Source organism: Asterias amurensis, chromosome 5 (genome assembly GCF_032118995.1).
Source record: "Asterias amurensis chromosome 5, ASM3211899v1".
Lineage (NCBI taxonomy): Eukaryota > Metazoa > Echinodermata > Asteroidea > Forcipulatida > Asteriidae > Asterias > Asterias amurensis.
Genome location: NC_092652.1, coordinates 23173674 through 23293994, shown reverse-complemented (window position 1 = coordinate 23293994; position 120321 = coordinate 23173674). Strand labels below are relative to the sequence as shown.

At 38.1% G+C, this 120321-nt stretch overlaps 3 protein-coding genes across 3 annotated transcripts; 1 reads left to right on the top strand and 2 right to left on the bottom strand.

Moving 5' to 3' along the window:
• Nucleotides 1-300: 300 nt before the first annotated feature.
• Nucleotides 301-42615, bottom strand: LOC139937468 (uncharacterized). The gene is made up of 7 exons (XM_071932617.1): nt 42233-42615; nt 36933-37036; nt 25807-25852; nt 11853-11954; nt 4527-4646; nt 3909-4004; nt 301-1994 (listed from the first exon to the last, which is right to left on the bottom strand). The coding sequence occupies exons 2-7, from the start codon at nt 37017-37019 to the stop codon at nt 1933-1935; spliced, it is 513 nt and encodes a 170-aa protein (XP_071788718.1). The 5' UTR covers nt 37020-37036; nt 42233-42615; the 3' UTR covers nt 301-1932.
• A 35989-nt stretch (nt 42616-78604) lies between these two features.
• On the bottom strand, nt 78605-99994 carry LOC139937825 (uncharacterized). The gene is made up of 4 exons (XM_071933149.1): nt 99730-99994; nt 88749-88900; nt 81988-82122; nt 78605-81347 (listed from the first exon to the last, which is right to left on the bottom strand). The coding sequence occupies exons 1-3, from the start codon at nt 99762-99764 to the stop codon at nt 81989-81991; spliced, it is 321 nt and encodes a 106-aa protein (XP_071789250.1). The 5' UTR covers nt 99765-99994; the 3' UTR covers nt 78605-81347; nt 81988.
• A 15209-nt stretch (nt 99995-115203) lies between these two features.
• On the top strand, nt 115204-120079 carry LOC139937745 (trypsin inhibitor ClTI-1-like). The gene is made up of 3 exons (XM_071933034.1): nt 115204-115402; nt 116820-116866; nt 117402-120079. The coding sequence occupies exons 1-3, from the start codon at nt 115360-115362 to the stop codon at nt 117564-117566; spliced, it is 255 nt and encodes an 84-aa protein (XP_071789135.1). The 5' UTR covers nt 115204-115359; the 3' UTR covers nt 117567-120079.
• The last annotated feature ends 242 nt before the right edge of the window (nt 120080-120321 follow it).

Here is a 120321-nt window from a genome sequence, read left to right as displayed (position 1 = left end):
GATATACATTTTTTTGGTTTTCCTTTTTTTCTTTTTTTTGAGGATTCGTTTCTGGAATTGTTTTTGGGCAAAAACTATTTCAAGTACAGAACAGATCTATGTTATAAGTTATTTTATTGTTACTTATACTTCTTTGGCCACTTATCATGATTGTGGTACGGGGGTATGTGTCTACTCCCCAACAGGAATATTTAAATCAGACAGACATTTGATTTATTCCAGATATATATTACCGTTGACATTCATTTTGGTGGTGGTCATCACTACGCACAGCCACCTACCCCCCCCCCCCCCCCCCCCCGTTTAAAATTTTAACAACTTCAAGTTTGATTTTTAAGTGTTGTTTACCTCACACATTCGCCTGTCAAAAAAGGGGACCACATCAAAATGGTTATAGACATGTAGCATTAAGCATGATCTGGAATTGATTTAGTCATAGACGAAAAAACAAAACCTGACTTGGTGGTCTCTTGAAAGACATTATTTTTTCATGAAGAGTGAAATACATTTCCCTTAATTGACAGTAATTTTACGGTCATTTGCATGGCAGCATCGATGCTTTAAGAAGCGTTACAGAATTGGTAAGAAAACAAAAAATCGCGAAGATCACAGATTTACATCAAACTTACACGGTCTAACGATGATGGTAGTAGAAAACATCCCTTGAAATATTTCTGCCTGAAATGCCATAATTTGATGAGAAATAAATAATTTAACTTTGCGTTTGGAGTTTATCGCTCAGTGAGCGTTTTATTCTTTTTTTTTGTTTACATCAATGTCATGCAAAAAATGTGTAATCGGTTTTTCACTATTTTCTCGTGACACAGATGGCCGATCGATCTCAAACTTCTATAGGATTGTCAGTTTATGTAGAAGGTGGATTACATAAAGTGCTTACACTGCAAAACTGTTTTGTTAGCAAAACCAATTCTGTAATGTTCCTTTAACATTACACGTAAAATGTACAGGGAAGGTTTGTTAAAAATGCACTGTGAGTGTCACCCGTAATCTCTATAATGATGAGAGTATACTATAGAATACTGTTTATGCGGAGCACCAATAACTGTTTGGATCAGTGTTTTGCACCAATACTTGAAATCACTGGAAAAAATCACCAGATGTATTATCCCACAGTGAATGCTCTAAACACAATAACAAGCTCAAGAACAATGTGATCTTGAGACACTTAAAGAGCGGAAAGATTGCTTGTTTTATATGATTGTTATTTTGCAATAAGCTATTGAGTTACGACAACTTCAACTTTGGATTTCAGTAACCCAAGCCCGGGTTGTCGTTAAAACGGGGACTTCACAATGCAATCCAACGGCAAACAAGAAGATCTAACGGTCCTTTGAAAACAAAATTCACCCAGCGAAACACAAGATATTATTGGCAATTTAACACCGTATCAAAAAATAATCAAGCTGTAGTTTTTTTTCTCAAGGAGCTGTTCCAAGTGTTACAAGCGGCGGTCGAATATTGTTGTCATACGAGAATTTACGACGAGTTTCGAGTGGATTACATAGCCCCCACTGTTCTCAAGTAAAAAAACAGTGAACATACTACAATTTTCCAAAGTGCCTTTTAAAAAATACTCCTGCTTGTATGTAAGATACTCTAACCTAGCATGTATTGAACTGCGTTTAATTTTAAGTATTACATGAACATTTCAAAACAGATCCTTTGGATCTTTACAGAAGTCTGATAAACAAATTAAAGAATAATATTTAGTCTAACGTTCGTCGTTGTCCTTATTATATCGATTGCCCTATGTACATGGCTTATTAGGGAAACTGTGTGGGATGCGTTCCGAACTGGAATAATGAATGGAACAATCTGCTTTGACAGTTCCGGGACGTTGTCGTCTTGATTTGCTTGTCACAAAACCCGGGTTTATTAAAGTCGTCTTCCACCGGTCACTCTGGCTTAAACTCAGGAAAAGTTGTTCATTTGTCTGGCTAGAGCGGCGACATTCAGGCACGTATTGAGTAGATCTGAAGTTTGAAAGGAGGAATAGGAAAGATTAAAAAGTTGGTGTATACATACATTTATCTCTGGATGGCGACATCTTGGACGTAGAATGTCATCTTCCAGACATAATTTTATGTCTTTATGATGTTGTCTTCCCAAGATAAATATATCGGGTTATCGACATCTTTATGATGACGTCATCGGGAAGGCGACATCTTACGTTCAGGATATCGTCATCCCATGATCACATGGTGTCGACATCTGAAGATAAGGATGACGACATCTCACGAGAACCAACCTCCATGAGAAAACTTACGAAGCACAGCAGATTAAATTTAATGGCATAATTATAACGATTACACTTTTTGTTTTTGTGATCACCCTTGTTTTTTTCGATTGCCAACGCATTGCAAAATAAGCTCGTTAGAGCACGCATACAGTTCTTGACAAAACACAAACCTTGTGTGCCCCCGCACCCCCCCCCCCCCACACACACACACCCACGCACACCGTTCTTTAATTTTTGTTGCATAAAAACAAAAACAAAACAAGCGTTTTTCGAAATGTATGACTTTGTGTGCTTTATTACCAATAATTGCATTAAATAACTTTACACTAAAAATGGAAGAGCATGTTCTTTACCAAGAGCATTTTATTTTCTTGTTTTGTGGGTTTTGTTTGGTTATCTGTGTGCGTAAATTTTGTTGGTGTCTTTCGGCTATTTTCATTATTTTTGATTATTGCTCCAAACAAAAGAACCTTTGTGTAGTTTTAACAGTTCTTTTAGTTAAATTAGATAATTAGTTCTTTTATCTACCTGCCATGAATTATTTTTAGCTCCTTCTAAGGCTTGTCAATGAAGTACTAATTTTTATGGTTTTTTAATGTATTATTACCCACAAAAATGGTCCACAGAAAAAAAAGTATCATTAAAGATTTCTGAACAAAGAATTTTATTAATACCTCTTGTAATGGGTGCTTTTATCGACAAAGACCAATCATAATTAATGAATGCGCGGTAATCCTGAATATTTAACATCTCCTTCACAGCATAATCTTAAAATGCTTTCTTCAATGAACAATAGAATTTAATTTCAAATTTTTACGGTCACAACTGTTGTTTGTTTTTATGGTAGCCGATCAACATCAATAATTATCATTGTGATTAGAAAGGTTATTCGTCTGACTAAATGACGGCTAGTGGGCGTCATTTGGCGTCACTTAAAGTAATTAATTTTTAATGACGAACTACTTTGGGTTGTCGCAACAATGGGCTTTTGTAATCAATATTTCTCTCATAATAATTTTGGTTTTCCTTTGTTCTTAGTCTATATTTTGTGTTCTTCAAATCAACAGCAACAACATGTGCTGCCATTTACGTAGAGCTTCGCATTGCCGATAAAATTAAAAGCACTGGACACTAGCATTAAAACTAACTTTGTAACGAGCAATGGAGAGCTGTTGATAGTTTAAAACACTGTGAGAAACGGCTCCCTCTGAAGTAAGGTAGTTTTTGAGAAGTTGTACATTTGTTTTCCTATTATCATTCATATTGATAATACAAAATAAGAAGATGCTGTGCTGACGGTGTTTATTGTGTATGTTTATGTGTTTATTGTGTGTTTTTGGTTGATTTTGAATTAAGAGTTCAATAACATAGAACGTTATATGCGGTGTTGTTCTTGTTTTATAGTAGGCCTACTTCGTGTTGTTGTTGCTAACTTTGTTGTTATTGTCGTCGTCGTCGTCATCGTCGTCGGTGTCGTTGTGGTCAGTGTCATTGTCTCTGTCGTTGTCGTTGCTGTTGTTTCTTTATTCACGTGGAAACACACACAAAAGTGAACTAGTAAATGGTATCTTATTTAGGTTGCAATACATGCAAGCTAATGAATAAGGAAAAAGTAAATAGTCACACGGTACATAGTATTTGTTCTCACCCTTTAATTGACTGGTTTCCCAAGCTCCATTGCTATTGGCCACGTACTGTAGGGCGTGCGGACAGGTCCGAAATACTTCAAACAGTTCTGACACGTCTGTACAAATAAAAAAACACAAAAGTGTAACAGCTAGAAATGTCAGTGTTCAGCCCTGTAAAATTAGACCCACGATTTTTTTATCAATTGATTAACTGTCTTGAAAAGATAACCGGTTGCCTCTTCAAACAGCCGTCAAGACAAAATGTCAACGTAAAGGGGGAAGGGCTAGCAATAGTGTTATGAAACGTTGACCAAATTAGACTTTACCAAAGATATTACACGGACACTTTAATCAAAAATTCTGTAAGCAGAAAATAATTGTCTGCTTACGGGTGGTCCTTAGCAGAAGTTAATATTCATAAACGTTGCATGCTCGTGTGGGCGTTTACATGGTTATCTCACTCCTCTTATTATCGGAAATTGATTAGCACTTTTAACAATCACCGGTGTTGATCCCTTAAAGTCACTGAAATTGTTTTTAACTTCCCTGGCATCTTAAAAGGGAGAGGCAAAAAAGGGGGGGTGCAATCGAAAAACCATAGTCGTCAGTGAGTGGGCCTGGAGTGTTATGACGTATACCTTTTGCAAACTTGTCGATATTCACCACGTTGTCCTCTGACGATTGCGCCGATGACGACCCCCAGTCGCCGTCTCGAACCGTCGTCTCACCGAGCTTTGCTAGTTCCTCAAAGAACATATCTGAAATACAAAAACACAAGTATGTCTTTTTTTTAATAATCTATCTAAGATGGCAATTTTGTATATGCTTTTGTATCGGGATCTAGAAGATGACTTGGTTTTTACCCTCATACCGATGTATATTTGCTCAGTAAGTAAGGTTTGCGGCGACATCATAAGATGTTCGGTACTTTCCCGAGTTCTGTGGGCGAAAAAAAGTAAACCCGAGTATTTTACCTGTGGATTGTTTTCAACAAAATCGGAGTAATACTGAGTATATAATGTTTTAAAGGTAGTGGACACTATTGGTAATTACTCCAAAGAATTACTAGCATAAAACCTTACTTGGTAACGAGTAATGGAGAGAGGTTGGTACTCTGTGGTAACGTAGTTTCGAGAAAGAAGTAATTTTCCACGAATTTGATTTCGAGACCTCAGGTTTAGAATTTGAGGTCTCGAAATCAAGCTAATATCTCGAAACTTCGAGGTCTGATTGCGCTAAAGTTTTCAAAGGTTTGTTATTTTATGCATACAAGTTGAAATACACCAAGTGAGAAGACTGGTCTTTGACAATTACTATAGTGTCCAGTGTCTTTAAATAAATTATTTTCTATATTCCTTATGACTGACACAAATATAAATCACTGCGGTATACCCTCTGCTAACAGGTAATATTAGAACTGCCTCTCACCACCATATCTAGTGGTAAGACACCTGCATTAGCATTTCAAAGGTCGTGGGTTCGAATCCAACCCGGGTGATTTGCCTGTAGTTTGTTTTCCTTAGAACTTTGGAAAGTGTCGAGTCAGAGTGCTTATATACACATCGGTGCAAAGGTAAAATAAACAAATTATAAAGTGCAATGTTTGCGTCACCCACCGACCAAGAGGAAAGAGTTTGAAATTAGTTAAGTCGTGAAAATTTCCCTTTTAGGGTTCGTAAGCTTTTTAAATCTTATTTGGCTCGCGCTGTATTAAACACCACGCTAAAGGGCCCGCTCAACATTTGGCGTGTATTCGGATACCAATTTCCCCAAACAGAAAAACATTTTGTAGATACGGAGGTTTGAGAATGCCAAAAGAAAACCAGAAAGAATTGTGACGCACGAGTGCTCGATTTAGCACGCTGGGATAGGATGACCTTTACAAAATTGTCGCAGAAAAAATCTATAAAGTATAGATTATATAGTTGTGTACGTTTGCTTGGACAAATTGTCGAAAGGGAGAGTCTTTATTCAGCTAGTTTTTACGCTGAATTCGGTAGCGTTATCAACTTAAATTCACTTTAAAGGCACTCTGGACACGTTTGGTAATTACTTAAAATAAATATTAGCATAAAAACTTACTCGGTAACGAGCAACGGAGAGCTGTTGATAGTATCACACAATGTGAGAAACGACTCTTTTGAGAAAGAGGTATTTTTTCACTAAAATATTAAAAGACTGAATCCCTTTTTCTACATGAAAGCACACAGATATGTACAACAAGTGAGTTTTTTCCATCATAATTTTCTAGCAACTTCGATGACCAATTGAGTTCAAATTTTCACAGGCTTGTTATTTTATGCATATGTTGGGCTACACCAACTGAGAGCACTGGTCTTTGACAATATTACCAATGGTGTCCAGTGCCTTGCGAATATATTTGGTACAATTAGTTATGGGCCGTCAGCAAGCTTTTAGTGAGAACCGCGTCATCTTTTTTTCTTTGTTATGTGCCTTATAAGCAAACCCTTACCTTTTAACTTAACATTATTCGTTTATGAAATCTAAATTTTCTGTAATATAAATATGCGTTGCTACTTTATTATAAGTCATTCACATTCTGGTAGAAGACGAGTCAACATCTTTGTTTTTCATCTGTCTTCTATACTTGCAGACTTGTAGAATAAGTTACACCAGAGCGCAAACAAAGCCGAGTCCTCTTTTTCCCAAATATTTTACCTTAAACCAACTAAGGGTTACACATACATAAATGGAAAACTGTTTTCTACATGCAAATGTTGATTTTGAGAGCTTGCTGAAGTGTACAAATTATTGGCGATATGCTTTAACGCAAAGAAAACTAAACTTGCGTATATCGCTTGCGTATTTCTCATTCAAGGAGGTCCTTCGACTTTGGCTGATCAGATATCGGATTTTCTCGTGGATTTGACATCCCCATTGATGCCAGTTATGGGAGAGGTATATCTCAGGCATTGCAAAGAGGACTTCCATTGGATGTCTTTATCGACCTCAGAAGTCCTTACCTCCTCTCTATCTGTGTAAATACAACTATACGTCCCCTATAAAATGGAGCAGTTGTCACATTTGGGCCGGAGCTTCTGCCTGTCATTTATCTTTATTAGATGAAGTGCATAAGTGTATTGTGTATTGTGTATTATTTTGATTGATGAAGGGTTGAGATTAACGTTACACCATATTTCCGTATGTCTGTATACTTTGAACAGGCCTCTTTCTTAAATGTGCCACTGGTGTGTCGGACCTGGCTCCTCCTATCGGTGTGTTTGGTTGTGAAACCGGGCTTTCTACTTGTTCTCGGTTCTCAAACCATGCACTTTTGCTTCGCTAGAATGTAATACGAAAGCCATCCCAAAAGCGTTATGCCACGTTCTGCATCTGTTTGCATCTCCTTGCCTGGTGCATGTTTCCCTCCATCCTACAATCTATACTGTTTCAAAGCCATTGGACACTATTGGTAATTGTCAAAGACTACTCTTCACAGTTGGTGTATCTCAACATATGCATAAAATAACAAACCTGTGACATAATTGGTCATCGAAGTTGCGAGATAATAATGCAAGAAAAACACCCTTGTCACAAACGAAGTTGTGTGCGTTTAGATGGTTGATTTCGAGACCTCAAGTTCTAAACTTGAGGTCTCGAAATCAAATTCGTGGAAAATTACCTCTTTCTCATCAACCTCTCCCCATTACTCGTCACCAAGTATGGTTTTGTGCTAATAATTATTTTGAGTAGTTACCAATAGTGTCCACTGCCTTTAAGAAGATTATCACTTCGTTTCAACAGCTACCTGATTCTGTTTCCATGTTAAATGCCTTCGTCCTGTGCCCCTTTAAAAAATCATAACAACAGAAAGTGACATGATGGTGCGGATTTTAACAGGTGAAGATAGGGTATTTGGTGGAATAGCATTAAACACAAATAACTATTCTCTGTTAGTGTTACAGTTGTCATGTTAGCATTGAGGCCCGCTTCGTGGCCGAGGAAATTTCGGCATGAACGGTCACGCGCTCAGCGTTGACATTTTGACTGACTTTTCTTTGCGAAGATTATTTTGATATAAATAGATATTTAATGGCTATTACATGCGGTCAAAAGGCGAATTGTACAAATAATAAGCAAATTAGGTCACGAGTTGTTCCATGACATAAATATGCAAAGATCAAGAACAGATTTCACGGTCTTGAATGCATTTTGTGTTAATAATAGCTAATACGGCGCCTAACAGACAAAATATTCCAATATATAAAAACGGCGACTTCGGCTACAGCTACGCCTAGATCGCGCGCGTCTGCTATTCTTCAACACTGGTAGACGCGCTGATCTAGACGTAGCTGTAGACGAAGTCGTCGTTTCGGACACGGCTTAAGTTAGGGCGGGTTGATCATCCTAACTCGAGGAAGTCATAAAAAGAGACGACAAGAGAGGGGGTACCACACTATATATTTTGGGCATACTGCACATGAAAAAAAGGTCGTGTTCGTCTAACCATGATTTGTAGCAAAGTAAATGAATGACTTGATTGTTTTGTTTTGGACTGCAATCCATTGTGTCATGTAGTAAAGGTTTCCGCCTGAAACTTCGTAATTGAAGAAATGTTTCAGATTTTTGTTTCGCTCAATCGAAATACAAATCACTTAGAGAACGAGTGTTTTTTGTTGTCCCTTTCTTTTCCTTGAGGGTGTTTGTTTTGGGGGTGTTGTTTTGTTTTCATATCTTTTTTTTTTTATTTGAATAATTATGCTCTCTCCGTCTGTTGAATTTCTCACGGGTCGATTGATGTAATTTGTTTAATAATGTGAAATCTTAAATAATGTAACAATGTGAGATGAAATGCATGTCATTCAGCTATGTATAAATTCCTGACTGTCTGAGTACTAAAATCAGCCGTTTATGGGTTTCAGTCACCTCGAGTCCCAGTTTCTTGGCTATCTCTCAGCTAATTACCCCCGTTACGTCGGATGTTTCATTGTTAAGCCGACTATTTTAGTCCGTTCGGGGACAAAGGATTTCTTTTATTGCAAAGTAGCTTCTCCAAAAATAAGTGAAATGACGGGGAAATTTTTAATCTCGAGATCGGAATGCAGTAACTAAGTAACGGTTTCTCAATGACAATCTTATTTGTATAATTACTATTAATAATAGAGGACTAGATTTACTAAAAGAGGGAAAGCCCTTGAGTTTCAAAAAATTATTTAAGATGTTGTCTAATCCCTCGTTCTAGAAGCGGCTCTGTGGTTATAATATTTGTTAGCCGATTATTTTTGCAATGTGTTTATAAACAGTCGAATCGTGATCGGAACATTACAAAATATATATCCTACATATTAAACAAAAACTAGTCTCGAACGAGATGTTTTCATAATATGCAATTCTAGATGCTCATAGAAGATGTTTTGTTAAGTGTACAAATAAACACCAGCCAGCCAGAATCATATGGTATCACTGTTTAGTGAACAACAACAACAACAACAACAACAACAACAACAACAACAACAACAACAACAACAACAACAACAACAACAACAACAACAACAACAACAACAACAACAACAACAACAACAACAACAACAACAACAACAACAACAACAACAACAACAACTTACAGCAGCAACATCAGCAGCGACAACTACAACAACAACAACAAAGTGGGTGGGGTGGGGTGGGTGTAGGGTTGCAGCACATCCGGGTTTTACACCCGTCGCAATGAGTTATACCAGTTGAAGTGTGTGTATTTGCATTGAATGGGAGTGTGTTTTTTAAAACAACAATTAATCAATGTATAAAGAAGTGTTTATCGCAACGGCTCCGGAACTCTACAAGTAGAAGTTTGGGTGTATCAGAGTTCAAAACACAGTGACACACTGATCACTCGGCTCTTATTTCCACTCAAGCTGGTCTACAAAGGTAATGTTAAACGCCATTATTCATCTGAAGCAAGCTTTGTTTTTCACTGGCTTTTTTTTTTCTTCTTCCTTTCATCTCTTTTTAGTTATCAGTAAAAGGCTATTATAGTTAACAACGGGGCGGTGTCTGTTTGCGCAAACCCTATAAATAATTCACTATGCAACCCCGGTTGGTGACGGCATGCAACTTAATCCGGTGTGTACAAGCTACTGTGACACAGTTACATCAAACTAACTTATGTTGTCAAGCTTTTTCCATTGATCCTTTATACTGGATATATTGAAGGATTCACCAATGACAAGAGTATAGAGGTTGGTGAGTGTTGAGACAAGAAGCCCCGTGTAGTGTTTGTGTGTTCTTTGTATATACAACGACCTTTAAATTATCATTATGTATAATGTATAGATTTTCACACCAGTGTTGATATCCCCTATTGCTAATGTTGGCATGTTGAATGTGTCATAACTAATCGCAAAAGTGATCCGGGTGGTTTGGCAGATCACGAACGTTTTGAAAACCGCGACAGCCTTTGGGAAGGCTATGTGGATCACAGTATGGTTAATTTTCTTAACACTATTTTAACTTATTGTTGTTAACAACTAAGTTTAGATTTGTCTACGCAATCAACATATAAATTTGACATCAATGTCATTGAACTCGGACTTCGGATTAGTCTTGCACTTTTCCTTCACTGATCTGTGTACACTTTATAGCCAAGCTTTGGTAATGTTATACAAGATGACGTTCTGATCATAGGCTACCGATCAAAACGTAGACCATCGCTACTGTTTTAACTTGTACACATGAATTGTAATCGTTTATTAATTTATACATACATGTTACGTATTATTTCTTCGTAACCACGAAGGAAAGACAAAATCAAAATCATGTATTTATATACATGAAGACATTTGAAGCATACTGATCCAAACGTCGATCATCGCTTCTATTTCAGCTTGTAGTTACGAGTTTAATGATTGTTGACTAATTTGTGCATTATATTGTTTCATCTTTTCATAACACGAAGAGACAACAATTTAATGACGTCTGGAGTTGTATGTCATGATACTACTTCATCAGCACCAGAGCCCAGTTTCATAAAGCCTGTAAACTTGCTAAGAACAGAATAGAATTGCTATGCAGAAACGGGTAACCACCACAATTTACATCAAGTTTGCATTGCAGTGGCTGGTGTCCGACTCAACTTTTGCTTAGCAAAGAAATTTGTCAAGCAGTATTTTCTGCTTAACAGCTTTATGAGATTGTGCCCTTGTCTCCCCTTTCATATTAAATCGGTTCCCACAAGGCGGGAAACCGTCACCGTGGAATGTTATTCTCATTCCCGCGCCCGCGAACATCAAATATCTAGTGACAGATTCATGTTAAAGTGTTGCCACCACGCCATTGGACTACGGAAGAACACATTCATTAAATTTGTGTGCAAGTGTTTATTTTGATGTTCTTTTTGAAAGGAACTACGTTTTGATTAAAAAGTTCATCGTATAGTTGGCACTTTTAAAACTGGGCAAGTAATACTACAGTTCAGATTTTTTTTTAAACACATACAAGTTCTTGTGACGGACACATCTATGTTCAATGTTTTGTCCTGGTGAGAGCTTTATCATAGTTGAGATTTCGATTATTTTTTTTCTTTAGTTTTGTTCTCTTCTTCTTCTTTTGAAGGGGGAGGGGGTATTTCCCTCTGTTTTGTTTTTCTTCGTCTTCATCTCTTCTATTTGTCGCTGAACACCGATTTGATCATGAAGTATCTTCGTCTCAAACCCACGCAAGTTTAATAAGTAGTCTTTTCCGCATCCTTGTGTCTTTCATACGCACTTTAAAACACTGTGTCTGTTTGATAATATCGAGTGAATGTGAACGCGATACGGCAAGAACACCTTAATATCCGCTTTGTTATTTGTTTATCAGAATCCAGCCCGGATCAAATGAATGTAATGAAATTGTTCGAGTATTACAGATATATATCACAACTCCCCCCCCCCCCGAAAAAAAAAAAAAAAAAAAAAAAAGACACACGCAAAATCAAAACAATATCTAGAGCGATGGAATCCCCTTACCATGTGCGTCTCTTTTGCCAATGCCTACAGTGGAGTGCATCCGGGCCAGTCTTGCCACAGAATCCTGTGTTGGTTTGTCACGTTTGCTTAAAACGAATGCTTCTGTGAATAAAACAAAAACATCACAGCATATTTAACAGATGAACAAATAATACCGTATGAAATACAATACTAAACAAATACCAACGTTCTCAGAGAGAGAGAAATGGAATCTGGTTCATGAGTTTGGTTTGTAATGTTTTCTGTATTGAAACTAGTAATATCAGATAATGTTTATCACAAGAAATGATGAGGAAATCCTGGAGAAGCAATGTATGGACGGACGTGTTGCTGGTCGCGCCAGCAGAGGAAGGCCAAAGGCGAGGACGTGGACAGATAACATTCATGCACTTAGTGGGGGGAGACTGTATGACCTGATGAAGACCGCACTGGACAGGGATGCGTGGAAGGAGTTCACTTCTCGGATCACCACGGGACAGCTGACGCCTTAATGGACTAGAGAGAGAGAGTTTATCACAAATGGTTTAAGGGGACCAGTAATTATAATCATTGTCCTTAGCAGGATTCGCACTGTCCTCGTTGTTGATACATCTGCTCTAGAATGTGAAAGACCGTGGTCCGAATCCCAACTAAGCAGCCTGTGTGGGGTTAGTGTATTGTGGGCTTACAGACGCGCCCTTGTGGTGTGTTTTAAACAATGGACCCCACAAGGAATCCATTGTTTAACCTCTGGTCGATTTCACAAAGAGTTAGGACTCGTCTTATCTTGAGATAGGACGAGTAACATGGTTACCTTAGCATGAAGTACATACTGGGTACCAGGCAAAATTGCAAAATGGTCGACAATATAGTCAACTAAAGTCCGATGATCAAACTTGCTCATAGAGGTGTGTGAAGTTGCGTGACGTCATAATCACTACCTTATGGAGCCCGACAAAACAGAAAAGGTGGTTCTGAAAAGAAATCATTTGGAGATCCAAGATACATGGTGTTACCACAAACCTTTCCGTACAGTATTTCCACAATGCAAAATTTTAAAACCTTATTAAAAAAGAAAAGGGAACAGAACACTGGTAGGGGCGCTCAACAAGGAATGTTGGGCACAAAGTCTACGGGAAGGTTCTTAATTGTTATTGTTAGAGGGATAAAGGCAAGACCAAACTATGTCTCACAAGAATGCAACAAAATAGAATGTGTGTTGAAGGGATATTGAAATCTAGCTGAAATAAGAAACAGGAAATAGAACAATGGCCGCTGATGAGCATGTTGATTTGAAAGTGACGTTATTTCTGTAGGTCAGAGAAATTGTGCTCCCCAATTTTGTCACTGATACCTAAAGTTGGCCTGCTCATAAAGTATAGCCCTTGAATCTTGAATTGTTGTACTCTCCTATAAGCATTGCTGCTGTCCATGACCCAAAACTCACTTGTGCTCTGTGCTTATGCTGTCAGTATTGTGCCTATCAGTTGTGGTATTGTCAGTTTGTCCTAAGAGAGATTGGAAGCTCCATCCCAATAAGGCTGGCAAAATATTATTCCATGAAATGTTTTACTTTTTGAGAAAACATTAAAACAATATCAATTCTCGATATCGAGAATAACGGATTTATTTTAAACTCATGTCATGACACGGCGAAACGTGCAGAATCAAGGCTAGGTTTTCCCGTTATTTTTTCCCGACTGAGCCTAAATTTTCACAGGTTTGTTATTTTTATATATAAGTTGCGATACACTAAGTGCGGGCCTTTGGACAATACTGTTTACCGATGTTGTGCGATTGCTTTAAAGGAACACGTTGCCTTGGATCGGACGAGTTGGTCTCTATAAAGCGTTTTTGACCGTTTTTTTTTCTTCATAAAATGCATATGGTTGGAAAGGTGTTTTAAAAGTAGAATACAATGATCCACACAAGTTTGCCTCGTAATTGCGTGGTTTTCCTTATACTGTGCGAACTAACACGGTCGACTCCCATAAATGGCCGACCGTGTTAGTCGACGAGGTAAAAGGAAAACCGTGCAATTTCGAGGCATGTTTGTGTGGATCATTGTATTCTACTTTTTCAACATCTTAATAATCATATGCATTTTATAAAAAAACGGTTACAAACGCTTTTCGAAGACCAACTCGACCGATCCAAGGCAACGTGTTCCTTTAATTGCGCATTTGGCTTATGATACACGAACGTGGTAACTTAAGTTAGCTTGTAAATTGTGGTTGTTTTGTTGATTTTAATCCTAGCTTCTGTAAATGCCTCCATATTGGCTCCGTTTCCATTACTTTTTGTATGTATTTTTTTGTTCATTTCGTTTCCGTTAGCTATTTTCGTGATCTGTTCTTGCATGTCTTTACTTAAAACAATAATTGTACTTATAACTTGTTAATTATTTTCCCTTTTTATCAATATGGAATGGATCGAATTGAAATTGAATTTATTCCAAAATACATTCAGTTCGTCTTTTAAAATTGTGCCTTTTAAAATAGTCAAATCTCTGATTAAATATTCCAGTATCTCAACCTTATGCTTAAAGGTAAAATCGTATTAACAGCAAAAAAAAATGGGTTTCTTGATCAATCCTTCTGTAATTTATGCCATGATTGTCAGAGCACCTTTCAACCGAAAAGGGAAAGTGCCGGAAATCGGATTATTATTTCATATATTTTTTTCTTTCTTTAAGTCTATCTTTCTTCTTTCTCAGTCTCTCTTGGTCATCAAATTCCACTTAGTTTATCATCCCAGCCTTACTGAGTTCCCGAAAGCGAACCGTGCCCAACCCTCTTGGCGTTCTCGCAATACCCCCAAACCTCGCCATAAGCAGGTCTCCAGTCAGTAAACTGTAACACTGTTTCAAAAGAGAGCGCGCCACTAAACATACTTCAGTTGATCGAGTTACAGTAACTAAATATCCCCCACAAACTCGCGCCTTGTGTGATGGAAAAAATAATATGGAAATTATACCTAAAGCTGATTATACCAAACCCCGTTCAAGATTGCTATAAAAAATAACTCTCTTAACGCCCGCGATACACACTGCAGACGCGACCTATATTAAAACCTACGCCCATTTAACTGTCGACTACCGAACCCGGAAAATAGAATCACTGTTCTATTAGCTCAATGTGAATAAACATTTTCATTAGCTCCTAAGATGCCTCCGGGGGACGTCAAGGCGCAAAGAAGGATTTGGCTGTGACCGCCGTGTGCCGAAAAGCTGAACATCTTTACGGGGGGAAACGTAGTTAATTGCCGTTTAGAGATCGGGTACAATCGCCACATCTCCCCGCTTGGCCTCCGGACGATAAATGGTATCTCCACAATTTATGGCCCTTTTAGAAACGACGGCTTCGGCTTTGGATTTCGCTCAGGCTTGATTTGCCCCGCCGGTTGTTTTGACAATTGCGAGTGCTTTGCGTATACGTTCTTAGGGCTTCAGATGAGAGAACGCAGCCTCAAGCCGAATCCAAAGCCGACGCCGTGGTTTCGAAAAGGCCTAGGTTTCTTCCTGAAATAACCCCAAGCGTTCACGGACGGTTAGTGTTGAAAAACGCGGGACGCAGATTACACAAATCTTGCAAATCCCCACCCCCGTGGTGGCGGTTCCCCGAAAGGGAAAGGTTTTGTAAATTAAAGGATTTATAGTTCGTTTAGGTGTAAATCGCTTCGCAAACCTTAGCAATCGTTGCCGCAACAAACAGTGAAGGGAATACGAAACCAAAACTCTCGCGGTCAAACTCGTACATTTTAAAAAGATTTGAGAGTTGTTTTGTTTGCATAGAATTGTACGCAATGTTGAATCAGCCACTGTAGCTGCAAGTTATCGTGGGGGAGATTGAAATCGCTTTTGAAAATTTATTGAAGAGAACACGGGAAGACGTTTTTGAGTGAAGCTGAATGGGGATTCTTTTCAGTGAGCGTAGAGAGGCGTATTGGTTTTTGTCTCTGTATACAGTCTGTTGTAAGTTTCTGTACATTTTTATTGGAAAAACTATTGTTCATGATGTGAATTTTTTTATTGATGTGAGTTCACGATTTTGTTCATGTTTGTTGTATTGTTCAGTGTAAACTTAGTTGTGTTATCACTGATTACATTTTTTTGATATTACAAATGATGTGTATGAAAGATTTAGTGTCAGACAAAACAAATAAATAAACATATTCGAGCCAGAACTCTCTTTAAAATTGTCCAAACACCTTTCAGGGGACTTGACAAAAAAGTAGTTTCCCGTGGGAGTGTAAAAGCACGCGGGAAACTTTGGTAATAAGACCCGCACGTTATGTGGACCCATCATACAGGAAACAAAAACCTGTGAAAGTTTAGGCTCAAACGCTTATCTGAGTTACAAGAAATGAAAGAAGTACCTCATCATTCTCGAAATCAGAGCTAAAAGGAAAGAAGTGCCTCATCATTCTCGAAATTAGAGCTAAATGTTTTACCCATTAAAGACAGGGTGTTCGTTTTGTTTTTACTTTAAAAACTTACTTGGTATCGAGCATTGGAGAGCTGTTGATTGTATAAAATAAAAAATGATATAAAGACCCCCTAGTAATATTCGTTTTAGAAAAAGAGGTAATTTTGAAAATAAATATAACAATAATGTGGCATTGTTCGTGGATACTTCTTGGAATGCCTCTGGCTTTTTGGCACTTATAGCAAGGGTTCAATTTTCACGTTCACTTTCGTTTTCAATATTTATACCACATTGCAATCCGACAATCTGAAAGCTTCGAGTTTTGTGTTTTCGGCAGGTGGCTTGGAATATTTGGCATAAATATATAATGCCCGTGAATATCCCGACTCAAGAATCCAACAGACATATTAAGAGGTTGTAATGGGTTATCCCATCATCACAAGAGGAGTTTATTTCAAGCTATGAGCCAAGAGGGGTTTATTGTTGGAACGCACCGGTGACAGTGATGAACCTATTCGGAAGTGCGTTGCCTTTAATACCCATGTTGTATTCTCCACTAGCTTAAAGGCAGTGGACACTATTGGTAATTACTCTTAATAAGTATGCATACAACCTTACTTGGTAACGAGTAATGGGGAGCTGTTGGTATTATAAAACATTGTTAGAAACGGCTCCCTCTGAATTAACTTACTTTTCGAGAAATAAGTAATTTTCCACGAAATTGGTTTCGAGACCTCAGAATTAGATTTTGAGGTATCAAAATCAAGCACCTGAAAGCACACAACTTCGTGTGACAAGGGTGTTTTTTCTTCCATTATTATCTCGCAACTTCGATGACCAATTGAGCTCAAATTTTCACAGGTTTGTGATTTCATGCATATGTTGAGATACACCAAGTGAGAAGACTTATCATTAACAATTACCAATAGTGTCCAGTGTCTTTAAAGAATGTTACAATCACGGACACAACTATAAGCCATTATGAGGTGGTGGACACAGCACTATGACACCGTTACGTTCGTGTAAAATTGTCGATAGACACAAGTCATTTAAAACTAAACAGTGCAATACGAGGTTTAGCTGCACGTTACGCGAGCAAATACGTGAACGTAACGTCCAAAGATTGTATTGTTTCTGTGTGACGTCGCCACTTTGGGCTTATTTTATACTCACGTATGACGTCTGCGCGCACGGACGTACCTTACGTGAAAAATGGTAACTTTACTTAAAAAACGTGAGATTTTAACAACACAATTTTCTGACGTTCAAGTTCACGTTCACGTTCACGCGGAACGTGCAGTTAAACCTCCCTTAAAATGTAACATCATCCACACCTCAAAAGGCGAATAGTTTGTAATGTACAGAAGTGGTGGATCTGAAACCATGGTCGCATATTATATCTGTTTAAGTTTAGTATGATATATATCCAAGGAATAACAAACCTGTGAACATTTGGTTTTACTCCAATGTGTGAGTCGGGAGAAAAACTTTCGGCATGTAAACATATTGTCCTATAAACATATTATCGGTTGTTGCGTTTAATTTGTATAGGTTTTCAGAAATGGTTTTCTCAAATATGACTTTATTTTACTTTTTACTAATACTGATCACTTTTAAAAACCAGCCGTCGATTTCACCAAACTCTTCCTAACTTGGGATTAATCTTAGGACTTAGGACGAGTAAAGTTCCGTATGCAAATGCGTAGCAAAGGCGTAGGACACATTTTGAGCCATACTAACTAAGGACGGGTTACTCGTCCTAACTCGAGATAGGATTAATCCTAGCGGAGTCGTGAAATCGGCTGCAGCTTGAACGGAAACGGGGACAAGTGATATATGCTGAAATGCGTTTAAACTGTGTATATCAATAAAGACATTTCAAGAGAATGAACAGATGTTGAGTTCAAAAATACAACAATTTTGATCGGTCGCCTCTCTTGTGCTTTTCGGAAAGATAATAAAAAGCCTCTTGACGTCATCTTTTGTGTGACGTCATTTTGCGAAAGCTCCTTTTTGTATGACGCTTTGTTGCGACAACACAGGAACATCTCACAGATGACGTCAGAGTGTTGTCATTTTGACGCACGTAGATTCCGAAAGACGTGACACTTTAGAAACTTCGGTCAGAATAAACTCCCATGTTCCTGGTCCCCAAGGGGCTTGGCTCATTTCTGGGTCAAACTAACCCGATCAAACTGGTAAAAGAAAATGTAAATGTCTGACTTCTTGGAATCTTTAGGATTCTGCGTCAGTTTGACTCTTCCTGGGTCACTTTCAGACAGATTCCGGGTCATAAATGGGTCAGGCCCAATGGGATCCGAATCCGGAATAACTCTGACTCGGGTGAGTTCTCAGAGTATTGCTATTTCTTTTTAAGTATTAACGTTTGGGCCAAATATTTTGGACGCTACATTTTAAAAACTCTTAAAGCATTCCTGTAAAGTTTTTCATGTTTCCACACTGTCACCACAGTAGCCCAAAGTTGTTAAACCTAAATGTAACCCAACTTTTAACCTACACATGGCACTTTATAGCACTACATTTTTACTCTTCAGATTGTTTTGTAAGATCCTTGTATTTCCATTTGTTTGGATTGCTGTATATTTTCCTGTTGTACAATTTTACATAATGTTTTTATAATTATTTTGTTTGCGCTTGTGTATATTTTATGGCATGGGCGCAATATAAATAAATAAATTATTATTATCATTACATTGTGCCTAAATGTATTTAAACCGTAAAGTTTCCTAAACGCAGCCCAGCCTTGTACCTAAAATTAAGCTTTATCATTTGAGTGCAAAGGTCAGTTATTTAAGTGGCCATTTCAGCTACTGGTGCTGGTCATTTTGTTTGTATACCAAAGATGAATAAAGGCGAGACAACCTGGCAGAAAATAACAGTTTGTTAATTACTGTTTTTGACGTATGCGAAGCTTTGACGTAATGTGGGATCCAATTTGCTTTCTGGGAGTTTGGAAACCATTACAGATTACCTGTAAAGCGTTTATTACTGTCGTGACTTTTAAACTTATCCTCGGGACCATTGGGCTGGTCATATTGATCATTGCTGACGTCACTCAAGCACAATCTAATTAACGATGTATTGTTTGTCCGTTGCACAAACAACTCGACTTCATTATCTAATTGTATTAAAAGGAAACTGTAATGATACAGCCAGCACAAACCTAACAATTAATTAAAATAACGGAAGCAAAGATGGTCCGTGGTTATCACTGATTACAATTTCAGCCAACATTTTGTTGTTGTTGCTTTGTTGTTATTTTACATACTGCTGGAATACTGCAATTTTGACAAAATTCCGGAAAGTTCAAAATATTCGGACAAAAGTAGTGTTTTTGTATACCAAAACAAACGCAATGGCTTATCAAGCGGCACATCCTAAAATGGAGACGAAAAAAGGACTGTTGCAAAAGATCGGCTACTCGGCTCTTCCTAAAATATTACCCGATAAAACAAATATTGCCCCAACCCTTTTCCTCTCAGTGTAGCCTGTTAACGAGTTGAATGTAGGTGCAATATTTGGTTTGAGCAGTGCCTTGAGGTCCTTGAGGTCAGAGTTGAGTACAGAGTTGGGGTTACGTTTAGGTCTGGGTTACAGTGAGCTGTATATTGAGGTATACAGAGTTGGGGTTACGTTTAGAGCTGGGTTACAGTGAGCTGTACATTAAGGTATACAGAGTTGGGGTTACGTTTGGGTCTGGGTTACAGTGAGCTGTATATTGAGGTATACAGAGTTGGGGTTACGTTTAGGTCTGAGTTACAGTGAGCTGTACATTGAGGTATACAGAGTTGGGGTTACGTTTGGGTCTGGGTTACAGTGAGCTGTACATTGAGGTATACAGAGTTGGGGTTACGTTAAGGTATGGGTTACAGTGAGCTGTACATTGAGGTATACAGAGTTGGGGTTACGTTTAGGTCTGAGTTACAGTGAGGTACACGGTTTATGTAGTACATTCCACTATTTAGCAGAGAGGTGACTCTAAAATGTAGCACCAACGTTGAACCTTTGAAACCCGAACCTAACTTTCGCTTTTTTGGGGTACAGGGTAAGGACAAATTTAGATACAAGGAAATGCAAAAGAGTGTCTCTTTGAAGAGCCATATGAGGGACAACTCCTTTTCGAGTGGTCTTCCAGAGATTGAATTGTTTGCATCTTTTTGAGTGATTTTCACTCTGTCCTTGAGTTAAACCCCTCTAACAGAGTGAACTAACCACCACTCTTGTTAAAGAACCATATGAGAGACAACTGGAAATATAAAGAGTGGTGTTTTTCACTCGTTTACATTTGGAGAGATATACATATGACTTCGTCGAGGTACAAGGATTAGGTAATGCTTTCTACCGTTTGGGGACGTGTTTCTCTTGTATTTTACGTATTTCAAAAGAATACATGCAGTGCATTGATTTGGCAATACACAATAAAATGTTGACTCATCGGTGCCATTTCAAACAAATATTATACCAGCTCAAGAAATCGTCTCCCAGTATTGCGAGGATACGAACGATGGAACACTTGTTTTCCTTGGCGAGGTTTTTGAACCCTTTATAAATTATCTTTATAAAGATCTTACCTGTTGACCACTAACTTCGTTTGAATCCCTCCCCGGTCCCGAAGGGAGCCTCAACCAATCGGACCTATACCCCCGAAGCCATCCATATCCCTACCGGGTCTTTTTAAATCAACTACACCTAAAACCCCAGCCTCACAAATCTATCAAATCAAAGCAGTAAATGGCAACTGCGTTCTAGGAGTTGATAGATGTCTTAATCTTCTCAGTTAATACAATTTGTGAAAGGTTAGACCATTAGGAGAGTTATCCATATAAGTGAGTTAGCCAGTTGTGTACTTATCCACTTGCCTACAGGGTTGTTTAAATCTGCCAGTTACTTTCACCTTTAACCTTTTGACCTTTAGTTTGATTATTGAAATTATATTGAAAATTTTGACCCATCGATACAATGGGTCAAAAATGTTCAATATAATTTCAAACTTAAAATTGTGATATGGAATTGTGACATTTTGATTTGCGTAGTAATAATTTATTTGATCTCTACAAATCTCTGGTGTGGTTGTTTTAGGATTAAATAGACTCGCTGTAACAATTATCTCTTGGAAAAAACAAAAAATATTGTGGGATGTACAGTGTCCAAACAGTATTATTTCCCGTGTTGTCATCAGGAGAATAATTTTACGCTGGTGTAGTGCAGAATCAACTCAGTATTGTAACATTACTATCACCCCTCCCCTACCCCACTCCCTAATCCACCCTGCTTGGGACTAGGCCCAAGGGATACACAAGAATATAGAAAGATATACATGGATATACAAAACGTATGGCTAGTCCTAAAGGCCCGGTCACACAGGCCCCGATAACGAGAACGAAAACGATAACGAAAACGATAACGATAAAAATGCACGCCCTCGATTGGTTGAATGAGCGTGGGCGTAAACTGCGTGGAGCAATTCAACCAATCGCGAGCGTGCATTTTTATCGTTCTCGTTATCGTTCTCGTTTTCGTTCTCGTTATCGGGGCCTGTGTGACCGGGCCTTTAGTTAGGACGAGTAACTCGTCCTAACTCGATGTGAGAATAGTCTTAACTCTTTGTGAATTCCACCCAAAACTAGAGGTGAGTCCACACATCCATGGTATCATGTCATTGCTGAGTAGCTCAGATTCATTCTTTCTGCTAATTCTACTCCAACGACTGACACGAAAATATATAAAATCACCATACAACACAATACAATTCAAAACAATAAAAATGGGCTTTTATATAGCTCCATTTCATCTAGACCACAGTGCTGATATTGATAAGTCCTCATGAAACGGAGTCCTTGATTTGCTGAGATGTATACAACGGGCCATTCCAAAAGCTTTGTTCCACGTACTGCATCTATTTTTAACTCCTTGCCTGATGCATGTTTCCCTCCATCCTACAATTTAGACTGGTTTAACGAGGAATATCAACTCCTAACTTCAAAGGCAATGGACACCTTTGGTAATTACTAAAAATAATTTTTATCATGTAACCTTTTTTGATTACAAGTTAGTATAAAACATTGTGAGAAACAGCTCCCTCTGAAGTGACATAGTTTTCGAGAAAGTAGTAACTTTCATCGAATTTGATTTCGAGACCTCAGATTTAGAATTTGAAGTCTCGAAATCAACCGTCTAAAAGCACACAACTTCGGGTGTTTTTTCTTCCATTATTATTTCGCAACTTCGGCGACCGATTGAGCTCAGATTTTCATAGGTTTGTTATTTTATGCATATGTTGAGATACGCCAAGTGAGAAGACTGGTCTTTGACAACTACCAATAGTGTCCAGTAGTGTCATGTGATCAAAGTATCGGTATATATATCTTCACCTCGCAAAGTCAAGAGCTAAATGCCGTTATATTATTAGGCTTATCAATGGTCCTAAGTGACAATTAACGTCTCCTTCCTGTTGACTGATCATATCCTTGGCGAGCCATTATTTATATTATTGGTGGCAGTCACTTTAAGGCCATCGCAGAGTGACCCTCGAGGTCTGTTTGCTCGTCACAAGTGACGTCAGTTACGATTTGTTCAAACCTCTGAGCCTTAAACACGCATCCCATCCCCTGCATCTACTACTATTAAATGCGTTTATGTTTCCACTTAGAAAACTGACAGCGTAATGTTTAGGCTATTTGGAAATAAGTATCGATTTGGTCCACTCGAAAGTGACAAGTGTACGGATGCCTACAAGCGGGATTCAACGGGGGGAGCAATACGGATAAAATTGTTGTAAGGACTGATACTGAGAGGAACAAATAGTGATGATTGTGAATTCTATATTTTACATGTATAAACCATGTGTATTTGTTAATGGAACCCCTACGCTATGTCATATGTATTGCTGTAAGTTGCATCCTTCTACAGCCACTTAAAGACAGTGGACACTATTGGTAATTGCCAAAGACAATTGTTGGTGTTTCTCAACATATGCATAAAATAACAAACCTGTGAAAATTTGAGCTCAATCGGTCGTCGAAGTTGCGAGATAATAAAGAAAGAAAAAACGTCAAACGAAGTTGTGTGTTTTAGATGCTTGATTTTGAGACCTCAAATTCTAAATCTGAGGTCTCGAAATCAAACCTGTGGAAAATTACTTCTTTCTCGAAAACTATGGCACTTCAAAGGGAGCCGTTTTTTACAATGTTTAATACCATCAACCTCTTCCCATAACTCGTCACCAAGTAAGGTTTATGCTCATTATTATTTTGAGTAATTACCAATAGTGTCCACTGCCTTTAAGTTTACATTATAGAGTCTATGCTGTCTTTAGTTAAATATCGTACCAACTCGCACTAAACTTGTTAATTGAAATGTTAGTTTTAAGTTGAAAATCAACAATGACAAGATCTGAACAACATGCTTTATTTGTGTTTGACATGTGTAAAATGCTCCCCTTTTTGCAATCATATCAACTACTCACGGCGAAAATCCTGTCTCCATTTTAGCAAGGCATATCGCGGGCCTGAGTGTTCATCTTTGACAGGACAAGGCTATTACTATTTTTATTTGTTTTTGCAAAAAGGCACTTTCATTGTAAAATCTGAAATTCTTTTGGAACCGTTTTAAGGGGCACAAAGGCCAAGAACTCCTTGGTCTATGTGTAGTTCCAATTCTGCTTCGCCGTCTTTGGTATTGAAAAAAGACGTAGAGTTGGCATTGTTTGTTACAAAATGACGTCAGACTGAGGGCATAAACAAGATACATTCCAACCAGGGGCTAAAACTACTGGCTATTTTTGATTAATTTTGCCGACGTGGTGAACAACAAAACGTGATGTTTGTTCGAAGTTGACGAAGATTTATTTATTATGAATTCATTATTGTTTTGTCTTTTATTAACTAATATTTTTTATAGACTTACATATCTTTTTTACTACCAGTACTAAATTTAATCAAACTCGTGTGTGTTCTTTCAAGCATTTTACGCAAGCGTTCTTACACTGCAACAACGGGGCAAAAGCAACGGCGATTTATGGGTTTGTAAATGTAATTTCCATGATAGACTTTCAGATTAATAATTTCTCCAGAGGATTGGTATCATTATAAACATTTTAATCAAAAAGCTTTGGGACCCAAACTAATTTTGAGATAATAACTTGCCGAAAATATATATAGTTTATAATAGCAATAACAAATGCACAATTAAATTTGGAAAAAATTAATACAAATGAAGTAATAAATAAATAACAATATTGACAAATAAAAATCATAGCTATAATAATTTAAGCGAATTGATTTCTGAACCATTGCTTAAGATTCATTCAGATTTAGCCTCTTCTGTTGTTGAGACATCAGCGACCCAGAATGTCTTGGGTTCGAGTCCCACGCCACTTCCCTTTCATTCCACACAGAACCCGGACATTGTATCAGTAACATGAAATGCTTTTTAATCACAATTGAAGTAAGGGAAATACTTATGGTTATTTTGTGCGTAAACTCCAGTGCAATACTTGCTTCATTTTAACATTTACAGCGAAATGCTACCAAAGTATTATGAAAGACGTGCTTCGAGTGCATTTTATTTGTCTTCCTCAATTATAACGATGACAATGGCCTGCAACGAACCCCTCTTGGAGATATTTGTCCACGCACAATTCGGTCAATGTGCCAACACTCTCTGAAGTGGGTTGTGTTTTATTACACAACCATAGAATCGGCAGAGCTGAATTATTCAGCGAGGCAAAAGGGAATTAAATATTCCCGCCTCTACGGATGGCATGGTGTTCCGCACTTGCTTTTGGAAGTGATTGTTCTTTCACGGGAAAATGATTGGAAGTAGCCAGGTGATAGAGAGGGGAGAGGAGGGGAAGGAGAGATGGTAAATTTGATGGACAGGCGAACCTTTACGGCCAAGGCAAAAGGGAGCTCATCAATTTTATATTTTTTCCAGTTTCATTTGAGACTCCCGATCATAACGCCGCTGTGATTGGCAGTTATGTCGGCATGCTTTAAATCGACCTAACAAATCAGCATTTAATGAAATTTGTTAGCGTGGTTTTACAGCACCATCATTTACATCTTATTTGTAATGTTTATATTCACTTTTAGTTATTGTTATTAACATAAACATTATTTTCTCGTGACTTGGTAATTTTCCTGGTTTTATTTAAATTTTTATATATCAATAATTTAATGTTTGAAAAAGATTTTTAGGACTGTTTACACAAGATCATTTTGATTGTTGGCAACATTTTTTTCTGTTTACGAAAAATTATTTTGTAACCAGCACATAATAGCAGTCCTAGTGTCCTACCTAAGTTGTTCATCTTCAGTGCCGGTTTATTTCCACTGCCGTCGATTTCACCAAACTCTTCCTAACTTATAGGATTAATCTTAGGACTTAGGACGAGTTGAGTCCCGCATCCAAATACGTAGGAAGCATTGAACCCATCCTAAGTTAGGACGGGTTACTCGTTCTAACTCGAGTTAGGATTAAGTTTCAAAGGGAAAGAAGCTGTTTAATTATGTTAAAGCAACACTTACCTTCTCTGAAGAGGCCTCTCGTGTTCTGGTCATCACCGTAATTTTCCTGCGGACAAACAAAAACAAAAGTTTCTGGTTTGATTCGCGGCATATTGCGCCACAGCACCCTGTAAACCATAATAATTGGATGTTATGTAAAATAATAGGTATGTGTTTTACTTCAACCTTGCAGGAAAAATTCTGAATGTTGAAGTGCCAAGAACGTCACTGAGTGAACGGATTTGAACTCTATATTTAGATTTCGTTATTAGAGAGAAGAATATGAAAGTGGTGAAAGTTTTAAAGTGTATGATTATAACATTTTAAACAAAAGTAAACCAAGGCAAACAGGTACAGGTTGACGAGGTCCCGGACCAGGATCTGAACTGGGTTCCACGGGGCCGATAGCTAGGGGAAGAAACCGCTCAGCCAACCTTAAAGACCCAAAGGCTAGGTGATGAGACATCCATACATGCCATTCCACTTGTCCAGATAAAGAGACTGTTTTGTTTCTCGGCACGTTGACTAAATTGATGCAAACTCCTACAATTTACCTCTCCAAGGACGAATGCTGAACGTGACAAGTTGACTTGTCTTGGCGAAAGTAACTCGGTGTCTTCTGGGCCCAATTTCATAGAGCTGCCAAGCACAAAATATTGCTTAGCATGAAATTTCTTCCCTGATCAAAACAAGATTACCAACCAAATTACAATTTGTTGCAAATTGCTTGTTGCTGGTATTCAGCTGTTGTTTGCTCATCTTGACAAATCATGTGGAAATGTAGCTGGTAATCCTGTTTTTATCGAGGCAGAAATTTCATGCTAAGCAAATTTGTGTGCTTAGCAGCTCTATGAAATTGGGCCGTGATGTGGAATGATTTGTTTCTATGGGTTTCCAACAGCACGTTGTAAGACTTTAAATTAACTTGTTCAGAAAACCTGGGTGGGTTTTTTTCTAATCATTTAAACACACTTTTTGTCATAAACTTATGGCCTTGCCTAAACCTCATCATCATCACCATTACCATCATCATCATCATCATCACCAACGTCATCGAGTCGGCAAAATTTGTTAACTTACAAGGCTTGTGAGTTTGTGGTTGCCCGTCAATACAAAGCCTTCAGAGACCCTGTTATGTTGGTTATTATTTTGATATAGTATTATTAAGATTAAATATTTAATTATCATTCACGACTACCCTGACTTCAGACAACCAAAAAGGCGAGCAGGGACTCCGAGACATAGACGAAGATACCATCAAGTGGGCTTGAAGTCACTAAATTATCAATTTTATTTTATTAAAATTAATGTACACCTTGGTCCAGAGATCTAGCAAAAAAAGAAGATTTAATTATTTACAAACTGCAACACAAAACAGCTGTTGTTTTAAAGATTGAATTCATGGGGGAGGGGTGGGGGAGGCAGGAAATCCGAAAAAAAGCTTGATCAAGTGATATCTGAACAAAAAAGGGATGTATAATTGCAAGTTGGACCATTCATCTGGTTAAATTTAGAGGCACTGGCCACGTTTGATAATTGTCAAATGCCAGTTTTCTCAATTGGTGTCTACCAAATTTGTATGCATAAAACAACAAATCTGGGAACATTTTGACTCAATTAGTTATCGCAGTTGCAAGAGAATACAAAAGAACACCCTTGTTGCAGAATATTTCATGCTTTCGGGTACCCAATAATTAAAAATACTTCAGGCCTAAACTACTTAAATATCTGAGAGAGAAGTTACCTCTTCCTCCAAAAACTACATTACTTCAGAGGGAGCCGTTTCTCGCAATGTTTTTTACTACCAACTGCTCTCCATTGCTCGTTACCAAGTAAGATTTTATGATTATTAATATTTTGAGGAATTATCAATAGTGTCAAGTGCCTTTAACAAAAAGGCTACGTTAAAGGAACACGTTGCCTTGGATCGGACGAGTTGGTCAAAACAAAAGCGTTTGTAACCGTTTTTTATAAAATGCATATGGTTGGGAAGATGTTTTAAAAGTAGAATACAATGATCCACACAAGTTTGCCTTGAAATTGCGTGGTTTTCCTTCTACTGTGCGAACTAACATGGTCGGCCATTTATGGGAGTCAAAATTTTGACCCTCATAAATGGCCGACGTGTTAGTCGACAAGGTAAAAGGAAAACCACGCAATTTCGAGGAATGTTTGTGTGGGTCATTGTGTTCTACTTTTACAACATCTTTCTACCCATATGCATTTTATAAAAAACGGTTACAAACGCTTTTCAAAGACCAACTCGACCGATCCAAGGCAACGTGTTCCTTTAATTAATCTGGTATCATGGCATCAGGGTATCCGCCCACGGGAGCTTAAGCTCTTAGAACACCCATGGAGTCCATCCGCTAGAGACGCCCACAGAACTGTCTTGTCATTTCGTGTTGGATTGTCCCGGAAAGATGTCATTTTGTGTCTTAAGCGGAAAAGACGGTGACAATTACCCATGATAGGAGACCACCTGCGCCTAGTCTTGTCTCAATGCTGTGGTCGTTTAACCGATGAATGGAAATTGAGTTGGACGCTTATCCAAGACTATCAGCGTCTGTATTGTTCATTCACTCGGTCAATTAATTGACGATGCACAACAGTTTGTATTTAGCAGTTGAGTGAAATTGAGCTTGCTTTGTGCTCATTATAATTAACCAAGTTAATTAATGGAGCAGATTAATTGCAAGAAAAAAAGGTGACAAACAAACGGACATACACCATCTAATCAACTATTTATTTGTTGTAGTTATAAAAATAGTCTGCTAGATAAAACAAGGAATATAGTGGTAGACACTGGACACGTTTGGTACGTTTGGTAATTGTCAAAGACCAGTATTCTCTCTTGGTGTACCGGGTACGTTTACCTCAATATAACAGACCTATGACAATTTGGGCTCAGTTGTTCATCGAATTTGCAACAACAAAAAATAATGATAAACAAAAAAATATGTTTATGCTCTCAGATGCACAATTAAATGGCTTCAGCTGAAGTCTTTTATTATTTGATTGAAAAATAACTCTTTCTCAAAAACTACGTGATTGATTATTCATTGTTTCATTTATTAAGTTCCAGTCTAGGGTTCAGAGACAATGTTGAACACGTGCAGGACGTTCCTATTTGTATTGGTTTGATCAACGCTATTGACCCCCTAGTGTAATTTGTGGTGTCTTCAAATGCTATTTCCGCGATGTTGGAAAGGGTCTTCCTAGACTGATTAGTCGTATTGTGAGATTTCCTTTAAGTAAGTTTTCAGATTGAAACTGTTATGCCGTTTTCCGTGTGGTGGCAGGTTCATTACTCTATCTATTATTTCGCGACTACAGTAAGAACGATCCCGTTTTGTCTTTCAGTATCGTGTTACGTCAAGGAAGTGTTTTTTATGCTAAATAAAGCAAAGATGAGCAAACTGTACTATGATTGAGAAATTATACAAAATGTTAATGCACCTTTAGAAATTATATTCGACAAAACCCATCCTTTATTGAGGGGCAGAAGTGCAATGGTCGTAATCGATGAATGGTTAACAGTGTTATGTACTGGGGTCCATTAGTTTACTTCAAAATTGTGAAATGGGATTTGAGGCATTGCATTGTTAGGTACCATTATACATAGTTTGCGGTATTGTGCGTATCTTTTTGCCAGGTAGGTTATGTTCTTTTGTGAACTTGTTTTGCTATTCCACTAACGCGGAGAAATTTCAGAATTCGGGAGACTTATCGGTTCTGGAAAGGAACTGTCCGGCTTATACTACCTGGGCGGAAGTTAGAAAATAGGCTACAACTTTAGCTTTAGTGGATCAAGGGGACTTCTCGTTATTCATTTCGCTACCGCAGAGTGATTTCTTAATGGTCTTAACGTTTCGACTAGCTTGCTCTTGTCATATCCATTGTGATATTTAACCCCCCCCCCCCCCAAAAAAAAAAAAAAAAAAAAATACCAGAAGAAGTAGAACAACAAAAACAACCACAAAAACGAAAACAGCGACAACAATATTTACATCCCTTTTGTTGTTATTATTATTGTAATTTGTTATTTATTTTTGATGATTGAATACCTGCATACACTTAAAAGACACAACGCTTTTTAGATCTTTTAAACAAGTGCTACCCATAGCGCGTTTCCCTTCTGTCTGCCAACACAAGCTACCCTAAAAATATTAGTGTAATTTGTTGTCATACAATTACGCCCACAGGGTTTTAAGCTAATGTGGTGTGTGTCGATGGTAATCTTTAAACCAAATCCCGCCTAATTAATTTCGGAGCAAACATTTGGCAATTTCTTAACATCTCTTAAAATTTGAATCAATTTATTGATCTGTGTCCGGTTAGTAATTGTATTCAAAACGTAATTAAATCAAACGAAATATTATGTTGATTTCAATTTTTAATAAGCAAATAATTAAATAAATGGCTACCGATATACTACTTTATATGTTTAACTACTCGGCTTTAAAGACACTGGACACTATTGGTAATTGTCAAACTCTAGTCTTCACAGTTGGTGTATCTCAACACATGCATTAAATAACAAACCTGTGAAAATTTGAGTTCAATCGGTCGTTGAAGTTGCGAGATAATAATGAAAGAAGAAAAAAAATCACCCAAATTGTGTGCTTTCATATGCTTCAATCGGTCGTTGAAGATGCGAGATAATAATGAAAGAAAAAAAAAACTGTCACCCAAATTGTGTGCTTTCAGATGCTTGATTTCGAGACCTCAAATTCTAAAAACATGAGGTCTCAAAATCAAACTCGTGGAAAATTATACTTCTTTTTCAAAAACTACATTACTTCTGAGCGAGCCGTTTCTCACAATGTTTTATGCCATCAACCTCTCCCTATTACTCTTTACCAAGAAAGGTTTTATACTAATAATAATGTTAAGTAATTACCAATAGTGCCTTTAAACGATGATACGTGTCAAACCCAAATTCCCTTTTCAATATTTGATATAAAACATGTAAAATGTTTTGATTCTTGCCAAAAATAAAATTGAGGGTGGGGAAGTCAAAAACAAAACTAGTAAGCAAAAATGCTACCTTAGCTCAAGCATGTTGCTAGGTGGTTGTTTCGATTTTGCTTAATATGACAGTAAAATTAATCTAATATTGGATATTGAACATTTTCATTACGTAGGTATTATTAAGCGAATTATACGAACGTGAATGTACAGCGAATAATATACGACCGTGAATGTACGATGTCCAATATCCAAAAAGCAGTATTGATGTTCGCTGAATAAACCAATGTGAATATCCAATGTCCACATTGAATACCCCGTGTCAGAAGGCTCGACACGGTTCGACTTTTGAAATCAGAACAAACCCAACAATGGTATGTTTGTTTCCTTGATTGTTGAGGTGTTGGGTTGTTCGATTATTCATCTTTTTGTTGTTTCTTTTGCTTTTTTAAAGGCAGTGGACACTATTGGTAATTACTCAAAACAATTATCAGCGTAAAACCTAGTTTGGTAACGAGTAATTGGGAGCTGATATAAAACATTGTGAGAAACGGCTCCCTCTGAAGTGACAGAGTTTTCGAGAAAGAAGTAATTTCCACGAATTTGATTTCGAGACCTCAAGTTTAGAATTTGAGGTCTCAAAATCAAGCATCTGAAAGCACACAACATCGTGCGACATAGGTGTTTTTTTCTTTCATAGTTATCTCGCAACTCCGACGACCAATTGAGCAGGTTTGTTATTTTATGCATATGTTCAGATACACCATGTGAGAAGACTGGTCTTTGACAATTACCAACAGTGTCAACTGTCTGTAAGATTTCAAAATCAAATTTAATCAAAAGGTTAGCGGTTGTCATGCGGTACCGGTAAGCAACGCGTCTCGTCGGTATAATGGCTGACTTGATGAGTAACTAAACCCATTGTTTTGACATTAATGACTTCGTGTAATTTCACGTTATATATTGCGGGCAGGCTCAATAGGGTTAACGTACTATACCGAACTATCATAATGCGCAATTATACGGAAACTATTGCGGTAACCTTTTTTTTGCTTAGGTGCCAGAAAATGTTACCGTAATAATTTCAGTTACCGTAATAATTACACAATTGTTGTATATCTACCACAAAAACACATCGCATAAATCATGTGTTTTTTGGGGGGGGTTTTTTTTGGGGGGGCAACGTAGTATACATTGTTTAAAAAGGCATCCGTATTTTTTTTCCGTAAATACTGGATTTTTATTTATTTGCTTATTATTATATGTTATGGTATTTATTTAATAATGTACCCCCCCAAAAAAAAAAAAAACAAACAAACAAACAAACAACAGGGTATCTCAAATCATGGTATCTTAATAACAAACTGAACAATGACATGAAAACGACATGGGTGTTTGAACGATATCTCAAAGCCCGCCAGTATGAAAGGGAAATGGTCCTCCAATTTTCTGAATCTATAGTTTTGATAACTGCGAAAAAGAAATGTACTTATCTAGTCTTCCAACCTGCTATAAGCACTTGACTCTGATTCTGCTATTCTTTTTTATTTAATAATTTTTTGTCAAGAATGAAGTGAAACTAATTTCCCCAAGATTCACCACAAAAAAAAGACCATTCCTCCTCAGAAATGTTGAAACAACCCGAAGGCCGAATAAATTTATGTAAACTAATTATCATAAAAGCTACTCACTACACGAGCGATACAAGTGAAGACGAGTAGATTACGACTGGTCGAAAAGTCGAGATTAAACAGACGGCTATTGCATGTACCAACACCAAAACAGACGGCTGTTCTCGGAGCCAACAGTTTTTTGTTTTGTTTTTTTAGTGTTTTTTGTGTGGTTGTTTTGGTGACTGGACAAGAGAACAGGGACCAATTTATTGAAATAAAAAAAATATAATTAAAGAATAAAGTAATAAAACAATATTAGACAAATGCAAGTTAACTGGATGAAAATTCAGTTAAACTCTAAAGGAGGATAAAGTCAATACTGGGTCTAGTCTGTAATTAACACTTAATTATAAAACATTGTTTGCACTTTCGGTTCCAACAATATTGACTTCCTCTATTCAATTATCCACAATTATCTGCGGCCTCTGAATTCCCCCTCGTTGGTTCTGTGTGTGTAATTCGTCTGCCATTAAGTAAACGTGACTGGCTCTTGACGTGTGGACCTTTTTTTAATTGTGTTCTGTATTATATAGGATTTGGAAAGTAGTGTTGTGTCTTCCCTCCTTGATTTGTTATATCATGTCTTTTCTATCAGCACAATAGTTGGAATGAAGTTCCAAACAGATCATTGAGCACTTATTTAGTGAAAGCCCTGTAAAAGTACGCCATTTATTTTTTATTTTTTTTTGTATCACAAACTTCAAATTCTAAACTTGAGGTCTCGAAATCAAATTCGTGGAAAACTACTTCTTTCTCAAAAACTACGTCCCTTCAGAGGGAGCCGTTTATCACAATGTTTTATAACATCAACCTCTCCCCATTACTCGTTACCAGGTAAGGTTTTATGCTAAAAAATATTTTGAGTAATTACCAATAGTGTCCACTGCCTCTAATATGAGAAAAGAGAAAAAGAATTGAATTTGAACATGTAACCTCTGGCGTGCTGTCGTTCTACTTGCTAGGCTATATGGCAGTTAGGGCACGGGTTCAAAATCCGCTCCTGTCACGATTTCTTAGTTCAGCCAACAAACTAATACAATTTACCCATTCAGATTCCCTATTTTACAACATATTTGTTTGATGTACTTTGTTTTATTTATTAAAGCCAGTGGACACTATTGGTAAAATGGCAAAGACCAGTCTTCTCAACATGTGCATAAAATAACAAAACTGTGAAAATTTGAGCTCGATTGGTCATCGGAGTTGTGAGATAATAATGAAAGAAAAAAACACCCTAGTCACACGAAGTTGTGTGCGTTCAGATGGTTGATTTCGAGACCTCAAATTCTAAACTTGAGGTCTCAAAATCAAATTCGTGGAAAATTACTTCTTCCTCGAAAACTACTCCACTTCAGAGGGAGCCGTTTCTCACAATGTTTTATACTATCAACCTCTCCCCATTACTCGTTACCAGGTAAGGTTTTATGCTGATAATTATTTTGAGTAGTTACCAATAGTGTCCACTGCCTTTAATTTGCTTCTTTACATGTAGTTATGCTGAACAATAATTCACCGCTGTGAAAAAAATACAAAATGTCAAACAAGAGTCAAGCTGGCAATAAAGTCGAACCCGTTAGACAGAATTAGACCCAGTTTGTTCATAATGACAATAAACAATGTATTAAGATAAAGAAATCATTACAATCAATAGATCTGTACAGTGATGCAAGTGTGTGTGGAATTTCAACACACGTAAATAGGGTATTAATTAACCCCCAACTATTTTTCTAAACTATTTCCCAAGAACGTTATGCCAAAGCCTATCTTGCTACAATTTTTAGGGCAGAGCAAATCATTGGGGGATCCTTGTTAATTTCTAGCATGCTTGTAAATGTTTTAACAAAATGTACCTTATGTGAAAGGACGTACACTTTTGTATTATCCCAAGGTCCCTTGTTAAATCTTGTTAAACCTTGCTATATTTGTCGCATGTCTGGACATGTGTTAAAATCCTTTGCTATAAATGTAGAAGACGTGCACAAATAAAGTCTCAAATTCTGCCCTTCTTTCAAGATGGCACCCAGACTTCCTCTCAAACGACACTGATTAAGATCTGCAACCTCTCGCCATATAGAACGGTCATAAGCCTAACCCATATCTGATTTCAAACCCCATAAAGTATTGTAGCTTGCAATGCTTCCAACCAATTCGGTACAATGTATGTTTACTACGACTGGAATTCCGAAGGCTCTGGCCAACCTAATTAGTAGAATACCCATGGTATAGACATAGCAATTCGGTCATAGATTGGCATCATGCTGCCTTGCGCAACTTTATGAAAAATTCTTCTTGACTAATGAGGACGGTTTTACGATAACAAAGCTTTGAAGTTTGAATTTAGCAAATGGATTGCGCTACTCACCGGGATAAATGAAGGGGTGGGTTCGGCTCCCGCCCAATTTAAACAAGATTAAACAGGTAAAAAACACTCCATCCACTTTGCCGAAGATATTTATAAGAAATTCGTCCCGTCAGTTTATCAAAGAAAATTGTATATTGAATTCAAGCACACGCATTTCCGCTCAACCTGAGAGTAACTACAAGCAAAATTTTTTACAAAACATTAGATTCAAAACCCAACTGTGTGAGACGTAAAAGAAGAGTGTCTAAGATGTTCTTTGTTGCGAAATGCTTCTCAGGAACACATGGGAGTTGTTTTTTCTGGGACACGCACAATTGGATTTTTGATATTTCTCAGTAAACATCACCACGAATCATGACGAATTTTACGCCAAATTTGTTTCGTTAGTGTTCAATCGTAGCGCACAATGTGTTTTTGCCATTAAAGGAACACGTTGCCTTGGATCGGTCGAGTTGGTCTTTGAAAAGCGTTTGTAACCGTTTTTTATAAAATGCATATGGGTAGAAAGATGTTGTAAAAGTAGAATACAATGATCCACACAAACATGCCTCGAAATTGGGTGGTTTTCCTTTTACCTCGTCGACTAACACGTCGGCCATTTATGGGGGTCAAAATTTTGACTCCCATAAATGGCCGACCATGTTAGTTCGCACAGTAGAAGGAAAACCACGCAATTTCGAGGCAAACTTGTGTGGATCATTGTATTCTACTTTTATAACATCTTTCCAACCATATGCATTTTATAAAAAACGGTTACAAATGCTTTTGTTTTGACCAACTCGTCCGGTCCAAGGCAACGTGTTCCTTTAAAATTGAACATTAACTTTTGTTCATTGCAAAACACTGAACAGGCCTCAGCATCAAAACCTGAGCACATGCCTTTATAATACGATCTCAGTAAAGTACTCATTCATGTCCATTGACAATTTTTAGCCTTTCTAAACACAAACTGTCACTGACAAAAATTCCTTTAAAAGCATTCACCAAAATGGTGTAGTAATGCACTTAAATCATATGAACAATAACTGCCATTCAAAACGCGAGCACCCATATCCAATCAAGATAAATTGACGGTATTTTTTTCTTCTTCTGTGTGTTACTTCCTTGATTTGAGAATCATAGAACTGAAAATGTTTCCCCCTCCGCCCCGCAGTCAACCAAAATTCAATTAAGGACAAGTACCAATTGAATTGTGCGGAAAATCGAAACCCGTTTGCCCCCTCGGCGATTTTTTGATGCGGTGAGGTGCTTCAGTGTCCCCTCACCTCTACCGTGTGTGTCCCCCTCTTGCTACTGTTTCAGGGAGACTGTACAAGTCAAGAATGTTATCACTTTTTTTTTTTTTTTTTTTTGGGGGGGGGGGGGTGGCAATAATCGTGAGTGGTGCGCCAGCAACTCCAATATGTTCACATAATGTGGTGCGATATGAATATTCATTACGATTCTGGGTGCAGAAGTCATGAATGGTTTCACTTTTTTGGGGGGTAATATAATCGGTGTTTTGGCAACTCCATTATATATATTCACATAATGTGACTCGATATGAATATTCATTGCTATTGTGGCTGCAGAACTCAAGAGTATAAATGACTGTTTTTGTTTGCAACAAGCGTGGATGGTGTCCTTTCAGCAACTACATTATATTCACACGATATGATGCGATTGTTGGTGCAAGGGTGATACCACTGTTTTTGTCGGCAATAATCGTGAATGGTATGTTCACAGCAATTCCATTATATTCACATGATATGACGCCATATGAATATTCATTGCGACTGGCCGTCTTGATTGATTCGTAAAGTAGGTACAACTGCATTTATTAATCAAACGAAGGTAAAGGTTTGTATATTATACAAATCAACATTGGAAGTTTGATTTGTAGACGACATCTACACAAATTGGGCAATAGTATTCCAAACTGCTTTTGTCATGACGGCAACTTCATAAATAAGAATGGAGTAAGTAGGCCTACGTTTCGCGGTGACACCACGTACAAAATCTCTTCTATAGTGGGTAGTATTGGCTCTGAAAAGAGCCAGTTTCCGCTAGTCGTTTCGGTCAGTATGCTCAGACCGTCTGCTGTAGAAAACAAGAATTATATACCGCATTGAAAAGGGTGAGTATAACACCAGAGCACTTACCAGGAATCTTCCATAGGGCGATGCCAGTGCCGTAGCCGCCAGTACGCATAGCAAGATGAACCAGCTTTTTAACCCACACGAATTCATTGTGTAATCCTCGGATCCTGTAAAATAGAGCCGGAACATTTTAAAATTACAATTTATTATGTACAGGGGCATATGTATCCCCAGGCTGTCTCCCTTAGAAGGGGGTAAAACACCACCTTAACTGAATCAAAGAAACCCTGTTCAAAAACTGACAATATAATTTGCCAAATGCCATTTTCCAAATTAAATTATTATGTTTTAGCTAAAGTTGCACGGCGTATGGGTGCAGTGTGTTACGTCTTAAGGCTGTAGGAGAAGAGCGTAAAATATTAAGCCCTCGGGGAATACATCTACAACAAAAAAGGTGAGTGGTGTGAAGATTTAAGAATAAGTTGATCAGAACCAACTGAACTGGTTTATAAGAGAATCCAGCAAAAAGAGACATTAGTCGTTTAGTTATCGTTTTGACAAGGTATGTCAGCCAACAAAGCACGTGAAACACTTTTCCGAACGAGCAGCAAACAGAAATACACGATTTCATTACCGATAATATTTGAAATTCTAAATTGCAACGGCTCTTTGGTTTATAAGTAAAGGGAACTTAAAGTGTATCGACGAGTTCTTTAACATATATCATGCTCTTTCAAGCATAGAGAGTGGCTGCCTCCTGCAAGGAATAATAACCTTAGGAATTCCGACTCTTTGTCTAGTATTAGGTGCAGAACCAACCGATACAGGTCTAGCCCCATTCCCTACCTCACCAGTATTTTGAACATGTAACGCACTTTGGCAGGCCTCATATTTTTACCATCGATTTTATTCCCAGTTTTTTTCCTTTTTGCGTGTGTTTTGTTAGTGTGTTTTTTATGTGTTTGTTTGTCTGGTTGTTTGTTTGTTTGTTTGTTTGTTTGTTTGTTTGTTTGTTTGTTTGATTGTTTGTTTGATTGTTTGTTTGTTTGTTTGTTTGTTTGTTTGTTTGTTTGTTTGTCTGTCTGTCTGTCTGTCTGTCTGTTTGTCTGTCTGTCTGTCTGTCTGTCTGTCTGTCTGTTTGTTTGTTTGTTTGTTTTGTTTGTTTGTTTGTTTGTTTGTTTGTTTGTTTGTTTGTTTGTTTGTTTGTTTGTTTGTTTGTTTGTTTGTTTGTTTGTTTGTTTGTTTGTTTGTTTGTTTGTTTGTTTGTTTGTTTGTTTGTTTGTTTGTTTGTTTGTTTGTTTGTTTGCTTGCTTGCTTGCTTGCTTGCTTGCTTGCTTGCTTGTTTGTTTGTTTGTTTGTTGGGGGGTTGGTCTCAGTTGGGTTGTTAGTTTAGTGTGCTTGTTAAATATTTATTGCTTTTGTTTTATCTAATTTTAGTTCTCATAACGTCTCTTTTGACTATGCTCTTAATTTTTAAATTTTTCTTGTGTATAAATTTTCTCCTCTGTTTTTAAAAATTTTATATAAAAATGTAAATCTGTATTTTAATTCAGTCTCTGGACTGCGACAAGCAGATGTTTTTTACAATAAACCAGTTATAATATAATAATAATAATAATATATATAGAAGAGTTTGCAGTAACACCATGCAATAATAATATCTAAATGAGTTGGGGTGGTTCTGAAAAGAACCGTTGGATTAACTCGACGAGTTCTTTAACGGCCGTTTAAAACAGACAGGGTCGTTGCCGTGTGATAAAGGCCCGAGCCTATGCTTCCGTTACATTGCTTTACAAGAGAGTAGAATAAAGTGAAACAATTTTTGTGCTCGTTCGCAAAGCCCAAACGAAATGTGGTTCTCATATAATTGCTGACAATGAGTCAGAGGCCGACTGTATACCCGCCGTACAGCCTCAGTTTGGGTTGCATTGTCCAATCTTCCAGCCTCGCTTCCGTTACATTGCTTTAAAAGAGAGTGGGAGAAAGTAACACAATTATGTTCGTACGCAAATGCAGTAACGAATTGATGTTCTCATAATGACAATGAGTCAGAGGCTATATACCCGTACAGCCTCAGTTTGGGTTTGTCTTGAAGGCGAGTGACAAGATGGTCGCACCATCAGAAAAAGAAGAAACAATTTCACAACTCCACGTAGCCAATTCCCAAGTCCATTCAATCGTGTAACACACTTTCCCCCATCGAAGCTCTTTCCCCAAATAATGGCATGTGATTGCATTTTGTTATTCCAGAGGTGATGCTCGCGGCTGACTTTGAATACATGCAGTCTGGTACAGCCAATTCACACGTTGAGCGTTGACTGAAATATCTAGGGGGAGAGTTAGACACTGCCAAGGCCATGCCTTAATAAGCGAGGTTAACTTTACGGGTTGAGGTTGAATCCTGAGAGAGGTTTTAACGAAATCTGGGACCACCTACCTAATAAAGCCTTGCTGTCTGCTTAAAAAGCTTCATCGCAATTTTAGTAAGAAGGACGGACACCTTTAATGACTGTGATATAAGAGTTAATAATAATAATAATAATAAAAAAGATATTTATAAAGCGCCAAATTGCCAAATAAGGCCTCAAAGCGCTAGAAACAAAGGTAAAAAACATCGGTTGTATCATGGATGGTAACTCTTTTCAGCTTAGAAACATTTTTGGAGTTTGGGTTGGGGTTGATTTTGTTAATGTTACTTCCCGAAATTTAAGGTCCTGTTCTAAAAACGTCATCAAATGCTACGTGACAACACACTTAAGGTGCATACTTAAAAGGAACATATATTTTCCGGTGAAACTTTTTGTGTCTGTCTGAAAACACTTGAGTTCTTGTTATTATTATTTGTATTTTTCATTATGGTAATCTAGTCGGTCATTATTTTTCTTCTTTTGATGTTGCGCTAATTGTTTGGTAAAATAAAATCCTACCGGTAAGCTTTCAACATATCACATAAATGGTAACCCTATCCCCTACCACAACCCAATCCGTTTTCGCTGTCTCATTTGGTGCTAAAGAAGAGTCACATGCAGTGACCAGTAGGTCTATTACCTTGTGATTAAAGGTATGAAGGAATGATATCCAATTTGTTGTTTCATGTGAACGATCCGCATATTAATCTTCACGCAACAAACCATGTAAAAAAATATTTCCATTTTTAGTTTTCAGATGACGTGGTTGCATTTTTGACATAAAACATGCTCTGTATACTCACAAATTAATTCGCATATCAATACCGTCAATTAATTAATCATTAATTCGTATATCAATTGCGAAGTCGGAACGTTCTGTTGAACCTTTTGTTGTAAAAATCGCACGGCCGGAGATGTTTATTAACTTCGTTCAATTGAACAGTAGTTTACCACCTTTAGGGGCATTATCATTGAATGATATACACACATTAAATCAAACCAAATTTTAATTCAAAACCGACAACTTCGTTTTTGTAAGCGCCTGCATCAAAGAGAGCGAGCACCTCAGCAACAGTTGTTCGAGTATCAGGGGAAATAGCTGCGAAGAGCCACAAAGAACGGATTGAATGGCGAAAATCTATAGCAGGAAATATGTGCATCCTGGTGACGCTATTCCGTAGTGTGATGAGGTATAATGATTAATACATATTATTTTTAAATTGTTACCTTGTACTCTTTTATTCAGGCGTAAGAAAAAAAAATAATGAAGGATGGTGTAAGTGGGGAAGCAGCGACTGGGTTGGTTATTTTAAAATTTTAATTGGAATTTAATGAAATTTTTTCCGACTGGTGAGCCAATTGGGGGTGCGATTTAAGTGCTGGAGATCAAATTAATTTAAACTTGTGTTTTCATGCAGACGTTGGGAATAAATACAACAGCGATAAATATAATGTGATGCTTTCTTCAATATAAATTAATATAGCAAACGTTTACCCGACTAATGAAGCTGTTTTGGTACGAGTTGAGTGACATTTTGAAAATTACATTAAAAGTCTCCCATCATTTATTACTTATTAGAAAGTGTAGGTGTGAAAACAAATCACCGACCGACATACTTAAAAAAAAAAAAAAAAAAAAAAAAAAAAACATTTATTGTAATACATTTGTTTTGCAGTCTCGCCCAACATTATACACTGTCATGCCGGAAAACATTCCAAAAGTCTATGAAGAGTTGATCATTTGAAGAAAGAATTTATATTAGACTACTACTTTAGCTTATAGGATCGTAATTAACTGTACTACCGCGGAGTCAGTTCTTGGGTTTGGTCTCAACGTTTCGACTAGCTTGATCTAGTCATCGTAGCTTAAAGACACTGGACACTATTGGTTATGGTCAAAGACTAATGTTCTCACTTGGTGTATCTCAACATATACATCAAATAACAAACCTGTGAAAATTTGGGCTCATTGGTCGTCAAAGTTGCGAGATAATAATGAAAGAAAAAACACCCTTGTCACACGAAGTTGTGTGCGTTTAGATGGTTGATTTCGAGACCTCAAATTCTAAATCTGAGGTCTCGAAACCAAATTCGTGGAAAATTACTTCTTTCTCGAAAACTATGTCACTTCAGAGGGAGCAGTATCTCACAATGTTTTATACCATCAACCTCTCCCCATAACTCGTCACCAAGTAAGGTTTTATGCTAATAATTATTTTGAGTAATTACCAATAGTGTCCACTGCCTTTAACAAATTTTAGAGATCAAATGATGTATTTAATCGAATACTGCTAGTCTGGACGTATAACACCATTTTTGTTTTCAAAGCATCTTTTTGTTTTATTATGGGTTTTTTTTAAGAAGGTTTAAATACGACACGACAACGCTTTCGTTTTACAAAACAATTTTTTTGTAAAAATAAACGGGCAAAAAAAAAAACATTTTTGTATTTTTTTGAACGCATTATAGTCTGATTAAAGTTCGTTCCGATATAAATAATCTTTAAAATTAGTTTATGTACACAAAAACAAATACTATGATTATTAATAATATCGATGACTGAATTACATTGCACTAAAATGTGTGTTCAAGCATTCTAATCAAGCACAAAATCATGTTTTACAAAAACTGCGGACAATAATTTAGCGCTATAGTTTGTTTTCGCTTAATTATTTATCGTGCTAAATTTTCACCGAACAAATTGAACAATTTTCGACGATTTCTGTCCTCGAGAAACAACTTTTGAGCGAACGCTGTCTTCCGTAAACCATCGCTGGCGAATTTATTCAGCTCACCAAAAGCATCTTCAACATTTAGTGAAGCTAATACATAAGTTCTTATATGCTTTTGCAAACTAATGCACAATTTATAAGAAAATACAATTTATATAACGCACAGAAAGCTTAAACTATAAGCCAAACAAAATTAGAAAAAAAAAAAAAAATATGCACTTACCGTTACCCGTATAAATCACTTCTCCCCGGTATCCAGACTCTTAAAAAACACAAATGAACTTGAAAACCACTGAAAGGAAATCCCTTTCCAACTCAAAGAAAAATATATAAAAAATGTCTTGCTGTAGTATCAAGAACCGTTGTTTCCCGTCAGAGGCGCTTAGACGGAGCGTCGTAACAAAATGTTTGCCCGTTTATTTCATCAACACTTTAACAAGATAAGAGCGTTTCACAGGGTAACACCTTCATAAGACGTCTTGTGTCTTGTACATTCCCCTCCTCCTTCGGCTTGCTCGCTAACCACGCACCGCAGTCTTTTTCTCGTTTTGTCTTCTTCTTCTTCTTCTCCTACCTCCAGCTCAGCAGTGACACCAAAACTTCGGACTCAATGCGCTACTGACGTATATAGAGATCGAAACTGGCAATTGTAACTCGTGGACTGAACACTATTTGGCGTATCCCATTCGAGTTGCGAGACTTAGCTATTATACGCAGGCGTGTTTTCTGGATCACGCCTTTTTCTCCATCTTCTCGTAGACTTACGTCACGCTGTCAATTACACGCGACTGCTAGTTTGTGGGGAGGTTGGGAGAGGGGTGGGGGAAGTCTGCTTCATTCGGAAGTTGACGTATCTTTATGCTGTTGTCGAGTTGTTAGAAGACTAAACACCTACGTGGCTAATTCATTACCTTTGGGTGGATATCATTTAAATTAAGGATGTAATCCCTAAGGGGGTTGGAGACAATTTGTAAATAACCTTTTAGCGTGAGTGAGGGGAGGGTATCACTTTGAAGAGATGGATCCTGGGTTGATCAGACATGTCTCACTTCGTAACCAGAAGGTAAACCAGGTATCGGAACTATCGTTCGGCTTATGTGTATAAAGAGGTATGAAACAAGTTTTCTGCTGTTTGTCGTTGTTGGTTTGATAGGTGAGAATTGCAATAGAACCACGTATTCTCTTTGCAGAAGTGTTGGTTCTGAAGTCATTTGGGGCATCAAACGAAACGTTTTTTCATTGCTACCAATCGAGTTTTATATTAGCGCGTGGTTCATCAATCGGTTGTCTCCAAGTTGGCTGTCAAGTGTTTCCTCGCAAAATGCCCTCGCTCGTCAAATCCATTATACGCTTGAAATGTACTTATGATAGCTGATGTTGCATCGAAATAAGATATATTATTCATTCAATGAATATTTAAATTAATTGCGTTTAAGACCAAAAACATGAACTTCAAGTAACACACATTTGTGTACACTGTACATAATTATCTGATATAAAGGAGGGCGATATTTGTCTTCAGAGAGACTTAAAGATCACAAATCACTTACACATGTTTTGTCCAACATTATCAATGTTGTGCCCTATCTTTGTTTAGAAGAGAGATAACCATTACGTCGACACAAACAGATTATTATGTCCTCCGCGGTTGTAAATGCTGTACCTCATATTGGTTCAAATATATATAGGCCTATAATACACACTTCAGAAGTATTTTTCCCCAACCATCAGTGTTGTACATTATCTTGATTCAAAGACAGTAATCATTAACAAAATCAGTCATCTTCCCTGCAAGCTGTGCCGTGAAAGCTGTGCCTCACCCTAATAATTGTAAGTAATTACAATTCAGTTGCGACCCCTCCATTCCCACATCACTCTCGGCTATTCTTGAGATTTCACATTATATGGTTCTCTTATCGAGTCCACTGTACCATTTTCTCCTCTAGAAGATTGTTAGGAGCTTTTTATCTACAAGATAAGCTTTACATAAAGCTCCGCCCCCACCCCCCCCCCTCCTTCACCACTGCCGGTCAGCATCCCTGTCTCCAAAAGCACAATTAAAGTGCTGACTGGTCAAAGGAGACTGACTAATGTCAAAGCAAGCCTCGGTTTGATTCCTTCGAACAGTGTAGACATAAAATGGACGTGCCGCGAGAGCCCGTGCACTGATTTTACGGTGAATGTAGCAAGATGAGTTACAGATTATAGCAAGATGTCGTGGGCATCTAGACACGGTGCTTTCAGGGAATTAACCTAAAGTTGGCAACAATTAAACCCCAAGAGCTTTTTGTATGCCTTCGAGAAAGACTCTGTACAGTGTCTAAACGTCAGGACATTAAACTATTGTTTTGAATTTTTACTGTCTGTCTTTTTGTTTGGTAATAAACTGTTGTTTTGCTAATGCTTTTTTTCTCTCAGTTTACAACATACCTACTAGCCGTTGACAATCAAGCGTCTGCTAAACATTTGATTTTCCTCAAGCAGTGTATTTAATATAAATGTTAATTCGAGAAGAAAATACAATCAGTATCATTGCCGATGAAGAAATACGAAAAAGAAGAAGCGGAAAAATTGTGTTTAAACAAATGCACGGTATGTTTCTTTGGCAAGAATTTTGTTTGAATGTTTTGTCCCTTTCTTTAAACAATATACAGTATTTAAAGTTACCACAATGCTGTCAATTTTGTTTACAATGACACCGTGGTTGCAATATTATAGGCCACCAGGGGGGAATCGAAAAAGCTTTCGCGACCTTGATGAAAATATAACAAGGCAATCTGTTCGGAACAATACACAGCTTGTAGACTAACTCACGTGCTGTATGAAATAAGGGGTAGACTAAAAAGTGTTTAACTTTAACTATCGTTTTGGTAATTTCATGTTAAACAGAAGATATTTTGCAATTTAAATCTTCTTCATAACAAAGGATCAAAACAAAACAAAACAACATGAAATAACTTGAAGGAAATGCAATAAAGGAAAGATTTTGAGGGGCATGAAAATAACTTAGTTTACGTGGTTGACCCCCCCCCCCCTTCAAATTCTTGTTAACACTTTTTAAACAAAACAAATACCGGTAAATACAAATTAGCATATGCGAGAAGTGTGTTTGGTTGGGGCTGTGCTCCGTACATGTCAAGGTACTCGAAATACTTCTTCGTTGTTTCCAGTAGAGATCGATATTGACTTCTTGATATGTTTTTTTTTCTTTGTCTATTCGACAATCATTCTCACGTATACAGTCGCATTTCGAAAAAGGATGCAGTTATTGGCAACTCCAAAAGGCAGTGGACACTATTGGTAATTACCCAAAATAATTATTATCATAAAACCTTTCTTTATTACGAGTCATGGGGAGAGGTTGATAGTATAAAACATTGTGAGAAACAGCTCCCTCTGAAGTGACGTAGTTTTCGAGAAAGAAGTAATTTTCCATGATTTGGTTTCGAGGCCTCAGGTTTAGAATTTGAGGTCTCGTAATCAAGCATCTGAAAGCGCGCATCTTCGTGTGACCATGGTGCGACGAGGGTGTTTTTTCTGTCATTAATATCTCACAACTTCGACGACCGATTGAGCTCAAATTTTCACAGGTTTGTTATTTTATGCATTTGTTGAGATACACCAACTGTGAAGACTACTCTTTGACAATTACCAATAGTGTCTAGTGTCTTTAAACAGCTATAGTGTTGTATTTTCCGGTGATGATAGCACACGTCAGGAAAGTCAGACGCTCCCAATAGTGCCCCAGCTGAAAATGACAATTTATAGCACAAGGTTGCATGCTCTTTAAAGTCACCTGATTTTGAAATGGAGATTACCTCGACGAACACAGAGCTAAGTGCTGGCGGAATTGTGTCGTTAAACTTGAGCGAAGACTACACAGTGCGTGTGACGTACGTATCGCTCAGACATACAATTTACCATAATCACTTCACTCCGCCAGGGATCATAAATCAGCTTTTTCGGTGCGCATTAGCGATTGTAAGGAGGTAATCTGGGTGAACTATGACGGTTGTAGTTATGATTTAAAATGATCTAGTTCGCACGATATTGTGCCATCGTTTCTTACCGTATCTTAAAGGGTTTGTTTGAAATCATTTACATCTTTTATGTGTTTTATACATGTTTGTTTTCAACACGGACCGCGTTAATCAAACACAACTAATCTGTAAAATGTCATGACGTTCGACGATTGCGTTTTAGTGAAAAGGTAATACGTTGCCTGTCCCTAACAAGGGCTATAGTCTTTATGAGTATAGTGAAGCCGTTTCTCTCTATCATCATTGCTATTCTCCAGGGGTCTAAAAAAATATATATATATATTTTCACCTGGAATCTTGTAAACCTTATATCTGAGCTAAATGTCAAACTAGATATTGGTATTTAAAATATTGCCCCACGAAACTTTTTTTGGTCCGTTTTTTCAATCTTTATTTCCCATTGTGTGTTTTTTTTTTACATTATTTTCCCTAAAATCGGATCTTTTCGAGGAAGATACCATTGTAAAAAACAATAATTCATCAACCATATTATGTTCAAACCAGTACTGGTTCAAACTATGTTTTATTATACTCCCATGTGCTCATTAAAACTTCAGCATAAAACACATCTTTAAGCTCTCTCCATTCTATCAACTTGTATTACTAATATATGCAGTACAAATTTACAGCAGTGTTGTTTGTGCCTTTAAAGGAACACGTTGCCTTGGATCGGTCGAGTTGGTCTTTGAAAAGCGTTTGTAACCGTTTTTTATAAAATGCATATGGGTAGAAAGATGTTGTAAAAGTAGAATACAATGATCCACACAAACATGCCTCGAAATTGCGTGGTTTTCCTTTCACCTCGTCGACTAACACGTCGGCCATTTATGGGGGTCAAAATTTTGACTCCCATAAATGGCCGACCATGTTAGTTCGCACAGTAGAAGGAAAACCACGCAATTTTGAGGCAAACTTGTGTGGATCATTGTATTCTACTTTTATAACATCTTTCCAACCATATGCATTTTATAAAAAACGGTTACAAACGCTTTTGTTTTGACCAACTCGTCCGATCCAAGGCAACGTGTTCCTTTAAGCGCTTACATAAAGACACAAAAAGGCAATTGACGCACCCTGCTGGTTACGGCCTAAGAGCACAGGATAAACTCGTCAATCTTGGTTTTCCTGGACAGTGAATTTAACGATGATGTCATCAAACATTTAATACGAGGCTACTGTTTGGATGCCCCTGTCGTCTTAGGAAATATTAAACGGGTGATACATCAATAGTTTTGTTGTTAAAAGGCCTCAGTGAAAGAAGTTATTGTTTGGCGTAATTCCTTTCTGATTTTTTTTTTTTTGATTTTTTTTCTTCACTTTTTTCCAATCAGTCAATTATACACTTTGAGAAATAGAAAAAGTGTTTTAGTGTTTTGATTGTAACTTTATTTATTAAAGATTATTTGATGTTTGTGCACCTCTGAAACTTAGTGTTCTCACTGAAATGCTTCCCCATGGTGAGCAAGAAATAAATAAATATTTCAACACCGCTATGGCTCGGGGACTGAGACTCTAAGATATGGGCAGTAACTTCCTTAAAGGTTCACTGATTAGAGATTATTTGAAAAAATTTTTTTTTTTTAAATCTATATGCTATTGATTCATTCAAAAAAATCACCTTTTTCAGGTTTCATTTTATTCTGTAAATATATGTATATTTTGCTAAATGCTGGGTCGTTCTTGTTTGTTGATGTTTTTTGTTGATGTCGAAAAAGAGATGTTGAAATAGTGTTTGAGAAAGGGGTAATTTTCTCACCAATGTATTTGATTTTCAGTGTTCTCTGTCATTGTTTTCTTGTAACTTCGATGACCATTTGTGGCCAAAATGTTCACAGATTTGGTATTTTATGCACATATCGGAGTACACCAAGTGAGAATACAGGGTCCAATTCCGTAGTATTTGCTCAGTATGACATTTCTTCCTTTATAAAAACAGCATTATCGACTAAATTTCCATTTGTTGCATATTGCTTGTTACTGGTGTTCAGCTGTTGTTTGCTTATCCTGAAAGTCACGTGGAAGTTTGGCTGGCTATCCTGTTTTTATCATGAAAGAAATTTTATGCTTAGCAAATTGTTGTGCTTAGCAGCTGTATGAAATCGGGCCCTGGTCTTTGACAATTACCAAACGTGGCCAGTGCCTTTAAGGAAATTCAGAGCACCACGATAATGACAAGCGCTATCACTAAGATGACTTGTAGTGCGTTCCACTCGCGGGAATTTATCAAAAACGGTCGCATTGATTCCTATCTGGATGCATTTTACAATAACCCTAGGGTTTTGAAAAGAACTGGTTGGTATGAAATGCAGAGATTGATCATGAAAGAAGTTTTGCTTCCATAAACCATTGTCATATGACAGGGGCCAACTTCATAGAGCTGCTTAAGCAAACAAAAAATGCTTAAGCACGAAAATAGCTTGCTTATTTTACACATGTTACTGGCCAAAATTTAATGCCATATGCATTGCTTGTGACTGGTATTTAGCTGTTGTTTACATAGCATAACAATTGTGTGGAGTCTTGGTCGGTAAACTGATTTTACTAAGCAAGGATTTTTTTTTTGCTTAAGCAACATTTTGTGCTTAAGCAGCTCTATGAAATTGGGCCCTGTTGTTACTGAATAGTACATTAACAAGCAGGGGTTGGTCACGGGAGCACTTTGGTTTGCACAAAACACTGTCATGAATGACTTGATGTTATACTGAAGGGACAGGTTGCACCCAAGATAGAGCCTTGTGCGTTTATAAGTTAATTAACACCAATGAGTGTCAATAAGTAAACACACGTTTTATGAATGTTTACAATTTTAGTATTAACTCCCGGATCATTATTGACCTAGGTTCCGGGTCCGTTGGGGCTTGACCCATTTCGGGCTGACCCAGAAAATAGTTTAAGGAAATTTAATGTAGATTATATACATTAAAACTAATCTGTGAAGATTTCACTTCAAAGGATAAGTGGCGTACAAATTGGAATACACTGCATTCGAAATTTTTCTCAAATTCAATAAAAACTAATATTTATTCCATTACCAAATTACTTCGAAGGCCTGTTAATTGCAATTAATCAAGGAGTTATGCCTCTAACGCTTTCAGTGCACAATTTTTACAGAAAACTTAACAATGACCAAACGTATCTCTTCAGTAACGGCACTATTAGTAATTACTCAAATTTATTATTATCCTAAAACCTTTCCTGATTACGAGTAATGGGGAGAGGTTGGTAGTATAAAACATTTTGAGAAACAGCTCCCTCTGAAGTGACGTAGTTTACGATACAGAAGTAATTTTCCACGAATTTGATTTCGAGACCTCAGATTTATAATTTTGAGGTCTCGAAATCAAGCATCTGAAAGCACACAATTTCGTGTGACCATGGTGCGACAAGGGTGTTTTTTCTTTCATTAATATCTCGCAACTACGACGACCGATTGAGCTCAAATTTTCACAGGTTTGTTATTTTATGAATATGTTGAGATAATAATGGTGTCCAATAGTGTCCTGTGTCTTTAAAGCCACCGAAAAGAGTCGGTGTCTGAAGAAAATTGAAAATAGCGTTTTTGTGGCGCTTGCATTTTTGTTCAAATACCCTCGTTTGCAATCATGGTTCAGACCCAGATCCCATTCGGACCCAATTATCTTTCTCCAATATCGAATTCTGAAAACCATCGGCATTTTACTCCATAACTTGACCATTCGCTTTCCAAGCAGTTTGTATAAGCTACATGCAGTGGTTGTGACAGCGTTGGTTCTAGAGCTTGACATCTGTTGATTTTAGAGCTGAAACAAAGAAGGTGGTTTTGTGCGGGAGTTATAGCAATAAGGAATACTACCCTCTTTAGGCAAGACTGAGTCGGTCAATTCCTCTGATAAATGGATAAATAAAGACCAATGTGGATAAACAAAATCGATACAATAGCGTGTCACTTAAGACCCGGAATCTGGTCGGCTCTCTGTTCCAAGTCAATTTTGATCTGGGTCAATTTGGACCCGGGAGCTTTTTGAGCGTAGAGCCTGTTTACTGTAAGAAAGAATTAAAAACGTGGTTTATGTTTTCGAGGGGATTTCCCACACGCACGTTATTGTGCTTATACAAATTACTGCCGCCATTACAGCAAAATCTACGTTCCCGCAACTTTACTATTTGTACACCATGCAAAACTTCAAACAGTCACTAACCTTGCAACTTGTAGCTCTGCTTCGAAAAACTCTTATGACAGGTTTATCGACAGGCTTTCGTGGTCAGTTTCGAGATTAGATTCGTCAAGATTAAAGGTGAGTTCCATCCACTTATAAAAACACCGAGAGGTCTCTTAAAATATTTGCATAATGCCACACCCCGAAGCAGTGAAGCTTTTTTGTTAGTCTGAATTTGTCTTTTCAGATTGCAAGAAACTGGCTCTGAATCTGTCACAGTTGGTCTTTTCGAAAGGGAAACGAAATCGACTGAAATAATTATATTTGAAACAAAAAACACGGTGGAAGGATAACTGCCCTTTAATAAAATGTGATATGTACTTTATTTACTTGATTTGAGTAAATTTGTTTGTACTTTAAATTAATTGACATCCGATTATTTTATTGCGGTCCTTGTTCTTGTTCATTTAAAATTACCTTTACTATTATTTACTTTGCACATTTTTTAAATTATTGTTTGTAATTATTGTTGATTGTGTATTCACTTATATTATTTGAATTTATATTTTTCTTATATCTTGTGTTAACTTGTTGTTATTGTTGTCATTATTCTAATATATTTTTAAAAAGAGAGAACTATAATCATGAGTGAATCTGGTTCCCGATTAAGTTGTACCGTTGACTGTAAAGAGAAACAGGTGCCATTTCATCCACTTACCCTATATTGATGGGCCTTTGTCTGCTACCCTGACACTACCTACAAGCGGACCAGGCCTGCCTGTAGCTCAAACATCGCATGCAAAAAAAAATCATTGGACTAATGGAACCCAAGTTAGGTGTATTACGGCTCTTACTGTAGCCCCAACTCTGTACCTTTATTAAAGTAACCCGGGCCTAAACGTGGCCCAAGCCTGTGTGTAGCCTGGGCTACGTCCGGATACGGATTGAGGCTGTACATTTTACGAGCCTCATGTACTTGCCACACACGTTACATTATAACAAGGTTTATTATGGACCTTTGGCGATGGATATAGAGAACCGCATGATCGACCTTTCGAGAATTATTTTGATAGTGTTGTCAAAATTCGCTGAAACTTAGCTTCTCATTGACAACCAGAATGCCCTTGAGTTTCAAGGAACACACTCGATCATTTGTAACCCAGTCTTAAAAATATACAATATATAATAAATTGCTTTTAAACTTTAGTAGTGCTGTGAACTTCAATCCCTTCAAGGTCCGAATGACGCAAAAAAAAACAGCACAAACTCCACCGACGGAAAAGGTTACATGATAGCAATGACAAAATCGAACAAAGTGTTATTGCAACACTGAACCGAAAACCCGGTCATATGTAAATAATTCCTCCGTGCTTATTGTGCTAACGTGTCACCACGCATCTCGCATGACATTTTACTGTTTACTTACGATATTCGAGAGCTGTAAATAAGGAATCAGACTCACTTTATGGGCTTCGAGGACCCCCTGAACTTTTATAATAAGAAGAGGATAATAAGAAGAGGGGGAGGACGGGGTAAAACAAAAGTAGTGCGGTAAAACTGGAGTGTTTTTCTCGAAACGGCAACAGCATTTGGAGACACAGTTTTGAAGTCTGCTATACAGCTAGTCGAGCACACTAAGTGTGAAATTGTATCCAGCCTAGTTGCAAGATTGCTATCAGGTTATGGCTGGCTGTACAGGATGGGTGAGCAAGTGCTAGATGTATGTTCATCTACCCGTCGTGTTAAGATCACCCGTGCCTGGCTGTAGGATAGCCGAATACAAAGTTAATACAATTAAAGACTTAAAGGAGCATTATAGAACTGTTTTTGTTTTGCTAACGAAACAGTTGCTGGCAGTGGAAACACTTAATGCAATCCACCACAAACATAAACTGACAAACATGTAGAAGTTTGAGATCGATCGGGCATCTTTTGCATGACAGCGGTTTAAAACAAAATTATTAAAACGCTCACGAGTGATAAACTCCAAATGGGAAATAAGACTATTTATTTTAGTAGCACCAGTTGTAAACTATACTCACCAGGCACAGAACGAGTGTCAAAGTGAAAAGAAGTGTGGGTGGTGAACCCGCCCCTTCCCGGCAAAGTCACCCGCTACATTACTGATATTGTATAATTCTTGTGATTATGTTAAATGCCAAGACTATGAGGCATATAAATGAAATGTTTAAACCCTGATGTGCAATCAGTTCTTACATTTTATGTACAAACATTCTTGAAAGGGCCAGCTAATCCTATCATCACAAATTCTACGGTATTTACAGAAAAATATTGTGTCTATTTCCCAATATATTTATGTCTCTAGGTGACCTCCTTACATGCCCAGCTAATGCCTAAACTGACAGACATAACTTCGTTCGACACCAGGGACAATTTCTACACAGATTCAAAAACAAATATTTATACCGCCACGTTGTGGTAAAAAATATTTTTCTGAAACCGTCTTCTTCTTATTATTATTCATTTTTTCTTCTTCACCTTTTCCGTCTTCGATTTTTCAACTCCGGTTTTTTTTTCTCCAAAAACCATGACATTTTTAAAGGTTAGTTGCAGTTCGACATTGTTCAAAACAAAAGGATTAAACTGTGTGAACCCCCGCCCTAACACCCAACCCGTTTAAAGAGGAAATGATGTTCGACGGCTTTATTGTATTCAAATTGTTATTGTTATCAATATTTGGTTATCATTTATATTTTTTCTAAACACATGTTTTATATTTCACTATTTTTCGACGGCTTTATTGCATTCACATTCTGCATTGTAGTTACTGTTATGTTATCATTTTATATTTCTCTGAGTATTCCACTATTTGTTATAATCTATAGTAATAATTGTATCTGTGGTTTTTTGTGCGGGCTACAAAAATCTACAAAGATAACTAACTCCCCTGTTCCATATTTAAAACAAAAACGTTCACGCTACACATTGAATATTAAAAACAGTTGAACCTTCCTTCCTTAATTTCTTTATTACTTGTTTTTCTCCGTATAACATTTAAGTGATTTAAACAATGCAGGGTCCCTATGCCACTAGCAATGATATATGTCTAGAACTGAAACCTAGGGACCCTCAAAGGTACTTAGCGCTATATTCCTTCGGCCTCTAGGTGTTTATAAAGAAAGTCTTTTTAGGACAATTGGAAAAACCAATCACGGGAAAACCCACGCGATCAGGGAGGGAATGAAAAACCAATCAAGACGCAAAGCTCCATTTCGGAGTTCGAACTGGGGACACATGGGTGAAAACTACTTAAAAAATAGTGGCTGAGCTGCTTAATATTGGTGTTATTAATCAATCTTGTGTTTAAAGGAACACGTTGCCTTGGATCGGCCGAGTTGGTCTATAAAAAAACGTTTGTAACCATTATAAAATGAAAGGCTCTGTAAAGGGTCGAAACGTCAGCCGCCGATTTTACCAAACTCTTCATAACTTAATTTAATCTTGGGACTCAGGATGAGTTAAGTTCCGTTACCATAATCGTTAGGACACATTCAACCCATCCTAAGTTACTCGTCCTAACTATTACTCGAGGTAGGATTAATCCTACGTTTCGTGAAATCGGCCACAGGTCATTAACTATGTTTCCCTTTACCATGCGTCATTTTGGTGGCAATCTGTTTGCAACAGAGATTTCTATTTTCTTGATTATATTAAAGTTTACATTATATTGATCTTTAATCGAAAGGTTAATAGCGTAGGAATCGTCTGGCACCTGTTTTCACTGGGAAAGTCCTATTATCAATCCAAACAAAAAAACCATTCCCTCGTGATTGGTGGAATTGATGCGATATAGGCGAGACCATCTGTTATTTTCAGATTGATTTAAAAATTGACTCTCAGTAGCTTGTGCACAGTTTGATTACAACAAGTAGACAAAAGGAAATGTAGCAGAAGAATGTGGCAACGTATGTTCAAAGTGATCCCAAATTTAAACAGTTTGAACCATGGATCGACAAAAACATAAAATCTAAATTTACAAAGCAATTAATTGTAACAACACTTGATGTTTTGATTTAAACATTACACCAGTCTACTTATTTTGACGCTTGTTCATATTTTGTTTCATACAAAACGGACGTCATATTTTCCTGACAACGGCACCGGTCTGTGTTCAGAATACCCCCCCCCCCCCATTTGTTTTTCCAAATAATAAAAAGTACAGTAGGTACATCAAGCATTCCATGTAAATGTGAACATTTTCGACGAGAAATTATCCCTTTGCTGTTTTAGAAGGACATGACGAAAGTTTATACATTCCCTCATTCTTCAGGAAAGAGCATGACATTAAAAGAATTCGTAAATCGTTTTCAAAACGGCGGCTTTTTCTCGAAAACGTAGCTTTTACCGGGGTGTTGTTACTGGTGTCATTGTCATTGAAGTTGCTGCTACTGCTGCTACTGCTGCTGATGATGGTGATAACGTTGCTGCCAGCTGCAGTTATTAGGGGAAAACTTTGGGTTTCATTTTACCGTCCAATTTCCATAGAGTAACAAATCAATAAAACCTTAATTGGAAACTATAACTCATCGGGGGAGAAAACAAGGACATAAATTCATTTTGTAATTTCAATTCTTGATATTTGATTTGATTATCCATCGTCTCATCAGAAACTTAAGCTCGTCTCCTTTTTTTTATTCACTCTCTCAAGACGCATGAAGTTTTCTCTCTGTTTGTTCAACATTTAATGGAGTTTGATTTAAGGCCATACACGGTGTGTCTTACGCTCAATCTGTTTGTGCCTATTTTTTTAAAGACTGATGTACTTTTTTGCCTCTGGGTCTCTATCGAAGAAACATACATTGAAATTTGAGCTATTTTCTCATCTGATAATAAAACCCTTGTATCACTTTGTACACACGATTAAATCTTTTCCATTTTCTCGAAGAGGAGGAGTACGGCCTCGTCGTCTGAAGAGTCAACAGAGACGGTGGGGGATGGCAGCGCTCTCTACCGACAGTGCTTAACCCAGATTTCGCTCCGTCTTATCGGTGAAAAACTGTAGAGCTTTAATCTTGATAATCGTTTTGTAATAAGTGCTGATATACCTTGCAGTAAGGGGCAGAATATGAACATCAGAAAGTCAATATGATGGGGAGACCCGTTATTCTGCCGCTTGTCACCATCACTTGTTGAGTTCAACCAAATCTAATTGTCTACTCTAAAGTGAACTTATGCTATCGAGAAAACTTGCTAAACCTTATTATGTTCACAACTTTCACAGCTGTTTGTCTCAAGACACAATCTTCGAAAATGAATGCAAGATCGTACACAAGTAATGTGAAGCCCATTTGCCATCGCGTATAGATAACTGTTTTTAAGATACTGGACACTATTGGTAATTGTCAAAGTCAGACCAGCCTTCTCACTTGGTGTATCTCAACATATACATAAATTAACCAACCTGTAAAAATCTCAATCGGTCGTCGTAGTTGCGAGATAATAAAGAAAGAAAAAACAACCTTGTCACACGAAGTTGCGTGCTTTCAGTCGCTTGATTTTGAGACCTCAAATTCTAAAGTATGAGGTCTCGAAATCAAAATCATTGGAAATTACTTCTTTCTCGAAAAACTACGTTACTTCAGAGGGAGCCGTTTCTCACAATGTTTTATAGCATCAACCTCACTCCCCGCAACTCAATACCAAGTAAAGCTTTATGCTAATCATTATTTTGAGTAATTACCAATAGTGTCCACTGCCTCAAACATAATCCCGATCCTCTAACCATTACTTCTATTGGAACTGTGAATAAAATTTTAAAAATACTATTTTTTCCTCCCCCCCCCCCTTAGAATTTCACAATTCTAATACACATCGCACAAACCGGCATGAGACTCTTCTTTTCGTCAACTCTTATGTCAACTAATTTCTTCCCAATTCGTAAACGCCCACCGATTTTGAGGGACGACACAAAATCAATGGCCGCTTGTATTTATTTAACCTACACTCTAAGACAAAAAAAAACTGTTTCTTTTCTTTTCTTGTTTTCTTTATCTGGAAGAACCAGTTCGTTATTGTATAAAGTCGCACTTAAAGATGCAGTTCAGAATCGGTAATTGTAGAGTTTAATATTGTTTTTAAGCTGGTCTCATTTTGAAATGTCACTGATCGTAACATTTATGTATGAAATAATGTCAAAGAGGAGATCGTTGCATTTGGACACCTCAACATCACCGTGTAATAAAGGCAAAAAAATTAATAAAATAATTTTTGGTACCGTTTGATTGTTTTTATTCTTTACAAATTCGAAGGTAGATATAATGTCACTATAAAACTAATCTGCGCAAAATTTCACTTCAAAAAATGTGTTATCGTTTTTGATATATCATCACTGACAAGCTAGAGCGATTATGTCAACACAGGTAGAACAATCCGCATTGGAAAACCGATACACAATCTGAGAAACGTTTTCTGCAGAAACGCTTCTCTGGCTCAAATGTTGTTTTGTAAAAATGTTGTTTTCTCAAAATATTAAACATGATCAACAGTTGCAATGCTTCATACCGAGTAAACTTTAATGGTCATTCTTTTTTGAAATACTTACCTAAAACTCAACTATCGCAATGGTAAGCACTCACTATAAAGACATATCATTACGGAACAACACGCAAACAACTTCATTCACCGTTGTCGTTGTTTTCACTTCTTCTGAAAATTTGACCATTTGATGGTCTAACTTGATGATTTTTTTTTTCACGAGTTGGTTTTACCGGTTGATTAAATGGTAGTGTTAAATGTCCTATAAAAAAACAACCATGCCCTTCATTTAAAGGCACTGGACAGTACTCAACATAATTGTTATTATGAGTAAGCAATTTCTTGGTAACGAGCAATGGAGAGCTGGGGCCAATTTCCTAGAGCTGCATAAGCAAAAATTTGCTTAAGCACGAAAATAGCTCGCTTATTTTACACATGTTACTGGCCAAAATGTCATGCCATATACATTGCTTATGACTAGTATTTAGCTGTTGTTTACTTAGCATAACAATTGAGTGGAGTCTTGGCCGGTAATCTGATTTTACTAAGCAATGAATTTTTTGCTTAAGCAAATTTTTGTGCTTAAGCAGCTCTATGAAATAGGGCCCTGTTGAGAGTATAAAAGATGAAATAACGTAGTTTTGAGAAACAGGTAATTTCTCACTCAAATAATAAAAGAATTTAGCTGAAGCCTTTTAGATGCACCTGAAAGCATACAAAGTAATGCATGGTTTTCTTGCAAATTCAATGACAACTTGAGCCCAAATTTATATGTCGGGATGGGGATACACCAAGTGTGAATACTGTTCTTGATTTCACAAAGGTAGTCCTAACTTAGGACTTGTCCTAGGCAATGCTAAGAGATAGGACTGGTCCTAAGTTAGGACCAGTAACTCATACTAACTTAGGACTGGTCCCATCTCTTAGCATTGCCTAGGACTAGTTCTAAGTTAGGACTATCTTTGTGAAATCCACCCCAGCAGCCGATTTCACGAAACGCTTTCACGATTTCACGAATCTCGAGGTAGGACGAGTGTTTCGTCCTAACTTAGAACAAGTTCAATCCGTCCCAACAATGAATACGGAAATTCACTCGTCTTAAAGTCCTAAGAGTAATCCCAAGTTAGGAAACAGTTTAGTTAAACCGACGGCACTGCCTTTAACCTGCACACACGCACACACATTCTGATATGGTTATAAATCTAAGAGCATCCGTACACCGCACCATCGATTATATCGAGCGAGTTACCTTCCGTATCACCGATTTGTAAATTCTCTGAGTTGACAGTTGTATTTTTTTTCTCCTCTTTTCGGGATTTCTTTTTCATCTGATCTAGGGAAGAGAAATTGGAGCGAGTATGACGTGCCTGGTTATAAATAATGAGGGGGGCGGGATGCGTGTAGTTTATGACAATTCTAAATTCAAAATTAGCTAAACAATAAAGGGACATGATTTAGTAACTGTTGAGTTGTGTTTATTAATGGTTTGTGTTTATATCTAGAACGAAAACAACTAGGAAAATCTGAGGTGTCGAAATCAAATTCTTCTTTCTTAAAAACTATTACTTCAGAGGGAGCTGTTTCTCACAGTGTTTTCAACCTCTCCCCACGAAAGGTTTTATGCTAATAGTTATTTTGAGTAATTACCAAAAGTGTCCACAGTTAGTTGTATGTGGTTCAAAGTCTCAAATTGCGCCATTTCATCTGCAGGTTGTCGATAGCGCAGTTCGCACTAATTAAAAGCCCAAGTTTCGATTTTTGCAATAGTCTTGAGGTGTTGTTGCCCTTTAAAGGGTTTGTAGATATTAATCACTAAAAAAAACATTGGGTTGAAAATATTCACCCAGCTGAGCAGATTGAACAAAGTTACCCCTAACAAATTAATTTGGATGGACTTCAAAAGTTTAAACATTAATTTATGAATTTGTTATTTATGATGATTTGTTTATTTCTGTCAGCTATCACCAATCAGCAGAATCATTATGTATATCAAATAGACCTTGCTATGGTGGAAACTTGAGGCAATCATAAAGTCACTTTTGTTAGTAAACAATTTATAACAGGTTAGTTCCGTATTTTATTACGAATTGTATAAATGTTGCGTATTCCTGTCAAAAAATTATAAGGCCTACTCATAAGCGCATGCAATAGTTTCAGACGGAATCAAGTTTACGTAAGAGTTTGCACACATTTTCAAACGAGTTCGAACTTTTCTCTCTTTTTTTTTCACACCACACTACGATGGAATTTCTTTGTTTCCACGAAACACTCAATTCCAGCCACGCATTACGCCCAAGACAATCATGTCTCGTGTATGGGAGACAAAAAGCAATTAAGACAGCTGTGTATAGAGGGAGTGTTCCCTCGAAAAGCTGATTGGCGAATTCATTTCATCGAAATTTAACTAATTACCAACAAACCCCGGAGAAAGTGATTTGAGAAACGGCTCCGTTTGACGCAAGCTCGAAGCAAGTTCATCTCCAATTCAAAACCTCGCGAATGATGAAAGAGGAAAGTACATCCACGTGGTGCGTTTTCCAATTATTATTCAAGTGCTACCGCAGCTGTGGCCAGTGTCTAATGAAGGGCAAAGACACTTCAAGAAAAATGAAAGAAAAAAAAGAGGAACAAAATCAAAGGTGGTTAAGGAACCGAAAGGCGGCTTCCCTCCGGGGACAAGCGAGCTCTGAGACCCCGGACCAGGAGAGGCGAAGCGAGGCAACACCGGCGTAGCAGCACGGAGCACGGTGGCTGACAAATTAAACAGCGCCTCATGTGCGAAGGGGGCAGGTCCGACTAATCATTCAATTTATACGGGAGGAGCGGCGGTGGAACGACACGGTCTCGTCGTTTATGACGAAGAAGGTCAACCCGTGCTCTGGGGCAAAAAGGAGGGGGTAGGGGGGGCAAAGCAATAAAGCGATGAGATGTGTTCCATATACCCTTGGATATAGCCTATCTCCCCCACCCCTTTATAGCCGGCAATGCTCATGACTTGATGTATGCACGACAAGCAGATGGGAACACGGTTTGTCTCTACTCTGATAGGCAATTGTTGCTAATCAAATTGATTGCTAAGCATCGAAGGTTGCAAGTTCAACAGAGTCTAACAAGGTTTCCTATCAAAACACCATGTGTCACAAAAAAATAAACCGGGAAAGTCGTGCGCCGACACAGACTCGGAGGTTTTAATACCGATTTAAGGTAATTTTACGCGTAAACATCGATCATTTATTCATTCAACTAGTGTCTGATAGAGCCATGGGACAGGTTCGGTACCAATTACTGTATTCCCAAAGGCATCAATTATGCTACGGTGGCCCTGAAAGAACCTCAGACGTTGTAAATAATTATGCTAATTTGTCTGACAATGAGGATCTCTTGTGATTTGTTGCTAAATGTTGTTACGAAAACAATAGAAAACAACTGGTGAATATAAACTGGTTCGAGGTTCAGTGACACTTGTGTCTTTAAGTGAGGCTCTTTACCATTATTGCTGCGTCCTTCGGATTGGACGTAAAAGCCGTTGGTCCCGTGTGTTGTGTAAGGCACAATTAATAAGCCGGTGTACTTTATCAAAAAGAGAAGGGGGTTCGCCCCGGTGTTCATGATTTGATTGGCAGCAGATTGCGCAACAGCACCTTGTAAAAAATTACATGGTGCGCTGTAAAGGAATTGGACTCAAACTTAAAAAAAAAACATAGCTCCACAATACCGTGCATGAAAATACTAAATGTTGAAACGCATTGAACATAACTAAGTGACGGAAATGGGTGCTTTTAAAGGCAGTGGACTCCATCGGTAATTACGATAAAAATTATTATCAAAAAAACCTTTCTTGGTGAGGAGTAATGGGGAGAGGATAATAGTATAAAACATTGTGAGAAACAACTCCCTCTGAAGTGACGCAGTTTTCGAGAAAGAAGTATATATTTTCCACGAATTCGATTTCGAGACCTCAGATTTAGAATTTGAGGTCTCGAGATCAAGCATCTGAAAGCACACAACTTCGTGTGACCATGATGCGACAAGGTGTTTTTTTTTTCATTAATATCTCGCAACTTCGACGACCGATTGAGCTCAAATTTTCACAGGTTTGTTATTGTATGCATATGTTGAGATACACCAAATGAGTAGACTATAGTCTTTGAAAACTACCAAAGGTGTTCAGTGTCTTTAAGAAGCCAATGTATTATTATTGTACTCAAAATACTGCTTTTCGGACAAATGTTTTGAAAAATCTATAGGACATATGTTTCTGTTTATGTCTTTGCCGCAAAAAGCTATGCATTACGCTCCGTATCATTACGTCTTAATCATTTTGACCCTTTTAGGGGCAGTTACGAGGCAAGACGTTTTACGGGTGAGATGAAACATGGGATCTCAACCAAGTTTTATTAAAGCCTCTGTGGACATTCCCGTGACATAGACTTGCCTCCCGTCCTCGTACTCAAATAATAAAGACAGGTTTTGGTTTCTAATGGTTTTACTTTGACATCATGCGTTGATAGTTATATGACTGGCAATAAGGGTAATACCTCGATAAAACGTACATTTAAACTGCTACTATCTTTTTTTAATCAACGTAGTTATTGTCAGCTCCCTGATTCTCTTGGATGTTTGCTGTCAACAGTGAGAGAAAACTTACAAGCCTCTTGGAACAGTTTAGACTTTATAGTGATCCACAATCATATGTATTTTGATGTACATGTACAGAATTACGTAGGCAATCATGCATTGCCTCATTAAACACAATTTTCCTTTTGATCAGCCATGTTAATTATAATTACTCCCGACGACTGATGGTAGAAGCAGATAGAAATCATGAACGCAGTAAATGTATAACCTTGTTTGGAAGACACAAAATAATGATCTTCACAACAAATTTATGCACTAGCGTTTAATCACAAGAATGCTGTGTTTGGTCTATTCCTTGCTTCTAAGGTTTCGCGAAAGTGTGTGCCCTTCGTGGTAACCAGCCTTTTTCCCCGGCCACCTCAGAAAATCAGAAAAGTGACATAAACACTTCAAAGACGCTGGAGTGTTAAAATTGACACCGTGTGTGTTGCCACGTATAAATACCCAACATGGAGAATCAATGTTTGAGAGACCCCCGGAGCCGAAAAACATGACACGACTAGCGGCTATGGCTACAGCTACGGTTTCACTGGCAACAGCCGTAGGCGTAAAATTCGGATTGACTTTTAACAGCCGCTTGGTGGCAGCAGACACGCGAAGCAAAATATGTACCAGAATGATGCAAACAAACAACATCATCCCCTGTACTTTTAACGCCTCAAAATCACCCGTTAAAAAAATCGTTTAGACGAAGACGGGATATCATGGTGTGGAACATGACGCATGAGTGACATTCATACATGCATTGCACTATAACGTAACATTAAACTGAAGCATAACGCCAGAACATGCGTCATAGAGATAGCGAAGTAATCGGCTACGATGATGTCATTTTGACAACCTTTAGCGTCTCATCGTGGAAGCATGACGTCATGGTGAAGTGCACTGCTACCGGATTGATATCCGGTGTGTTTATTCAACGAGTTTAACTCCGATAGGTACATCTATGTAATTTAATCTGGACACATGTGTCTTCAGAGGATGGTGGGCCGCAGCCGCAACGGTGTATCACTAATTAATAGGAAAGCAACAAATTGTGTACACTCTGATGATTTTTGTTTGGGGGAAAGTAGGTCAGGTTGATGGCATAATTATCAGCATGCACACAATCAATCATGTATGCAATCCGGACTGGTTGCATGGCCCTCTTCACTCTGGCTCGGCTTACGCCGTTGAGACGCGTGGTTGCTCGGCGTCGGTTTCTTACATTCATGGTACTGGGCCTCGGACTTCTAAATCTCATTCCAACATTGACTTACCACTATTTTTGTTTTTGAAAATGACGTTATTTAATTTCATTTCCTCTCAGGGGCGCCATCTTGTTTTAATTCAAGCCAAATTAATTTAATCAAAACGAGGCTGAAATGAAGTAATTAAGAAACCACATGTTGTGCATAATGTTTATTGTGGTAAACAGGCAAACCAATAGGTGACAGGAGACTGTGCAATCTACTTTACGAACTGCGGACTGGTGTACACAAAACACCCGACAATCACGCTAAATATTTAGAAAGGCGAGTGTCATTATTAAGCCGCGCAATTCGCACATAATGTGAAAACCTGAGAGTTGTAAGCCTTCAACTCTGTATAAACCCGTAACAGAAACCGAGATTATTATCAACTGTCCTTCCATAGTTGTCTCTCTTTAGCTGAAAGCCCCGTAATCTTGACCTTTTTCATCCATAGTACACACGGGCATTGAATGTCATTTCTCCTGCATCCTCGAAACACACGCACACCCTGTAGCCTATACGCCTGCAACCGTGGATCTCCTATTGCCCATCTTCAGTTTATACTCTCTAACTTTTTTGCAATAGCTCCCATTGGTTTTGTACACATTTTCACACAGTGGACCTTTCCCGAACCGTGGACTCTATTGTCCTCTTTTGTTATAGGTCACCGGTTTGAATGTGTGTACCTACAGAATGCACACGACAAAACGAATCTGGTTTGTGGTTTCCTGTTATTCCCCTTATCTGAAGAATTCCCCTGTGTTCCAAGGTTGAACGAAGAACTAATTTGCGGGGTCCGTGGTCCAAAAGACCCCACAAGGGCGCATCCTCACCTAAGCCCACACATTATCAAATAATTATGTATCCAAATTTAGAGCATTATTTCGTTCTTTTCTTTGTCCGTGCACTAAACATTTTCCCATATATGGAGCACCCCGGTCTTCAGACATTCCATATGTGGAATCCTTTTATTTTCCTTTTTTGTTTTCCTTGGTCTCCATAAAGTACCTTAACAGAGCACACATAGAAGTCACTTCAAAGACTCTAGAATATAAAATCTCCTCACACCCCATCCCCATCCACGCCCACCTACTTTTTTCTTTCCCCTTGCTCAGCCCCCCCCCCCCCCCCCCATGTAACCAATAACTTACAGCCGAAATTTCTAGAACCCAGTCAATTTCGTGCTAAGTTTCTTAGAGTATGTATTTCCGTAGTGTTTTTGCTCACGCAGCAGGTCAGTCCTAGCCCCTGCCTCGTTCCCATTGGCAGCGCGCTACATCGTCCCCTCTCACAGCTATAGCGAAGAGCCTACAACCACAACTACCATCATCACAGTGGCCATTAGACCGGACTACCGCCCTCAGTGGTGATAGTGTGTACCGCGTTTACATAAGCGAGATTATCTATACCCATCATTTGAAACGGAGGAACATATCGACCAACATTGTTAGCAGACGTAGACACTCTCAACAAACAAACTACAACACAAATTTCGAATCCGTATCTTTTCCTTTATTCCTGATTCCTAATCCGTTACTATATATTATCAGGTAGTACGGAATCGCAATTATTTTTTCAGATTCACAACAACCGTTCTAGCGGCTTCACAGTTCGCTCTTTACATTCACAATCCGTCCGTCATTATTGCGAATTTACAATCCGTTACATACAGACGGCTAATCCTACCAAGGAAACAAGGGGCACAAGCCTAGCTTTAGAAGTTGAAAATGTCAACCATTGAGGATAAACCTCAACCATTGAGCAAAAGCACGCCAAGGCAACCATTGAGCAAAAGCAAGCCAAGGCAAGCCAAAGCAAACCAAGGCGAGCCAAATCAAGCCAAGGCAAGCCAAATCAAGCCAAGGCAAGCCAAATCAAGTCACGTAAAGCCAAAGCAAGCCAATGGTGGTTTACAAACCGGGGGAGGCAAACACTGACGTCTTTTACCAGTTTGGTGAAGCAATGACGTCAATGAAGGGTAATTCCAAGCTATATGAGTGTTACAGCGCCCTTTCGTGCTTAAGCATTTTTTAAATTGTTGAATTTGATGATGGCTGTTGTGAAATGAGTGTTGGTCGATAGATTTGCGTATAAGGGGGAGGAAACGACTAAAGAGGGGGATGATGCAGCACTTTTTGCGTGTATTTTTAAAAGTGATGAGTTTATGTTGGTCTGTATGCTCCTAACGAGCACTGCTTCCGGACTCTCAGCTTCGGTAATAAATTATGTCTTAAATGTTACGTTCCCTCCTTGGATATATTGACCAGCATAATTATGTTTATTACAAAAATGATGCAAGTACTATTAGAATGTAACGCCGCCGGTCTCGAGGCAGGTCTCTGGCGTTATTCACGAGCCTCGAAGTGTGACGTCAGATGTTCACTCTAACTTTAGACTTGTTCTCGGATGAGCTAAACGATTCATTTCCTTGACACGAGAGGGCAGTGTCGTAGTGAGCGCTACACTTAAATTGTATAGGCTGGTATAGAAAACCACTCGCTGAGGGTTGTTTAAAAAAATGGAAACCACAACATTTTCTGCAAATCAAAAATTACCCTAATTTGCTAAAAAGATAGGGAAAGTTTGTGGTTTTTTTCTCCAAGATGGAGTACGACTAGTTTACTCGTTCGGGGTGTTTTTTTCTTTTCTTTTTTTTTTTTCTTTTCTTTTTTCTAAGATAATATCTCAAAACCTAAACGCCTAACCTACCAATTACTCAATTTTGGTTAGTTTTCGAGAGGTTAATAATATTTAGCATTAAGCACATTGGGTACTATGGAGAGCTTATAAAGTGTGATGCTTCCTTGGTTCTGAAGGCATTCTTCATGGGCCTTTGTTGTCGTCCAACAATTAATTCTTCCGGGTATACGAAATGTGTCAGTGCAAGCCTGCTATTTAATTTCCTTTTTTCGAAATGAGTTTTTTGCAAATTTATGCACTTATTTGATTATAATGTTAGAGTGAAGTTATACATGTGTTTATCGTTACAGACTAATGGTTAGACGGGTACAACAGCTAAACGACAGTATAAAGCATTTTGAGAGAGTTCACTTCGAAATAATGTACTTGTGTTGGTTTGTAAAAACACACCAGTATATATGCACCGTGAACCTGAGAAGTTTTACCGATTAAAACAATCGAACGGTTACTAAAAACCAAAGGTGTACTTTCCCTTAGGGAAACATGATTTGACGATTGATGTTTGCACCAAACTTAAGAATCTATTCTTGTCAAAATTAAGATTCAACTTATCTTCTCACTTTATTCTTCCTTGATGTTACTTAAAAAAACATGCTTCAAAAAGATCCAAAGATGTACACAGTTAGTTCCGTTGTCATCGAAACATGACGATGGTATAAGAAAAAAACAAAGTGTTATTGTTTCTTTGTCGTTCTTGTAAGGGTTCATGCGAACACGTGTCTGTATTACCGTAGTGCCCTCAGGCGGTGATCAATCATTAGTATTCCGATCACGTGATGTCTGATTATGTCATAGGCACGTGCCTCACGTCTGCGGAGCTCTGAATGATGACGTCATCAGGTGTGTGGATGATAAAGGGTCGATACTAGGGAACGGCACCCTTGATGCGCTTTACATTTCAAGACTCTATTATAGTCGACTCTTCACATTAATAGCAATTATTTCAAAGATCCAAAAATAAACCCGTTGCGTTTCATGAGGAATGAAGAAGACGAAAGACGTAGCCTATAAACAACAGCACGATTAATTTCGTTAAAGGCACTAGACACTATTTGTTATTAATATTATTTCTCAAAATAATTCTTAGCATAAAAACTTACTTGGTAACGTGTAAAACATTGTGAAAAACGGCTCCTTCTGAAGTAAGGTAGTTTTTGAGAAAGGTAGGCCTAATTTATCACTAAAGTGATATTTGAATGGAGTTCGAGACCTCAGCTGAGATCTCGAATTCAAGCATCTGAAAGCGCACAACTTATGCGACAAGAGTGTGTATTCTTCCATTATTCTCTCGCAACTTCGACGAACAATAAAGTTGAAATGTTCACAGCATTGTTATTTTATGCATATTATTATGTTGAGATACACCAAGTGAGAAGACTGGTCTTTCACAAGGTGCCCATACCTTTAATATATTTTTGTTTTGTAACATCCTGTATGCGAAGGATGACATGTTATTGTCGCAAAATCTTCCATCAGTTGTTGACAAAAATTCCAACAATTAACCATAGTTATAAGTTCTTTATAAATAGTGTCCTTCTCGTTTCCATGGTGATTGTTTTGCAAATGAACAACAAAAGCTATCTACGTGTTGTTTTTAACGTCAAGTTGAGTGTGTGTGTGTTCCAGTTTGACATCGCCGTTGGCTTAACTATTACCATTCGGGGTTAAGGGCCCCAAGTCCTGACAACAACTCAAACATTTACAAAACAAGTTTCTGAAAAATTATCTTGGCTCACTGGGTTCTAGCATGCCATGTTTGTTTTAAACGTATACTGACAATGTGACGCTTTTGGGTTGTTTGTGCAGCATCGTATACTAAAAAGTTCGTATACTAAAAAGCAAAACGGGTTCCACCTCATCAGAAACGTCTTAAAGCCGTTGGACACTTTCGGAACAGAACAAAATTGAAAGTTCACAGATTTACAAAAAAACTTGCAGGGTTTACAGAAGGTAATTGTGAAGGACTTCTCTTGAAATATTATTCCATGAAATGCTTTACTTTTTGAGAAAACATCAAAACAATATCAATTCTCGATATCGAGAATTACGGATTTATTTTAAACACATGTCATGACACGGCGAAACGTGCGGAAACAAGGGTGAGTTTTCCCGTTATTTTCTCCGGACTCCGATGACCGATTGAGCCTTAATATTTTTCACAGGTTTGTTATTTTATATATAAGTTGTGATACACAAAGTGTGGGCCTTGGACAACACTGTTTACCGAAAATGTCCAATGGCTTTAAACTGTTCATCTTTACATGGATTACCAATTTTGCCATTTGAGTGATTTGTGTGGTATTACCACACTTTCTTAATACCAAATAAACAATCATAGCTCTATGTAAAATCGGCCCATGTCTTTGTTTGCAGCCCAACATAATCTAGATGTAGAATTGGCTATATTGAGGACCAATTTTCATACCAAGCCCACAAACTTGCCAAGCACAGGAAAACTTGCTTAAAGGCAACTGGTTACCAGCCAAAATTCCCAAAAAGGTTACAATGTTGTAATGGGTTCCCAATCAATTCACATTCACGAGCATCGAAGTGCGATGTTCCGGCTAGCTCCCACGTGCCCACTCTCAACCAATGATGTGTCTTCCTTTGGACTCAATGGGGGCGCTGTTTGAACTTGTGGCGTCACATGCAAGGGGTTTCCTTGCCACGAGTCTGTTCTTCTGTTGATTTGCCTTTGCGCAAAATAAGCAAAGATAATCATGAACACTATAAACTGCTGTTTACAGAGGGGCAAGAATGGAAAATAGGCACACATCAGAGGATGTCATAATAAAGATATCTGAATGCTTGGCCCTTACAGATTTGCCATTTTGAACACTTTGAAGGGTGGTGCACCCTACTATAGGGAGTAAACAGAGAGTCAGCCTCATTTTTTGAAGGACCTCAAAATATTCTATTCTAGACAGATTTGAGAGGCTCCCAAGAAAAGGGATACAGTGAAAAAAATATTGCTTGGGCCCAATTTCATAGAGCTGCTAAGCACAAAAATTTGCTAAGCATGGAATTCCTAACAGGGTTACCAACCAAATTTCAATTTGTAGCATATTCATTGTTACTGGTATTCAGCTGTTGTTTGCTCATCCTGAAAATCACGTTGAAATTTGGTTGGTAATCCTGTTTTTATCAAGGAAGAAACTTCATGCTAAGCAAATTTTTGTGCTTAGCAGCTCTATGAAATTGGGCCCTGATTGTGACCTGGGGGTTGCTGACGTCCCACTTGAGGTCTTTTGGACGACATAGGCCATGAAATAAGTGGTCCTATTTGCCGGGAGGTATAGGGACATTTTCAAGATTGATGCTCCAACGTTTGGCAAATATTACTTTGGTTTAAGGGTAATTTTATTTGGAGGATGAACAACTCGAAGGGCACTAGGACTCCTCATATTGAATTGAGCAGAGGATTAAAGTTCAAGAGTCAATGAATAAGTTTTCTTTGTGCTGAAACACAAAAACTGTAAGACTTCTACGTGTTTTTCATGTATTTTGTAATATTGCGCATTTTGCACAGTTTGATATGGTAGTTTGTTTTAGTGGGACGCATTCTGAAACGTGCTTGTCATTCTACCTGTCACAGACAAGTCTGTGAGGGCGCTAATTTGTGTGGCCAAATATCTTTCTCTGACTACGCCAAATTTCACGCTTGTATCATCAAATTTACAATTCCATCACATAGGCCTACCTGCCGACGTACTACATATGTTTGTTATTTTTACTTGATGCTTGTTTCTTTACACTTTGTGTTGAAGTGGCTTTAAGCTTGTTTCCCCCTTTTTTTTATAAATAAAATGAAATGATATTTAGGTTAATAAACCAACGGTATTTTTAGCCTTGTTATACAACTGGACATGTTCTTGCGTCACTAAATGGACGTATATTTAGAAGTTACGCATAAAATCTAAAAAAAGATATTACATATCACAATACAAAAATAGTGTAATCATCTGCATGAGTTGTATAAGTTACTGTCTTTCAATTGAAGTACACACAGGCAACCATTATGCAAGGAGTAAAAACGTGGAGTTAGCATAGAATTAGAATACGAATTATTTGTTCGGCCAACGTTACAAAGTTAAAAACCAAAACAAAATAAAAAATAAAGTTAAAAATTCTAGTGCACCTCGAGCTCTCTAGAGTTTACAATCACAAAATAACATATAAAAACTCTAACGATCATAGCAGTCTTAATTAAAAAAAAAAAAAAAAAAAAAATCTCATAAACATCAACCAAATGATATGGTAAAAGTTAAATCAAATTTCCTCTTTCCATCAGTTACTGTCCTTTACGTTCGTTTAAAGTTTAACGTTTTTCTTGCAAAAATTTGCTTTTTATCATGTTTTTATGTTCTTGTTGTTTGATATGTAATATCACCTTTGTTCATTGTCTTTTAACTAGCCTCTTGTATCCTTAATGTATTGATCTAACAGTATGTGTTAATGTTCCATTGAAGATGTTTGTACTTTGTTTTCACTGGTGATGAATAAACGGAGTCTTAGAGCTCCACTCAAAGCATGGAAAAAACAACAATAATTTATCAGTGTTTAAGTGCACCGGACACCTTTGGTAATTGTCAAAGACCAGTCTTCTCACTTGGTGTATCCCAACGTATGCATAAAATAACAAATCAGTTTTGTGCAAACTTGGACTCAGTTGGTCATTAAAGTTGCAAGAGAATAATGACAGAAAAACAACCTCCATGCACAAATTTGTGTGGTTCCAGATGCCTATCAAAAGGCTTCAGTCCTGAAGTCTTTTCATATTTGAGAGACAAATTACATCTTTTCTCAAAAACTATGTTACCTTAGAGGGAGCCGTTTCTTACGATGTTTTATGCTGTTCCTCTGAAGTAACGTAGTTTTTGAGAAAGGGGTAATTTCTCCCCATAATAGAAAAAAGAAATTCTGGCCTTTTATTCCTATCTGATAGCCACTATTTTGTACAACAATGGTGTCATTTTCTTGCAACTTTGATGACCAATTGAGTTCAAATTTTCACAGGTTTGTTATTTATGCATATGTTGGGATACACACAGTGTGAATACTGGCCTTTGACAATTACCAAGGGTGTCCAGCCGTCGATTTCACCAAACTCTTCCTAACTTAGGATTAATCTTAGGACTTAGGACGGGTTCAGTTCCGTATCCAAATACGTAAGACGAATTGAACCCATCCTTACCCGTCCTAACTCGAGTTAGGATTAATCCTAGCGTTTCATGAAATCGGCCGCTGTGTCTTTAAAATCTGAATTAAAGGACATATTATACTCTTCCTATAAACCCATCATTTATCACTTCTTCAATTGACGGAAGTGCAACACCGTGAACCGAGTGATCAGTTGAGGTTTTATAGTAGTCATGCCTTTTTAAGCATGCACAGATGAAAGGATTACGGTGTCTGATATCATACTATTCGTGCTGCTACACATTAAAGACACTGGTCACCTTTGGTAATTGTCAAAGACCAGAATTCTCTCACTTTTATATGTATCCCAATAAGTATATGCATTAAAATAACAAACCTGAGAAAATGTTGGACTCGGTGAGTCGTCGAAATTGCAAGAGATTAATGGAGGAACAACCACCATTGTCACACCAAGTTGTGTGTGTTTAGATGCGTTGAATAACATACCTCAGCTGAGGTATCTTATTCAATTCAAATATTTTGGAGAGAAGTTACCTCTTTCTAAAAAAAACTAAGTTACTTCAGAGGGAGCCGTTTCTCACAATGTTTCTACTATCAACAGTTCTCCATTGCTCGTTACCGAGTAAGTTTTTGTGCTAAATACATTTTGAGTAATTACCAATAGTGTCTGGTGCCTTTAAAGGAGGCAATGTTTGCAGCGGTCGTCGACCTGAGATCGTATCACTTACTATAGGAGATGTGTTTGAATCTCACACGGTATGATATAAAATGAATCAGTCTCAAAGAGAACTCGGGAAGGGGGGGGGGGGTGAGCCCGCATACGGACTGAGTCATTAAAGCTGCACGGCCCGATTTTCACCAGAATTTGAGTATTTTTTGGTTTAAATGTCTTGTCTTTGAACGCAGTTTGGCAGATGATGCTGTGCAAAAACGAAAAAAAAAAACACAAACGTGTGACCAAGCCTCGGACAACGCACACAATACATTATAATGTTTGTACTAGTGTGATGGACGTCATATACGCTCTCTTACTATTTATGCATGAGTTACGTCACAATTTTAACCGAAAACGAGGCTATGGGCGCAGCCACGCAAGAGGTGGCGGACGTGCGCCTATTACCTCATTTTGGGTAAGAGTTATGACGTCATGCATGAATATTAAGAGAGGCGTATATCGACGGGATCCCTATACAATAACTTTGCTTTAGCTTTTAATTAAAGACACTGGACACTATTGGTAATTGTCAAAGACCAGTCTTCTCACTTGGTGTATCTCAACATATGCATAAAATAACAAACCTGTGAAAATTTGAGCTCATTTGGTCGTTGAAGTTGCGAGATAATAATGAAAGAAAAAACACCCTTGTCACACGAAGTTGTGTGCTTTCACATGCTTGATTTCGAGACTTCAAATTCTAAACTTGAGGTCTCAAATCAAATTTGTGGAAAATTACTTCTTTCTCGAAAACTACTTTACTTCAGAGGGAGCCGTTTCTCACATTGTTTTATACTATCAGCCTCTCCCCATTACTCGTAACCAAATCAGGTTTTATGGTAATAATTATTTTGTGTAATTACCAATAGTGTCCACTGCCTTTAACTACCACCTACATCATATGATGGATAATATGTTCATCCAATACCTTACATAAAACCTTCTCGAATTTGTAAAGACAGTAAAAGGTTTTTTGTCTTTCAATTTTCTTCTTTTCAATAACTTACCAATACATGTGACTCCTTAATAGGTCAAGTTGCAAGAGAATAGTTACAAAACAAATCACCCTTGTTGTATCAATTTGTTTTTCCATTTCTTTGAGTGTGAATTAATTACCTCTTAAAAAACAAAACAAAAAAAACTACGTTACTTCAGAGGGAGCCGTTTCTCACAATGTTATATATACTATCAACAGCTCTCCATTGCCCGCTAACAAGTCCGTTTTTATGCGAGGACACTGTTAGTTTTTATCGGTGGTTATAAAGATGTTCTGTTTTTTTAATTGAACTAGATGTGTACACCTTGATGCTATCCACATAAACGCTAAAGCAAGCTGTGTACATAGGCCTACCACACACACGAACGACTCGCGTGGAAACCACCATATAATTGGCTTCTCACTGTCATATTTCTTTTACATTTCTTTATAATATACTTCATTTACTAGTTATACTCCACCTGTGTTAATTGCTAACAAAAAGGCAGCTGAATTATATCGGGTTAAATTTACTCAAAAAATAAAAGCCAATTAAAAAATATTGCTCAAATGACGTCAATGTTAGAGGCACTGGAAGTCTTTCCTTTGTGGAAAAGGAGATAATCGGTATTCACAGTGCATTTTAATTGGATTTATAACGTGCTGAAAAGAACGACATCGAAATTTTGTGTGAAACAGGACAATAACAAAAACATCATACGAGTAAAAGCATAAAATGGTCGTTGTACGCACATTTCTTTTTTTAGAAGAGAGATGCTCGTAATTCACAGTGCATTCTAATTAGAGTTTCGTGCTGAAAAGGAAGACACAGCGAAATTTATGTAAAACAGGCCAGAAACAAAGACCTATGAGTTAAAAGCACAAAAGCAATTAATGAAAGACGTTCGGAATGGCATGTAATGCATTAAAGCAATAAGCAGAAAAATGATGTAAAACATTAATAACTGTAAACCCACATTTATAAATTATAAAAGCAAGTAATATTCTAAGGGAAGCTTTCTACCATCATTATCTTCCGTTTTGTAAGTTTTAAGACAATTTGTTGACATTGTGTTTTGTGTCCTAAAAAAGTACCCAAATCCTTTAACAGAATAACTGCAGGAGATTAAAATCCCGAAAGTTCTCCTCCAGTAGACGTTGGGCATTTAGCAAACAAACCATTTATTATTTTTAAAATTCGCGCGGTGAGCCATGTCTTTCGGTTGCAAAGTTTGTTTCCTTGCATGATTTTAAAATTTGCACAGGATAGCTCTGGCGCAAACTTTGCACTGCACGATCTTTGCCGATCAACCACAAATCTCACCTTTGTGAAATATGGAAAGAGGTTCAGAGGTTTCAAGAGAAAACTTAGGGTAGCGGTTCTGCAAGATCTTAACTTTCGTCTAAAGTGACACTTTTGTTAAAAAACTTGGTAAGATTGTCGGAAACTCCAATGTGGCATGTATGGTTCGTGGCACACAGGAACAAGGTTATTAGATTGAAGAACCTTCCCTCATTGTTTATAAATTGATACGAACGTGCACACAATCCTAGAAACTAAAACAATATGGTGCTGATTAATAATAACTAATAATAGCCATATTTATAACGCGCCTTTTGCCAAAGGATACAAAGCGTCAGGTATTATTACTGCAAGGAATGGGACGAAGTTTGAGACATAAGACCCAAACCTTAGCACCAATGGTTTACAAGGTGCTGTGGCGCAAACACCGGTGCGAACCCCTTCTCTTTTTGATTAGTGCGCTGGGTTATTTTACAAGCGTTTACACAACACACGGGACCAACGGCTTTACGTCCCATCCAAAAGGCTTACTATAACAATATACATTAATTTATGTGACCACCCAATGTAGTGTAAATGTGGCAGACTTATAATGACGTGTACATTAGTGTTGTTACTGGACTGATAGCAAACGTTTTTGCTTTTAACTTTACATATAAAGAAGTTTGCATCAGAGCCAATTGTTTTTCTTTGAAATATTTCCCTCTTAAAACGTTGAAACCTTAAAGGAACACGTTGCCTTGGATCGGCCGAGTTGGTCTTTGGTAAGCGTTTGTAACCGTTTTTTATAAAATGCATATGGGTAGAAAGATGTTGTAAAAGTAGAATACAATGATCTACACAAACATGCCTCGAAATTGCGTGGTTTTCCTTTTACATCGTCGACTAACACGGTCGGCCATTTATGGGAGTCAAGTATTAATTCTTTGACTCCCATAAATGGCCGAACGTGTTAGTTCGCACAGTAAAAGGGAAACCACGCAATTTCGAGGCAAACTTGTGTGGATCATTGTTTTCTACTTTTATAACATGTTTACAACCATATGCATTTTATAAAAAAGGGTTACAAACGCTTTTTATAGACCAACTCGTCCTATCCAAGGCAACGTGTTCCTTTAAAAACGGTTACAACAATATCAAGGACAATGTGTTTACATGCTCAATATTGAGTATGGTTTTAAACTATTTCCTCCCGACACACACGACGGGTTAAACCAAAGGTGTTTTTAATTGTTGGTTGATCTATTTTTATCAGCGACTATTTTCACCAGCTCTTCCACTTCTGTTAAATACCCTTCAAGAATCCATAGAGGATTGATATGAGTTTGAGGTAGGCCTACTCTCTAATTATCTAAAACCAAATGACTTACTAATCCATTTATGAAACAAATGTGCAAAGGACGAGAGGATTAAAGGAACACGTTGCCTTGGATCGGACGAGTTGGTCTATAAAAAGCGTTTGAAACCGTTTGTTATGAAATTCATATGGTTAGAAAGACGTTTTAAAAGTAGAATATAATGATCCACACAAGTATCACTAAAAACTGTACGGTTTTCTTTTAACGTCGCGAACTATCACGCTCGGCCATTTATTGGAGTCAAAATTTTGACTCCCATAAATGGCCGACCGTGTTATTGGACGAGGTAAAAAGAAAACCACGCAATTTCGAGGCATATTTGTGTAGATCATTGTATTCTACTTTTACAACATCTTTCGAACCATATGCATTTTATACCAAACGGTTACCAAACGCTTTTCAAAGACCAACTCGACCGATCCAAGGCAACGTGTTCCTTTAAGGCCAAGTCACACTGCAGCGATAACGAAAACGGTAACGACCACGACACAAAGAGAACGCATTCTATTGGCTGAAATGCTCCACACAGAATACGCACACGCTTATTCAACCAATCGAGGGCATGCTTTGTTAACATTCTCGTTGTCGTTCTCGTTATTGAGGCATGTGACCGGGCCTTCAAGACACTGGATACTATTGGTATTTGTCAAAGACCAGTCTTCTCACTTTTCGTATCTCAACCTATTATATGCATAAAATAACAAACCCGTAAAAATTTGAGCTCAATCGGTTGTCGAAGTTGCGAGATAATAATGAAAGAAAAAACACCCTTGTCACACGAAGTTGTGTGCTTTCAGATGCTTGATTTCGAGACCTCAAATTTTAAATCTGAGGTCTGGAAATCAAGTTCGTGGAAAATTAACTTCTTTCTCGAAAATTACGTCACTTCATAGGGAGCCGTTTTTCACAATGTTTAATACTATCAACCTCTCCCCATTACTGGTAACCAAGTGTTTTTTTATGCCAACAATTATTTTGAGTAACTGCCAATAATGTCCACTGCCTTTAACACCCCATAAAAACCAAACTCTTTTCTTGAAGCGTGTCTGTTATTTCAACCAAGAATCGGGAGTACACATAAAACACTAATAGTTCCGTCTGTTTTTGCTTTTCCCCCCTCAGCGTACGGATGCCTGGAAACCCTAAAAATGTAATCCCGTCTTACAACAACAAGAGTCGAGAAACCACAGTTTTTCCATACTTGCACGCATCATTTTTTTTTTTAAAGCAAGTACTTACGTCTATAAAAGCGCTCCTAGGTTTCCCCAGCTTTTACCGCCACGTTGTTGTCGTGACGTCACCGTTGGGAGGGTCCAAGTGCTTTGAGGTTCTCTTTTAGTCAGACCATCTTACTTGAAATTCGAAAACACTGCTTAGAACGTAATAATAAGGGTCGGTGTAACTTTTGTAGGACAAAAAACACAATGTCCACAGATTTCGCTAAACTTACACAGTTTGAAGATAATGATAGTAGAAAGCTTCCATGAAAACATTACGTGCTGAGGTGCTGTAGTTTTGGGGAAATGAGTAAAACAATGTCGTAAAAATAATTTTCGTCTCATGAGACGAAAGTTGTTTTAATCATTTACAAACGTATTTCCATGACATTGTTTTACTCATTTCTCAAAAACTACAGCACATCGGTAAGTAATATTTGAAGGGAAGCTTTCCACTATCATTATCTTCAAACCCTGTAAGTTTAATGTAAATCTATGGACATTTTGAAAAGGTACCAAAATCCTTTAAGTATAATTATTGCTTCGAGGGTCCATGCTAACAACAACTATGTCTTTGTTGCTGTATTTTCTTTTTAAGAATCATAACTTTTGAAAACAATTGACGCCAGCCGGGTCCATTTTCCTTAATTTATTGGCGATGAATTATCATTTGTTACAATACAATATATAGCGCCCCATAGGTAATTTGTTGGACTAAATACAACCAAAAACAATGTTTCGTTAGAAAAAAAATGTTAAAAACGGTATCAAACAAGTAAATAACTAAATAAATACTTCGGATAAACAAACAAAGTGAGTAGATCACAGAGTAAACAATTTGAGTGAGCAAGATAATTGTCGGGTTACCTTGCACCGCACGCAGCAGTATATAGCGTACTTATAGGGGCGGGGCCGCCGCCACCGCCGTCATCGTCGTCGTCGTCGTCGTCGTCGTCGTCGTCGTCGTCGTTGTTGTTGTTGTTGTTGTCATTGTTGTCGTATTGTCCTTCTAGTAGTTGTTGACCTTGTTGTGTAAGTACCCCTCAGGATTGAGAATATTGATGGTTGTATGGCAGAATAATGCTAAGTTATCCCGTAAGCCCATTGTACCGTGTTTGGGAGGCAACGTCATCCAACTCGAGCCATCCACAGAGTATTAAATGCAAGGGGGGTAAGAGGTCAGAGAATGAAGGAATTTTTAGTTTATTTTGTGTGTTTTTTTTTTCTTTTCTGGCGAAGTGCGAACAAAATTTCTTTTTGAAAAACTGTAACAAATTCCCTATCTCCAAGGGAAAATTAATTTTTTGTTCAAACATTTGTAAAATGGCCTGTTATTATGGTGCTGTTTTCATGCACAAAATGTTTTATTTAGGAAAGTCATAATTTTAAACAAAATGTCTTAATCTAACCGTCGAATCATATCGGAAAGGGATTTCAGATCTATTTTAAGGTTTTTCAGCTCTTTTGTGGGCATGCATCTTAGCGGCCAGTTCAAACGTCGCGTTATACCTAGGAAAGTTAAATAGGCTATGGGGTTATTAATTTTATTATTTCCTGTTTAGAGGGGATGTTTTAAATGTTGTAAAGGGAAACACAAATGTATCAAACACTTTGGTTTGGGGAGGGACAAAAGTCTGAACAATTATTGGAGATTAATGGTTTTCTTGTGTTAAAAATGGTCAGAATTTTCACATTTCTAGGAGAGCAACACCTCCAATTGTTAATTTAAAATTTCTTGTTTTCAAACAAATACACAGCGGACCTTAACATCTTATATGTTGTGCTTCTCTATAATCACACTGGACACTATTGGTAATTGTCAAAGACCAGTCTTCTCACTTGGTGTATCTCAGCAAATGCACAAAATAACAAAACTGTGAAAACTTGAACTCAGTTGGTCGTCAAAATTGCGAGATGATAATGAAAGAAAATACACCATTGTCACACGAAGTTGTGTGCTTTCAGATGCTTGAATTCCACGACCTCAAAATCTAATTCTGGGGTCTCGAAATCAAATTCGTGGAAAATTACTTCTTTCTCGAAAACTACGTTACTTCAGAGGGAGCCGTTACTCACAATGTTTTTTACCATCAACAGCTCTCCATTACTTGTTACCAAGTAAGTTTTTATGCTACCAATTATTTTGAGTTATTACCAATAGTGTCCAATGCCAGTGCCTTTAAAACTACAATATGAATGAAGTGGATCGGAGTGATTGACCTTCATTAAAACACAGCAGAGCTTTTATTTTGATGTCAGATCTCTCCCTTGGGTTTTTTCGCGGTTATGATCGATTTATTTGATGGGTGAATTAAAAAATCATAGATGCTTTGACTGGCCCCCGGGGGCAACGGTACTACTGTAAATACCCAGAGCGGGAGGGACCTGCCGTGGAATGGGCCGTCCATCGCGTCCGGCTCCCCCACGAGTAGAGCGGTACCGTCCGCTGAATAATGACTTTCGCGGTCATGGCTCGGCGAGATGGGAGTCATGAGGGTGATCACTAATCGTTTCCGTGCGGAAAGAAGATGCCTCCTAGGGGGTGATGTAAACATGACAGGACAGCTAAGAAATAAAACAAAAAAATAGAGATGGAGAAAGGGGCTGAAGAATGATGTCAGTCAATTTTGTCGATTTTATTCTCCATTTTTTCTTCTTTCGTGAGCTAAGGTGGTACGCATACAGTGCTAGTCTAATAGTAGTTATGTGATTGTTTTAGTGACAATGATAATTCTATAATAATTGGTTTATTTCTGATAATCACAGTGGTATTCTAAATAGAGACTTAATTCCCTGTTAAAATAATAAAGTACGCTAGTTTAACAATAAACAAAATAGTATTTGTGTTATATTTACAATGTGTTTCTAATTATTATACATGGTAATTATAATGTTGTTCTTTAGACAATCGCCGGGTATACGTTACCCTACATATTCAAGAAATTACAAAGTATTCAGGAACAAAATATTTCATCTTTATTGGTAATGTAAATTATGCAGTAAATTATAAAATTGTTTCCAAAGATACAATGAGCTGGCGCGTATAGTTAATTGATATTACTCAAAAGTTATGTTTTATAGTACAGCTGTAAACAGTGGCAAACTTTATCATAACTATGGTGTTATACGTTTTAAACTGTGGTAAACGTTTAACGTACTGGAAACGACATGAAACATAGGCTTAAACGTTTACCCCGGTAAATACAGTATTTTGCACCCCTTTTGCCCTGAATCCTTTCATAAAACAGTTAACATTCTATGCTGCCTGGTAAGCGTTTGCTTTGGTTGAAACGTGTTATACACTTTTTTTTAGTGACTTAATCTTCCTTTGTTCCATGTAAGAGAGATAATTGCGGTGATATCCAGGCAGGTTTTTTTTCCGAAAATATTTTTACATGGTGTTGCCGAAAACCTTACTTTTTTTTTTTTCTACCATGCATTCATATTTAGCCTTAAGTCTCATCTTAAAGAAACCTTTTGCAAATACATGTTTTTCCTAGTACGTTACCCTTGACGTCATTCCCAATAGCTGATTTATCGAATTATATATACTATTCCCAAACCATACATGAAGCCTTTTATTTTGAATTCGTTTCGTAATGACGTAAGTTTCGTAATGACGTAAGTTTTTTTCCGACATAATTATTGTTCGCTTTTATTGAAGCGACTACTCATAATTTACAGTGATATTTCAATATTATCAGTTTGGTATTCAATGTAACCATACTTAACTATGTTATTATATGAGGAATAATTATCCAGTTGAGTAGGTCTTATACAATCAATAAAGTATAATATTTATTCCATATAATTGAGCAGTTTTGAAAGAAGTATAACCCTTTCTGTATATCAAATTTTGCAACAACATGTTTGTCGTCTGCCTTTAACGTAAGATACAAGACCTCAAATTTTCACTTACACTGCACCATAAAGGAGTTTGTATAACGTTGGGCTGTTTGTAACGGCATCAGTTTGAACACGTTTACGCACAGGGACAACTCATGAGGAAAATTAATATACAGTCACCGTGCAGCTGTAATTTAAATTTAATGGATAGAACAACGATACAGTTTTAGTTGAAATTATAGAAAAAATTGTAATTATTTCTTCATAGCATTGACAATCAAATTGGGTTAAATGAGACTGTTCAGAATTAGGTAATGCAGCACTCGGCAGTTATTGTGTTGCGTCGGTGTTAGCTATGTGCACACACAAAAATGACACCGGGTAACACTATTAAAGGGAAGGTACACGTTCGGTAATTAATCAAGACAAATTATAACTTAACAACTGACTTGGTAACAAGCATTGGAGAGCTGTTAATAGTATAAAACATTGTGGGAAACGACTCCCTCTGAAGTAGCATAGATTTTGAGAAAGATGTAATTTCTCACTAAAATAATAAAATACTTATGGCCAGAAGTCTTTTATTCCTATCTGAAAGCACACAAATTCGTCCAACAAGGGTGGGTTTTTTTCTCATCATTTTCTCGCAACTTTGATGACCAATTTAGCTCAAATTTTCACAGGCTTGTTATTTTATGCTTGAATTGGGACACACCCATTGAGAAGACTGGTCTTTGACAATTACCAAACGTGTACCTTCCCTTTAAGTCAACACCAGATGACGAATAATATTTCGAATAATAATAATAATAGTGGCTTTTTAATAAAGCCCTCATATTCGTCACTCAGTGACGCTCAATGCGCCTCAAAGTTCAGTATTTTCCTTCAAAGTTTTGTGGCTACATTTTTTAAGTATTGGACAAATCCCTCTACATAGCACCTATAACGGTTTACAAGATGATGTGGCGCATTTAAAGCCAAATCGTCAATGTACAATTTTTCGAAATCGATATTTTAATTTAAAATTATCACATTTTGAAGCAAACTGTTAAGAATTGTGCACATTATTGAATCGTTTGTTTACTTTTATCCTTTGTTTTATGTAGTTTTATTTTTGTTTGTTTATTTTTTAAACTAGCGAGACTTGTATACACATTATTTGAAAAATCTAAGTACGAGCCATTGAAGAAAATTATCTTTTTTATTCTTCAACTTCATCAGTTTGCGTCAAATTAGAGTGTTGCACTCGGTGTTCAATCCTCACCAGAGATGTGAAAATAAACACCGCAGAAGATTACAGTAATAGTTTGTAAATAACACCAGACCTTAAAAGGTCTGGTGTAATTCTACAAACTGCATTTCGCTTAAAGTTAAAGGAGTGCATAATGATTGATATAAGCATTTTTTTTTAAAGATCGTCGCATGGTCAAAGGGTCGGTGTTCAAATTGATTTCATGCCGTCAGGGTGCAAAGTTGCTGTTGTTAGATGTCTCGTCGTTTCGGTTTAGTATCTTCAACGGTTCTGAATATTTGAAAGAGAGACAAAAACAAATCAAAAATGAATCTGATGAAGAAGAGTCTGTTATTCATTAACATAAATTATTGATTGAGAAAGAATGATTTCATTTTCAGGTATTGTTCAATCAGATCACCAAACAATCGTAGCTTGAAATAATTATCGTCAAATGGTTGTATTACTAGTAAAAACCACAAACCGTGTATCAGGGATTTTGTCACGGGCTCATAAAAACCTTATTTTGATTGTTGCAGTCGAAATAAGCAACGTTGGTTATAAAGGCTGGGTAAATTCCATGTTGATTTTTGTTAAGTGTTTGAGTAACGGAGCCTTGTACTAAATAAGCTCCCAGTAATGATTTCTGAAATGCTGAGACAATTAAAAATCACCAAATTGGCAAAGGAACCTATTTTGGCAATACTACATCTGGACAATTGAAATGCTTTTTATTGACAGTCTACTTATGAAAATCATCAAAACTGAAAACAGAAAGAAAAAAACTTTCGGCAAAAACCTCATGCGAATTATACTAGTTGCATCTACATTTTTGCCCCAAACAAGGCTAAAAGCCACTATTAGTAAGGAGCTACGCGAGGGAAAAACTATTGGAAATAGAAACCCATTCTTGTTTTAAATAATACCGTACCTCATGCAGTCGCTGGTACTTTGCCACAACGGTAAAGGCCGCCGGACGCCACGTTTTTGCACAAAACTTCATCGTTACCAAATACGGGCAATTTCATCTCGTCTTTTACTTCATTGTCGTCCATAACCACGTAATCTGGAAATACAAAGGCAAGGAGAAAAGAACAAAGGGAATCGATTAATATAAATAAGTGCCACAGATAGCTACGATTGTAAAGTAAAGTCTGTCTCGAGGCAATATGGTTCATCAGGCCGGTGTTCATATCCGTTTACCTTGGCAGAGAATGTAATTCCCCCCGGACAGACTCTGCAGCTCTCACGGGTTTACATATTTGTACTCCTGGGTGGGGAGAAGCTATTATGATTAACTGCCTTACTAAATGTCACAAGTGTTGCAATTGACCGGGTCAGGATTCGAACCAATACTCTGTAAATTACAGAACTTGAGTCCACCATTCTTGATCGCTATAGATAGGCCCAATAATAGTTACGATTTCGCGGCACGAAAATGGAGCCCTGTAAGTGTTTCTCATCCTATTTACCTTTTAAGGCAGTGGACACTATTGGTAATTACTCAAAAAATAATGATCAGCATAAAACCTCACTTGGTAACGAGTAATTGTGTGTGATTGCCAGCTTTATATAACATGGATGTAATAGACTGTTGAGAAAAAAATCTTAAAGGCAGTGGACACTATTGGTAGTTACTCAAAATAATTTTGTAGCATAAAACCTTACTTGGTAATGAGTAATGTGAAGAGGTTGATAGTATAAAACATTTTGAGAAACGGCTCCTCTGAAGTTTCGTAGTTATCGAGAAAGAAGTAATTTTCCACGAATTTGATTTCGGGACCTTAGATTTAGAATTTGAGGTCTCGAAATCAAGCATCTGAAAGCACACAACTTCGTGTGACAAGGGTGTTTTTTCTTTCATTATTATCTCGCAACTTCGACGACGGATTGATCTCAAACTTTCACAGGTTTGTTATTTTATGCATATGTTGAGCTACACCAACTGTGAAGGCTAGTCTTTGACAATTACTAATAGTGTCCACTGTCCAGTGTCTTCAAGAAATAGTCCGAATCCAAATATTGCCCCAACCCTTTATATTATTAGTGCGGCTCGAACCTGAGTGTAAGGACCTACATTTTAGAACCAGGCGAGACTCATGTCTGTATTTAGGTACCGCACACACGGTAAACAAAACACAGCTTATGGCACATTTATCCGCTGTGCTGTTTTTGCTGCACATCTTCTTGTTTATATGAATAATATTTGTGTAGGTAAAACGAGGCCTGCCTGATTCAAACTTTATTCAGAAAGAATCGAGCGTTAATTGTAGAGACGATTTTCGGCATTTTAAGACGCCCTATTTAGTGACCTTAATCATAGCGATAATAATAATCAGCAAGTAACAAACATAAATTGATTATGATGTTGGTAGTCAAATCTACTGCAGTAAACTGATTATTGTTGAAAGATACATGTTTTAATCATATTCTTCAAATTGTCGTCGTTGATTTTGTTTTAGGTTTCGGGGCGATGATTTTTGTTACAGATCTCAGTTTTTGTTTTTGTTTTTTGGGGGGAGAGGGGGTAGGTTTTTGGTTGGATTTTTCAGTGCTTTTCTTTTGAGTCTTTTTTTTTTTCAGAAATGCAGCTCATACCTAGTTAGGTCCCTTTGTGGTTTATAACTTATACTTTTTTTGGTTCGAAACAGGAAGAGCGTCTGATCGTATCAAGAAATGTCTATACCTTCAAGTACAAACAGCAAGGACAATGCCTGCACGCCTCACCTTACCCCCCCCCCCCCTTCCCCCTCTGTCACCAAACGAACTGACTCGACAAAAATAATAGACCTTCATCAATTTGTATGACAGCTTTGCAAGGTCCTTGGTTCTCTTCAACCTTGTAGAGATTGCAATCATGATATAGAAAAGACGGACACGGGAGGATAGATTAGGGGCTGGATACTAAGCCCAAAATACCCATTGCTTAATCGCCGTGAAGGTCCGGAAGGTTCGATGCTACTCTATCCACGGCCCTGGCAGCAACAGAACCCTAAACCGATTTCAATTGACGTTTCTTCAAGCGAAGTCGTCGCAGGAATTTACTGTTAGTATTTTTTTACCGATGTGGTGTAAATGCTAGATCAAATATCACAATTTATTGTCTTTTGGTGCACAGGCATGAAGAAGCAATGTCGAGACCACGCTGAGCATGCACATGGTCGTAACCTATAAAGATACATGCAAAGGATGCGTTTTTCTGTCTTATTTTGTTCATGAGGTGTTTAAGGAAGAGGGTTATGTTGAAGGGCTACAGTTTTCCTCGCTATTGTAAAAAATCATCTAAATATCAAAACCAGCTAAAAAACAACTTTGATTTGTAACAAGATATTTTTTTTTATTCAAGTTGCGCAATAAAAAGAACCCTTTTTGCGATCTTTGTCTTTGTTTTGTGAGCAAACAGTTGACCTTGAAGAGTTGTTTGTTCGCGGTGCGTTTCGTAGAGCCGGGCGATTTGAAAATATCTCGAAACAGTTTTTGAGAGGTTTTCGTTTGTTTTATTTATTGATTTAACTTTGTCATGAAATGGTCCCATAAACACATCTTCACTCACCGTTAAACATGTATCACGTGGTCATGAACAAAAAAGGAATGATACACTGGTTTCACAAGAATATCAAGCGGTCGAGAACACACAATGCGAACAAGGTTTAAAGACACTGGCACTACTGGCAATTGTCAAAGACCAGTCTTCTCACTTGGTGTATCTCAACATATGCATAAAATAACAAACTTGTCAAAATCTAATTCTGAGGTCTCTAAATCAAATTCGTCGAAAATTACTGATTTTTTTTCTTAAAAACTACGTTACTTCAGAGGGAGCCGTTTCTCACAATGTTTTATATTATCATCTCCCCCCATTACTCGTTACCTAGTAAGTTTTATGCTAATCATTATTTTGAGTAATTACCAATAGTGTCCACTGCCTTTAAAGGCAATGGACACCTAGACGTGTCAAACACCAGTCTTCTCACTTGGTGTATCCCAACATTTTGCATACAATACCAAACCTGTGGAACGTTGGACTCATTTGGTTGCGAGAAGAATAGTGGAGAGAAAAAAACATTCTTGTTCCACAAATTTGTGTACTTTCGGATGCCTAAAAAGGGCTTTATGCCTAAAATGTATAAATATTTAAGTGAGAAATAGCCTGTTCCAGAAAACATACTTCATCAGAGGGAGCCGTTTCTCACAATGTTTTAAACTTATCAACAGCTTTTCGTTGTTCTGTTCGTTACCAAACAATACCAAGTAAGTTTTTACGCTAACAATTATTGTGAGTAATTACCAATAGTGTCCAGTGCCTTTAAAAAAACTTCTCCCTATTTGTCTACAAGAGGGGAGATGTGTTTCGTAAAACGCCCCGATTAAAAATAGTATACTACGTGGGCGAATGAATCGTTAATGTTCAGAGGTCTGCAAAATGTCAGCCGAGTCAAGGACTTGGATATGAGGGCGTTATGGCGTTGAAGTCTCGAGGACCGCTGGATAAAGTAACATCTAAGAATAACCACTAATGCTCTTCAATTACGTCAACCCACTTTTTCGTGCGATTTTGGGTCATTCTAAAGACAGGACAACCTCCTCTCAAACACTCCCTCGAGAAAGGCGAATATTAAGGGGAACATGACGAAGCATTTGAAGACACTAGACACTATTGGTAATTGTCAGAATCAAGTCTTCTCACTTGGTGCATCTCAACATATGCATAAAATAACAAACCTGTGAAATTTTGAGCTTGATTGGTTGTCGGATTTGCGAAATAACTATGAAAGAAAAAACACCCTTGTCACACGAAGTTATGTGCTTTCAGATGCTTGATTTCGAGACCTCAAATGCTAAATCTGAGGTCTCGAAATCAAATTCGTGGAAAATTACTTCTTTCCCGAAAACTATGGCACTTCAGAGGGAGCCGTTTCTCACAATGTTTAATACTATCAACCTCTCCCCATTACTCGTTACCAAGTAAGGTTTTATGCTAATAATTATTTTGAGTAATTACCAATAGTGTCCACTGCCTTTAAGTAGTCTAATATTCGTAAAGTAAAGGGCCATAAACTCTTATCTCACAGTGAAGTAGCCCACTACGCCAACAGTAAAGTACTTTTGTCAAAGAAGTTTTACTCGTACGTACAGAAACGAATACTATACTCTTGAACTCAGAGTAAAGTACTCTAGCCACGTACGCACAGTAAAGTACTCTTACACGTAATCAAAGTATACCCTTGCTATTCAGTAAATAAATCGTTCTTGTCCTCACATGAAAGTACTTTTGTATACTCGATAAAGTACGGTTAAGTGTCATTACTCGTACTTCTGGCTACAGAAAAAGACTCTGAGTATTGTTGCATACAAAAAAAAACAGTAAAGAACTCTACTCAATCGTACTCACAGTAAAGTATTTGAGCACCACAGTAAAAAAAAACTCTCAATCGCGCTCACAAAGTACTCATATATATACTCCTCGTATTTTGTTGAAAAAATACCTCAAGTGTCCAAGTATACTACTAAGCAAACATCTATCAACCTTTTTTATTTGAGATGATCATTCAACAGATGAGGGAAATATGCGGAGGAGTGGATTGGGCGTGGACAGTGGCGTGGATGAGACTGGAAGTTTTTATTGTTTTCGAAAACTCTAAAAGGTATAGGCCTACGTTGTAGAAAGTATAAAACAATCACATAATGTTGAACTGAGTTATACGAAAAGTGAACAAACGCACACTTCATACAAGAACTTGATAACACAAAATCTCCTCCCAATCTAAAACTCATTCATATTTTGATAAGATTAAGAAATGGCACGAGACAACTTGGGACCGGAGTGGTTCAAACCCGGCGTGGCGTTGCCGTGGTTCCCGGGGGTGGAGGCTGCTCTAGATCATCACGAAGCAAACCCACCTCGTCGGTTGGCTCAATTACTCCCAATCTCGGAATACCCCCACTCATTCAAGAGAGAATAAAAGGTAGAAAGAGCCAGGCTCACGAACAGATTAACAAGATAACCATGTTTACATCTGGTATAATATCTCAATTAATCAGCACGATTCCACGAGACTCGGTTGCTGGAAAACAAAGATCACCCAACGGAGTCTAGAACTAATTATTCAAACATCAGCGAATGGGTTTCTTTTTAAAATGTTTGCTTAGTACCGATGAGGGCTTAAGTAGGTTTTGGATTCCTCTTTTTGTTTTAGTGAAGTGTAACAGACGGTGGATGTGTACTTAACGATCTGGATGATTGGACAGTAATTGCGTTTTAAGTTACACGATCAGAAATGGGAAAATCAACAATTTTGGTGCAACGATGTTAACATATGTTGTTAAAATGTCGTTGAAATGTATACACAGTGTGAAAAAACAAAAAATGATGGTTTTAGTTTGTTTGTGCCTGCGTTGATATTGTCTCGCTATGAGGTGCTTTGTTTTTTGTGTCGTCTTCGGACTCATATGGCGGAATCCGATTTCATAAAAGTGAGAATTTGATTATAATCAGTATTGGCTGATGTTAGCAAGAGCCGTTGGTAGTTCATCAAGTTATCTTTCTCAAGTTCTTAAATGTGTGTACAAAGCAACCTATTCTAGTGTTAAGGACCGGGGTTGATGGTTAATCAATCAAACGAGTTGTCTAATTATCTACAAAACATGGGGAAAGTTCTTCTTCTTTTTTGTGAATTCATCGTGTCTGTTTCGCTCTCCTGTCTGATTCGCCCTGTACACAGTTGATTAAGAAGTGAGGAGGTCATATTAAAACTTCCGATAAGATAATATTCCTATAAAGACAACTTCAGCAAGTTTGTTGCCAGCTTTTTTATGAGTTATAATATATAGTTCCCACCTGACGTCTCACAGTGTATGGTCGGCCATATTATTAACTATTCCCTTTGAAACCATATCTATACGTTTTACGTATATACCACGTGCTGCACACGTGAGTTTATCAACTTTGCGTGATTAGTCGGTGAACCACTCGGCTTTTGCAGCAAAGTTAGAATACTTTACGCAGCTCAAAATCAAAATCAAAACCCAAGCACTTAAAGCCGTTGGACACTTTCGGTAAGCAGTATAGTCAAAAGGCCCACACTTCGTGTATCACAACTTATATATAAAATAACAAACCTGTGAAAATTTAGGCTCAATCGGTCATCGGAGACGGGAGAATGTAACGGGAAAACCCACCCTTGTTCCCGCACGTTTCGCCGTGTCATGACACGTGTTTAAAAAAAATCCGCAATTATCGATATAGAGAATTGATAATTGTTTTAATGTTTTTTAAAAAGTAAAGCATTTCATGGAATAATATTTCAAGAGAAGTCTTTCACCATTGCCTTCTGTAAACCCTGTAAGTTATTTGTAAATCTGTGAACTTTTATTTGTTTTTCTGTTCCGAAAGTATATAATGGCTTTAAAGATGGCTTCTATCGTGAGCTTCTACCGGATCCGGGTCCCGTGAAGCTTGACACTTTCTGTGTGGCCGGGAATCTGTTTCCAAAATGGGTCAAAAGGACGCAGAATCCACGTAAAACCCCGTTTTCATACGACTTTCCGGGTAAGCAACACCCTGATCCGGGTCAGCATGATTCGGATATGGGCCAGGTGATCCGGGTTAGCCTGACCCGGGTCTGGTATAAAGCCCCATGAGACCCGGAATCCTGGTCATTTGTTACCCCGGGGTTTCTAAAGTGTACGTACCTGGGCTGTATCTTTTACCCCATCTCATGAATTTGGGGAACCTAGTTTTCTCTTCTGCCTTGGCTGTGGTACCCAGGAGAACTTGTGCTACCAGTATCGTCAGTAAGAGCCAAGCGCTGAAGCGGATGATGCTTGGACAAATGCTGCCTGCCCTATAACGAACAAATAGAAAAGAATAAAATAAACTTGGCGTTGATTAAAGGACATAGGCTTTCAACGTCAAAGACCAGGGCCCAATTTCATAGAGCTGCTAAGCACAAAAATTTGCCTAGCATGAAATTGTTTGCCTTGATAAAAACAAGATTACCAACAATTTCCATGCGATTTTCAGGATAAGCAAACAACATCTGAATACCAGTAACAAGCAACATGCAACAAATGGAAATTCGGTTGGTAATCCTGTTTTTATCAAAGAAGAAATTTCATGCTAAGCAAATATTCGTGCTTAGCAGCTCTATGAAATTGGGCCCAGTTGATCCACACTTTAGATGAAAATATTAATACAGACATTATATTAAAAACCTGTGAAAGTTGAAGCTAAATCGGTAATCAAAGTCACGAAAAATGCTTGAAGAAAACCTAGTTTCAAACCTTGTAGTGTTTTTAATATCGAGTTTTGTTCTCGCGATGGTTTACTCATTTCTTAATACCTATTTCTTTATACCAGATGTAAGCTATGAACCTGTGTAAACATGTAATTATTCCGATGTTACAAACAACATATTAAACACAAAAATTAAACATTAAACATTGAGGGATCCGTTTACAACAAAATGTACAAAAAAATGTTTACAAATAAAATACTTTCAATCTGAACAGAAAAAAAACTGGTTTGAAGTTCATACTATTTATTTATTGCTACTCAACAAAGATAGTGACATTACGATTAAGATCTAACTGTGAAGGATAAATTCAATGTCTTAGATTTTTATTCATACACACTCCAGACGTATTTCCATATTTTCTGTCTACTTTGACAAATCTTATAAAGGATATATTCTTATCAAAGGAATCAATCTACGAAGGTTGGGATCATAACGCGGATTTACTTATAAAGTCCTTCTCCACTCATCAAATCTTTGACAAAGAAGAGTGAAAGTTGTTGATTTTTGCTCTTCTTAAAGAACGCCGATTTAGGGGGGTCGAGGCTGTCGGGGGTTAATGTTTAAGCGGGCGTGGATGTTGGTTTTTGACGGATTAACGTGCCTGTGCTCGACCAAAAGGCTTGTTTTCAGTTCAGTTATTTCACGGAATATAGACAGACGAGAGGATGCGGAGACGAAATCCATGGGCACACGACAAATGATGCTACAATAACATGGAGACGAGAATGGAAAATGACGAGGAGGAATTCACCCGCATCTTTTTTGGGGAAAAAAAAAGGTTCCCCGAACTTTCCTAACCAGAAGGGCAGGCAGACCCATCTGTTATCATAAGATCCCCGTTCTGCGATAAGAAATGAACATAACTAGAGATGAGCAGATTCATAAATCCTGAGGTTAAAAATAACCTTCTGTCTGTGTCTAATTAATTCCTCCCTTTTCTTCCCTCAGTCTCCTATCAAGCATGAAACAAGAAGACTTTGAATTTCACTTTTCTATTTTTATTATTATTATTATTCATACAAAAAGGTTTTAGCAACTCAGACGAGTAACTCAACGTTACAGTCTTGCGTGTGTGTATGACATTTCATCATACCCTGCCCCTGGCAGCGGTCATGGTGAGAGAAAAAAGAAGGGAGAAAAAAAATAATCGACAGCTCGAATTGACAGGAAAAAAAAATTCAAGAGCAGGTTTTTTGAAATGAAGCGTAAATAATAACCCTGGCTCGGGGATCAGATAAAAAACCGCGGCCCTTCTCGGAGACTCACACGCGGACCCAGCGAGGGAGTGCCGTGGTAAACTCGCAAGGGACCCCGCGCTCGCAACGGGGAGTAGAGGGGTAGGACAGCAACGCCGTGTCCTCACTACGAGATGCTCCGTCACGATTACAACTCACGCGGCCCTACCGATAACCGGCAATCAGATCCCACCGTCGGATGTGGCTTTTCTTTCAAAAAAACATTAGGGGTGGGGAGGGAGAGATGACAAACTTCTAAAAGGTCTAGAGGTCTTGGGCACGTAATGTGAGGGGGCGACGTACTTCAATCCCAGTGTCATCGTTGATACGGGGAAACGCGATGCACCTAGAACACCCCCCTTCCTTCCCCCTCCTCCCTCCCTCCCACAAACCTCCCACAGAGAGATAAGAACATTTAATGGAATACAGAGACCTGCTGCTCAATGTTTTCACTCCCGAGAAACAACACAAAATAGTTAAACCTTTTTCAATGATTCACTTGCTAGGGAAAGCATCCACGGCCAAGCCAGGCCCCCCCCCCCCCCCAAAAAAAAAAAAAAAAAAAGAAAGAAAAAAAAGAAAAAAAAAAAAAAAAACATAACCAGTTCGATTGAACACTTACCCTTTTCCGGACACGTCAGTTTTGAGAGGGAAAATAAGTCAATCGAACAAAAACCCTTAACCGCCTTGTTTCGATAAAGCCACGGCGGGGAAAAAGCCAAGCGGCACCAAACGCACGTTCCGGTAATCAATTTATCTACTACTCAACCACAATTTGTTCCCCAACCTCTCTTCAAGGTTTATACATTTCTGAAAAGAAGAAGAAAACACAGTCTTGAATTCGTTTGATTCGATGCTCTTCGTCACCCGTGGAAAAAAATTAAAAGGACATACGCGGCTTGTAAAATGCAGCCACGCAAATCAAGTTGATTTGGTAGTGGAAATATCGACCGAACAACCCATTGGTATTTGTCGATTCAACTTCAACGTCGTGACTTGTTTGATTTGCCTTCAAATCGTCAACGCGTTGTTTGTCATAACTCTTTAGTTACAAATTCATATTTTCATTTTGTGTGTGGTGGGTTTCGGGTTGCAATCTTCTAGCCCTATTTTGGGAGACGGGGGTGCAAACAATTGGATTATAGTATGGCTTTTTTTGGCGTAGGTTGGTTTTTAGTCTTATCGTCTTCATCTTTGGGTAAAAATGACCTTTGGTGTGAGTTTGACAGCAAGTTGGTAATACGTTTGGTCCGTTTGAAACGGCTCAACCAGGGAGGTTGGATTATTAAAGGCAGTGGAAACTATTCGTAATTACTCAAAACAGTTATCATCATAAAACCCTTCTTGATTACGAGTAATGGGGGAGAGGTTGATAGTAAAACATTGTGAGAAACAGCTCCCTCTGAAGTAATGCAGTTTTCGAGAAAGAAGTAATTTTCCACGAATTAGATTTCGAGACCTCAGATAAAATTTTTAAAAATTTTCATCTGAACATCCATATTGAATAATTTATGACGTCACGGGAACGAAGAAAAAAAATGACCCGGTCACAAGCCAAACCTTCGCGAGCTTATAGCCCGCGGTAAAACTAATTTTAAAGGGGAACTACTAATTCCACCAGACTTAAATGGTTCTTGGTGATCACCTCCTGCTGTCCACGGCCTCAAACAGGACCCAACAGTTCAAGCCCTTAAATAGTACTCTCTCTCTCTCGTACTCTGAATTTGAAACCCACTTTACAGTGGATGACATATCAATCAATGAAGGGAAAAGGGTGATGACAAAGAAGATCGGTCTCATAACCTGTAATAGGATATGGTAAGCAGAGAAGACCGCCCTCACGCATCCCCGCTCGGCCGAGTCTGTGATCAGATCGAGTTCTCGGTACACGATTATTGCATAATTTTACCACTCGTTGCTTGTTTTACAGACCCAAACTATAATCCGTTGAGACTGTACATTTTGATAGCTTCTTCGTTTTGTTTAAAAGTGTAGTCAACACTCGTTTCAATTCAATTTAATCAACATTTATGTTTCGATATTGGGGGAAAACTGGGAATATTAAACGAAATAAGTACAACTTTTTAAGTCAAAGACAGTCAGGAACTGGTAAAGAAAAACTATTAAAATGTTATGAACATGAAATGGAAATCATATAATGTAATAGATACGCAAACCAATGAGGGCGGGGGGCATATACAGGATCGCTGGAAATGGCCAAATCAAATATTTATAACAGGAACGCTGTTAGCAGAAAATAAGATTAAGGGCTTTAGAATTTAAGCAGAACCAAGTCGACTTGTTTTATTGAAAGAGTCGAACTGGATCCCAATACAAAACAAAACAACAATTAACATTTCTTTTTTTTTCTATCTGTACCTCCTCCCTACCCTCTCCTACACAACCCCCACCCCTTCACCCCCATCTCCCCCCCCCCCCCCGCCTCTCTCTCTCTCTCTCTCTCTCTCTCTCTCTCTCTCTCTTCACGCCAGACTTTATGGTTCTGCCCCGGTAGCCAACTCCGAAACATAATTTCATTTCACGGTATGTTTCCTCACATTATAACTTGCCCAATTCTTAACCGCTTTCGGCGTTAGAGATGCTTCTCCATAAGCCTACAAGAAAATGGTTTCGGCTTTCTCTGTGATATTTAACAAACAGGTAAAAGGCGTATTTATTATACAGAGCAAAGGCGGGTTCTGTGTGCACCGAGCGGCCATTCCAAGTCAAATATGCATAAAGGATGCAAGCTCACGATTTGGTAAATTTCCGTGCATGATTACGCTGTAATGAATCGCTGAATCAGAGACGGGTCGATAGCGAGAGATGCTTGCGGGTCCACGCGGCTTAGGCGATTTCACAACTGTTTTATTTGGACAGCGATTTTTTTTTTTTTGAAAGGAAAAAAATCCTTGTCAAAAAATCCTGTGATTTTATGATGGAGGCTGGATTGCGAGAGGGGGTCTTTTTAATGAAAGGAATAAAACCCTCCCCAAAAATGTCGGTGAATGTATGGCGGAGGCTGGTTTTGGAGGGGGGGGGGGTCTCTGAAAGTTGGCAAACAAATGCTAGGTGGTTTGATGATGGGATTTTACGGGAAATACTGCAAATTTCAGCCGCAGATTTGCTGGGGGTAAGTAAAAAGGGAAAGTGCGTAGATTGATCTACAGCTTTCCGTTTTCATCGACGCAAACGGTTTTGTGATTTGTCAGGGATGTCGTGTGTGTTCACAGCGGACTTGTTTCGATTGTGGCAATCAAAATAAGCGACAATCAACATAGGTGATTCTGTGGGGTCTAATATAAATGCTGTTTTGTCGACTATGACGGTAGTGCAGATAAAACTAGCACTAGAGGAACGGTAAGCGAATGAACTCTTTTACCAGCGTGAGCTTTCTGGTAGAAATAAGCTTTTTTTATGTTTTTTTTATTTTTATTTTTTCATATTGTCTTGAACAAGGACCACACGCACAGTACAGACCTTTATCACGGTGTGGCCATCTTGATTTTTTTCCTCCATTCCAACTCATTGGATTCAAACTGAGGGTGGACGAAATAATAGTCTGGTGCCGTGCGCAATGAGTGTTAGCATTCATAACTGTTATTGGAAACAGGGAACATGACGAAGATTATGACAGCGTGATAAAGGTCTATATAGTGAGGCAGGTAGGGTAACGTTTGGGGGATGTGTGCACTTGATGACGCAATTTGCCAGTACAGCCTGATAAATCAAAATAATTGTATCATAGTGTCACCGCAGATTTAAATTTTGGGGAAAACAGGTGGACAAATCAAGCTTATTCGAAAATATCACAAATGACTGTCCATGCTCATAATTTTGAATATTGAAGCGCCTCGAGCGTCATTTAGTGACGGATATGAGCGCTGTATATGAAGCCATTGACTTATTTATTACTTGTTTTGAAGGATAAATTTGCGAAGGTCCTTTGCATGGTGTGTCGAATTCAAAGCTTGCATCATTACTGAGAAGACATAGTCCCATCATTATACTTTTTCATTTTACTTCACTTCGTTTCGTTTTTTAATTCTGGTTGTGAAACCGAGGACTCTCAGAAAAGCTTTAATCACTGTAGGGCTACTAATAATCAAGAAAAGAAAGGAGAGAAGACAATGAAGAAAGTTTCTTATTTTAGATTTGGAAAGAAACCACATGAAATTATACTAGGAATCGGGCAGGGACTGAAAAAGACAATCGACATAGTGTCCCCGACGGGATTTGAACCGATACCACTACACCAACCTGAACGTACTTTAATAAAGAATCAGTTTGTCGCAACTTTCCAATATTCTTATTATTATTTTTAATTTATTTATTTTTATTTTGTTTCATTATTTTCCAATATTATTATTCATTTTTGTTGTTCTAAACTTCCTTGTTGGTTGAAAATGTTTAAAACAAAATTTCAGCAAAGATCACTTGTTACCTTGCAAGTGGGTCTTTAACATGGTGAAATACGGGTTTGCGTTCTTCGTTATGTGCGAGGGAAGTTGGGAAAACTTTGCAGACAAAAAACGCGGGCCGCAATGTGTATCAAGAAAACAAAAAGCATTTCTATCGTCCAAATACCTTCTGGTATATAAAAAGTTAATAACAACAGTAGCGAAGTCTTAATAGCGCACGTTTCTACCGAACAAGGTACTCAAGGCGCTGAGTATAATTATACAAACTTTCAGAAAGACATCTTATTGCAGTGATGGATTCTGATACCCAATTATGTAGCACCTTATAAGGGTTTACAAGGTGTTACGGCGCATACAGCAGCCAAAGCCAGGAACACCGGGACGAACCCCTTCTCTTTTCGATAAGGGCACTAGGTTCTTTTACATGCGTTCCACAACACATAGGACCAACGTCTTTACGTCCCATCAGAAGGACGAAGCAATGGTTAAATGTCTTGCTTAAGAACACAAGTGTCACGGCTGGGCATTCGAACCCACACTCTGCTGATCAGAAACACCAGAATGTGAAATTCGGTGCTCTTAACCGCTCGGCCACGACACTTCCACAAGTTGTGGTGCCCGGTAAACAGATAGTATTTAATTACAGCTTTCAGATTGTAAACAAAATTCCCCTTTTACCCGATCAAACATGTTGTGTTTCTTAAAAGAGAACAACAAGTGAACGCTTCTCTTTTATAACAATAGATAGTTGGTTGAACTTCCCAATTATGGGTGACCATACTGGGGATGGATTAATTTGCATTCGACCTAATCATGAAGTCAGATATTATATGACTTCGCATTGATATTCAGCTTTGCTTGCTGACACATCACCAACAAACGTCCAGACCATGGCCCAATGTTATGGCTCTGCTTACCGCCAAATTCTGCGCTTACGATCACGACTCCCCGCTTACGTGCAAGCGCCGAATTTCTGCGCGAGCCTTGTAAGCGTAGAATGCCTAGTAACGCAGAGTACGCACGCGCAGCAGCCCAAAACTCGCCGCTAACCCCTGAACTACGCTTGCCGTAAGCAGAGAATCCCCTGCTTCCGTAAGCGCCGATTCTGTGCTTACGGTAAGCAGAGCCATGAAATTGGGCCCGGTGTCCATCATATACGCACCACCCAGACAGCTCTCTACAGCCGATTCCACAAAACTCTAGGATCATTCCTTTCTCAAGATAAAACGAGTATAAACTATAGTTCTAACTTAGGATGGTTTCAATGCGTCCTATAACGTCTCTATGTATACGGAACTGCCGTCGATTTCAACAAACTGTAACTTTGGATTAATCTTAGGACTTAGGACGAGTTAAGTTCCGTATCCATTGACGTTAGGATGTATTGAACCCATCCTAAGTTGGGACGAGTTACTCGTATTAACTCTAGAAAGATTTAATCCCAGCGTTTCGTGAAATCAGGTACTGAACTCGTCCCAAGTCCTAAGAGAGAGTTTGTTGAAATCAACGGCTGATCATCTTTATGCCAAAATGTAGTCACACATTCCTTGCGGAAAAATACGGGTAGGGTCGTATTAATCGTCTTATAAATGTTGTGTATTAAGACAATGATAGTTCGGCGATTCTCTATTTTGTAAAACCCTCTCCAACCAGCATGGACTGAACTTGTCAATCCTCAACATGAAAACCCTCCCACATTCTGGAAATTACGCGCGAGTAAAAAAAAAAGACTGAATAAACTAAAACCATTGAAGGTTACGAATACATTCCGAGATCTTAAAAGGATTAGAACCAATCTGCGTGCTCTTCGAATGCTCTGTCGCCATGTGATGTTTATACACGTAAAGTGATAGGAGGAGATAGTATGTAACTGTTAACAACGGAGAGTGTTTTGAAAGATATATGTCGCCTGGAACTTACGTGGAATGGAAACAAAAAGTTCCATTCTTTTAGTTTGTAGTTTTATTGGTGTACTTACACGCCCTTTTTTGTTTAAATGTGTGTTGTTTTCTTCCACTTTTCTTTGGCATCTCGAATCAAAAAGTTTCGCTTTACGATTAAAGGCAGCGGACACTATTGGTAATTACTCATAATAATTGTTAGCATAAAAACTTACTTAGTAACGAACAATGGAGAGCTGTTGAAATTGTAAATTATTGTTGTTAGAAACGGCTCTGAAGTAACGTTGTTTTTAGAAAGAGGTAATTTCGGACGCAAATAAGAACCTTTTATTATGCGGCCATCTGAAAGCGCAAAAAGTTGTGGAACAAGTGTATTTTTTTATTTCATTATTCTCTTACAACTTCGATGACCAGTTGAGTCTAAATTTTCAGAGGTTTTTTATTGTATTCATATGTTGTGGTAACATCAAGTAAGAATACTGGTCTTTGACATTTACCAAACGTGTCAGATGCTTTAAATTTAAAGTGTCAAAACTGTAATAGTATAGAATGCGTAGGATTTTAGGCCAGTCTTGTGAATTGGTAAAATGATTCTGAACTATAGTTCATGTGGTGTTTGGCTGAATTAAATTTCACGGCACGACAAGAATAAACACGAATTCTACGAAAACAGCAAATCCAAACAACAAGACATTTCTGTATAGCTATTCGGCAATAAACTAACATCTGAATTATCTGTTATCGGTGAAAACTTATATCAAGTAAAAGATCCCATATCGTGTTTTTTTTTCTAGTGAGGAAATGAGGCAACACCTTAAAGCTTTCAGAGAATCTGTCTAAAATGCACTGGATACTATTGTAAGTTGCTCAAAACAATCGTTAGCATAAACACTTACTTGTTAGCGATCAATGGAGAGATGTTGATAGTATAAAACATTGTGAGAAATGGCTCCCTCTGAAGTAACGTCGTTTTCGAAAAAGAAGTTATTTCTCACTAAAATATTTGAACTTGATTTCGAGACCTCGAGAATTTCGAGAATTTTTTTCTTCCATTATTGTCTCGCAACTTGGACGACCAATCGAGTTAAAATTTTCACAGGTGTGCATATGTTGAGATAAACCAAGTGAGAAGACTGGTCTGTGGTCGAGTTAAAATTTTCACAGGTGTGCATATGTTGAGATAAACCAAGTGAGAAGACTGGTCTGTGACATTTACCAAAGGTGTCCAGTGTGGTTAATGTACCTGGTACGTCAACTGCAAATATGTGTCCCTCCTCTCCTCCTCATTCTTCCCTCCTCCTCCCCACCCCACAGAGTACCACTAGTGACGAGGCTTGCTCGACTCATTACGCATACCACTATGACAGACTAACTCAATTAATCAATGGGGAGATGTGGAATGCAAGTGTTTCAATTTAATTGCCTTTTTTTGAGTGGCAACCACACAAATAATTATACCATCGGGGAAGGTGTTTTCTTTTGGAAGAAAAAAAACGGGATGTTTAAATAAGTCTCCCCATTTCTAAAAAGAGCCACTTCAACATTTTAAGAAACCACGGTTTTTGCTCCGTCTCGGCGGCTTATCGGGCTATACGTCAATGAGTTTGAAAACGTGCGCTATCGGTACAGGACTCAGCAGGCTGACAGAGCCTTAGGCTGAACCCATAAGCCGAAACCGTGGTTTCAAAAAGGCCTATAACTTCTCGGCCTACTTTTTTCCTTTTTTTTTACATTGATTAAGGGACCTAAAGAAAAAAATAACAAGATGAAAAGCGTTCCGTAAAGCATAAGCTAGAATCAAGTTGCATGAAAGAACTACAACAAGTAAGATCAATTAATACTTTTATAAAACAGCGAAACACCAAAGAGTCCTACAACCTATACGGGTAATGGACGAGAGCCCCCATTGTCGGACTATGGACAATTGGGGGAAATAAATTCTTCCAATATATTTTTCAGTTGTTTAACAGTCAATCATCATCTCACTAAAACAACTTCCTTGTTATTTTTGTGTATGATATTTTGGGGTGGGTTTTTTTCCAGTGAAATTAGCCGCTATACTTTTTCCCACCTTAATGGCATTGTAAACCTTTAGATTTTAGAACCTTTCGAGTGTTAACACTAATGTTAACTGTCAAAGACCAGTCTTCTTACTTGGTGTATTTCAACATATGCATAAAATAACAAATCTGTGAAAATTTGAGCTTGATTGGTCGTCGGAGTTGTGAGATAACTATGAAAGAAAAAACACCATTGACACACAAAGTTGTGTGCTTTCAGATGCTTGATTTCGAGACCTCAAATTCTAAATCTGAGGTCTCAAAATCAAATTCGTGGAAAATTACTTCTTTCTCGAAAACGACGTCACTTCAGAGGGAGCCGTTTCTCACACTGCGTTAAACTATCAACCTCTCCCCATTACTCTTTACCAAGTGAGGTTTTATGCTAATAATTATTTGGAGTAATTACCAATAGTGTCCACTGCCTTTAAAAAGGCTTTAGGCCTGAAGTCTTATAATTTATATTCGAATGACAAATTACCTCTTTCTCAAAAACTACGGTACATAAGAGGGAGCCGTTTATCACAAGGTAATATAACTTATCAACAGCTCTCCATTGCTCGTTACAAAGTAAGGTTTTCTGCAATTATTTTGAGTAACTATGGTAGCGCACAGTCGTTTTAAAGACATAGAAGATTTTCTGGTGTACAGCCAATGTTGATTGGGTCCTTTAAAATGTACAGAAGGTAAAACGGACCTGATGTAAGATCTTACGTAAATCTGTCTCCTGTGGAAATAAACCTAAGACTTAAAGCTTACCTTGTGCATTGCTCCTGAGCCGTTCTGTTCGTCATAATAGCAGGCAACTCTCACTGTGGTCCTCTCTCCAAGATTAAATAACTTTTCAAAAATAAATAAAACTGTTCAAAGCGTTCCTCAGCTCGTGTTCTTTCGTTCAAGGTATTACAAAAACGAAGTTGGTTGCTGCTGAATTGATGGTGTCTCTGTTCTTTTCCCCGTTTATAACTAACTATTATAGCAGAGCCTTCACACCGACTAAAAAACACGACCGTTCCTTCTGACACGTTGGGTTCCAATGTCTGACCGTGCCGCGAAGCTTTGCTCTCGCCGAACTGCGGAGCGCGGGACGGCCTTCCGGGCAGCAACAACTAAAAACGTCATCAAAAGAAAAAAGAAGAAGAAGAAACGCCTGTCAAACTTTGAGACCAAGTTGGGTTGCCATGACGACGGCTTACTGACGACTATGGATGAAGAAGGCGTCGGGTGATTGATCGACACTTCATATCGGCAAAAACACTGCTTGCATTTACGGTGCCCAATTAAAACAACCCTTAGTGTAATCTTAAAGGGGGCGTGTATTATAATACAAGTATTAAGGCCACAACAGCCCCAAAGCCATAGTCAGACGAGAGTCCGATCTGAAAGCATAGAAGTTCACTTAGCGATGGTGGTTTTTATCAGCCAGAAACAGACTATTGCTTATTACTGATCCTGCACTGATCAATGTCTTAGTGAAGAGGTATTCTCTTTTTTAATAATTCAAAAATATCCCTTTCAAATTAATGTTGAGAAAACGGACAAATCGGCACTACCCAAGCACGTTTCCAAGTCAATGGTTTGGATTGTGAGGGTATTTTAAAGGCAGTGGAAACTATTGGTAATTATTTAAAATAATTATTAGCATAAACACTTACTGGGTAACGAGCAATGGATAGCTGTTGATAGTTTACAGCATTGTTATTTTATGCATATGTTGGGATCCACTAATACTGGTCTTTGACAATTACCAAACGTGTCCTGAGTGCCTAACATGGCAGAGAAAGGTTCAAATTTTTATTTATTAGGGGTTTTCTGTGTAGTCTTTACCCTTCCCCCTTCCTTTTTTCCATCATTTACCGTAATTTCTCGGGTGTTTTGATGGATGGGGAGTAATGGGGAGAAATTGATAGTATAAAACAATGTGAGAAAAGGCTCCCTCTGAAGTAACGTCGTTTTCGAGAAAGAAGTAATTTTCCACGAATTTGATTTCCAGACCTCAGAATTAGATTTTGAGGTCGCGAAATCAAGCATCTGAAAGCAAACAACTTCGTGTGACAAGGGTATTTTTCTTTTATAGTTATCTCGCAACTTCGACGACCAATTGAGCTCAAAGTTTTACAGGTTTGTTATGTTATGCATATGTTGAGATACACCAAGTGAGGGAAGACTGGTCTTTGACAACTACCAATAGTGTCCAGTGTCTTTAACACGCATTCAGTGTTTTCACCAGTGTTGACGAGCACCTTTTTCTGAAGAGAGTGTTTGTTGGCAGGGTGGTTTCAGGGTTTTTTTTCTGGTGTTTTTGTTAGTTCATCAAGCGATGAACCTTTTTGGTCACAACGCCCTCGTGGGTCGTTTTAAGCACATGCTAAAAAGATTTTTTCCGTAAGTTAGAGGGATATTTCAACGATCATTTTTAAGTGTGTGTCAATGGGAATATTAGAATTATGTCAACACGTAATGAAGGCGGCCCTTAGGCCTACTGTATGTTTTTTTTTTTTTTTACGCAATTCTGTTTGACGTCTCAAAATTGGAAAAATAAACATTTCTAGTAAAAATGTCACGATGCTTTTTAACACAAAGACAAATCAATAAACACAAGAAAGAGCAAGCGTCTAAAGAGCTTCATAATTTGTCAAAAAATATCGAGAAATATGGGCTATGACTACAAGTCATGTAGAGATATTGAACATACAAAACAGAGAGGAAACGGCGCCGGAGTTTTGCATTTCAAACATAACATTTAACCCTTTCATACGGTTTTACGGGTTATTTCTTTAAAAACTGCGAGTATAGAGACAAGACATTGAAGAATAATTGTATATTGTTCATTTAATTTCCTCAACGGCACATGAGACCTCTTACGTCGGGGAAGTCTTGCAATGTCTTCTCGACAATAGGTATTTCCGTTCTTCAGTTACTACTAACCTTATGATGGCCCAACCAACAACAACATCAACAACAACAAAAACAACAACAGCAACAGAAAAATGAACAGTAACAGACACAGCGACAGCAACGGAAACAACAGCAAAAGTGACAGCAGTAGCAGTTTTAAATCATCAACAACAAAAACAACAACAACATTAACATTAATATGGAAAAGCGTTTCTGGTTCAAGTTCACTTTCGTTAGGCACTAATCACAGCACACAACTTCGCGTGACAAGGGTGTATTTTCTTTCATTATTATCTCCCAACTTCGACAACCGATTGAGCTCAATTTTTCACAGGTTTGTTATTACAAATGAACACCAAGTGAGGGGGCTGGTCTTTGACAATTACCAATAGTGTCCAGTGTCTTTAATCAATGTAAAAACAAACTCTTTAAACTTCATATTTTCGGAGTGAAAGATCGTTAGAGAAACTTCTGCGGGAGTCATAATCTCAAATTCAATTTTGTTTTTATTGAAATACCATCAACATTCAGTAACGAACATAAAACAAACACCTGTACCTAAGTGTACAGACTCGTAATAAACATTTAAAATATGACGTCAATGAAAGTTTTTCGAGAAAAAAAAATGTGCTGGAAGGGTATACTGTCTAAAAAATACCCTTTGACGCGAGTTTTGAGACTTGAAATAGTACCCTATCTATAATTCTGGGAAACGATTATACAACTTAACATTGTATTCGATCTGGGAGCCTCTTTAACACATCGTAATTAAGTTATAACTAAATTAAGTTATGTAGCCGTCAGCATCAATGTTGTATTAATAGTAGACGTGAATAAAATGAGTTGTGTTTTCTGATGTCCCTTCAGGGCCACTGTAATACGTCAGCCCTGCGAGAGAGCTGTGCGTGCATTTCATGTGTCTGCACATACAAAGGTGAATCTATGTAGAGTTCCGCCCAAAGGAGATTTGATCTCCCTATACATAATGTATCAACTATTGATCAACTCAAAAACATGTCATCTCTTGTCTTCACTGTTTGTGTCTCTCTTGAAGTCGAGATTAAAACCCGGAGTGGTGTACGATCGACCACACTATAAACGATTCACCTAATAAGTGCCGTGATTCCATCCTCTCTCATTGTATGTGTATTTTTACAACCCACTTTTTCCCCCTCCCTCTGGAAGTGGCTTTTGCGCCGCCGTGTCACGGGGGACCAAGGTGACTCGAGAGCACACCCGCAAGAGAGCTGTTTGTCAATCACGGCTCTCCAGACACCGCGCCTGGCCGGTTACCGCAAGGGGGTAAGTTTAAAACCTTACCCCCGGAATCAAACCTGGAACTGTTGGCGCCCGGTCGATACCTAGAGCGGGCTCAGAGCTCCTGCGTTTAGGGGGAGCATCTTCGTTGAAACGGTGTCTCTGCGGGCTTCCTGCTCAGAGGTCTTTATCTTTTTTGTAATCTCTCTCCTCTCTCTACCTCTTCACACATCATCAGTTAGACTTGTAGACAAGGCGTTAAATGACTGTCGCGGTGACAGCGTTCCGACTCTATATGCCGTATCTACCCGCGATTCCCGCGGTATTCTCGCGAGACTGCTGGACCCGCGAGACTACTGCTCTCACGACTACGGTGTAGAAGTCGGCAACCAGAAGTTCGCGCGAGAGCAGTGATCTCGCGAGAGCAGTATTCGATCGCGGAAGCCTGAATCGTTGCGACACCAACGCCACGACTCGACACCGCCGCGGCAGACCATTAACGACTTTTCCACAAGTCTAATCATCAGTCTATCTTTGTATTTATCGTATACAGAGTGTGCCAACATTTTAAAGGCACTGAACTTAACATACAAGAAACGTGGTCTGCATGTTAAAAAGACTGGACTACGAAACACAAAGCATCGGCTTTTTGCCTGTCTGTTTGGTGGGGCTGTCTCCTGTATTTGTTTTTGTCGGATGTTTGTGAATCTGTTTTAAGCAAACAACCCTGATGTCATTCTCACGATGACGCTATATCAAAGTGCAAAATAAATTCAGTCTCGGGAGATGACCTGCGACAGAGTACGATTGCGTTCACACGAATCAAATAAACAGGCTTTGCGAAACTGGAGGAGATAACAAAAAAAAACTGCATCCATCATTCATTGGGAAATTTGGGAAAATTGAAACATTAAAAAAAACCGAATGTTCATGTGAGTGCATTGTTGATCGAGCACTAAAACTGCTATAGATAATTGTGCGTGGTTTGTTTTTAGATCCAGTTGCGATTCTGTTGTCAGATTTGAAGTTGTTTCCATAACATAAAATGTTACATCATAAACCTTATTATAGGCCTGTGTTGCATGTTGATATATTCCGTCAGCTCTGAAGACAGCTAGAGCTGCTTGAATGAAACGTCGGGTAAACACTACAATTTATCATCAGGAACACACCAACTTATTAGAGATACCCACACAGAAGCTTGTATACGCCTTCTTCAACAGTGGACCTCCAAGTCCCTCTTTTGTTCATACTTTTTTGCTACAACTCCCATTGGTTTTGTACACGTTTTCCAACTGTGGACCTTTCCCGAACCGTGGACCCTATTGTCCTCTTTTGTTTGAATGTGTATACCAGTGGTTACTGTTTATATGAATACAGCGTGTCGTAGCCGAGCAGTCTCGCTCATCTGACCCAAGCTCTGGGCCCAACTATAAATATTGCTTTACATTGTCTGCTAAGCAAAAAAAATAGCATGATACCAGTCACAAATTATACATGGTTTGGCCGGTAACCTTATTCTGGTAACCATAATTGTGTTGTGCTAAGCTATTTTTGTGCTTAAGCAGCTCTGTGAATCTGGGCCCTGATGTTGTCAGCAGCAGTGTGTGACTGTGTGGGTTCGAATCCAGCACACGTCACGCGTGTCTTTGAGCAAGACACCATAATTGCTCCGTAAACAGCGTTAAAGAATAGGACCCCTTTCAGTTAGTGTTCTCTGATGAAAGTTGAACTGAAGCAAAGAAAAAAAAGTTTACCATTCATATTTTTTAAGATATATTTATTAATATTCATACCATATTTAAACAACCAAGAGAGGTAACCAAATTACATAAAAGAACATTTAAAACGATTACCCTGTATTAAAATCTAGCATAAAATAAGACAATGTTCAAAATATGGGAAATATGGCCTTAGCTTACGATCCGAACCGGACCTTCGTTAGAAGTAAAATTAAGGACATACATAAATAAATGTTTAAATATAACAACGGCCTTGTTTTACAATAAGTCTGCAACACGTGTACGCCTACGTGTCTGATGTGCGTGTTAAGCATTAATTATAGACTTGTAGGGGGCAGGGCGGGGGGTACCAATTAGTTGCATCACTAATTATTAAAGTATCATACAAACCATTAAATGCACCGGACACCTTTGGTAGTTGTCGAAGACCAGTATTTTCACTAGGTGTATCCCCAGAAAGGTGTTAAATAACACAATTATTATTTGCTCTTCATTGCTCGTTTACCAGGTAAGTTTTTATGCCAACAATTATTCTAATTCAATTCAATTCAATTGTTTATTGTCACACATATAAATACATATACAGTGAAATTCAATTCGGCTTGTGAGTCTAAAAATATTAACAATTACAAAAATTACCAAAAATACAGAAAACCCTAAAACCACATAGGCATACAATAACGAACAAAATAATTAACAGTATGCGCAAAATATGCAGAGAGACAATAACAGTAACAAAACTGCAAACCGCAAAAACAAATTAAAAAGAATTAATCATTAAGTAACCTTTTAATCATTAAAGCATTAATTATAAACTCGACATGCGTCATTTTTATATTTAAAAAAACTCAAAATAGTTATTAATGTTAATTAAGAGCCCATTGAGTAACGAGGTTTCTAGTTTTGGAAGGAGTTCTTAGAAAATAATTTACGGAAGGGCAAGGATTTAGAAGGATCGCCTCCCTGAGAACCATGCGCGACTTGATTCAAGTCCCGTTCTCGTGTGAAGGGTCCCTAAGCATCACAAAACAATAGTTTTCTAGTGATGGGCACGGGATTGAGACTTGAGTCAAGTCTAGGCAGCCCGGGGCTGTAAAATCCCCAGGGAGCTGAGAAAGGTTACAGATTATAGGAATGTTAATGGCCCAAATGACCATGCCCAGGGCACGTAAAGCGCATTGATACGTCATTGAAAAAATGCTTTCTATTGTTGATATTCCCGGACTTTAAAGGTAAAGTACACTTCGGTTTTTGAAACCGTTCGATTGTTTTAATCCAGTTTAAAAAATGTAGAAGTACAGAGTAAAACTAACCTCTGAAATTTATTTCAAAAGACTGTCGTGTTTTTTAGATATTGCTGGAAAACCAAAGCGATTCATGTCCTAGCAGAAAGAATGATCCTTAGGAATACAACGATCTGAGAAGCGCCAAAGACACTGGACACTACTGGTAATTGTCAAAGACTAGTCTTCACAGTTCGTGTATCTCAACAAATGCATATAATAACAAACCTGTGAAAATTTGAGCTCAATCGGTCGTCGAAGTTACGAGATATTAATGAAAGAAAAACACACCCTTGTCGCACCATGGTCACACGAAGTTGTGTGCTTTCAGATGCTTGATTTAATTCTAAATCTGAGGTCTCGAAATCAAATTCGTGGAAATAACTTCTTTCTCGAAAACTACGTCACTTCAGAGGGAGCTGTTTTTCAAACAATTTTTTATCAACCTCTACCCATTACCCGTAATCAAGAAAGGTTTTATGCTAATAATTATTTTGAGTAATTACCAATAGTGTACACTGGCTTTAAGCAAGCAGTAAGGCTTCCCGGATTCAAATATTGGTGCATAACAACTCACAACTTTTTTGTTTTTACATATTTCGAAGTGAAATGTGTCTTATTTAAAGACACTTGACAGTTGACACTATTGGTAATTGTCAAAGACCAGTCTTCTCACTTGGTGTATCGCAACATATGCACAAAATAACAAACCTGTGAAAATTTGAGCTCAATTGGTCGTCGAAGTTGCGAGATAATAATGAAAGATAAAACACCCTTGTCACACGAAGTTGTGTGCGTTTAGATGCTTGATTTCGAGCCCTCAAATTCTAAATCTGAGGTAACGAAATCAAATTCGTGGAAAATTACTTCTTTCTCGAAAACTATGGCACTTCAGAGGGAGCTGTTCCTCACAATGTTTTATACTATCAACCTCTCCAATTACTCGTCACCTAGTAAGGTTTTATGCTAATAATTATGTTGAGTAATTACCATTAGTGTCCACTGCCTTTAAACGAAAACCAGAAGTTGGAAATCATTTTATATACTCTTACTACCATAATCCGCTAACATGTATTATACATTCTAATTTAACATGTTCATCAAATTTTAAGCTTTATTCGGTTATAATGGGATGTAAGGCATTGCATGGAGAGCTAGAGGTATCATCGATGTATTTTACGTTTGCGGTCAAAACCATGTGTTCATCTTCTTGTTATAGGACGATGTGTTCTTTTAAGTATTTGTCTTGTCATAATTCTACAACCGCGGAGTAGACGTGTTTAAGAATTCGGGGGACTCCTCTACGAGACTTCTCAGTTCTAAAAAGAACTGTCCTTCTTAGTATATTATTATCTTATACAGGATTTTAGGCATTGCATGGTAAGGTATCAATATAAATTTGGTTTGCAGTAACACCACATGCGTGTATCTACTTGCCAGGTAAAGTTTGATCTTAGAAACGATGTTTTTCTTTGATATACTACCGCGGAGTAGAGTTATCAGATTGTTCGGGGAACTTCTAGGTTCTAAAAAGAACTGTCCTGCTTTTTAACTACTACCTTTGGGCAGAAGGTGTAGAACATTTGCTGGGACTACTACTTTAGCTTATGGGATCGTATAATTAACTGCACTACCGCGGAGTCAGTTCGTGGGTTGGTCTCTTGCTCTTTTTTTTTTTTTTTTTTCTGTCTCGAAGTCCGAGTAGCAGAATAAAATTCTGCGTTGATTTGACCAAACGGTGTGATGTCAGCGAGCGATGATGCCAAGTTACCTTGGTAACATGCACTGGAGCGGGAACACTCAGCGCAACATAATCTCCGTTTCGTGCGATAAGAGGTCCAGCCATGCGATGGAGCTGGAGATAGCGAGAGCTCCGTAGGTTGCGTTCTAATGGACGCTGGATCATCCTTTATCCTTCACCTTTGTCATCATGATTTGTTCAGCTAGACGGCGGAAGGGAACTTCTTATTCGTCATCTTCGTCCTCCGCTTCTCCTATTTCTACTACCTCCACACTAATTAATGATCTTTCAACTCTCTAAATACAAAAGAGTGAAGGCACTCTTTGAAGAGCCATATAATGAGGGACAACTCTTTTTTTTTGAGTGGTCTTCCACTCTTTTAGATTGAACTTTGCATCTTTTTGAGTGATTTTTCACTCTGTCCTAAGGTGAAACCCTTCCAAAAGAGTGAAATAACCACCACTCTTTTTAAAGAGTCATATGAAGGACAACTCGAAATGTAAATAATGGTGTTTTTCACTCATTTACATTTAGAGAGAACAATGCGATTTTCACGATCGTCAATAATAAGATAAACATAGTTGATATAGTCCCTCACTCGATTTCTCCTCTACTCACTGAGTACCTTTTTAACAGTTTCTATTTTCTGTAAATGACCTTCGAGCTATTGCAATTTGTTCTAGTTTAACTTCGTATTTTTTTGTGAGGGGGATGCTGGAACCGTTTCGTTGCAGTTGATCACGCACGTGAAGTCTCCTCGATCCACCAAGCAGATGCTTAGAAAAACTTGCAAAAGGGAACTACAGTTTTAACTGCTCAGAAAGACCCCTTCATGAAAATAAAGGCACTCCCTTGTGCCCCCCCCCCCTTCTTAAAACATGTTATCCTTGTTTCGGTGATCTCAGACATCTATTCAATTTTAACTCACAAAATTAATAGAGTTTTTCTTTAAAGATACCCAAACTAAGATATCCAAGTTTCGATACCTCTGACGAAAGTTCATGGCCCAATTTGATAGAGCTGCTTCTGCAGAACATTTTGCTTAATACCAGTTTTCTGATTGAAGCAACACTAAGCATGAACCAGTTGCTTTGTGATACGGTATTTAGGCTGGTAATCTTACTCTGGTAAGCAAAAAGTCTTGTGCTAAGCTACTTGTATTGTAAGTGCTTTAGCAACTCTTTGAAATTAAGCATATGTGGGTGTATCCACGTCAGCATGTTTTGATAAGTAAGACCTAAAGTCTAACTGCCCTATATATACCTCACGGTATACTAAACCTCAAAGACACAAACCGTTGAGAAAAAGAGTATCACTGTTCTTAGTGTGCATAGAATGAGTGTGACGACTAGTTATGTAAGATCTAGACATTGTACATACTCGGCACGAAAGGAAGAAAAATAAAAAATATACGAAGCTAAGTTTTGGCCATTATGAAAAGTGTCAGCATGGGTGAAACTTACACGTTGCTTGGAAAACAACAAATAAAAACTTTCACTTGTTCAGCGCTCCCCCTTGTTCTTTACACACACAGCCTTACGATCTGGGCCCAATTTCATAGAGCTGCTAAGCACAATAATTTATTTGCCTAGCATGAAATTTCCTCCTTGATAAAAACAGAATTTCCACGTGAATTTCAGGATAAGCAAACAACTCTATCAAAGAAAACATTGTGTAACTTCTCTTACATTCAAATATGGGGATGATAAAAAGTGATATATCTTTCCATAACCGCACAGAACTTCGAAGTGGAACGTTAAACAAACAAAAGCATTTACTACCCAAAGCTGATGTACTTCTTACCGCAGGTGTCTTTATTGACATTAGTTTTCAGAGTCATTACCAGACGTACACAAACCCTTTACAAGAACAATATACATATATATTATAGACAACAGCTAATTACCGCGGGCTTACGTGTATTAGAAGAATGATTAGGCAAAATGTTGAAATGTTGACTTTATCGCATTGGATGGTGTCCAACTACGCACGTAGTTGTACAAAATGTTCACTGTGTACTTCATAAACGGATACAATACAGACCACGACTCCTAGCCTACACTATCTTTGTATTTTGTCCCATCACATTATCAGCTTTGTCTGTAAAACGTGACTATTGTAGTGAATCATGTTGAGACCCGAGTAAACACGGGCCATATGCTGTCTTAAAGGGACACACCGGCTTCGTTTGGGCTATTTGGGCTACAGAATAGACTAAGATATGACTTCAAAGGTCTTCCGTGAATAGAGAAGAAGAGTGCCTCAAAACAATCATCAAATTTTGCCTTTTTCTATTTTCTAATAAAACAAAGCTCGCGTGATAGTGAGAGGGGTAGTGGCGTAACACCGGTGTAGCAGGGGTTTCCGTGCCCCACCCAAATACAGCGAACTGTATACACAAAGTTCGTCTGATAGCGCCCTCTATTGATTCATCCTTCTTTATATAGGGCACAAAATTGAGTTCCCTGTTCTTCACAAAAATGCCACTTCGTAATGATTTCCAATTGGGAATGTTGTTCTTCTAATTCGATTGAAAAAAAAGGGAATCTTAAACAAAAAACATCGGGAAAACTTTGTCGTAATGCTTTTCGATTGGGAGAATTTCGTTATTCTAAATCGATTAAAAAAAAACATCAGGACATTTTTTGAGGATGGCACATGCCTCCGGGGGACAGATGTTCCTAGAACAACAGATTGCACCAGGAGCATCACGCGTCACAACATCCAAATATAAGTGTAAACACTTCGATCTCGAGGAAGTATAGGGAGGTGTCCCCCCCCCCCCCTTACACCCAACGAGTGGCACCCATTTCCCCGCCCAAATCGGACACAATTCAGTTTACACCCAACGGCAACAATGTCATTTTTTTAAAAATTAACATTATTACTTATTCTTTGTTGTATTGGTCACACTTCTGATGAATACAGTCGAAATGTTAATCAATAACAACAACAAAAACATGTTTGAAAGTATCCTGTTTGTACTAGTTATAGGTCCAGGATTCAATCGAATCTAAGGCCACTATTGCTGTTCTCTGATTACTTTACGGGCGTTGTTAAACACGAGATATTATTAGTATGGTGGCCCTGAAGGGACATCGCATATCGCAAACGTGTGCGCACACGTGTGCAATGTCGTGAAACAATTCGCAAATATGTGCGCACACGTATGCAATGTCGTGAAACAATTCTCGAATATGTGCGCACACGTATGCAATGTCGTGAAACAATTCGCGAATATGTGCGCACACGTCTGCGAATATTATTTGCGATGTCGTGAATTTTATTGCATACCATGTTGCATACCTTTGAATAAAATGTCTAATGATCTGGGGGGTTTCTTTCCAACAGTGAGATAAGCGGTAGTCATTGCAGCAGTAGTCTTTGTTGTGAGGCAAGCGAGGCGTGTGGTCGTCCTTGGCCTGGTGCCAAGTTCCTGGGTATACACATGCTTTACAGAGGGAGCCTGCTGTAGCGCCACAGTACTCCCTAGATCGGTAACAAATTATCCACAACTATGACATCATCCTAATGGTATGCAACATGGTATGCAATAAAATTCACGACATTGCAAAACAAATCGCACTCGTGTGCGCACATATTCACGATTTGGTTCACGAAATTGCATACGTGTGCGCACATATTCACGATTTGGTTCACGAGATTGCATACGTGTGCGCACATATTCGCGATTTGTTTCACGACATTGCATACGTGTGCGCACATATTCGCGAATTGTTTCACGACATTGCATACGTGTGCGCACATATTCGCGAATTGTTTCACGATATTGTATACTTGTGCGCATATATTTGCGATTTGTTTCACGACATTGCATACGTGTGCGCACACGTTTGCGTTATGCGATGTCCCTTCGGGGCCACCATATATTAGACCCTTCTTCAAAGTACACGACTTTAACAGAATAAACGATTAAGTCTTTCGTCCAGACGACAACTTGGAGCATTTCGAGTGGGCACATTTAGTCGACCCGTGGTTGACTACTGACCAGCAACGTACATGCGCAGTGACGCACTCACTCGAACGACTCATTTGGAAGACTAGTCAATCTTCAGCCTTTTCCCTACTGTGTCACTGGTTCCTCTCTGCGCCGTATACATGTTAGAATAGAAAATAGTGTTGGGACCAAGGGCTCAAGGCTGGTTCCAAATGGTCGACCACAGTAGTCAACCAATGGTCGACCTTTTTATTTTAAGGTCCCTTGAATATAAATATTATAACCAATGCACTTTGTTTTTAATACAATTTAATAACTCACAAAATACTTTGCTAGAATTAACGGTGGAAAAAAAGTCGAGTAGACCTACTTTGTGATTTCTTTTAGAAACCCCTTGCCAATTACGCACTAATGATGAGACCTGAGTTTAATTAACGTCATTTGGGCAACATTCTCAATCGTTTATAAAAAAAAACTGTTACTGCATACGAAGGTCAAGTCTCGTTCTCAATTTTTCAAAATTGATTTGTAAAGCTAATTTTACTTTTAGATAATTCATGGCTTAATTAGACTAAACAGTTGTTCATGGCCATAAACTACGTAAATCCAATGATGAATGTATACTTTTTGTAAAGAAACCCCAATGTAGAAAGCTTACCTTAAAATATTACTGCTGTAGTTTTTGAAAAAATAGTAAAACACTGCACGAAAAAAAAGTTTTTTATTCCAAAATAATTTTCGTCTCAATTATTTTCGTGACTTGTTTTACTCGTTTGTAATGAAGTAAAGGGCCTGTTTTTGTAATGACTCTGAGAGTTAATGTCAATACAAACTTACGTGACAAGAAGTACAGCAGCTTTGGTTCGTATAATGCATTTAGAGAAACATTTCTCTTCAAAGTACTACATTAATGCAAAAAATATATCACCTTTTATCCCCAAAATCTATTTCGTTCCCAAGGAGGGAAACAATTATTATTCGGAGGGAACAAACAAGTTGTATCAATAAATTTGTTAACCTTTCCCGCTAGCGATATTGTATTGATAAAATAATCTGAAATTCTTAATGCACAATGGGTATGGCGATTGCCTCCATGCTCCCTGGGGCCAATTTTATAGAGCTACTTAAGCAAAAAATTCTGCTTAAGCAAAATAATCAATGCTTAGTAAAATCAGAAAACCGGCCAAGACTCCACTCAATTGTTATGCTAAGTAAACAATAGCTCAATACCAGTTGCAAGCAATGTATATGGCATGACAATTTTGCCAGTAACCTGTGTAAAATTAGCAAGCTATTTTCGTGCTTATCCAAAATTTTTGCTTAAGCAATTTAATTTACAATTTCCTCATGAGGTGCCCTTTACCAATGAGAAATGCCGTGGTGCCCTTGCCCTTTCAGTGTAACAAGATTTTCGAGTGTTTAGCTGATGAAGTCGTTCTCCTCTTGAAAAGTTTTGAGAAACATTTCACGTGAACTAAACAAACTATTATATTTAATTACTTCGTCACAATTATGTGCTTCCCCTTTTTTTTGTTTAGTGTGATCACGTCTCAATCATTCGTAGAGCACGGATCTCCTGCTTATTTTTTTTTTTTTTTTTTTTTTTTTTAGATGACAGAATATCTCATTAATTATGACAAATCTGAAATGTTTTCAAGATTTGTAGAATTCCAAAGCGGAAACGTTGAAAAGTTTTGTTGAAAAAGCTTGTCCTGCATAAAGGGTAATGTAATTATTCGCATGTTGGTCTATAGCTGTACAATCCCGGCCAAAATGCTTGGGGCACCCATTCCTAAAGTTATATAAAACAATTCACTGTGCACTTCCCATTTAATTCACAATTTAAAAAAATGTACCCCGCCCCCGCCCCGCCCCCGCTCAATGTTGACTGTAACTTACAAGAAGATCGGCAATTGGAACCAACATTATTGGAACCAACAATGAAAGGGGGCAGGGGGGCCCAACGAGATATGGCCGGGATTGTAGCGACCAAGTTAGCGCTTGCGCAATATTTGCGAAAAGATCTTTACGGCAAATTGTGTAGAAATTGATAGCGCCCTCTTTTGAATCAACTTACTTCACCCCATGTTCATTTACCGTAATGGGGACACACACGCACTTTAGTTTTGTAATCTAAAGTGAAATTGTTGTTATCTTTTCGATTACAAGATCCTTGCCAACAATAATTAGGCCCATGTATCTGATTATATTTGCATATTAAAAGAACTATCTTATGTTTACATTGGCGTTTGCTGACGTGTACAACAAAATAAAAACAACACCGACATCAATATTAGTTAACCATTAAACGAAGTCAACAAGACGATATTAAAGATATGTCAGATTTTTGGCCCCAAACATTGAAAAATAGATTTGTTTTGAGTGAATGGTATTTCAAAGAGTATCACCCGCTCTAACGAAAAAGGGTTTAACTTTTATTTTTAATGGTCAGGAAAACGTTTCTTATAAAACACATAAGAATTGGTCACGTGATATATTGTCGGGATCCCGACAAAACTATTTCACTTTATTTCACTGCTACTAACAATTGACGGACTTTTTCGAGCAATGGCTCAAATGAAAGCTTGTAACTTTCTCGACCCCCATCAAAATACTTATTGAATTTTAAATCAAAATGTTGGGGTCAAATCGGCCAAAAGTCTGACATAGCATCTTTAAAGATAACGATAACAACTTAGAAACCACAATAGAAAGAGCTTGTCCAGTGCAGATAATAACGTGTGGTAGAACATCATGCCATACAGACTTGCAGACAAGTCGTTAAATGTCTGTCGCAACCATGGGGATGCTAAGATAAACAACAACAAAGAAACAAACAGTTGGAGTCATTAGACTGAATGACTGTGGTGGAACTTACAACTATCACAAACTGTTCGATTGTTAATTCATGGTGCAAGGACCGCCCGAAACATCTATTTGCGTTTACAATAAATGTGTGCAACCTTGTGCCATATCAGTTTTAGCGATAAGAACCCACGTCCTCACCGTAAAAAAAACAAATCATAATCGTTTGAGTAAAGGTCGATTTTAGATTGCAGTCTGGCTTCTCATGCAAAGTTTGCACACTATGGACCTTTTCGAAACCACGGCTTTGACTTTGGATTCGGCTTCAGGCCCCGTCCTCCCGTATGAAGCCCTGAGCGGGTACGCAAAACACACGCAATATTGTAAAACAACTGCGGGGCCAAGCTAGCCTGAGCCGAATCTGGAGCCGAAGCCGTAGTTTCGAAAAGGGCCAACTTCTTCCCCATGGTTTGCACCACCACTTATTCTACCAGCAGGCACACGGGCACGTGATCACTATGCAAATTAGTTCCCGATAGTTTACAGGTCGCTATTTATTCTTCTTAGCTATTGGACTGTAAATAAACGAGACTCTATAGACTATCAAAGCTATACAAAACAGTAACAACACTGTTTCCAGAATACAGATCAGAATTTTCTTTCAACATCACAACAAGGTGTCGTAACTGTGCTACAAACAACACCATGAGATCAGTTTATGTTCTGTTGGGGTTGTTCGCCATTGGAGGTAAGCTCAACAACAATTTAGTTATTATTTGGAATTTGAGGCATGGTGAGGTATCAATGGTTTGCGGGAACACCATGTGTGTATATACATGGAGGAATAATTATTCCTCCATGGTATATATTTGCCAGGTAGAGTTTGCTCTTTAGAGAACTGTCTTGCTGTTATACTCTACTACCGTGGAGCAGATTTTTCGGGAGACTTCACAGTTCTGAAAAGGACGGTCCTGCTTTGTAACTATATACTACCTGGGCGGAAGGTAGAAAATCGGCCGGAACTACTTGGCATTATAGGATCGTTATTAAAGACACTGGACACTGTTGGTTATTGTCAAAGACTAGTCTTCACAGTTGGTGTATCTCAACATGCATAAAATGACAAACCTGTGAAAATTTAGGCTTAATCGGTCGTCGAAGTTGCGAGATAATAATTAAACAAACGAAAAACACGGTACCGTGTCGCACCATGGTCACACGAAGTTGTGTGCTTTCAGATGCTTGATTTCGAGACCTCAAATTCTAAATCTGAGGTCTCGAAATCTAATTCGTGGAAAATGACTTCTTTCTCAAAAACTACGTCACTTCAGAGTGAGCTGTTTCTCACAATGTTTTATACCATCAACCTCTCCCCATTACTCGTCACCAAGAAAGATTTTATGATAACAATTATTTTGAATACCAATAGTGTCCACTGCCTTTTAACTGCACTACCACGAAGTCAGGTGACGGATGTTTTATTACCCAACACCGATGTGTAAAAGCACCACCGAGTAGGCCTATACTTTTCCTAGTATGCACTGTGGACAAAACAAAATCTACGGGATTGTACATAACTCGGGAACCCTGACCACATTCCAGAGTAGATGATTGTTATACCAGTGGAGACCATTGAACGTGCTCGTCCATTCGATTGTTTAAGTTACGTTTTAGTTTGATTTTGGACACTTTGGGTAAACAACAAATATTTACGAATACCGTAGTCTAGTGGTTAGACCGCAGGACTTGCAACCTCAGGTTGGGGGTTCGAATTCTACCAAGCTAACTGCTGATTTCACAATGACTAGAAGAGTTGTTTTAGTTGCTGAGTCACAATTTTCTTGACTCGTGCTATGCATATTAACCAATGATATTATGAGGGAGATCGGCTGTTGCCAGATCGGCTGTTCCCTTGTGTGGGTTAGCGAGTTCCCTTGAATTGGATTGATTTTTGATTGAATTTAATTGTTTTATTTATAAGCAATACATGAAATTGTATTCCCTTGGCGGGAAGATCATCATTCTAATTAGACAAATACTTATTTAAAGTAATACCCGTTAATGCAACAATTGAATAATGGACTTAGCAAGACCATGGCAAGACCATGTCAGACCACGATGCAGTTATAGTATGTTTTATTAGTTTTTTCAATTCTCAATTGTAGTTGTCCTTCTGGCTGATGGGTGCAGGGCCACAAACACCGAATGGAAGGTGAGTTACTCTAAACCACTTGGGCGCTGATTGAACCATAGCTTAGAGGGAAGGTACTTAAAAACTTCTCATTTTGAGATACATCATATATGAGCAAGTTCGAGTGCGGCACTAGAGTCGACTACAGTCGACCATGGGTTGATTTTGCCTGGTACCCAGGATGTATTGAATGCATAGGTAACCATGGAACATTGACCAGTGGTTGGCAAATGGTCGCCACCCGAACTTGCTCATAATTATCTTGGTGATCGACGACGACGACGACGACGACGATCTCATTGCATTGCAAAACGTTTTTATTGTATTTTATTTATTTTTGTCAAACCATAGTTGATGGATCAGGTTTATTCAAAAATCACTATGCAAAGTGTTTAAAAAGGGGAATATTTGTCGCTGTCACACGCTGTGACTGCCGGAAGTCCGGATTCTTGCACCAAAAAAACATACGCTCTCGAGGCATGCTTCCACAGTCCAATGACAGAGGGAAAAGAAGAAATTACAATATTGTTCTCTGTTTCTTATTTTTCCGGTATAGTTACCTAATTTCTGTAAGAAATGGGAGGACAGGACAGGATGCCCAAGGAATTATTCCCCGGTCTGTGCGGACGGCAATCGACAGTTCCCCACTGACTGCGTCATGTGCCAAAAGATAAAAGAAGAAAGACTCACCATCAAATCGTACAGGGATGGGCCATGCTAGACTCCAAAGGTCGACGTATAAGCTATTCACACGACAGCAATAAACAGTGGTCCCTTGCTTAATTTAAGCAGATTTAAAATCTAGCAATTGTTGACAAGATTTTACAAGGGGCCTTGGATATACAAGTACACAATAGTTAGTCCTTTCACACGAGGTACATTTTGTAAAATTGTACAACCATGCTACAATGTAGCAAGGGATCCTTGCATGGCTCTCGTGTGAAGGGTCAACACAGTGTATTTGTATTTAAAATAAAATATATATAATATATATAATTATATATCAAATTGCTTCGTGCAGGACAGAGCACTGGGCATGATCAGCAGTAAGGGTCTATAACACGAAGTAAATCGACTCATGTTCTCAGAATATTGAAATGGATGTCCTTGGAAAGCCATACTTTTTCGGATTTTTCCTATCGTAGAGTTTGACCCTCGCCATTATTTTAGTGAAGCCATCTTACAATGTTTTCTCTCATTCAAATTACTATACATTAAGTAAGCCCGGCGAGGGCCCAATTTCATAAAGCATGTATATGCGCAAAAATTGCGAAGCAGAGGAAAATATTGCTCATCAAAACAGGTTGCCGGTGTCGGATGCAATTATGTCCTCTATGCAATACTATCCGGAGGACAGTATTGCGTATGCAGTACTATCCGGAGGACAGTATTGCGTATGCAATACTGTCCGCCGGACGGTTTTGCATATGCAATCGTGTTCGCCCGCCCGGTTTTTGCATAGCCCCGGACACGATTGCATATGCAAAAGTGTCCGGAGCATCTGACACCGGCCCGCATTCCAATGAGTTTACATTGTTGTGACTGGTGTCCCACTCATTTTTCGCTTAGCAATTAAATTTGTTAAGCATTATTTTCTGCTAAACAGCTTTAGGAAAATGGGACCCTGTTGTTCATGTTGGTATCCGTTGGTTTCCGTGTGCATTATTACTGGTGTTGAATTTAGGGCCATGGGATTTTGTTGTAAAAGATAAAGGTTTGGGTTGGGGTATATAGGGAGGAGTAAACATAGTTGGGACTGGGTGGAAGGTTAGGTCAGGGTGTACCAGTAAGGCTATTGTAGTATAAGTAGGATTTGAAACTTTTCATGGTGGAAAAACGATATGGAAAGGTTTGTGGTAACACCATGTAATGACTGTCTCTTTGAGTAAGGGTGCATGGTTCTAAAAAGAACCGTTGGTTTCAACTTGACGTTTCGATCGGTTGCTTTGATCGTCTTCTAGAGAAAAATGCTATTATGACAAGGTTATCCGATAAGGACAAGGCTAAGGGAAAGGAATGGGTCGTGGTGTTGACAATGTTAAGGTAAGATTGAGGTTAAAGATAAAGCCAGGGTACGGCGTTATGTGTAAGGCTATAGCGGGGGGTTAGGTAAAGGGTACTGGGTGGAGGAAATGTTAAGGGTAGGGTTAATCCTGTAAAGGGTACTGGGTGGAGGAAATGTTAAGGGTAGGGTTACAGGAAAGGGTAAAGTCAAGTGCAGTGTAGGTGCAAGGTTAGGAAGGCTAATGAAAAGGGTAAATGAAAGGTTTACGGAGTGAAGGAAATAGTGGGCGTAAAGGCAGGAGTGAAGCAAAGGGTTAAGAAGGCGAAGGGTTCAGGTAAAGGGTATAAAGGGGTGCAGGAAAATAATGGTACAAAAGTTTGTGGGCTAAGGCACAGAGGGTTAGTTTGAGGGTAAAGAGTAAATCTATGTTTAAAGGGCCAGCAGAAGAGGAATGGGTATAAATAGAGGGATAAAGGGGAGGGAGGGAGAAAGGTTAAAGGAACACGTTGCCTTGGATCGGACGAGTTGGTCAAAACAAAAGCGTTTGTAACCGTTTTTTATAAAATGCATATGGTTGGAAAGATGTTTTAAAAGTAGAATACAATGATCCACACAAGTTTGCCTCGAAATTGCGTGGTTTTCCTTCTACTGTGCGAACTAACATGGTCGGCCATTTATGGGAGTCAAAATTTTGACCCCCAAATGGCCGACGTGTTAGTCGACGAGGTAAAAGGAAAACCACGCAATTTCGAGGCATGTTTGTGTGGATCATTGTATTCTACTTTTACAACATCTTTCTACCCATATGCATTTTATAAAAAACGGTTACAAACGCTTTTCAAAGACCAACTCGACCGATCCAAGGCAACGTGTTCCTTTAAGGCAAAGGTGTATTTGGGGTAAGGGGAAATGTGGTACGAATTATTATTTATAATTGCTTGAATGTATTGTACTCAACATGAATGTATTGTACTCAACAACTAATTCGAAACATTCTAATTGTCTTTTAAATATCATTTATCAAGTTGTGTTCCTCACTTCCTGTATTTAAGACTATTGGTTGACTGTGAATGTATTTCTCACTCAATAAATTTAATTGCATCGATGCTTCACCAAAACAACTTCTGACGAGGACATTTTTTATTGATTTTGCACAAACAAAAACTTGTTTTGTTTCAATTTGCTGTAAAATGATTTCATTATGAAATAAATATAAGTGCACATTTAAACTTGGTTATTTTCATCATTTTGATCCCCTTTGTAAGTGAAAAAAAAAGGAAGTCTGCTCCAGCCAATTTTGCTAGTCGGGCCGATATTTCTGGGAGTTCATTGGCACCAAAATGGCTGAGAATATTCCTCCTTGTAGACAGGGTGACAGTCCATCGGACTATAGTCCATCAAGCTCTCGCTGGAACCCATTTGTTCTCCAGTGTGGAGAGAAGCAATCATGATAAAGTGCCTTGCTTAAGAA

Coding starts and splice junctions, on each gene's coding strand:
- LOC139937468 (XM_071932617.1), bottom strand. CDS start 37,019: ATGAATTCGTGTGGGTTAAAAAGCTGGTTCATCTTGCTATGCGTACTG. Junction 11,955..25,806: donor GAGAGGCCTCTTCAGAGAAG/GTAAGTGTTGCT, acceptor TTTTATTCACAG/AAGCATTCGTTTTAAGCAAA. Junction 4,647..11,852: donor TGGCAAAAGAGACGCACATG/GTAAGGGGATTC, acceptor TTTGTATTTCAG/ATATGTTCTTTGAGGAACTA.
- LOC139937825 (XM_071933149.1), bottom strand. CDS start 99,764: ATGACGAACAGAACGGCTCAGGAGCAATGCACAAG. Junction 88,901..99,729: donor GCTCAGGAGCAATGCACAAG/GTAAGCTTTAAG, acceptor TGTTCGTTATAG/GGCAGGCAGCATTTGTCCAA. Junction 82,123..88,748: donor GGGTAAAAGATACAGCCCAG/GTACGTACACTT, acceptor TTGTATTTCCAG/ATTACGTGGTTATGGACGAC.
- LOC139937745 (XM_071933034.1), top strand. CDS start 115,360: ATGAGATCAGTTTATGTTCTGTTGGGGTTGTTCGCCATTGGAG. Junction 115,403..116,819: donor GGGGTTGTTCGCCATTGGAG/GTAAGCTCAACA, acceptor TCTCAATTGTAG/TTGTCCTTCTGGCTGATGGG. Junction 116,867..117,401: donor CCACAAACACCGAATGGAAG/GTGAGTTACTCT, acceptor TTTCCGGTATAG/TTACCTAATTTCTGTAAGAA.